The following is a 127965-nucleotide window of genomic DNA, read 5'->3' as shown; positions in this document are numbered from 1 at the left end:
CAAACAAACATCATAAAGAAATCAAAGATATGTACCATCTTGACCTAATTGACATGAATATTGACTACATGCAATAACTGCAGGATTCATATTTCCTTAAATTTCACAAAGAATGTCCACAAAATAGAACATATGCTATGGCCATAAAACAAGTCTCAATAAATTTCACAGGATTAAAGTCACATAGAATATATTCTCTGACTATAATCTTGTTAAATTACGTATTAATAAGACTGAGAAAACAGCCAATTTTTTGGAAGTAAAGTAATGCACTTCTAGATAATCCATGGCTTATCAAAGAATAAATCAGACGAGAAATTAGAAAATATTTTAAAGGAATATTAAAGCAGATTTTCAAAATTTGTGATATGCAACCAAAATGCTCCCCAGGGAAATTTATAGGTTTAAATACTTATAAAAGGAGAAATATATAAAAACCAGAGATCTAAATTTTTAACCTAAGACTCTAGGAAATATGGCCAGTCCTGTGACCAAGTCGTTGGGTTCGTGTGCTCTGCTTTGGTGGCTCGGGGTTTTGCCGGTTCAGATCCTGGGCATGGACCTGGCATCAGTCGTCAGGCTGTGCGGGGGTGGCATCCCACATAGCGCAACTAGAAGGACCTACAACTAGAATATACAACTATGTACTGAGGGGGCTTTGGGGAGAAAATGAGGAAAAAATAAAGATTGGCAACAGATGTTAGCTCAGGTGCCAATCTTAAAAAAAACGGAGAAAGAATCTAGGAAAAATAAATTTTAAAAAAAGTAGAAGGAAGGAAATGATAAAAGTAAGAGAGGAAATTAATACATCTGAAAATAGATGTATAATAAAGACGATCAACAGAGCTAGTGTAGTCTTTTTCTGATAAACCATCCTCAAGACTGATAAGAAAGAAAAAAGGAAAAAATTCAAATTACAAATTATTAACATCTAGAATAAAAAAAATATGCCGTTCCTACAGATCCTGCAGGCATTGAAAAGATACTAAGAGGGTATTATAAAGAATTTTGTGCCAGTAGATTTGACATTTTAGATGCAATTCCTTGAAAATATAAGATTTCACTTTCTATTTCTGTGTAACAAATACTCCCCAAAATTTGTGACGTAAAACTACAGCCATTTGATGATTTTTTCACAGTTCTGGGAGTGGATTGAGTTTAGTGGGCATTTCTCGCTGAGGGTCTCTCATGTGGTTGCAGTCAGATGGTAGCTGAGGCTGGGGTACTCTGGAGGCTCAGCTGGGACACTGAGACCCCCTCTCCCTCTGCGTGCAATTCCGGTGCCTCTAACATGGCCTATATGGACCCATCAGGAATGAAGACAGACTTCTTACCTGATGACTCAGGACTCCCAAGAGGAAAGGAAAAGCTGCAAGACTTCTGTAGACCTAGCCTCAGAGGTTGTGTGGCGTCATTTCCATCACATTCTAATGGTCAAAATGAGTACAGGGGCAGTTCAGATTTAAGGGGAGGGGAGATACAATCTACCTCTCCATGAGATTAATGACAAATAATTTGTATCCTTCGTTAATCTACTTTACATAATTTACCAAAACTGACTCAAAAAATAGACCATGTCTATAGTGCTACATCTGATACATAAACTGTAACTATTAATATAACCAACCATCAAAGGAAGTTCAATGCCCAGGTTACCTCAATGTTGAATTCTGCTATATATTTTCAATCCACCTGGAATTGATTTTTATTGATGATTTGAGTAGGTATCACAGTAAACTGTCTCAGATGAATATTCAAATAACTTAGCAACATGTATTGAAAGGACCATCTTTACCTCATTGCTTGGCAGCGCCACCATAGAACAGAGCATTGTATTTGGAGAAAGATCTGTTTCTAGAATTTCCATTTTGTTCTGTTGTCTAGTTTGTCTATACTGGAGCCAACATCACAGTACATTAATTAATATACCACAATATGTTAATTAATATAACCAATACCACACAATGCTAATTAACATCAATGTTTTGTTGTCTTGTACTGAATTTCTCCCTGTTTTGTTCTCATTTTTCAGAACTTCCTTGGTTAATTTAATACTTCAGTATTTACATATGAATTTTAAATTCAGCTTAACAATGCCCCTACACCAAAAACAAAAAAGCAAAAGAAAGAAAACAGAAAAAACAAAACAAGCAAACAAGCAAGCAAAGAAACAAAAATCCTTTCAATGTCTTTCAATGAGATTTTTACTGAATATAGATTAATTTGCAGAGAACTGACATCTTTAAAATATTTACTTTTACAATTACTCTCCAAACTGTAGGCTTGTCATTTATGTAGGTCCATTAATTTCTTCCAAGGATATAGTTTTCAGTATAGAAGTCCTGTTCATCTTTTGTTAGATTTACTCCTAGATATTTGATGTTTTGGGATGCTATTGTGAATGGTATTTTCTTGATTTTGATTTGTTTCTGGTAGAGCCGAATATAATTGGTGCTAATATATTTTGACCTTGTATCCAGCAATATTGTTAAATTTACTTATTAAATCTATTAACTTGTCTATTATTTTTGTTTTCTGAGTACACAATCATGTCAAGAGTGAGTATGACAAGTTTATCTCCTTTGCCATCCTTATACTTTTTATTTATTTTTCTTGCCATTTTTCATTGTCTAACCCTTCCATTACTCCAGTAATCAAGGGGAAAGTTTTAAACATTTTGCCATTGAGTCTGACATGTGAAGTAGGGTAGCTATCCTTTCTTGGATTGAGAAATTCCTTTTTGATACTAGTGTTTTAATACTAGAATTTAAAAAGTTAAGAACATGTGTTGAATTCTGTCAAATGATATTTTATGATTTTTATTAAAATGTTCATAGGCTTTTTCTCCTTTCAATGAGGATGGTAAACTGCATTAATTGATTCTCAAATGTCCAAACAATCTTTCATTCCTGAAATAAACTCCACTTGATCGTGATGTATTATGCTTTATAAATCACCAGATTCAATTGGCTGGTGTTTTCTTAAGAATTTGGCATCTATGCTTATAAGAATAATGAGTCTGTATATTTCTTTTTGTTGTAGTGTCCTTGAAATAAGGGCTATACTGGTCGCATAAAAAGTGTTTGCAAGTGTTTATTTTTTCTACTTTTTTGGAACTTTGCATAAAATTAGTGTGGTTTCTTCTTTAAATATTTTAAAGAATTTATCGAAGAAAGTTAAACTTGGGGTTTTGTTGTGGAAAAGTTTTATATAATGGACTAACTTTCTTTAGTAGATATGGAATGCTTCATCTTTCATATGTCATTTGTGAGCTTTGGTACATTGTACATTTTGAGTAATTTATTCATTAGATGAAAATTAATTTTTGTAGATTTGTTCATTATGTTTATTATTTTATGCTGTAGAATCTGTAGCAATATAACCAAAGATAAAAATGTGGTGCCATTCAAGTCCCAGGAGGAGATGAGAAATGGGTGATACCGAAGTTTTCGAAGGAATGTAGGTTGAATATTTCCCAAATCTGGAAAAAGACCTTAACCTAAAGATTTAAGAAGCTTTACAAACTCAAAACAAGATAAATTCAAAGAAATTCATATCAACACATCATAATCAAACTTCTGGAAACTAAAGACAAAAAAAATAATCTTAGATGCAGCAACAGAGTAATAATACCTCATGTATAAGAAAAAAACAAGTGAAATGACAGTAAAGTTCTCATTGGAAATTATGGAGGACAGAAAGAAGTGCCACAAGATTTTTCAATAGCTGAAAGAGAAGAAATGTTAACCCAGAATCTATATCCAGTAAAGCTATCATTCAGGAAGGAAAGGGCAATCAAGACATTCTTAGAGGAAGGAAAATCAAGAGAATTTGTTGCTAGTAGATCTACCCTAAAAGAAGGGCTAAAGGAAGTTCTTGAACTGGAAAGGAAATGACAATGGAAGAAATCTTGGAACATCGGGAAGGAAGAATAAACAACAGAATTAATACAGATATGGGTAAATACAAGAGACATTCCTCCTCTTCAGTTTTGTAATTTTTTTGGCAGTTGAATAAAAAATTACAATACTGATGTGGTTTTCAATGTACATAGAGAAAACACTTAAGCCAAATATGTTATAAATATGGGAGAGACTTAAAAGGAGGTAAAGCTTCTACACTTGATTCAAGTTGGTAAATTGTCAACACCAGTAGATTATGATAAATTATGCATTTGCAATGTTATATGTAGATACATCACTAAAAACTATATGATGAGATACACTTAAAAACATGATAAATAAACAAAATGGAACCCTAAAGAGTGTTTAAGCAACACACAAGAAGGCAGAAAAAGAAAACAGAGAAACAAAACAACAAAAGAAACAAATAGAAAACAAAAGGTAATATGGCAGACATAAGCCCTCATATATTAATAATTGCATTACATGGAAATAGTCGAAAAACACCAATTAAAAGACAAATAGCAGAGTGGAAAAAAAATGACCCAACTATATGCCGTCTACAGCAAACTTACTTCAAATATAACAGCATAGGAAGGATAAAATAGAAGAATTGAAAAAGATAAACCATGTAAACAATTATCAAAGAAAGTAGGCATGGGTATAATATCAGTCAAAGTAGAAATCAGAGAAAAGAATATTGCCAGAGACATTATATAATGATCAAGGTGTTAATCCACCAAAAAGACATAGCAATTGTAAATGTGTATGTGTCAAACAAGAGAGTTGCAAAATAGGTGAAGCAAAACTGATAGAACTGAAATAAGAAATATACAAATAAACAGTTATATTTGAGGACTTCAGCACCCCTCTCTGAACAATTAATAAAATAACTAGACAGAAATTCAGCAAGCATATAGAACTCAACAGCACCATCATCAATCAACAGGATCTAATCACTAATAGACCACTCCACTAAACAGTAGCAGAATACACATTCTTTTCAAGTGGCCATGGAACATCTATCAAGAAAGATCATATCCTGGGCCATGAAAGGAAACTTAACAAATGCTGAAGAACGAAAGTCATAGAGGTAGTGTTCTCTGGATACTATTGGATTAAACTAGAAATCATCTAGGGGATATCACTATAGACACTTCAAATATTAATAGGACATTAAGGGAATACGAAAAACACTAAGGGAATAAATTTGAAAACCTAGATGAAATGAACCAATTCCTTGAAAAGCAAAAACTACCATAACCAGCTCAACATGAAATAGGTAAATTCAATAGTTGTATAACTACTAAAGAAATTTAATTCGTAATTTAAAGACTGTTGAAAGACAAATCTTGAGACCCAGATGGTTTCACTGGAGAAATCTACCAAACCTAGGGGACACATCCCAACTTAGCTTATGAGGTCTGCCTTTCCTGATACCAAAAGCAGACAAAGACAATAAAAGAAGTAATAGAAAGCAATATGTCTTCATGACTATAGATGCAAAACTCCTTGACAAAATATTGGCAAATAAAACTAGGGAAAATTCCAAAAGAATTATACACTATGACTAAGTGGGATGTATTCCAGCAATGCATTTTGGTTTAATAGCTGAAAATCAACCAATGTAATCCAGAATATTAATGAACTAAAGAAGAAAAATCACATGATCACATCAATTAACAAAGAAAAGCATTTGACAAAATTCAACACTTTCTTTCTTTTTTATTTAAAGATTTTATTTTTCCTTTTTCTCCCCAAATTCTCCCAGTATATAGTTGTATATTTTTAGATGTGGGTCCTTCTAGTTGTGGCATGTGGGATGCTGCCTCAGCATGGCCTGATGAGTGGTGCCATGTCCATGCCCAGGATCTGAAGTGGTGAAACCCTGGGCCCCCGCAGTGCAGCACGCGAACTTAACCACTTGGCCGCAGGGCCAGCCTCTCAACACTCTTTCTTAATAAAAGCCATCCAAAAAGCGGGAATAGAGGAAGACTTCCTCACTTTAGTAAATAACTTCTACAAAATTTCTACAGCTAACATCACACTTTGTAAAAGACTGAATGTTTTTCCCTCTTCTGCTCTCACCACTCTTACTTAACAAAGTAACAGAAGTCCTAGCCAACACAATAAAACAAGAAAAAATAAATGGCACGCTATATTGTGAGATCTGAAATTTCAAGTGCTGCCATAACATCCACAAACCTCAAAGGGCCCCAAAGACCTGGCTGTGAGTTCTCCTGCTTTCACCAGATATGTTCCACCACCCAGCAACTTCCCCTGTCTGCCTGAGCAGCTGCACTCCACTTGATCCTCAACCTAAGGCTTCAGTTCCCTGCTAGCCCCTGGAAGTATTCAAACAAATCAATAACATCCTCTCATGGGAACCAGAAAGACCCCATCTCCTTATTGCTACCTGCCTCTCACAGTCTCACTGCCCCTTCTGGTTCACCGTGGTCCTGAGTGCAACCCTCATGTGGTCCTACATGGAATGCAGTGTCTTCCTCCCTCAGGCTGTGAGTTTATGTGATAAACTGCTGTCAGTCTCATCTGTCCATTTCACATGTTGTGTGTTCAGCCATCTATTACTATTTAGGGTGGGGGACCCCTCCTTCATCGACAGCATGAAGAGGATGTGGTCAGAACACATGCAGATCAGAAAGGAAGAAATAAAACCATTCCTTTCCTCAGTTGGTGTGACGGTCTACATGAAAAATACCAAGGAACCGCCCCCAAAAAGCCTTCTGGAATTAATGAGTTCATCAAGATTGCAGAATTCAAGATCAACCAAAATAATTGATTTGTATTTATATATATGGCAATAAAGACATAAAACAAAAATTAAAAATAAATACCATTTACAATCACTCAAAAAAAGAAAACTTAAACAAAACTCTAACAGAACATGTACAGGACTTGTATGCTGGCATACTGATGAAAGAAATCAAACATCTAAATAAATGGAGACATTTACCATATTCCTCAGCTAAAAACTGAGCAGAGTAAAAACGTCAATTATTCCCCAAATTGATATCCTGGTATTAATGTGATTTCAATTCAAATTCCAGGAAATTTTTAGTAGTTGTAGACAAAGTTTTCTAAAATTTATGTGAACAAGTAAAGGACTTAGAATAGATAAAACAAATTTGATAGAGAAAAATAAAATTGAAGAATTACTCTAACCAAATTTAGGACTTTTATGTCGCTACAGTAGTCAAGACCGATGAAAATGATGGGTATTGTGGAGGGATGGATACATGGATTGATGGAACAGTATACATGATCCAGAAATAGAACCACACCAACTCACTTTTGACAAATGTGCAAAGCAACTGAATGGAAGATAGTTTTGTTTTTTCAAGCTATGGTGCTGGAGCAAGTGAATATTCATAGGCAAAAGAAAAAAAAGAAGAAAAGAAAGAGAAAAAAAGAAACTAGACCAACTCTCACATTTTATGCAAAAATTAACTCGAAATAGATGACAAATTTAAATGTAAAATATAAAACTTTTAGAAGAAAACTCAGGAGGAAAACTTTGGAATTTAGGGCCTGTTGAAGAGTTCTTAGACATGACACCAAAAGCGTGATCCCTAAGAGAAAAACATCAGTAAATTGGTTTTTACTGAAATTAAAAATTTTTGTTCTGCAAAATATCCTTTTAAGAGGATGAAAAGATAAGCAACACAGAAAATATTTGCACACTCCAAGTACCATAAAGGTATATATCTAAAATATGTAAAGGACTATCAAAACCTCCCACTACTGGGTATTTATCCAAAGAACTTCAAATCAATGATCCAAAGAGATTTATGCACCTCTATGCTCATTGCACCATTATTCACAATAGCCAAGACGTGGAAGCAATCCAAGTACCCTTCTACAGATGAATGGATAAAAAGATGTGGTATATATATACAGTGGAATACTACTCAGCCATACAAAAAGACAAAATTGTCCTATTTGCAACAAGAAGGATGGAACTTGTGGGTATGATGTTAAGCAAAATAAGCAAAACAGAGAAAGACAAATACTGCATGATTTCACTCATATGTGGAAGATAACAACTACATGGATAAAGAGGACAGATTAGTGGTTACTAGAGGGGAAGAAGGTTTGGGAGTGCACAAAAGGCATAAAGGGGCACATATGTATGGTGATGGACAAAAGTTAGACTACTTGAGATGAGCACTATGAAGTGTATTCAGAAATTGATAATTAATAATGTACCCCCCAAATCACACAATGTTATAAACCATTATGATCTCAATAAAATTGCTGGGGGAAAAAAACCAAACGAACAAACAAAAAAACTTCACATTAAAAAATAAGCACACTGAATTGGGGGCCGGCCCAGTGGCATAGTGGTTAAGTTCATGTGCTCCACTTCAGCAGCCCCAGATTTGCGAGTTCAGATCCTGGGAGCAGAACTTGCATACTCCTCGTCAGCCATGCTGTGGCAGCGTCCAATATACAAACTAGAGGAAGATGGGCACAGATGTTAACTCAGGGAGAATCTTCCTCACCAAAAACATAAGCACACTGAGTGATATTCAAAATCACTAGCCGCTAAGGAAATGCAAATTAAGAGCATGATACTACCCATTAAGTTTAATATCTAGTAAAACAGCTAAAACATAAAATACTGACAATGCAAAATGCTAGTGAGAATGCAGACAAACTGGATCTCTCATACTCTGTGAAATGGTACTGAATCTCTGGAAAATAGTTTGGCAGTTTCTTTAAAAAATAAACATACACTTACCACATGATCCAGTAATCATATTTCCGGGCCTTATTGCCAGAGAAATGGAAACTCATGTTCACACAATAATCTTACACAAAAGTTCATGGAAGCTTTATTTGTAATAGTCCCAAACTAGAAAACCAAAATGCCCATCAATAGGTGAATAGTTGAACAAACTGTGGTACCTCCATACCATGGAATCTTACTCAGCAATAAAGAAAAGAACAAACTATTGATATACCCAACAACTTGGATGGATCTCAAGGGCATTATTCTGAGTAAAAAATGCCAATTTCAAAAAGTCACATACCATATGATTCCATATTACCTAACATTCCTGAAATGACAAAACTGTAAAGATGGAGAACAGATTAGTGGTTGTCAGGTGTAGGGTGATGGTGTCTGAAGGGAAATGGTTGTAACCATAAAGGGGAGCATGAAAGAGATCTCTGTAGTAATGGAATGGTTCTGCGCATGATTGTGGTGGTGATTACACAAATCTACAAATATGATCAAACATTGGTATAGAACTATACACACACGTACCAACGTCAGTTTCCTGGTTTTGATATTTTACTACAGTTTCTTAAGATATAAACATTTGGGGAAACTAGGTGAAGGGGTACACAGGATCTCTCTGTACCATCTTTGCAACTTCTTGTGAATCTATAATTACTTCAAAATAAAAATTTTTTAAAAATTGGCTTTCTAGCTATAACGCGGAACCCTCACAACACCAAATGCACAATGATGCACTTCAATAGGGCTTCTCATTTGTTGCTGGTGGTAATGCAAAATGGTATAGTCACTTTGGAAGACACTCTGGTGGTTTCTTACAAAGCTAAACATACTCTTGCCATATGATCCAGCAATCATGCTCCCAGGTATTTACTCAAATGAGTTTAAAACTTATGTCCACAGAAAAACTTGCATAAGAATGTTTATAGTAGTTTTATTCATAATTGCCAAAATTTGGAAGCAAGCAAGATGTCCTTCAGGAAGAATGGATAAACAAACTGTGATACATCCACACAATGGAGCATTATTCAGTGATAAAAAGAAATAAGCTATTAAGCTATGAAAAGACATAGAGAAAGCATAAAAGAGAAAAATCTTAAAAGCTAAGTGAAAGAATTATCTTAGGCTGAAAAAGCCACTTACTATATGGTTCCAATTATATGATATTCTGTAAAAGGTAAAACTATAAAGACAATAAGAAGATCAGAGGTTGTCAGGGATTCAGGGGGAGGAGCAGAGGGACGAATGAGGGAACACCCAGGGAATTTTTAGGTCAGTGAAATTATTTTGTGAGATACTGTAATGGTGGATACCCATAGAACTGTATGACACAAAGAATGAACCAAAATGTAAGCTATGGACAGTAGTTACTAATAATATATCAGTTGTCTGACATTTTTGAGAGGATAACCAAAAATTTGTTATTGACACCACCCTCAGTCACCATCACGGTTAAGTTGCTCTTGTTTAGCTGTGAAACTTATTTATAGGCTATGATGTCGAGTTCATGGAAGGTTTTTGCTGTTCATCTCATTGTTCGTCTTCTTTTTGTTTCTCCAAGTGAGATCATCTAATGTACTGCTTTGGCTGTAAACACGACGCTTGGGAGAACACAGGCCACCGGGAAGACTACAATGATGACTATCAGGAGGATAATACCAACAGACAGAAATATGCTTCTTAGCCAGGTTCCCCCTGAACCAAACCAGTTGGCAGTTGGCACTAAATAAATCAAAGAACGTACCTGAAGAGGCATCAATCTCTTTGAGTCAAGTGGCTTGTTTGTTAATTTCTTGTATGAAGAGTAACTGCAGTACCAGAAGTATTGATCCAGGCACAGTAGGAGCTATTTCCTATGGCACAGACTCCTCCTTGCTCAGCACAGAAGTAATCTAAAGCAATTCTATTATCTAACACCATCTCATCAGCTCAAAAGAATCCTTTTGCCCAAGAGGCATCTTTTGGGGTAGCACATCCTGCTACCCTTCAAGGTCATGCTGCCTTGGTTTGTGCTTGTTTTGTTTTGCTTCTCTCAGATTTTTTTCATCAGGCTACAGAAATTTTGAAGAAAAATAATGGAATTTATAATTTTTGCAATATTATTATCACTAAGTGTGGAACCTAATTACTTTGCTTGCATTTTTCTTTTAATTCTCATAATAACTCAATGTGCTAAAAATTAGCATCAGTATTTTCATAAGAATCAGGACAAACTGAGTTAAGATACCAGTGAATACATATCTAGTAAATTATAGAGCCAAGATGAAGCCCAGGTCTAATTCATTTCAACAGCATTATTTGCTAGTCTACCACACTGTCATGGATAATTAATCTTTATGGCTTGGGATAGGTTCTGGTAATCATTTTAGAAATAAATATCAAGTCATAGTCTCACAGATAAATGAGCAATAGCTCACCATGCTTCAAACATTCTTTCTTCCCATTTTAATGCCATATCCCACCCACCACCAATGCTTTACTCAGTATTTCCACTCAAGGACGCATCTCCAAAAACAAGAAGGCTCCAAGAATAAGCCAGACTCTTCTCCTGGTAATGAAACAGGCATCCAAGACTATATTAATGAAATAGGTAATGCCAATCCTTAGTGTCCAATCCCATTCCTCATTAAGTCTGGAATGGGTGATGTTGATATATAAATCCTGTAATGTATATGGATCCTGCTCTATTATTCTTCTCCCCGTCTGCTCCCTACCATCTGTCTCACCCATTATCAGATGCTGAACCCTAATGTTTGAGATTCACTCTACTGAAGATCAGGAGATCTTGTTCACTTGGAGGCTTAAGAACCCAAACCAGATTCTGAATCCGTTGCTAAGTTGAAATCTCCCAACTAATAAACCCCACTATAGGATATTCCTGATGAGGACTGGACCACAGCAACCGGATTGCTTGCAGATCCTCTGAATGAAACCAAGCCCTAAGTAACATGGATATTTCTGATTAATCACAGAGCTTATAAGATACATTCAACATTGAGATATTTCAGGATGGAGGGATCACATATATTCCCCAGCCCCCATGAAGAACTGGCTCAGACATGAAAAACTCCTCCTAAGACCCATCTAGTAGTTTATTGTATTCAAAACAATCACAATCACAGTTTGAAGAAACTCCAAGCAATAAGCATACAGAAGATTTCCCCATAGAATGTTCAAAAGGTTCCATAGCAGAGGAAGGATCCTGTGGGGTCTATTCCAGAGGTATTACATGGTGATAATAAAAAGATAGTGGGAAATGGAGGGAAAACAGATACAAGAAGGGGCAACAGACAGAGGAGAGAGCTGCATATGGAGGCATCAACACTCTTCAAGTAGCTAAAGGGCTGGAAGGCTGAAGAATGGTTGTCTTCACTGAAGTGAACAATTAGAGTATTGTCAGGTTATAAGGCTAGTAAAGCAGAAGTTTCTTCATTGATCTTCTCTCTAAGGCCATTACCTGTAGAAGGACACACATGGTTACTAAAGAATTTAAGATGAATATTTTGAGCTCTTTCCTTCGGATTCCTTCCTTTCCTCCCTTAAACCTTTGACTTTGGAAAGGTCTCTTAATATTCATCTGAGCTCTGGTAAATATCGCCTTTTCAACATGAACTGATATACCCTACTCTCCAAGTGAGCATGAATGAGCAGACCATGCTTTACCTTCTCTTAGAACTCTGGCACCACTTTTCAGATTGGAGGAGCAAAAACAGGCATTGACCTCCAAGAGATTTCCATTTCATGCAATGAATCTACCCTAACCCAAAAAGAGTCAAGCTCTGGAAATTCTTCTGAACTGATGGTCTGCCTCAGGAAATATAAGCCAGGAAGTGCCCAAATCTTGAAGCTGACTTTCCTAGATCACTGGACTCAGTATTTTAATGTAAAACAATGATCTTAGGTACTGGAGATAATTTCCAAGACTGAAGATGTGGTCTAGGTACACATGTATGGAAAAGGATGGATGAGGGACCTGGAAGCTTTGGGATACTAGAAAATGTTAACGTCTGATTCTGTCCTAGAAAAGATAAATCAAGAGCCATGAATTTTCCTATCTTTTTCCCTTAAAGGCATCACATATCCCTTTCCCCGCTCTGTTTCTTTCCCTTGGATAACTCCATATGTGTCTTCCTTTGACCACATCAAACCCACCTGCAGATGCCTCACAGAGGCCCTCGGCGTTCAACAGCATTGCCTTTGCGCACACCCTTGATGATGAAGATGGTCCCAACAATGATTCCTACCAGACCCACAACCAGGCCCAGGCCACACACCACATTCTCTGTTGTCTCTGAGAGGGGAGTTGGCGCTTCAAACTCTGGGTAAGAAGAAAACAATACAGAAGTAACAAATGTGGTAGGGAATAGCACTTAGGACCAAATGTAGGGTACTTAGATAAAAGAATAGTTATTAGTCAATTAAATAAGAGGGAGACAGAATGATGAAGTAAGAGAATTACAGATTAGAGAGTAGAGGAAGCTGGTTAATGAGAGAAGACAAGGAATAGGAATTGCAGCCATTGTTATGAAACAGGGGACTTAGAGTTCCAAAGGACCAGACATGTGTTTCAAAGGAGGAAACCATAAAAGAAAGGAGATTGAAGATTGGTCCATACCCCAGTGCTTGAGAAGAGGCTCATCCAAACCCCAATGCTCCACCTTGCAGTCATAAACATCCTCAGTTGAGGGCAAGAAGGGGAGATAGTGGAACTTGCGGAAAAGTTGGTCATCCCTGGGCAGGAAGACTGTCTCTGACACTCCCATGGTGACAGGTTTTCCATTTTTAAGCCACGTGACATCGATCACTGGTGGGGAGAACTTGTCGACGAAACAGATGAGAACGTTAGGCTCTCCCAGTTCCACAGGCTTGTTTGGGAGCACAGTCACCTCTGGAGGTACTGGGGGACACAGGACAGAAATTAGCCTTCCCTGCTTAGGCTTGCCCCTTTCCCTCCCACTAAAGCTTGAAAAAGCAGTTGAAATTGTGCCCTGAGAATCTATGCCACAGTCTTAGATATGTATCTCTGATACCCTCCCCCATGAACTGGAACCAGTATTGAGATATAGGATATCCAAGGACCTCATTCCTGGCTCTGCCAGCACGGATTCAGGGCAATGACTTTGGGAGTGACTGTGGATGGCAAAGACAGGATGTGAGTACATCAAGAAGGGAACAAACTCATTAAGTTCCTGGGCCTGTAGCATGAGAATCTGGGACTTGCTTATGGCAAAGTTAGGCCCCGGGAGGGAAAGTTAGTCACAATAACATAACACAAGGAGCTGAAGTATCTATCTGAATGCTGTGATTCCCATGCCTAGGAGTGCAGCAGAGAGGTACCATTGGTGTTTGGAGTGTTGTTGGAGCGCTTCATCATGATCTCCAGGTTGGCTTTGTCCACAGCTATATTGGCCAAAGCACCCTGAGCCTCAAAGCTGGTAAAACGTCCAAATTCTTCAAGCCGCCAGACCGTCTCCTTCTTGTCCATATCCACGTGAAAAATCTCATCACCATCAAAGTCAAACATAAACTCTCCTGAGTCGCCAGGCTTCAGATAGAACTCAGCCTGGATGATTACGTGATCCTCTGAAAAGGCAGGAAAGGGAACTAGGATGAGAAGCAGGAGAAGGAGATGAAGAAGAACCCAGGATGTGAGGCACAAACATGTGGGCAGAGGACAGTGGAAACTGATAGTACCAAGTGGAATGGAGGAGTAATGGAGAGTAGGGATGAGTGGGAAGGTGAGGCCTGGGTAAAGGACACCTGTGCTAAACAGAGCTGGGAGGGGAGAGGCAAAGGGGCAGTGTTGGAGAGGGTGGGTTGAAAGGAATGGTGGCTAAAAAAACCAGAGTCTTGTAAAACTGCTTTTAGCTCCATGTTACTAGCTGAGAAATGATTCCTTCTTGAGAAATCTAGCAGCAGCTCCTAAAAGAGAAAGGTCTCTCACTCTCTTTGACCAGGCATTGAATACACTTCAGCCAGAACCCCAGGGCATCTCTCAGAGCATTGTAACTCTAAGAAGAGGGAAACTGTTTAAAAGACTGGGTTCTGAACTCTAGAATCAAATTAAATATTGAATTCTTACTTGGCTACTCACTTACCTAGTGATTTTGAGTAGATTATTTTACCTAGATTAGTAGATTATAAGCAGTTATCCTATTATAATTCTTCTGTGGTTTTGCTTCCATTCTGGATTTGTTTTTAAGATTAAATGAGACAAAGTAAGTAATTTCTTGGTATATCATTAGGCTTATAACAAGTATTTTAGGGTCAGAAATTGCTTTGCATTTAAGGACTAGACCCATGGAAAATATAACTAGGACCTGAGGTCTCCAGAAAATTAAGATTGTGACCTTGCAGTGTGGTAGAGCACCCACTTTCCTGGATCCACACCCCCACCACGGATACCTCTGTGAGAAGGATTGTATTTGGATTTATCTCAGCAAAGTGCCCTTGTATCTTAACACACCTTAAATTGAGACTGTCATCATGGGACATATTCTATTATGGTTGATACTAAGAATAATCTATACTAAGAGAATAATTAACTTGAAAAAAGAAAGCTACAATTGGAGAGCATTCAGTCTCTGTGGTGTATGTAGATGGGAGAAGAATTTTAAAGTCTGACTGTATATTGATAAAGCCAGGGATTTATTTAGCATTTGCAATTATGCACGTGCACACACACACACACACACACATTCTGGCTGCTCCTTTCCATTCCATGGGAATAGCCTCTGTCTTTCCCGGTATGCATCCCCATATATAGCTCTTTCCAGGCAATAGAAACCTACAGTCACCATCATGGGTCTTGAAGCTGGGTTATTACTTTCTTTATTTCCAGTCTACCTGCCACCCTCTGTAGGGATCACTCTGAGTGAAGAATATTTTTTCACAACAGTTTGCTCTGGAGATTGCAGAATAGCAGACTCTCCACTTTACCCATTTTTCTACTCTCGTGGGGATATCACTTAGTAATAGTAACCAAAGATCATGGTAAGATCCACTGTAGTGGGGACTATCACTGTCCCAAGAGGCAGTAAATTAAGTGCAATTCATATCAGCGTACCCGCCCTTCCCCCTCCCTTGGGTAGATTATTGCTTTTTGGTGACTTTCGTTCCTAGTGATCTTCAATAAAATGTCTGTGCTCAAAATATGCTGACAGGATTCTCACACCAAAAAAATAACTACCATGTCTTCAGCTAAGAATAGGTGCCAAGAACTCCTCATGCTTTTTCTCATTTAATCCTCACAAAATTATGTGAGGTTTTTAATTTTCCTAATTTTCCAGAAAAAAAAAAATTAAAGCCTGGAGAGGTAGCTTGTTAATCCCTGTCAGAAAATATTTCCCCCTCAAGTCTGACTTATCTCAAAGTCAGTGGTAGTAATCAACATAAATCTCAGTTTTGCTCCTCTAAAGTAAATTAGACTTACTTCAATCTGTGGTGAGGAGAAAGCTCTTCGAACTACAATTTATTGTACTTTTAGATTTAGACCCACATAATACCTGTCACACTTTTCTTCACTCTAAAGATTGTCTTGCAAGTGTCGACAGTTCATTCTTCAGTCCTCTCAGACCTTGTTGTCCCTGGTTTTGATTCTCTCAGCACTTACCTTTAATAGCCCGTGATTCCTGAAAGCTCATCAGGACAGCTGTGATGAAAAGTCCCAGCATAGGGACTCCACTTATGGCCATTTTCTTCTTGGGTGCTTTGATGGGGGTCAGCAGAGGTTAAGAATGGGACAGCACAGACAAGAATAAAAGAAAAGCGAGTGTAGGGTGTGATAGCGTCTGACCGACTAAAATTCAAATCAGTTGAGCTTCAGCCAATCAGAAAAATTCTTGGAGATGACACATCTGTTGCCAAGGGAAGGACTCTTGTAAAGGGCTCAGGAAAGGAAACACTTCATTCATTAGATAAAAAAGTAAAGTTTAGTTTCCTTTGCCAATATGACCTCAATAAACTAATTTTTTTTAAAAAAGTAAAGTTCTTAATCAAATAATCACACAGCCAAATAAAAACAACAAAAAATCGAGTTGAGAATGTTGGGCAATCACTCCCAGACTCTACCGTCCCAATCCAAGCTCTAAAAAGGGGTATACCTGAAACACATTAGTGAGAATAGTATCAGTCCCAACTCCCTACAGTGAGAGTTAATGACAGACATGCCTCTGTGCTGTGACAGCTGGGGAGTTTATTTAAGGGACAACAAATCATCTAAAGAGAAGGTAAATTGTCAGGCTATGGAGAATGCCTGAGTCTTGGCAGGATTGAGTGGCAGAGCTTCACGTAAGAAGCTTCCTTGCTTCAGGCTTCTCTAGTGTCCTAGACTCCCGTATGGCCACTCAGCCCAAGAGCTTGGGATCCCCGGCATTGTACTATATTTAGAGAACATCAGAGTAGAAACTCTGGATTTCAACACTCCCAATGCTGGAGAGGGATGGAAAGCTACACCTTGGAACATGGCTAGTGGTTCCTGGAAACAGTGGACTGTAAGGGGGTTACAGCTTCCTAGTCCCTACCATCTCAAATATGACCAGAGATTGGACACTGTTGGGACTCACCTCATTCAAAGACTCAGGTCAATGAACATGGTGGAGTAAATTGGGCAGAGCTTATTTTACTGGGAATGCTAGAGACAATAACTTGCAGGAGGGTTTTACCTTTACTTCCCTCATGTCATAAGATTATGAAAGTTCTCCTCGTGTCATACAATTTTTGAAGTTCTGATCCAAAGAATTAATTTTGACACTTATTGTTGAGAATACTGGGGGGCGGCCCCATGGTCGAGTGGTTAAGTTCGCACACTCCACTTTGGCAGCCCAGGATGTCACCAGTTCAGATCCTGGACGCAGACCTAGTGCCACTCATCAAGCCATGCTGAGGCAGCATCCCACACAGCAGGACTAGAAGGACCTACAACTGGAATACACAACTATGTACTGGGGGGCTTTGTGGAGAAGAAAAAAACAGAATACCTAAAGTTGCAACATTCTTACTCTCATGTTTCTGAAAATGCAGTGCAATAGAAAGGAAAATTAAACTACGTAAACACTTCCAAGGAAGAGCCACCTGGCAGTGAGGCAGCCCGTCAGATGGTGAGTTCACTGCTCAATGTCAGTCATGACACATATACTCAATGCGGATTTTCCACACTGTTATGTTGAGGTCTTAATCTTCCCTGACAAATCCTGAGGGCAAACATCCTGAGGGCTTTGAACATCCTCTGACACTGACTTCTAGGTCACTTGGAGAGACCCACAGCATGGTTCTGCCCTAAAATTGTTAAGGAATACATTTCCTGGAAACGGGGGCTTAGACCAGGTGAAAGTTCTATCATATCTGTCTCTGCTAAGAGTCTGATCCTGTGATTCAGGCTTGTCATCTCCTCTTTCCGAGGCAAAACCAAGTATAATTTTCCTATGCCTGCTCTTTGCTGGGTGTCATAATGCCTCATTCTTACGAGGTGCTCAAGAAATATATGGTAAGGTCAGAGGTATTTTACGGAAAAATACTTTACATGTCATAATAGCACCTTCAACCTGAAGTGTTGCTCAGCAACTTATGATATTGTTGTGTCCTGAAGCACTGATTGGTCCTCCTCATGAGATTACTAAATTTGGGAGACTTTAAAAAAGACTTTCAGTTCCCTTTGTCTGTGATAGGAGAGAAGTTCCTATTCGGACGCTGCTCATGGTTCCCTGTTCTCTTCCTAAACTTTAGCTTCCTGTGTGTTTGAGGGGATTTCTGAGGGCACCTGAATGAGGTCTTTTTGGTAACATTAAATGGTGACGAGTCACTGCACTAGTCAGAGTTCAGTGAGCAAATAGAAATCTCTGTAGACACTCTAAACAGAATTGTTCATTAGAATTCTTCCCTATTACAGGGAATTATACCTTAAAACTGTTAGGAAGTCAGTGCAGACCCCTAACTTTAAGAGATCAGGAACCTGTAGGAAATCACTCCTGACATCACAGCTCCTTTAGAGCCGTGAGGGGGTGGAACGTCTTGGGAACACAAGGCTGCTGCCAAGGCTCCTGTCTGTGAAACTCTTGTATCCACTCCATGAGATGGCTTCAGCCTACCTGCCACCTCCCAAATCTCATAACATGAAGTTTCACTACAGAACGTAGGCCACGTTCAGAAACCTGGGGACGGAGAGCCTGGGAAATGTAATATTCTTACTTCTATTCCCTATGGTATGGACAGACCATAGAAGCGAATGGGAATTTTTTTAAAAATTGCTAAATGTGAATATATATATAGGTCACTGGTTCTCCCTATAGTATCGAACTTAAATCCAGAGAAAATATAATTTGGGGGTAATAGATTAGGGTTTGGAAATGAGACAGCTTTCACATTGGACCCAGGTCAAGTCTGGGACCTCGCTACTTCATGTTTGTGTGATTTGAGTTCTGAGAATCTCCAGCCCCCTTTTTAGCTTCTCTTCTACCTTTCCCCCTTCAACACTCAGAGTCTTCATGATATTTCTCCTACTGAGGACTTCCCGCCAGAGTTGCTGAGGGAAGACTGATCTAGGCATTTCCTTCCCAAACCCCCAAGTAGGAAACTTTTCTTGTTCTGTATTATTTCTCCTCCCCATCCTGAGAGGGGGCAGAAGCTAGTATGCCAAAATAAGTCTCCATCAGAGCGAAAACTGCCAATTGTTGATATCAACAAGTGTACTAAAATGGTGGGTTAATGGGCCTTCCTATCATGTTCTGTGTGAATGAAAGTTTCTGTGGTGTTTGGGCTCATCTCTAATCTGAGACGATGACAGTTTGAGAGTTTGATTAATTCTCTCTTCACCTCCACCTGAAATCTAATGTTTTAAAGACCAGAGTACTCTTTGTGCTGGCCCCCAGTGGTGTGAAATCACCCTTCTTTGTGTGAGTAGTCTTTGCAAATAAGTAAATTCATATCTATCTATTTGTCTATCTATCTATCTATCTGCATTTCCTTACATATAATATATGATATATGTATATGTGTATACATATACGTATATATACACACACTTGTATTTGTGTGTGGGGGGGCAGTTTTGGAAACTTCAAATCCACATCTCAGAATATTTCTCTGCCAGCCAACCACAGGTTCCATTACTATAACTTGAGCATCTATAGTCTGATTGTTCTATGACTCCCAATTTTCTTGTCTATTCTAAAAGGCACAAGCTGAACTTGCTAATTGAGAGACTGGAAAAGATTAGTTTGAAAAATCATCAAAGAAGCCTAAGAGTGGTTGCCTTCAAGGCAGCCCTCTTATGGCCAATCAACAGTTTGATTGACTCTCTCAGCACCTCCTCCTGTTCTTTAGACATTCTAGCAACTTATTTTCAGAGCCACTTCCAATTCCATCTATCATCTTTGCCACCCCAGAGCCAGCACAATTCCTGGGCATATAGGACACTCTCATGCAAAGTTGTTTCCATCTTCTCCTTAGAATGAACACTTAAGTATACAGTTATAACTGCTAGGTTGGATAGGTGCTAAATGAAACTTTTAATTAAACTGAAATTGCTTGGGTCTGCTATTGTCCCTTTACATATTCTCCTTAGAGGAGCATTCTCTTGCTATTGTATAGGAATTGTAGCATACCACATGAATTATTTCCTCAATTTTAATTGACAGACCGTCTTATAATTCATTTAAGTTTCACAAACATACCTTAATTCAGCGATTAGATTGTTTGGTACTATGTAATAATCAAAAGTCCCAATTTGACTTAAGTTAGCTCCTTTCCTATCTTGTGCTGGAAATTTTTACAGACAGGAAAGAGCTTGGTTCTCCTTCTTCCTCGTGCTCTAACTGGGGCCGGTTCACGGAGAGGGAGGAAGAGGAACAGGCAAGAATTGTCTTAGTGAAAATAAAATGTTTGTTCTCTGTGTCTGGATGATGTTCACAGCACCGCTTTTCTATTGTGGGAGCTTTAGTAGGCTCTTCAGATTCCCTCACGGTCTGTGTGTGGTGTGTAGGAAACATTGAAACATCCTTTGTGTCTACAACTCTAGGAGTGCAGACTATTCCCAACACAGCCACCCTTTCCAGGATCTGCCACCAGCTCGTCCTTCTACCCCACCCTCTAGGTTCCTGGGTGGGGCCAGGGACAGATTCCATTGTCCTCAACCACCCAGCTTCCTGGCAGGTAAAGCAAACTCTTGGGTCCCCTAGAAAACAATTTTGCTAAATGCCAGGCAAGTAAGTTATTCCCTTTCCCACATGCTTTGGGGGTAGAGAATAGAGTTAATAGTAAAGAGGTGATCTATACAAAGGTATAGTGAACATGCTCCCTTCTATACTTTCTGACCATCTTTGGTCAATGGATAGAGAATATTAGAAACATGTTTTTCCCATTTGGAAATCTTCAAAAGAGGTAAGGAATAGCTTACATGTCCATAGCTATATCTGTACTAATGACCCATTAGGTGAAACCAAGGAAGGAACATACACAAACAAACAAATAAACATGCTATATGGAGAAGTGTAAATAGCAGTCAATGTCCGACATTAGTCACGTAGACATAACTGTAACACAATGAAATAAATGAACATGGAATTAGCAACATAAGGTATGTTTTTTAGTCTAGTTTCCTCCAGGGTGATAGAGAAGAGTAGGCATATAAAACAGTTTTTCTTATATTAAGCATTACACAGGAGTTTCTCTAAGGAATACATCTGAGTTTCTTTCCATCTCTTTTAAGTCTCCTGCTCTTTGTTCCAAGTATAAAATTGGTATTTGAGGCTTCACGCAGTTACGTGCTCTATCAAATTATTCAGCATTACCGCATTAGAGTACTTCGAAGTTATTAAAAGATATTTGCTCTTGGAGCATGTACCACATAGAACTGCTTAGCACTGAAGAGTATTCTTTCAGAGGCTTTCTATACGGGCCCTTTCCTTTAGTCAGGAGGGAATTAAGGGGCTGGAGTTTTAAGAACTGACTCTATCCAGACAATAGTGCAGTCATTCCTGCCACCATTTCTTTGGGCATATGTAGCGTTATTTGGAAATGTTTATCCATTGAGCATGATGTCTGCTCGTTCTGAAGATTGTTTAGAGTGTCTGTATAACAGCCTTCTTCTAAACCTACCCTTTTCTAAAGGGTATAGTTGAGGGTAAGAAGCTGAAAACTTCAAGATGATTGTTTAATCTATGTGGTCTGCAATCATAGCCAAGGAGCTGGGTTTCAAACATGCTAAACATTCATTGTAGAGAACTTAAGAAAACAAGTGCGAAGATGAAAAGTTAAGAGATGTGAAGAATGAATCACTAGGCCTGCTGACTGGCTGGATTAGGATGAGGAAAGTGGTAGAAAATGATCAAAAAAGTACTTAAGTAGTCAAAGTTTTAAGTCTAAATGTCATAAATGAAGGAAGGCAATTTTCACATAAAAATTGAAATCATGAGGAGAAGGTGGCTCTTATTCACACTGAGTGCAGCATGGGCCAAGCACAGAGTGTCAGAAGGAAACTTAATCTAACATATTTTGGATTTCTGAAGTTACTTTGAACTTTTAAACTTTTTTTTTTTGCAGAGGAAGATTAGCCATGAGCTCACATCTATTGCCAATCTTTCTCTTTTTTTGCTTGAGGAAGATTAGCCCTGAGCTAACGTCTTGCCAGTCTTCCTCTATTTTGTATGTGGGTCACCACCGCAGCATGGCTGATGAGTAGTGTAGGTCCATGCCTGGGATCTGAAGCCACAAACCCAGGCCGCTGAAGCAGAGAGTGCTGAACTTAACTGCTAGGCCACAGGGCTGGCCCCTGAATTTTGAAATTTTTGAGGTGGAAAGGAAGATGAGAAATAGGCCAGAGGATTGTTATTGGTTTTACTGAAATTCCTTTTTTTGATACACACTTTATCTCTCACCAATTAAAAATACTACTAATAATATATAACACTAAATCTTAGCATTTCATTCATCAGATAACAATTGTATTTCAGTTTATTCTGAGAAAACTGGGTTACAAGGGACTCTGGTATTTAGGTCAAGGCTAGAAAATGGGAACAGTGGTATTCTAAATCAAGTCTCTAACTCTGTAGCCAGTAATATGTGGGGTCCAAGAATAAGTCCATTCAAAACACTAAAAGCACTCCCACCACAGATGCCACCTCAGGTGGGGGTGACAGTTGTTTTGTCTTGTACACTGAGTTTGTAGGTGAATATTTCAAAAGTTCTCAGGAAATCTCTCTCCTGTTTTTCTAATGCATTGTAAAAGTGGAACTAGGCTTCCCTCTTGTGGCCAGTAGTATTTCATTCTTCATAAATGCTTTTGACGTTGAGTATTCAGAAGACCTATGAAAGATCAAAGATTTCTTAATTCAAGTGCTTCAACTCAGTTTTTCCTTATACACACACTCAAAAATTCCCGGGTATGTTTGATCTAGTTAGGTTGCTTAAATGATTTGCAATTTAAAAACCTTTAAAGTCTTTTTATACTGAGTATCACCATGCCTTTTTTGATAAGCACACAAAATATGGAATGTTTCCTTTAAATAATTTCAAAAATGAAATGATGCTTAAAAAAGGAAAAAATTAACTGTAAATCACTTTGATTCTTGTGGATAGATGTTTAACACTCTTTCTACTTCCTCACAACAAATATAATCTTAGGCTAATTTTCTAGTGGCTTTCTGGAAACTTGATACAAAAGAAATGTCAGCTGGATTCCTAAACAAACCTTTGCTTGGTAAATTGTATCTTGCGTGAGAGAAAGATTTGATGAACTATAACAACAAACCCATAGTTTGAGCATCTTTGAATGCAGGGACCCTTATAAGTAGGTGTGCCCTTACAAAGAGTCTGGAAGCTCTGCCCATGGAGTTGTTGCTAGAGGTACTGGTTTCAAGGGGGATGATGATTCTAAGTCAGCGTGGAGTCAACCCCCAGAGGTGTAAACTCGTCTTCTTGTACCTAAGCTGTCACTTGAGGGTGGCTGGGCAGGGAGACTAGCATCAGAACTGCATTATGGACTGTTTCAAGAACTTCTCTCACTGATGAGAAACATCTGATGCTGTCCCGTTGGCATGCTTTGATTGCTGTCTGATATCCTTCTAAGTGAATCTCAGAGTGAAGCGTGGCCTATGGTAATCATGTTAGTCTCCATATTTGATTAAGTCTAGGAAGACCCCCTGAGTCTTGATACATGGACAGTTTCCATTTTATTTTTGTACAAATATGTGTGTATGTGACATGGTGTGTGTGTGTACATGGGAAATATACATATACGCAATTTCCTATGAAATTTTTGAAAAAATCTGCACTTTTTTTGCTTAACAAAATTAATCTCACACCCGTTGTTTTAGTTTAGTTTTCTTTTTCTTACCAAATTTAATTGATATTAAATAAAGATGGTATAATTATCTAAGGATAGTGCACAATATTTTAATGTATGTCAAAAAGATATTAAAAATTTGTGGTGAGAGACTTCTCATTCCAGGACAAGATCGAGTAGATACAATTCTCCCTATTCCTCCTGCTAAGTACAGCTACAGACAAATATAAGACTCTGAACGGTGGAGAGAAGAACGCAGATGGGCTACGGGCCTTGGGACTAAGCAATGACAAAGTGGTGAGTTCCCTGGGTTTTCTTTTTGCCTAACATATTCAGAAGTGGGTTTTGGAGAAACTGGAAACTGGGAAACACCAATAAGCACAGACAAAAGTATCCTAAGGAAAGCATGCTTTCTCGACCCAAGGGAACAGGAAAGGGCAGCACAGCTACACAGAACAGGTGAGTAATAACCACACTACTCAAGTCAAACACCACAGAAGAATTTGTGCCGCTACCCCTATGTCAGGCTGCAAAGGCTGAGTGGGGAGACTATGCTACCACTCTTGCCTGGCTGCAATGAGGCACCCCTATACCCTTCAGAGCTGTGTCAGAGGAAGCCTACAGGGGAGCCAGGATTTTTACCACTGTCTATCAGTAATAAGCCACATACATATTGTGCTATTAGTGAAGTCTATATGGAGAGCCTGGACTTTCACCCCACCCAGTTGTAATGAGGCACCCCTCCCCTTCTCTGCCAGGGTATTACCAGAAGAGGCTAAGAGGAATGCTGGGACTTTCACCGCTGCCCAGCTGTAATGAGGCACCCCTACCTTCCTGATGTCAGTGGAGGCCATGTGGGAACAGCGACAAGGTGCCTGTCCTCTCTCAGCCAGGGTTGTGCAAGCAGAGGCCTAGTGGGGAGCCTGAACTTTTTTATACCCCCAGTTTTATTGAGATATGATTGACATACGTCACTGTGTTAGTTTAAGGTGTACACACAATGGTTTAACTTACATATATTGTGAAATGATTACTACAGTAAGTTTAGTTAGCATCCATCATCTCACACAATATGATAAAAAGAGCAAGCAAAAGAAAGAAAATAAAATTTTTTCCATGTGCTGAGAACTCTTAGAATTTACTCTTTTAAGAACTTACAAATATATTATACAGAATGTTAGCTATAGTCATCATGCTGTACATTACATCCCTAGTATTTATTGATCTTGTAACTGGAAGTGTTAGTGGCTACAAACATAGTTTCTTTACCTGCCACACCAGAAGGGCCAAATAAAAACTGGAACGCCAGGCTTATGGCAAGGAAAGGATTTTTATTTCAGATGATATCAGCTGGGAGACGAGAGTAAGCTCTCAAATTTGTCTCATTTCATCTCATCTCCCCAAAAGATGGGAGGTGAGGAGTTTTAAAGGTTGCAAGAAATGTTTTTGTTTGTAGGGATGGGGGGCAGTCTATGGCCTCGTGGGTCAGAGCTTTCCCACCAGCCTGCATTCCGCCTTGGGACGCTGTTTGCAGGGAGGTGGAGGAGATGATAAGGAATCCAGGTGGCTGTACTTGACCATGTCTGTCTCCCTGGCAGATAGTGGCTTCTGGACCCAGGGAGTAAGCAGGGAAAGAGTGGTTTGGTTTTAACCCCACATATGCTGGGTTTAATGTAGGGGAACTGATATCAGGGCCGGCATCAGAAATTTGTACATTTTAACCACCTTTCTCCAATTCCTCCCCTCTTCATCCTCTGCCTCACTCAGATAACCACAAATATGATCTTTCCTTCTATGAGTTTGTTTGTTTTAGATTCCACATATAAGTGGCATTGCACTCTATTTGTCTTTCTCTTTCTGACTTAATTCACTCAGCATAAGGCCCTAAAGGTCCATCCATGTTGTTGCAAATGGCAGGATTTCCATAATTTTTATGATTGAGTAATATTTCATTGTATGTACCACAATTTCTTTATCCATTCATCTATTGATGGACACTTCCAATGTTTCCATGTCTTGGTTATTGTAAATAATGCTGCAGTGGACATAGGGGTGCAGACGTCTTTTTGAGTTAGTGTTTTCATTTCCTTGGGATATATACCCAGAAGTGGAATAGCTGGATCAGATGATAGTTCTCTTTTTAATTTCTTGAAGAACCTCCATACTGTCTTCCATAGCAGCTGTACCAGTTTACATTCCCACCAACAGTTCGCCAGAGTCCCTTTTCTCTACATCCTTGCCAGCAGTTTTTATCTCTTGTCTTTTTGATGATAGCCCTTCTAACATGTATGAGGTGATATCTCATCTCATTGTGGTTTTGATTTGCATTTCCCTAATGGCTAGTGACGTTGAACATTTTTTCATTTACCTGTTGGCCATTTGTATATCTTCTTTGAAGAAATGTCTGTTTAGGTCCTTTGCCTACTTCTTAATTGGGTTATTTGGTTTTTTACTGTTGAGTTGTATGAATTCTTTATATATTTTGGATTTTAATCCCTTATCAGATATATGCATCACAAATGTTTTTCCCACTCCATAGGTTGTCTTTTCACTTTGTTGATGGTTTCTTTTGCTGGCAGAAGCTTTTAATTTTGACATAGTCCCACTTGTTTGTTTTTCATTTTGTTTCTTGTGCTTTAGGTGTCATATTCAAAAAAAATCATTGCCAAGACTCATGTTGAGGAGCTTTTCTCCTGTTTTCTTCTAGGAGTTTCCTAGTTTCGTGTCTTACATGTAAGTCTTTAATCCATGTTGAGCTAATTTTTGTGAGTGGAGTAAGATAGGGGTCAAATTTCATTCTTTTACATGTGAGCATCCAATTTTCCCAGCACAATTTATTGAAAAGACTACATTTTCTCCATTTAATATTTTTGAGCCTGAATTTCTATACCTACCCTGAGATCACAAAGCACTCTTTCCCCCCTGTGACGTCAATGAAGCCAGGCAGAGAACCTGGAACTTCACACCCATCTGTCAGTAACAAGGTAGGATCCCCCTTCTCCTCCTGGCATGGTATTCAGGGAGTCAGGGCAAAACGATATTTAAATGAGATCTAGAGTCTCTTAGCATAATACCCCAAATGTCTAGTACACAATAAAAGAAATCATTCGTCACATCAAGAATCAGAAAAATCTCAACATTAATGAGAAAATACAACCAAAAGACACCAATGCCAAGATAACATAGGTGTCAGAATTATCTTACAAGGATTTTAAAGCTGTCATCTTAAAAATGTTTGGATGAGAAATTATGCACAAGCTTAAAACAAGTGGAAAAATTATAAAGTTAAACAAGGAATTAGAAGATATCAAGAAGGACTAAAAGGAAATTTTAGAAGTTAATGATCAAAATGAAAATCTCACTGGATGGGTTAAATGAGAATAACAGAGGAAGGAGTCAGTGAACTTAAAGACTGAACAACAGAAATTACCCAATCTGAACAACAGAGAGAAAATGGACTGTCATGAATCTGTCAAATTAATACCTGTTAAGGAGAGCACGAGGTGCCCTGCTTGGAGTCTAGTTTAGGGGTTTGGTCTAGCTTAAATGAGACTCAAGATGTTTTGGAGGGAATTAGCACAAGGGGCTGATCATTCGGAACAGCTGCAGGATATTGACATGGGGCTGTAGGTCTGGCCCTGTGTGACAACAGATCCAACATCATTTTACTTGCAAGGCCTGGGCTGCTATCTCAGAGGTTTGCAACAATATATTTGTCATGTTGGATCTGGTCCACTTGGTTGTGGTGTGGGGCAGGGTCATGGCATACAATAGGGAGGGGCTCATGGATAAGATGTAGAGAGGAGTGGAGGTGGCAATTTTGGGTATGGAGGAGGTGCTGGTGGCGGTGGTGGTGGTAATAACGAGGGGAGTAGGATCTGTTGTGGATGTTTCGGGTAGAAGGCAAAAGCTGCAATCTAGCCTACTGAGCAGCGAACACAGCAGTGAGAGGTCCCTGACCGTGGGGTCTGCTATTGTGGTTCAAAATACATTGTTTGGCTTGCCATAAAGGTGAAATGTCTAGTGCTGCAGGCAGACAGCAGGGAACTGACTCAGTTTTGCAAGCATTTTGATAGAGGCAAGCACTCAGCTATTTCAGAAAAATAGTATTCTATAGGGTACTCAGGGTTGACCAACTGTAGGCCTTTTTGCAACTTGGCCTCAGGGTTGACAATCAACACGGTCATTTCCCTCCTGGTGCGAGGCAATCTGTGGGGAGAAAACCTACTGTCCAGTGAGGTTGGGACACACGGTTTCCTTCATTATTCTCTGCGTTGTGGTATCACTGTCTGAGGCATGGTCATCGTCAATGGTGAGCTCTCAGAGGGTGGTGATGTTGTCTGTGGAACTGGTATGCTTGGGGGTAGCAGAGGCCAGCCCAGGGGAGAGTGGTCTTCCCAGGTGGAGATCCAAGCAGGGTAGGAGTGGCTGGCTGGTGGTAAATTCTGAGGATATGTGCTAGAGGCCTGGCTCAGGATGGAACTACAAGTATGGGCTCTACTGCTAGTTAAGCGGATCTGAGTGAGCTCTATTGGATCATCGGGGTGCACCTTGCAAATGAGCATGACATGTCCATGACCAAGCTTTGTGGGGCTCTATCCACAGTGCATTTAGATTCTGGGCACATTGATGTGCTAATTGCAGGGGCATTTTGTGGATGGCTGCTCTATAATCCAGAGATCACCCCATTAAAACTATAATAAGATCATTAGAGCACAAACTTGACAGCCAGATGCTCTGATTTGGTTACAGTGGGAGGGCCATTCTGCCTGGAATATGATTTGAGGTGTGGTACAATGAGGGAGTGACTTGTCTAAGCATCACTTCTATTGGTACCAATTAATGTAGAAGGAGATGAACTCTGGGTCAGAATCTATGCCCTGTGGCATACTGGAAGAAAACCTTCCAACAGGGCCTGCCAGCACCTGGCACTCAACCATCCTGTGGTGCAGTTGTGCACCTGGCTGATTTTGTTTCAGCACATCTCCTGAGGCAGGGTTAGGCCCAAGGGGTCTACTAGCAACCATATTACCCAGGCTGTGCTCAATAAGAGTAATAGCCACAACCAAGGAGAGCACTTGCATTTGACTAACTTATAGGGGCTCAGTGTGCAGTTGCTTTGGAGCAAAAAGTTGTTTACCTCCTCATGTAAGGTGCAGTAGGGCCCTGGCATGCATCTGCTGACAGCAGCTGCTAGATCCTGGAGTTCTTTTTGGATTTCATTTCCTAATGCTACTGGCAACTACTAGGTGGAGGACCTCTTCTCCTCTTTCTGAGGTCCACAGAGTTCCACTAGTGGGTCCCGGAGCTATAATTAATACCGTCTCGACACAAGGTAGACAGCTATAATTGATACCAGCTCAACACAAGGTTGACATAGGGAAAGACATTTTGTAGAAAAGAAACCATTTTGCAATTTTAAATGACCTCTGATTAACCAGCCCAGACAAGTGCTGTAGATTTTGTGGCCCCTCCCAGCTGCTTTAAGATGATAACTTTGTTCTTTTGAGTTCTCTAAGAATGTGATGACCACCCCTCCTCCCTTGGCAGAGAGCCTATGCTGATAGCCATAGAGTGTTGCTCTATTCTCTGATGCATATCCAGTAAAACAGAGGACTGTCAGTAACTGGGACCAGATGTCTGCCCCCACCTAGAGACCAGAAGGAGGCCCCACCCAGAGACCAGCCACCTCTGCCACCTGGAGAGCAGCGCAGTGCATAACCAGCCTGTAGTCTTTGGTCTGTAAGATGGTTCTTTTGGACGTGAGTCAGCCATCTTCCCTCTTGCTAGCAAGCTGTAATAAAAAGTCCTTTTTCTCCTACCACCTTGCCTCTTGACTATTGGCATGTCTTATGGTAAGCAGAGGACCCCCCCTTGGGCGGGAACATAATTTCAATCTTCTGCAAAATATTTAACAAATTTAGTTTAATTAACCAGCCTTTATAACCCAAATAGTGAGGCAAAGCCAGTGGCCTTAGCTTTGAAGCTGGTACTGGGCCATCATCTGGGCCAATAAAATCTGTATAATCATAATCTCTAAACAATTTGGTAGAAGTTTGTCCCTTTGGTTTCTCCATTACAAGAGGGTCATATTGCACAATCCTCTCTTGATAGGTTGCCAGCATGTGGAAGATGACAAGATAATCAGAAAACCAAAATGGTAAGGAAAGCATTTCTCTGCTGAGCAAATGTGAATGACATCCTCTCTCTTGTCCAAGGAGTGGGGGTTCACTGTAGATACTAACAAGGGAGTCTTTGGATGAGACTGGTAGTTGATGTGGCAGGTTTGGAGAGCTGAGGGCTAGCAACTAAGCAGTGTTAGAGCCTGGGGTAAAATTTCTGTCCATTAGGGGATCATTTATTGTTTAAAAGCTTTAGGAGCATGTCTTTGAGTAGGCCGTTGTGCCTTTCTATAGGTCCAACTGCTTGGGGCCTGTAAGCTAGGTGGAAATCCTACAAGATCCCACATTCTAGAGCCCATGACTGAACAACTTGGAAGGTGAAAAGAGTACCTTGATCTGAATCTGTGATATTTGGTAGGCCAAATGGATGAATACATACCTGGTTAAGCAGGAGATTACATAATGGGAAGCAGCTTTTCTGGAGAGAGCAGCCAGCAGGAGGCCAGTGACGGTATTGGTCATGGTGGTTGCATACCTACCAGCTCCAGCAAAAGGCAGCAGTAGCCTGATAAAATCAGTTTGCCATAGTGAGTAAGGTCCATTGCCTTGGGGCACTTATGCCCATCTGGGAACCTTCCAGAGTTTTGTTTGGGAGTAAAGGAGGCAACTATCTGCCCCCATTTTGGCTGAGGGGGATGCTGTAACTGCCAAAAGGGGTGTTCTACTCCCAAAGACAAGACAACAGTCAAGAGGCAAGATGGTAGCAGAGAAAGGGTCTTTTTATTACAGCTTGCTAGGAAGGGGGAAGATGGTGGACCAGTGTCCTAAAGAACCATCTTAAAACTACGAAATCTTGAAGCAGTTCTACAGGGCAAATGGGCTGAAGTGGCAGGGGCTCGGACTGTTGACCATCTGGTGTTGTAGTCCTTGAGACTTCAGATCATCCCTTTCTCTCATCACCACTGACAGATACCAGCAGAGAGCTTTTTACCAAAGGTTATTACATCCTGGGAAAACTGAAAGAACACAATTATTATCTTATCAGAACAGGGAGGTCTACGTATAAACCAAGGCTACAAAAATAGCACAGCATGCTTATTTCTCACAAGCAGGTGTGTACTTATCTAGGCTGCATACAAACTAAAGCATTCCTGACAAGAAAAAGGGGGGGGGTGTCTTGTAAATCAGGGTCATTTATAGTCCTAACATGGTTCCCCTCTATAAGATGGCTTCCCTTTTGCTAACCCATGTTAACCATTGGCTGTATTTATCTTAGCTATTCAGGCAGTGCTGACAATTTCCCCCATGTCATTGCACCCCCTGGAATAATCATATGCTGGTATAGGGAACAGGGCCATCATGTCCAGTCTGGCTACTCACTTTTGAAGTTGGGTGGCATGAGGAGACCATGGCATGGAAGAGATTTACTCTCTTTTTAAAATGAGCCACGGGAAGTGCCTAAGTGGAACTGTTGCTCTAATGACTTGGAAGCCTGGGTGGTTAAGGTGGATATATGATTTATTACAATTTTAATGGTTAAATATATTAGTAATCTATCAATGTTAGTGTTAGGCCACCTTCTATGATACCCATAAGAATGGATTGAATTCCCATCAGTATCCAAGAGAAAAGATTTGTAAACCAATAACCTGTTCCTGATAGGAAAGGGGTTTGATGATTTAAGGTCGTTTGTATAAGGCAGCTTATTCTCTTATTTTATTTATTTATTTATTTATTTATTTTTTGAGGAAGATCACCCCTGAGCTAACATCTGCTGCCAATCCTCCTCTTTTTGCTGAGGAAGACTGGCCCTGAGCTAACATCCATGCTCATCTTCCTCCACTTTATATGTGGGATGCCTGCCACAGCATGGCTTGATGAGCGGTGACATGTCCACACCCAGCATCCAAACCGGCGGACCCCGGGCCTCCGAAGCAGAACGTGCGAACTTAACTGCTGTGTCATTAGGCTTGCCCCCTCTTATTTTATTAAACCTGGTTTCTATTTGGGAAGAAGTATTGATATAAATGCAGCAGGTGGTGTTAGCTACCATGCATACACCACCTTGTTCTGCAAGGATGTAATCTAGAGCTATTCTGTTATCCAGGACTACTTTAGCTAAAGAGTGAAGACAGGTTTTAAATTAGCCAGAGGGGTAGCAGTTTCATTAGCTATAATTTCAAGAGTACGAGATAAGTTTCGAAGAACATGTTGGTGGGCTGCAGCTCTCCACCAACATAAGAGACTATACCCAAAGAAATAAGCCTCTCCATCAGGAATTCCACTGGGCAAATCTCGGCTGACTCTAGTGAGCAGTTTTGGGGAGTTTGTCCAATGTTTAGTTTCTTCATTAGAACATAAGTTAGAAGGTATTGTTAAGGTGCTCAGTAGACATTGTCTTGAGTCTGCTGGTTTCCACAGACACTTGTGTGTCCAGGGCATTCCATTATGACTGCAGATGAATATATATCCTTTGCGGGACAATACATATGGTCAGTGTCCCTGCTGATAGCCAGTGCAGTTTTTTCCACCCAATTGTGACCTGGAAAATTTGAGTCTGTAAGTTCTCCAGGGGTGATTTGTATTACAGACAAGGATCGTTTGGTGTTTATGAGTTGTGTACCTATGCCAGATTTAATCATAATATCTGGTTGCCCTTTTGAAATTTTATACAGAAATAAAATCCAGCATCCAGGGAGGTGACGTTGCTAACATGGATTGAAAAGCCCAAATTATTTCTTTTAGTGATATCTGCAACAGTTGTGAGCCAGGGGAAATGGTGCCCATTAAAATGGAAGAACAGTTCTCAGCCTGTTTCAATTTCTCTAAACCAGATAATGGGGCTCACTGGAGAAGTAGAAGTTAAAGCACAATGTAGGCTAACATTGTTGCCAGAGGTTACATTGAGCACCTTTTTTAGTTGAATTATCTATGGAGACTTAGCGTCTGATACTTGAGTCCATGGATGAGAGCTCTTGTTTGAAAACAAAGCAAGGAATTTCTTAATTCTTGCTGATGAAATCCATATGCAAGGATTTCAATTGGGGATGTTGCACACGTGGGCAACATATTGCTTTCTGGAGAAGACATAACATATTTGTGTTGTTTTCTCTTTAAGGGTATAGTGAGGCAGAGAAGAGTCCCCTGTCTTTCAGTTGAAAACTGGGCTATTCTAACGTGGTATAGAACTCTTTTGGTTTTGGGCCTTTTGGTCCAACCTGGAGGATCCTGGGAAAAATTATATATGGGGTGGACCAATGGATCCCCATTATCAAAAATGGAAGCAGGCTTGGGATGGCAAATCCAACAGTTAGTGACATTAGTAGAGAATGCAATAGCCTGAGCGATACAGACTAAAAGCATTGTTTTTCCAGGCTATGGTAATGGTAGGAAGAGAAAACAAATATAAAAAGCTAAGCTTTTTTCTTGAATACATATTTTAACTCATTAAGCGGCTCAGCTTGCCAAGTATCCCTTTTATTACAAGATATACTTTTCTGTGACGTTGGAGCCACTTTTATCCGAGAGTGATGTACCCACAGTTTTATTATATCGAGCTTGAGAAATGAGTGTGTGGTCAGCAGTATGTCAACAGGGCCCGTCCATCTGGCAGCTAGTAGATTTTCAGGTCCTTGTTCCTTCTGAGCTGACCTGTTAGAGGCAAACTCATGAATAGAAGTTAGCATAGCACTTAAAGATTTGACATAAGCTGCGAGTGCGTCATCGTTTAGAGTCTCAGGTGATTCACCTGAAAAGGACAGCCATATAAAATTTCAAAAGGGCTCAATTTAAGTCCACTTCAGGGAGCCACCCTAATCCACAGGAAGGCAATAGGTAATGCTTTGTCCCTGGCAGAGGAGTTTCTTGACAGATTTTAACAATGTTCTTTTTTAGAGTATGATTCATCTTCCATTTTTCCAGTGGATTGGAGTCTCCAAGCTGAATGTGGTGTTCATTTAATATTTTATGTCTTGGAAACCTGCTGAGTGACTTGAGAAACAAAAGCAGGTCCTTTGTCACTCTGTAAGGTGTTAGGCGGGCTGAATCTGGGAATGATCTCCTTTAATAGAACCCTGACAACTTCAGCTGCCTTCTCCGACTGGGTGGGGAAAGCCTTCACCCACCCAGAAAAGGTACCCACAAATACCAGTAAATATCGGTAATTTCCAGCAGCTCAGGACAGTTGGGTGAAGTCCCTCTGCCAGTCTTCCGTCAGCCATTCCCCTGTGCATAGGGCTCCTAAATGTGGAGGCCCTGGAGCGGTTTGGAGATTATGTTTTGCACAAATCATGCAATTTTTAGTTCCTTTCTCCACAGTCTTTTTAAAATTAGGTTCCACAATATATTTTTGAACCTAGTGTAAAGTATTTTCTCTCCCACATTGGGTGCTCTCATGTGTCTGATTTGGGAGCGGGTAGAGGAGTGCCTCAGGCACAAGAATTATTCCTTGGTCGTTAATCTTCCAGCCTGTCTGTGGGTCTGAGGTAAAGCCCCAGTCTTTTGCAAGCGCTAAGTCCCTTTCTGAGTAAGTTGGCCGATATTGAGACAAGTTTATTTGAGGAAGCAAAGGTCCAATCACGGCAGAGCCTTTTGTTCTCACTGCTTTCTTGGCCGTTTGATCAGCCAGCTGGTTTCCTTTAGCAATAGGGGTTTCACCCTTTTGGTGACCAGGGCAGTGTATTATGGCCACTTGCGAGGGCTCATTAATTGTCTCTAATAACTGTAATATTTCTATAGCACGTTCAACTTCTTTTTTTTTCAGAGGCTAGGAATCCCCTTTCTTTCCACATTGCCCCGTGGGCATGGACCACTGAAAATGCATGCTGGGAATCTGTATAAATATTCACCTTTCTTCCCCGAGACAGGCGTAAGGCTCAATTTAGGGCTATGATTTCTGCCTTTCGAGCTGAGCTTCCTGGAGGTAGGGCTTTGGCTTCTAAGGTCTCATGTAAAGTCACTGCTGCATATCTGGCACGTTTCTTACCTCGATCCATGAAGCTCTTGCTGTCTGTGAACAGTGCCAGTTCAGGGTCCTCAAATGGCTGATCTTTTAGGTCTCATAGGCTGGAATAAACCATTTCTACAACTTGTAAACAGTTATGGTCTGTCGCTTATGAAGTTTCATCGGGGAGTAAGGTGGCCGGATTCAGGGTTGAAGAGACTTGTGTAGGGAAGAGGGAGAATTCCCCCTTACCCCTTTCCCTTAAGGTTCCTATGGCTGGTCAAATAATTAGAAAGGCAGGTTAGCAGGAGAAAATCAAAGTTTAATGACATATGTACATGGGAGAAACTCAGCCAAGTCTGAGCGACCCACCACAATAGCCAAAGTTGCCCCCTTATATATCATCTCAACTAAAGACAAAGGAGGATGCTGGGGTAGTGGTTTGGGACTTCAAAGGGGAGGAGGGCAATTCATATGGGGATGGAGAAGCAAACATTTGTTAGACAACTGTTTACTGGGCCCCCTATAGAGAGACAGGATTTCCATAAGGCAGGCTTGTTGGGGCCTTTCCTGTCACACCACTTTACATCATACTATGGTTATCTCATGGCATTAGCTCCTTCCTGGATCAGGCCTTCTATCTTAAATTCTTTCAGGCAATTTGGGGGCAGGCCAAATGTTCTTCCTGAGTCTTCTGAGCCTCTATTGTCTTCAGCTCGAAATAATCTACATACCAGCGTGGCACATTTTGGGGCGGCCTGCCCTGAACCCCATCACTTGAAACCTGACATTTGGGTTATCTAGCAGGATGACGTGATACTTCCCCATTCTGCCTGAGGTGAGCCAGTTCCAGCAAGGTGAGGACATGGTGGGGTACACAGACAGTGGTGGGTTGGCCTAGAGTGAATTTCTCAGCCTCTTGTAGGATGTCACAAGTAGCAGCCAGGGCTCTGAGACAGAGAGGCCTGCTTTTACCATTTGTTCTAATTGTTTGGAGAAATAGGCCACAGGTCTCGGAAGGGCCCCTAGCTGTTGGGTTAGCACCCCTAGGCTTATGCTCAGCCTCTCATGCACGTGAAGATTAAACACTTTTTCTAGGTCTGGCAGACCTAAAGCCAGGGCTGTTACCAGTTTAGTTTTGATGGTGTCAAATGCCAATTGACATTATTTAGTACAGCCCAGAGGTTCTGAGTTTAAGCCTTTTAAGATCTCATATAGAGGTTTTACTTTAAGTCCACAGTTAGGGATCCATATGTGACAGAAGCCGGCCATTCCCAGAAACCCTGGCAATTGTAGGTAGGTTTTGGGAGGGCCCAAGCAGGCAACTGCCTTTTTCCGGTCGGGCAATAATGCCGTTTGCCCCTTAGAAATAATTAACCCCAGATAAGTGACTTTTTGTTTGCAGATTTGAGCTTTGTTTTGAGAGACTTTATATTTGCATTTAGCCAGGTGATTTAGAGTTTTGATGGTATTTGTTAAACACGGGCCATAAGAGGGGCTCGCTACTAGCAGGTCCTCCACACATTGTAACAGTGGTCCATTCTTTAGTTTTAAATGACTTAAATCCTTAGCCAGGGTTTACCTGAATAAAGTGGGGGAATTTTCAAACCCCTGGGGGAGGACAGTCCAATAATATTGTCGTGTTATTGTCTTAGTGTCTGGATCATGCCATTCAGAAGCAAACAGCTGTTGGGCTTCCTCAGCCAATGGTACGCAGAAGAATGCATCCTTTAAGTATAAAATTGAAAACCAACCATATTCTCCCAGTATATTCGTCAATACAGTATAGGGACTAGGTACCACAGGGTGTAAGCCCTGAACCATTTCATTGATGGCCCATAGGTCTTGGACAAAGCAGTACTCATTGGAGTTAGGTTTTTCACTGGGAGAACAGGTATATTATATGGAGACTGGCAGGGCCTAGTCAGCCCTGCCTCCAGGAATTTCTTAAAAATGGGTTGTATGCCTCTTTGGGCTTCTTGTTTGAGCAGATACTGTTTTAAATTAGGCTTGACTGTCTTTTCCTTTAATGGTATTTGTATTGGCTGGGTATTCTTTGCTTTACCTGGAGTCCCATTTGCCCATAGATTGGGCCTTACCTCCTCGGAGATTTCAGGCGGTAATAGTTGTGGCTCCCGTTCTGAAATTCCCAGATTCTGTAATCTTAGAGATTGTTCTAGAGGGACTTGTATGTCTAGCTCTCCTGGAGCCAAAGTTACCTGTGAATTTAGTTTTCAAAGAAGAGCTCTGCCCCAAAGTGGGATGTACAGGAAACTATGCCTTAGAATTCGGTCTCCCGCTTGGCATTCTAAAGGCTCTAAAAACGACCAATCTTAGACTTTGCCAGAAACCCCAGTTACAAGAGTTGACCTGGTTGATTTTTTGGTCAGTTTTGTATTTAAAACAGAATAGGTGGTAGAAGTGTCTACTACAAAATCAATCAGTCTGTTACCCACTGATATTTTACCTGGGGCAAATATGAATAGGTTGTTTTAGGTTCAAAGGAGCCCCAGGGTGCCTTCAATCTTCATCGGAACAGAGATCCCTTCCACCATCCAGGGGGCTTTTTCCTCAGTTTTCTCACCTGGTGAGGAGGCTTTGTTCCTCAATCTGGTTCTACTAATGGGGCAGCCACATTAAAGGTGTTATTGGGGTCTTCCACATGAAGTCTGGTGGCTTCTTCTGTAGCTTTATCTAATACTGTTACTGCCTACAAACGTAGGTTCTTTACCTGCCACATAAGAGAAGCCAAATAAAAACTGGAATGCCAGGCTTATGGCAAGGAAAGGATTTTTATTTTGGGTGATACCAACTGGGAGATGACGGTGAGCCCTCAAATTTGCCGCATTTCATCTCATCTCCCCAAAAGAGAGGAGACAAGGGATTTTAAAGGTTTGTGAGGAATGTGGCTGCTTGTAGATAGGCAGGGGGGGTCAGTGGCTTTGCTGGTTAGGGCTCTCCCACCAGCCTGCATTCAGCCTTGGGACATTGCTTGCAAGGAGGAGGAGATGATAAGGAATCCAGGTGGGTAACCTTGGCTGTTTTTCTCCATGGTGGATATTAGATTCTGGAGCCAGGTAGCCAGGGAGTAAGCAGGGAAAGAGTGCTTTGGTTTTAACTTCATATATGATTGGTTTATTGTAGGCAAAATGATATCAGGGTCATCATGAATTCCCCCCCATTTTATGTTCGTTCCTCAATCTTGAGGGATTTCGGGTGATGACTGATCCAGCTACTTCCTGCTGAATCAGGGCATAGGTTGTTCCATCTTGTTGAAGAAGTCTTTTAATAAGGCAGTGAGGTAGGTGGGCTCTCAAAGTTAGGCCTGTATCATGTAAGTAAGTAACCAGGTATTTAATAAGAAGCATAGAGAAACAAAAAGAAAAAATAAGGTTAATGGTTGGACTAAATTGTAAACTAGCTCCTGAGCCCAGGGGGCAGCCAATCAAGATTCCTAGAAGTCAGGGTCAAAGCATCTTCTGTAGTTTGAATGTCTCTGATAGTGTCATCGGGCACTCAGGTATCTTTCTGAGTGGCTTACACAGCGGTAGACATGAATCACTCTTAAGTTTATATCAAGTTGTCCAGCTCCAGTTTGTAAGGCTTCAGGAAAAAGGGAAGATTCAGTTTTTAATGATTTCAAGTGAAACTGATGGAAAAAAATGGAAAACGTTAGTTTGGAGATTTGTTATTTCAGATATTTCAGGAGACTAGAATAATTTAGGATCTAGTTGAGTTTAAAGATATAAAACAAAAACCTCAAAGACAATTGACAGACCAAAATCCAATATTTATAAATGTGTACTATAATTTTTATTGAAACATAATTTTTTCTCTCTAAAATCACCCTCATTTTTACCAAAAATAGCCAAATTAAGACCCACTGGTTTACAAAATGTCTAGTTTTAATAAATTTGGCCCAATTATTTACATAAGTACAGTAAGATTAGCAATTGATCATATAGGCTCTTTTAAATATGCTTTGCTGAAACTTTTTATAAGGAATCTCAGATTGAACTTTAAAGGCCTCTTGAGGCCAGGAAATTCAGACCAAGAACTTGTCATCAGATTCTGCCTGCAATACCTACAGATTTTGGTGAATTCCTCTTTTCATGAGGTCCCAAAAATATTGAGGTTGTTTGTACCCGCCAGAGGGAGTAACATTCTTTAGTCTACCTTACCAGGTTACTGGGAATTCATAATGAAGGTACCAGGCCAATATTTCCAAGTGGCTTTATTTCAGAGAGTTAACCTTTGTTCCTCAAAAGCTGTCTTGTTATGTCCGAGTCTGTATGTTTCTCTCAGATATGACATTCCAGTCAAAGCTTTGGTAATATAACCAGTGTTTCCAATTCTGTGCTGTTATAAGAAGAACAGATTCTTATTGAACTTATGCAAGCAACTATATAGGCATGAAAATAAGAATACTTACTCACTAAGAATTTCCAAATTCTGGAGGGATCAGGTAGAGAGAAAAAGATAAATGTTTCAATTTTGTTTATAAATGTATAATTTTAGCAAATTACTGTAAGTCATAGCTGAGAGAAGAAAAGAAAAATTTCCTTAAATCTGAGAAAACAAAACATTTAAAAAATCAGCAGTATTTTAAACAATGTCATAAAAATTATAATCATCTCTGTTAGTTCACTTAGTTTTATGTAACCAACTCTTGCTCTTCTGATGGCAGTTTCGTGAGGCCATCAGGTTTTCTGTTACAGCTCTGTAATTTTTTGTCCAGCTCAGTTTTATAATCTGAAAGTTTATCAGAAACCTGCATTCTAGAGTAAGTGCTAGAGTCCTTTTCATGAATTTCTCTGAAGATGAAACATATTTGCAAAAACATCAGAATAAAACAACTGTCTGTAAGTAATAAAATACTTAAAAATGGCAATTGACAAAGAAACTTGGCTATTTTTGGTGATGCATAACATTCCAATACAACAACCAGAATTATGGCTGACATTCAGGAGAGATCAAAATTTTAGTAACGTCATACAATTTTTAAACATTTATATTAATAACATTTACCCATATAATATTATATGTCCCCCTGAAGCAATGTTTAATTATCTCTTTAACCATGGTGACAGTTAAAGAACTTTAGGGGAATGTAGCAAATTAAATAGCTGTAAGAAAAACCTTAGCATCAGTGATTAAGGACCTGATAAAAACAATATAGGAAATTTATTTTGACAACATATAAAATCCTTATCCTTCTGGTAGACTACTCAAAGAAAAAAACTTTTATAATCTGTTTTACCAAGAGTAGATTAAAAGCTCAGGAAAATTATCTGTTTGTAAGAAAGAGAAGACCTAGTTTTAATTTTGTACTAGTTTACTTTTGACATATAAATTTATTTATTTAATTAAATTTATTTTAATTTTAACCAACTTGACCATGTACAAAACTCCTCAGGGTTTTACTTTCATAAACCTTTTGTCACTTAATTTTTATATTTAGAATTTGTCCCAGGTTTCCTTTCTTCCCTTCTAGTACTTTAGGACAGATCTATCTTTTTTTTTAACCCAACAAAGAAAAATACTTTTATTTTTTATACCTTCTTACTGAAAACATACATTTTCCTTTCCTTGAATACAAAGATTTTTTCCTTATTAATTTTTAGTAGTTTTAATTACATATATCAATTAGAATTTTTAACCCTTAGAAACCTTAATTTCTATGTAAAAACCAAGTAAGCATTTACAAACTTTTCTTTACATTAGCATTCTGTGGCTTGACAAATTTACAAATACCTTTTATAATTTTTAGAAACATGTTACTTTATAGTAATAAAACACGTGTGTATATTAATAGACCCAAACACTTTCTAGTTTCTCTGTAATAAGAAGCCAAAGGTAGATAAACTTAGACATGTTCAGCAATAATGTTTGAGTGTTCGACCCTATCTGAAAATGACCCAGATATTCAACAGATGTTGTCATTTAACTTAGCAAAAGTTCTAAGTTCTAAGTTACCAAAAAGATTTTGGGAGTTGTTTTTTTAAGTACACAGACCATAAAACATAATTATTGTACTGAAAAACTTTTACCCATTTTTATCTACTTAAATTATTTGTTCCCAACAATTAGGTTTAGATTACTCACAAAAACTTTGTGTGACATTAAGGCAGTTAGCTATTATCTTAAGTTGTTTTAAGTACATACATCATAACACATAATTATTGTTAAAAAGTTTTTCTAAAAACCTTTATCTTTTTACATCTATTTAGTTTACATGATCTCAACAATTATATTTATATCATCTCTAAAAATCTCATGAGACATTAAACAAAATCAGCTATTTTCTAAGTTATTACTCTTGCTGACAAATTTTGTAACAAATATGACATGAGCTCGTTTGCCCAGTGAACCCAGACTGCATGTCTGCATTATATTTAATGCTGATAACTGGGGACTTGCCTGTTTTAAATCAAACTAGCAAACTTAAACAGGCTTTTATTCACCAAAGATCATTTTATCTCATGTTAAATAACTTTGTCTTTTAGAAGTTTCTGTATATTAATCAGAGGTTGTATTCCATTGTGATAGATTTTGAATCCTCTCTTTTAAGTGTGACACTTAAAGTGGACTTATCTGAAACAGAGGTTCCCCAGAATGGCCATTACAACGTCAAATGGTCTTAAAGGTTTACTTATTTTCACTTGTTTAATTTTAGATCAAAAATTTTGGGGGAGTTTAAGGGTGAATCTCACCGAGAGAAGAGAGAAGAGAGAGAAGCAGCAGATTTGGCTTTGGCCTCTGGCGTGTTTAATTATTTAATTATTTTCTCTTAAAGAGGCAGTAAAGTATTTCAGATTTTATTTAGAAACCTCAAAAGGCTAAAATAGGCTTCCTGTTGTTGTAGTTGTCTTTTTCCATTTGCATACATCAGTTTGGGTAAACTGAAATTGCCCCATTTTGGCCATTTTAAAGTGAGATCTCTTTTAGCATGTTTAATTAACATCGCCTGAAGGATGGATGTATATGCTCTTACAATATCAGGCAGGAGAAATATTCCCCAGTGAGACATAATGTTTATCCCCACAAAATAATCTATAATACAATTGGGCAAAAGAGATGTAATCATTTTACATAAGGGCCATTTACATATACCAATTTTTACAAACCTTTATCTTAATTTTTCCAACTTTTATACTTTTAATTGTAATTTATATTAGAATTTCATTAACAAGTTTTGGTATTACAATATTGGGTAGGGAAAGCATTCCAAGCTAGACATAAAATTTATTCCAAAGAGAACTTCCAGGCAAAGTTGACATAACCTCTTTATATAATATTAGCTTAAACACTTTAATCTTTATAATCTTATTGGCCTGAGCAGCCTAACTGTTGCCCCAAACAATTGTTGGTAGGTATCTCACTCTGATTTTTGCCTCCTGATCTTTCAAAATTTTTCAAATTGGGCTGACTAGAACAGGTCTCTCTGATGTTCTTTAATGTTGGGGGGCCAATATATATATGTATATTATGTATATACTAAATGTATAGCTAAATATTTTTATCCTATAAGTTTTGTGACTCTTCCCTTTCTTATTTTTCTTTGTTTACTTACTGTTTTCATAAGCATCTGTAAGACCACAAGAAGAAGCCTAGACCCCAAGTTTGATTACATTTTTAAGACTAGTCATGGTACTTTCATTTTAATTTGGTGCTTTCGTAGGTACCAATAAAACAGCTGTTTATGATGAGAGCTCTCCAAAAATTTTCCAACTTAAGAACCCATTGTTTGGCCATTTTCTCTCCAGAGTTTAAAGAATATTGTGGTCAGGCAGTGTTACAAAAGAAAATCATCCCTTTTTAGACATTGGCTTATGACTATAATTAGGCCATCTACTCAGAATTAGCCCCAATGTGCTCTGCTTGAGGATAGACAGCATGTTTCCCATTCCAATACGCAGAGACAGACAGACACACAGATCCAGACACAGAAAAGCCAGACACCAGTGAATCAGTTCCCCAATTTGGGATAGAAAGTCTTACGATTCTTCCCACTTTGAAGGCACACCCACATGGCCCCTCTTGCGAACAGAAAGCACCCCTGATGGCCCCTCCATGAATGGAAAGGACCCCAGATGTTCTCATCATGAATGGAAGGGACCCCAGAGGAGGGGAAGGAAGTTCATGGGTGTCTCTGAGGTGACTCACCCTTTCAGATGGAGTCCGTTGACTCATTAGAATGAAGAACAAAGAAAAAAACACAAATCTAGAGCCTGTTTCCTTTCCGTAAGAAAATGTGCCTAGGGTCAGTGGTGCTAGACCAGAAGGAAAGTACTGGGGACAGTCCTCAGGGCAAATCCCCTAGGCAGCTGCTGGACTTCTTCCCAAGAAATCCCTGTTGGCCTGTGGCCACGGAGCCACAGGCATGGGCCTCCTGGCTGGCTCACCAGATTGTTACTGCCTACCAACAAAGGTTCTTTACCTGCCACACGAGAAGGGCCAATTAAAAACTGGAATGCCAGGCTTATGGCAAGGAAAGGATTTTTATTTTGGGTGATACCAACTGGGGGATGAGAATGAGTCCTCAAATTTGTCTCATTTCCCCGAAAGAGGGGAAGCGAGGGGTTTTAAAGGTTTGTGAGGAATGTGTCTGCTTGTAGAGAGGCAGGGGAGTCATTGGCCTTGCTGGTCAGAGCTTTCCTACCAGCCTGCATTCAGCCTTGGGATGTTGCGTGCAGGGAGGAAGAGGAGATAATAAGGAATCCAGGTGGGCGACCTTGGCGGTTTGTCACCGTGGCAGATATTAGATTCTGGAGCCAGGGAGCCAGAGAGTAAGCAGGGAAAGAGTGGTTTGGTTTTAACCCCATGTATGCTGGGTTTAATGTAGGGGAAATGATATCAAGGCTGGCATCGATACCAACCTCCTTTCATCCCTAGTTAACAGCATGTTTATCAGAATATGACTATCTGCCTCTGACAGATGAAAGGTGGCAAAAATAGAAGAGAACATGTCAGTCATCTGTTGGAGGTCCTCCCAGTCGGGTGGGTTGTTATCTTTCTAGTTAACAGATCAGAGGTGGGGAAGGGATTATGTATCCATGTGAAATCTGCAGGTTGTCCTTCAGCATTAACTCCTTTTGGATATTGCCTTAAGGCAAATTGCCCAACCTGGGTGGTGGTCCCCTGGCCAAATTTTGTCACCTGTCTGGTCTGGGAGGGTAAAACCCAGCTGGCTGGCCCTGTGTCCTTTTCAGCATTTCCTTCATAAGATGCTGGGGTCTCAGCTCCCATGGCTGAAGTTCCCTCTGGGGGCTGAGGTGCTGGAGGGGCAGTGGCATCTGCTTGTGCTTGTGCTATGGGGGTTTGAATGATTGTCATATCTTCTTTATCCTTTTGAGTTCCCTGTAAAACTGGTCCCTTTTCTCCTTTGGTTCTTTGTATCATAAGGAAATCTTGTCCCTCCCTTTTCTTATCCTGATATAACAGCATAAAAGTCTGGACATGTGGGATCTCATCATTTTTACCAGCTCATTTACAGAATAATCCTAGCTGTAAGATGGTCTAACAATTCCGTGAGCTGTTAATTGGTCACTCAGCTGACCCTAGGGAATATTGTGTCCAGGCGGTGTTGCAATAAAACATCATCTTTTCTTTAGTTATTGGCTCATGCTATAATCAGACCAATTATTCAAAATTTGCCCCAAGGGGCTTTTTTGGGGAACTGATGGTGTGCTTCCCATTGTTATTTCGCAAAGTTGATGCGTCCCACATGTACACAAAGACACAGAAATACAAACAAGCACCAGATAAACCAGACACCAGTGAACTAGTCCCCAGATTTCAGGTACAGTTCTACAACTATTCCCACTCCAAAAGTGTGCCCAGATGGCCCTACTGTAAATGGAAAGACCCCAGATGGAGGAGAAGGTGGTTCTCAGGTGTCCTTGAGGTGACTTACCTTATTCCTGATTGAGCCATGGACTCACCAAATGTAGCCGTTTCCCTCTTTACCACAGTCAGGGCAAGGAGGAAGCCAGTGTTGGTATGGGAACAGGAAAGGCAAATCTCCGAGACAAAATGGCTTCAGCAGCTGCTAGGGACTTACTCATCAGCCTGCCCTTCCAAGATCCACTAGCTACGAGTAGGACTTATAGTCCCATCTGGGCCACAAATCTGTAATTGCCAAAAGGGATCTTCTACTTGCTGCAAAGACAAGCCAACAGTCAAGAGACGAGGTGGTAGGAAAGAAAGTTTCTTTTTATTACAGCTTGCTAGCAAAGCGGGGAAGATGGTAGACTAAAGTCCTAAGGAATCATCTTAAAACTGCAAAATCTTGAAGCACTTATAGAGAGCAAATGGCCTGAAGGGAGGGAGGAGCTCAGAATGTTGACCATCTGGTGTTGTAGTCCTTGAGACTTCAGAGCATCTCTTTCTCTCATCACCAGTGACAGATACCAGCAGAGAGCTTTTTCCCTGAAGGTCTCTACATCCCTGGGGAAACTGAAAGAACACAGTTATTGCCTTATCAGAGTAGGGAGGTCTACGTATAAGCCAAGGCTATGAAAATAGCAAAGCATGTGTATTTCTCACAAGCAGGTGTGTACCTATCAGGGCTATGTGCAAACTAAAACATTGCTGACAAGGAAAAGCGGGGGATGTCTTGTGGATCAGGGTCATTTATAGTCCTAACATGGTTCCCCTTTATAAGATGACTTCCCTTATACGAACCTATGTTAACCATTGGCTGTATTTATCTTAGCTATTTAATTGGTGCTAACAATGCCACACCTGTGTGCCCAGTGAGTGCTGTCACTCTCCTATGGCCTGATGTAATTTGGGTCCGCTCTGCTAGTGGGTATGGAATCGCTGGAGGAATAGCTGTGTCCTGGACTGTGTCTGGTACTGTGGGAGGCAGTCCGTGGGGCCTTGGAGCAGGCATGTAATTTTGACAAGGAGTCTGCAATGTTGTTGTAATGTGCTTCCGGTATTTGTTGGTGCATGTGCAGAGATATGAGTGACCTATTGGCATGTGTCAGTTGGCTTTTTCTTTCTAAATGGAGACACTCCAGATAGGCTTTCCTTGCATCATGAAATTATCCTTTTGTCCAGACCAGACTGTGAGCCCATTGGCTACCGTGTAGGAGTCAGGAAAAATGTGTGTCCTTAGAAGTCTTATTTTTATGGCCTGCTTTTCGACCAGCTACACTGCCACCAATTCTGCCAGTTGAGCTGAACCAGGAGAGCCCTCCTCGATTAGGGATGATACACTGCAGCCTTCCTGCAGGCTTCAGTGTTCAATAGTCTGAGGAGTCTGAGGAGGCTTCTTGCCTCTTGACTGCTGTTGGCTTACTCATTGGATTCACCAAAGAGTGAGTGCTTGTGCTCTGGCTGCCGCTGTGTCATGTTATGTCTCTCATGTGCTGCCATGACATTCTAACCTAAACTGTAAGAGGACCTTGAAGGCACAGGCCTGTATGCTGCACCTCATTTAGTCTTAGATTGACAGTTTCTGTAATTCCCTAGTTGGCACTTTACCTTGGACGGCTTGGTCCGCTGCGCCAAATCTGGCTTCCCTCATTCAGCACACCTAGATTCTCAGCAAATGACCCCAGGGATGATTAGGACAATTGACTAACTTACAAGGGAAATGTTTCATCTCAAAGGGAGCAAGGAGAGGATTCCTCCAATGAGACTGTGTTGGGGGCAAATCTGACCCAACAGAACCGAAGTCAGCAGTGAGCACTCAGACTCCCTGCTGGAGTCTCTCCTCCCCATAAGAGATTAAGTGATTAAGTCTAGAGGGCATCCTTGATGAAGGATCTAGGCTTTGGTCCCAGTGAGCTATAGGGATCTGCTGGTGATGCGGCTTGGGGAGCTCTTCTCCTTAAAATGTTCTTTCAAAGGCAAATCTTGTTGCTGCCTTGCTACTGTTGCAATTTGTTCCCCAGTTTAATGGGATCCCATCCTTGGAAACTAATGGCTTAATGTTTAATGAAAAAGGAAAAGGGGAATCTTATGGACTGAAGGTTTGTATCCCTCCAAATTCATATATTGAACCCTAACCCCCAATGTGATGGCATTTGGAGGTAGGATGTTTGGGAGGTTTAGGTTTAGATAAGGTTATGAGGGAGGGGCCCTCATGATGGGATTAGTGCCCCTATAAGAAGCAGAACTGACACCAGAGCTACTCTCTCTGACATGTGAGGACACAGTCAGAAAGTGGTCATCTTCAAGTCAGGAAGCTGGATCTCAACAGGAACCGAATCTGCCAGTACCTTGATCTTGGACTTCTCAGCCTCCAGAACCATGAGAAATAAACTTTCATGTCCCTGATAGATCCCAGATAACCGGGTTAGTTTAAAGACATAATGGTCTTCTCAAACAATTCCCTTTCAAATTTCAGACCAACAGACAAATCCCTAAATGAGTCTCTATCTTTCCCTAGGCCTTAACCCATCTTTATAAATTTTCTATCTTATCTCTATCCCAGGAGGGCTGGAGGTGAGATCAAGAATGCATACTCTCCTGGAACCCATTAACCTTAGATTGCTCTGTCTGCCAGGCAGCTGCTCATCTGATTTAGAACCCATTTAAACCCAAACTCCACCAAAACCCAAAACCTGTCAAGTGTAGCTGCATATCATCCTGGTGACTGTTGATCCTATTATTACTGGTCTGGTTGCTTTCATTGGTTTACAATTCAGAGCCCCATACCCTCCAAATAAGTCATTGTTTCAGCCAAATATAGCAAATGCTAAGATCCACCTCAACTTGAGCGCGTACACACTTAAAAAGGATATCCCAAGTCCCACATCTCAAAGACATTACCCTGGCCCAAAAGCTCACTTCTGGAGATGACATCACCTCAGAAAATGTCACCAAGTCAAGACTCACTGCCACGGGAAATCACTTCACCTCAGACACTAAAACCTCTGCCTAGCACTGTCCATGGTCTGCCTCTCTTAAGGCAAAATTGGATGAAGGACAATTTTGATTTTCTTCCTTTGATATTAGAGATTCTATTATGTTTCTGAGCTTGCTGTCTGCTTACACCATGATCCTAGTATATTTCTTGCTCTCTGCCCAAATAGACACCCCCACAGTCCCATGCCTAAAGGGAAATCTGGTAGCGGTTACTACTATCTGTGCCATTCCGAAATGAAGATTATTGCTTTGCCCAAGAGGCGCTTGCCTCGTATCAGTCAACCTCTTGTGCCCCTTGGAGAGAGGACCACCCAATCCTCAGTACATTCTACTACCTGCCCCCAGTTTTCCACCATTATCTCCCACCTTGCATCTCCGACCATGACCACCACAACCACTCCTTCCCCTTGATTACACACAAATACCACTAATCTTCACATAGACTTCTCAGCTCATATCCTCCAACAACATACCTGCCTGACCTGCCACCTTTACCTGAGCATATTTTTTAACACACTTCACAACTTCACCAAAATATTGTTAGAGATCCTAGAAAATTTCAAATTTGTTTTCTTGGCTAATTTCATATAAATGGAAAACCTAGCTTTGATCTGGCCTACAAGGACTTCTTATATCTCTTCTTGTGTTCCTCCATTCTACTCTCATAATAATTAATGTTTTCTATGTTTTTTGGGGGCAACTTATGCCCTAATCCACTATCATTACTCCAAAGTTTCCTTAAAACAGTCACCACTATTTTCACAAACCCACATTACTGGGGGCTGCTGCCACTAGCTGCCAGAATTAAAATGCAGTTATTTTCACCTGCCTTCTAATGGCACGTGAATGCCTCTGGTAGCAAGGGACTGTGGAAAAAGTAGTGTCCAGGCTCTCAGCCCCCTGTGATACAGAAGAGAGCACAAAAAAGAGGAAAATGCATTTATTGCCAAAAAACAATGTCTCCAATCCAAAATCTCTTGAATAATTATTCAAAAGTATATTATTCTTTTCTAACACATTCTCTATAAATTTTCTTTATTTGAGCTTTGTCTATGTATCTGATAGATTTTTAAGGGTTTTAATAACTATCATTAATTCTATTTTCAATAGAAATATTAATCCTTTAACGTTGATTACACCAGGTATAACATTATCTGATATAGCAGTTCTTGAATGTTACTAGTCAAATATTAGCCTCTTGGGTTTTCATTTATATAAACCTCAGTAAGCAAAATTAAGAATCTTACTCTTATTTTCCTCTTCAGTGTAGAATGCATTAGGTCACAGCAGGACAATTCTCCCACTGGTAACAACTAGAAAAACAAGGATGAAATTTTAAATTCACGTTGTTTTAAAGGCATCACTTAGCTAAGAAAGCGTATAGGACCAGACGAACTAGAACTCCAAAGAAGAACCACATGTAAGCTGATGCCTGGCCGTCACTTGTCCTCTTGGTGGCATTTGCTGATTGTGAGTGTGGGCTGTGAATTAGTGCTTAGCTCAGGCAGGGGTTTACTGCTGGAGAAGTGAGAAACAAGGAAGGGTTATATGAGATGTAATTAGAAAACTGAAGTGCCTTAAACACTCTGGTTTAGATATTTGTTGAATTCTGATGCTATACTGGAAGGTAAAATAAACAAACAAGATACTAGACTGACAATTTCTGAAAAGCAGTACAAAATCTCTCACTATCCAGTGGTGTTTAGGAAACAAAGATTTACCTTTGGGAGGAGTCCTAAAACAAAACAGTCAAGAAAGAAAACCTTGGGAGGAAGCAAATTGGTGGTGAGTATCTACAGCCACTTATCACCTTAGTATACTTACCAATCTTGAGTGCTTGCTAGTAGCTAAAAACCCATATCTGGCTCTGAGAGTTGCCCCTCCCATGGATTAAGAAAATAGCAGATATTTTGTCACTCCTTGTGGTATTGAAATGCCATCATTTGAGAGGTGATGTTCTCAAACACATTGCAGTCCTCTTCAAAATATTTGCTAAATTTAGGAGACGTATGGAGTAGAAGACTAAGGAGCTAAACTGAAAATTTCTGAACTTCAGTCTAAATCTCCTTCAGCTTTTCAGAATTGAGAAGATGAAGACTGTTGGGTTCTTCACTGAAAGTCTTGGAGGATCCTGCTCCAGGAACAGGAACAAACACATGTAGTTTGGGTCACACCAAATCACACCTAGGACTAACACAGCTCCATCACTTACTGAATAGAAGGGGCCAATGGCTCACCTTCTCTGCCTCACAGAGGAAAGAAGAGAAACTCAGAGGGAGAAGAAAACATTATCTGGACTGTCTACAATTCATTTACCAAAAATATCCAGTATACGATAAAAAACTACAATACACGTGAAGAAACATAAGTATTTAGCTGATAATAAAATGAAAATAATAACAGAAAGAGATTCATAGATGATAATCCCTTTTATTGGAATTAGTATAAAAGGACTTTAAAATTATTATGATTAATATGTTCAAATAAAAAGTAAAATTGGGAAAAGAGAATAGAAAGCTTCATGAGGCAATTATAAGTTTAAAAATCAATAAATTGATACTTTGGAAAACACATCTTGAATAATGACCACAGTAGGAAGATTAGACATAAAGATAGGATTAGTGAACTAGGCAAACAAGACAAAAGTTTCTTTAAAAAGAAGGCTATCCTACGACATGTGACAGCATAGCTGAACCTGGAGGACATTATGCTAAGTGAAATGTCAGTCAAAGAAGAACTAATATTGCACGATTCCACTTATATAAAGAATCTAAAATAGTCAAACTCCTAGAAACAGAGAGTGGGGTGGTGGTTGCCAGGAGCAGGGGATGGGGGGAAATGGGGAGCTGCTGTTCGACGGGTAAAAGGTTCAGTTATGCAAGACGAAGAAGTTCTCGAGATCTGCTGTACAGCGTGGTGCCCATAGTGAACAGCACTGTATTGTACACTTAAACATTGCTGAAGAGAGTAGATCTCATGGCAAGTGTTCTTATCACAAGAATAAGAAAATAAAATTAACTGGAAAAAAATTTGTCCAGAATATACAATAGTTACCAGCAAGAGGGCTATTTCAATGCAAGTTACTCCACCAATACCAGAGGCCAGAACTCTCCTTCCAGACCTTTTGATTAAGACCTGGCTAGGTCTCTGTCCCTTCAAGCAGCAGTGAAAGATTCAGCTCTGAATTTTAGTGCTTGCTGGCTCCACTCTCCAGCCTCCTTCCACAGGTAGCTTCCAGATCTGGCATAGGTAGAAAGGGAAAGACCCACTATGTGCTTGAGACAGACCCAGGCCTCAGGCAGTTCTTTGTTTCCTGAGCATGGACTTCATAGTGGAGACTTCATTCTGTCTTTGGAAATTTGGGCCTGGCTCACAGTCCTGTGCTGCTTCAGAGTCAAGAAATATCCTGTGGGGGAATCTGGCCATGAATTTGAATCCACTAAAATTTCTACCTTCTCACTGAATCCCTGTGTCACTGCCAAAATCCTACTTGTTTCCTCTTTCTCCAGCAGATCCCCTTGACTCGGTCCAAGATATGTCCTCAGCCTGAATGATGAAGCAGGAAATACTCTCTGGGTGGTGGGGGAGCAGCTGAGTGTCAGCTCACCTTGACAGGATTATCCCTTCTCTGGAATTTTATTTCATTTAGTCTATGTTGTTTCCACAGCTCTCCTTTCCCTTTAAAGTATGAATTTTGTGGATTTTTAAAAAAATTCTTTCGGCTTTTTCTAGCTGTTGTAGTGAGAGCATTGGACTAATTTGACTACACCTTAGATGGGAGTTAAAGTTCTGTTATAATTATTTTCTACAACATTTTTTCCTAGCCTTTTTGTCACTTTTTGTCTTCTTATATGCTGTATTTTTAATTGAGGCCATTGCAGAATAAAAGTGAGAGATAATTTGAGACTCCAGACAATGTCATATTTCTCCAGAGATTAGTTTTGCTTGTGTCAGGCAGTGAGGCTAAGGGCATGAACAGCCCCAAATTACCTGAATCCAATCTAGGATTTTGTTGAGTGGAATTTGGGCTTTAGTCCCTGTGAGGAATTATCTATTTCTAGTTCATTCATTTCACATTAGACTTTCAATGTTCTTAGGGAAAGTCTGCTTTTATCTTAAGGGCCCTCTCCTTTTTTTTGTGAGCCATGAATTCCAAATTTGTCCCTTTAGCCCCAGGAACATGAAAATAACCGGATGATACATTTTGTGAGAGTTTTTGTGTAATGGGAGTTGAGCCAAATGAACAAAAAAACAAATAGTAAATGCCACAGGAAAGCTGATGCAACTAATTGGACTTACTCTTGACCACGTTTCCTCTTCATATAACGAATAGCATTGTATTCTTCTCAAACTGGAGCTGGAATCCTGGGAAGCACCTTCTGCTTTGCCTTTACATTTTCTGGTCTTTTGCTGCTTATGAAAGTCATTTGTAAACATGATTGTCTCCCCTTGATCTTGGCCTTTAGCTTAGTCCTCGTTCCTGGATGATTATGGATGTAAAGGTGTGTTTGACCTCCACGGTGGAGACCTTAGCTGAGACTTTCCCTCCTCACTACCCGCCTAAGTAGTTTCCAGGCTGCCTGTATCAGACCAACAGCTCTAAGTGAGCAGATGAAGAACTCGAACCTCCACATACGTTGTGCCCTCATGCCTGATTAGTGGGCTCTTCTATACCTTGGCAATATCAGGGTTTCTACATACATGACTAGTCTAAAGAAGTGAAAAATATCAAGGAGGTACAAAATTTGGGCTATCCATTTTCTTTCTTTGTTCCAAAGATGGAATTGGGCACTTCCTTTATGATTCTGGTTCATATGGTACAGGCCGTAGCTACGTGGTGCTTGTGTTAGACAAGCATCGTCAGAAAGTTAAACACATTCAGATTTCTAGCTGTTACCAAAGATCCTCCCCTTTGAACAAAACTGCAAAGATATTTTGGTGCTCCTGAGCCCCCTCCCCCACCTTTTTTTTGTTTTTCTTTGCTTGGTTCCTTCTTTTTACTTTATACAAGTAGTTTTTTTACAGCATCATCAGTGGATAATATCTACCTCTGCTTTTCTCTTTGTTTCCCAACTCTCAGTTCTTTTATGTTGATTAGCTGTGAAACTCACATTTGTCTTCTTTAAAAAATATGAGGAGACAAATACCTGAATCTAGAGGTATTTCAGGGGCCATCCCACATGTCTTTTCTCTTGCAGACATGCTCTGCGACAGATCCATCATTAAAAATTACTCCTGAGGACACCTCAAACTGAAAAACGAAATATGTTAGCCAACCTTTTTGGTTGCAAATGACAGTAAATAAAGAAATTTCAGAAAAAATTATGTTAGCTTTATTAACTCTCACATACAGGCATAAAATGGGTGTGCACACAGTCTGAATTTCAAGAAAGACTGAAAATACATGTTTAGATGTGGCAGGTACACCCTCTCTATGGCTCCTTCCTCCATAAAGAGCTGAAATTTGTAATGTTGTGGAAAACGGCATAAGCATCTTGTTACTTCAGGAATATGATTGTAGAAAAGAGGGATTTCTTTAAAATGGTCATTTTGTTGAATGAGTGACCCTGACAGTACTGGGAAGGCAGAAATTATTGGGAAGGAAATCAAAGAAGGAGGTGAATGTGTGTAGAGACACACAGTGAGGATCAAACTAAGTCTGGAGCAGAACGTGGAATGACATGTGGGCTAAGCGCAGGGTGGGAACGGCCTGTGAGGAATGCTGTCCTTCAGGGCAGGATGGTGGGTTTCCACCAGCTCACCATGATGTGTCACTGTGGAGAGGCTGCGATGTGACCCAAGGGTGGGGGGTAGCCTGTCCCCAGCCAAGAATGGAAAGAATTGGTATAATTTTATATTGTGTCCCAAAACTGGCACCCTTATAAGAATTTCTTGGAAATCATTAAACGTGAGAATTATTTTATTTTATTCTCCATTCCCTTTCTTCCTTCTGACTCTTTTCGCTTTTCCTCCTTTTCTCCCACTCTCCGTCTCTCTCTCCCTCCTTCCCGTTCTCTCTCCTTCCTTCCTGCTTCCCTCTCTCCCTTCTTGCCTTATTTCTTTCATTCTATACATTCTTTTCTATCTCTGCTTATTTTTTTTCGTTAAAGGTCTTGTCCAGATGAGCATTATGACAGGCAGGGGGCATGTAGATGATGAGTAGAAACCAGTCAGTGAGCACAATACTGAGAGAGCTGTGATCATGCATCAGTTCAGTATAAGAAGGAAAAGGGAAGCAACCAGCTTAAATCAGGAAAAACTTTCTATAAAAAGTGAACCTTCCCTCTGCAGGACAGTGACCTCTAAGAAAAGGGCAAAGGGCTCCCAACCCGTGGCCTGCTCTTCCTTAAGCCTCCACCTCCCCCGTCACTATCTGTGAATAAACAGCAGAGGGGAAGTAACGTGAAGGACACTACAGGATGATTTTTTTTTTTTTTAAAAACTATACTTAGAACTCAATTATACAAATTAGAGTTTGTTATCATGGAATGGAAACTTTACTTTTTCTTCAGAAAAGGAGAGTTTGCCACTCACTTCCGAGGCAGGGCTCAGGTCCATCAGTGATGACTCTTCTCAGGAGCTCATGCATAGCAGCCTGGGGGTGGCACCAACTGTGGGCACAGACCACCACCTGGACAGCTGTGGGACTGAGTGGGGTCACACCTGGGGATCTCCACAGGCTCCTCTCCCCGCCATCCTTATCCTGGCCACCAGAGAATTAAAATGGCCCAAGAGTGGATGGTGCTGAGAAGTACTGAGAAGCAAATCTCTTAGAGCAATGGAAGAGAGAGCAGGCTCGAACTCACCTTAGAATCAGAAGGAACATGGAAGGGCAGGAAGGAAGAGACATGCAGTAGGGTGTGGGACAAATGGAAACTTTAGCTAAGTGGAAAAGAAAAATGCTGATCTTGAACAAGTTTTAGGTTCATGGATTGAAGAAGAAATAGAAGAGGCCTCAGAAATTACAATGTTACTGTCATATTCTAGAGTGAAAATACCTGGTTTATTTTAGGGCTGTTCCAGAACCTATTTACTGTCTCAACAAACTGTCCATGTCAGTTTCTACATCACCATCTAATCCTAACAGAAGCATTTATTCTTCAGTCTTTGTTTCTAGACTGAGGCATTAAGTGACACTTACCAGGCAGTTCTCAGTTCCAGAAACCGATCACTGATCAATATGTGAGGGGAGCTACACTCAGAGTCTAACATAGAGGAACTGTGGCCTGGAGCCCTGTGGACCCTGGAGCTGTGATGGTCATGTCAGCTGGAAGGATGTGACTCTGGACAGGGAATTAACTTTTGTTTCAGCTGTAAATCCCCATCCTGCCTTCCTCCCGCAACTTCAGCTAACTTGGATGTCTCTCCCTGCAAGCACTCGTAAAGGAAACTCGGTAACATCTGAGGCCAGTGGTGACCTTTAGTGGAGGAGCTGCAAGGGCCACGACATGGAGACCTGAAGAAACCAAGCCTCTGTCTCGGGCTCTAGCTCTCCCTGTGCTCTGTCTGAATGGATCATGACTCTGTCATTGATTGTGAATGACCACTCGTCTCACTCTCTAGATCATCAGTGTTATTGAAGGGCCCCCCAAAGTGTCAGCTTCTACACTGACACACGTAAACGGTTTACTAATGGTTCTTCCTGCTTTGATTGCTCTTCCCTCACTTTCTGATAGTCAGACCACTGTCCAAACCAAGTCTCCTTATCACCACCATTTTGCGATTCACCAAAGTGGCAGAAAGTTAGGCAGGTAGTTCCCTATATGTTCATGATTAAGTCTCATAATAAATGGATTTTTAACTACCCCATAACATTTAATATTTATATTTCTTTTGATTTGTCTCAACCTCCATCACACGGAAACACTAAATAAAACTATCGGTTTTTAAAAACAATATTTGAATGTCCTTAAGATACTATTTCTATTCTTTTTTTTTTTTTTTTTTAAAGATTTTATTTTTTCCTTTTTCTCCCCAAAGCCCCCCGGTACATAGTTGTGTATTCTTCGTTGTGGGTTCTTCTAGTTGTGGCATGTGGGACGCTGCCTCAGCGTGGTCTGATGAGCAGTGCCATGTCCGCGCCCAGGATTCGAACTAACGAAACACTGGGCCGCCTGCAGCGGAGCGCACGAACTTAACCACTCGGCCACGGGGCCAGCCCCCTATTTCTATTCTTTAGACTCTCTTATGAATTTATTTTTTTTGTAGAAAGTCACTCCTGCTGGGTATCAATGCTGCTTGTGGAATCAAGAAACTCTAACTCTTCTCTTTGCGAATTGCTTCACTTCTACCTGGATGGGTAATTTAGGTTTTCAATATGTGTGGATTTGCAGGAAACTGACTGTCTTGGAAAGCACTCATAGTGCCTGTTCTTCCAGAGCTACCCTGTCTGTGATTGTCCTGATGCTCAAGGCAGGCAGATGTGTCTTGCGGCCTCTTCCCCTAGCACAAAGCTGAGAGTTTCCTTAAAGGGCCCTCTAGACTTTCCTTAGCAAGGCTTGAGCAAAAGGGTCCTCCGTCCCTTACCTGGATTGATGCTTACCTGGGCTCTGCAGCTATCCCTGGGATTCTGGGGAAAGAGGTGGGGGATACAGCGAGCAGGGGTCTCCCGTGGAAAAGCAAGATGAGAGTTACCATCACTAACCCTTTGGGTAGGTATGGTCCATCACCTGGAGGATCTAGTATTGGGTAGGAGCTTTCATAGCTCGTGGTGTGGGTCCCTGACAGTGACCCCACATGAATGGTGGAGGTACGTTCCATCCATGTCTGCAACACATGGATCATGCACCAGTGCACTGACCATGCATTATTAAACAACCAGGCACCAGACGACACTGTCTCCATGTGTCCCTCTACTTGGTTGGTTTCAATGAGACTTCTGTTACAGTTGGATAGAGTTTCTGTCAGGCTTCTGTGAAACCAGCGTCATATGTGGGAAAATAATTCAACTTATCCAGTTTCAGCGTGGGCCGTCTTGCCATGGACAAGGCAGCAAAGTAACTGATGGTCATGGTCAACAGCTAGAGACCCACACCTGCTTATGCAGAGCCTTGTAGCTACCACTGGAGACCAGGAGGGAAAGCCAACAGTGAGAATCAGGTACTTAAACTGTAAAAAGAATCAGAGCTTCGCCTTCATGCTGGCTCCCACCTAGAGAAGGTGTAAGGGTAAGGTTTCAAGCAGGATGGATGTGCAGTGCTAGGTGGTGAGATAAGGAGTGGAGGGGAGGCGATAGGACTGCCAATGGCCCCCATCCCCACCCACCCCAAATCGGGAGTTATAAGGATGGTCCCACCAGAGGTCCAGTACACAATGTAAGAGATACTGCAGAAGAGGTAGGAACCCCAGACACATTTTCTTCTTTTGTCAAGGGTTTGGCACCTTATCGTGAGTTGCCCTGAGAGAGAGGCCTGTTCTTTGGACAGTATTCAATTTCTGGAGGCATCTCTCACCCTTGAAAATCTGAGAAGGAAGGCGGCACTACCCACAATCTCAGTAGGCCTCAAAGGGAATGGCTCTGGCAAGTTGGAGCAATATTGGTTCAAATTCAAGGTTCATAAATCTATAAAAGAGTTGACTCTAAGATTGGCTCCGACACACTAGGGTGCACGTCAGGGTTGGAGGGGGCCCCAGTACTCTCCTGACAAAGTTTTCTGCCGTACCTCTTCCTTATTTAGTTTTATTGCTCCGCAGTCTGACCACAGTGAAAGTTGCCCAAGGGGCATGCAGGGCTATTCGTTACACAACTATATGTAATAGGAAAAGACTGGAAACGGTCCAGATGTCCGTTACAAGTGACTGGCCAAACAAATACAGCCACGCAACGCAGTGCAGTGCAGCCGTTAAAAGTAACAATGAAGGAAGAAAAGAGAAGCAGAGAGGCCGCAGAGTAAAGGAGTTTTGGCCTGAGCTTTACAGCTCCTGCTAAGTGGAGCAGCAGAAGCTTCCACTGCAGGACGAAGCTGGAACTGGTCCTAGAGAAAAACAACGTGACTGAACACTGGAACAAAACATATAACTTACCATAGAGAGCTGCCTCATCTCACCAACCATTCCTGGAACTTCCCCACTGTCATCCTTTGCTTATTTAGATGTTTCTTCATGATGAAACCCTCGGAATTATTTTTCATCCCTGATTTATCTGGACCACAGAAAAATCTGACCATCACAGCAGTCATAAATAATATTCTCCCCATGTGGACATGCCCCTCCTTGGTGTGATCTTTCCTGTTTCTATACCTTCTGATTATGCTGACTACATCATGTACCAGGAATTAACTTCAAATAAACGGATTTTATTTGGACAAGAAGTGAGAATTGTGGGGCTGCTGACTTCTTCTAGGGGCGGCCACTTCTATAATTATCAGAAAGTGACTGGTTACTGTATGAGTGCAGCTCTAATGGCCTACATAACAGGCAAGGGGAGAAAGCCAATTCAGAAATATGCGCCACTCAGAAAATCTAGGTGAAAGCCATTTCAACAGCTCTATAAAAATTATTCATGTTTGTAAATTAGCTATAATTTATATGAAAATATGTAAAGTTATTCATCCATTCAATTGTTGATGGGTACTTGTTGTTTTTGATGTTTTGCTACCATGAATAAAGTTGTTATGAATTTGCAACAGTCCCTCTAGATGTACATTCAAGAGTAGGATGTTACTATGTAATGTTGACTTGTTTTGCAAAATGATTTGGCCAATTTATATTTCCCTCAGCAGTATATTGGTAGAAGCATTGTTCCATATCCTTGCCCATAACTGATATGTTTTGACATGTTTTATTGTTTTTCCAGTGTGGTCTTGACTTGCATTCCTCTGATTAGTAATGAGGAGGTTAAACAATCTGTCATGTATATGTGTCACTTTATATATCCTTGCTGCAGAATGTTTCTTTTTGCCTTTACCACTATTTTTTCCCTCAGATAAATATATTCCTTTACTAATTGATTTGTGTATATTCCTTTACTAATTGACTTGTAGGAGGTCTTTATATGATCTAGATACTAATCCTTTTTAAGGTTTAATATGTTGCAACGATCTTTGCTCAATGTACTAAAAAGTCTTCCCTCTGTAGTGGGTGGTTCCAATCAGCACACAAACATGCCACAGTATTTCCCTCCCCTAATTCCAACTCTACTAGTGAATAGTCTTTTACTCCTAATTTGCTGGGAAATACTTTAAAATATTGGCTGCCTTTCTTATTTCCATTCCATCCCATTCTTCCTTGATCCTACACAAATCAGGCTACAGTCTACATTTGTAGCTGAAATCCTTCTTGTCATTGTCATAAGTTAGTTCAATGTTGCCAAATCCAATGGTCATTTCTAAGGCATCCTCTTACTTATCATATTAGAATTATTTTTACATACTTAATCACTACTGCATAATTGATGTATTTTCTTGATTTGTCCCTAAATATCACTCTCTTGGGATTCTTGTCACACCAGAATGATTGTCACTTCTCAATCTCCTATGCCAAGTTGTCAAGTTGCCCTCATCTCCCCAACCTCTAAATGATTGGGCACTCAGGGCTCATCTCTCATTTGTTTCCTGTCTTCCTTTTCTAGAAGTTCTCATTCATGCCCATAACTAAGTACAATTTTTTGTTGAAATCTGTCTGACCTATAGCACTGGCCCTGACATGTTGCCTGTAGCGCTACAGTCTGACTTGAAACCACATTTTGAATATTCTTTATGTTCTTCTTTTTCAAGATAGTTTTGGTCATTCTGGATCCTTCGCATTTTCAGATACATTTTAGAATTGCCTATTTCTGAAAAGAAATCCCAGTGGGAATATTGACCAAAATTGTGTCAAGGAGAATTGGTATTCAACAATATTAATTCTTTCAAAACCAAACACATTACATCTCTACATATTTTTGGCATTTCATTAGTTTCTCTTATCAGCACTTTGTAGTTTTTACCATAGAGACATCACACATATTTTGGTTAAATTCATCTCTAAGTATTTAATGTTTTTATTGCAATTGTAATGGAATTACTTTTTACTTTTATATATACTATTCTGCTGCTAGTATATAGAAGTACAACTGTTTTATTGTATATTGCCATCATTAAATTCACACATTCTAGACGTTTTAATAGCTTTCTTAAGGTTTTCTATGTAAGCATATAAAATGCTTTCCAGGCTACAATGTTCACTTTTTGACAAAAGAAGTCTGAAATTGTGTGAAATCTGCTTGGCTCATATTAATTTTTTAAATAATATTATTTTGAGATATAAGGTCTACTTAATTAATTTAATGACTATTTTTAAAAATTGCCTTTCATATCTAATTTTCTGTTAAATTACAACCAGACAGTTAGTTAAATGTCTTATACGTGATCATGGAACTACATATCAACAATTGTTTCCATATTCCGGTTTAAATCATTATCAGTGGCCAGGATATCCTTTAGGGTGTGGGTTTCCTTTCTCTCTGCCAGCATCTGAAATACTCTTTGTTCTCATACGTGCCCACAAGTACATATTTCTCTGATATTGGAAACGCCTTGCCCCTAATAGAAAGCGCTCCACCTCCTGCTGGCTCAAGCCCCCATGCCTCAGGACACTCAGTGAAGGATGAGCTATCCCTTTCGTTCCACCCCATGCACCTCCCCCTCCTTGAAGATTTTCTTGACTTCCTCATTAGTCAATGAATTATTATAATTTTAGTGCCTCTATTCTCGCCTCTTAAAACTGTAAATGCCCTTGAGATCTGGATTTCTAATTTTTTTGTCGTTGCTTCCTTAAGAGTTCCTGGTAACAAAACAGGATAACAATGAATTAAGGTAATGATGCAACCTCTCTCTCAATAAAATTTCCTTTTTCCTTTCACCCGCTCCTCAGTCTTTATGTCTATGTCTCTCTCTCCCACCCTCGTCCCCATCTCCAGAGAGGTTCAGTCACGGACTTCTAGGGCCCCCCATGAGATTGAAGCATATTCAGCAGCGGCAATTTTCTTCTCGCTGCCCCAATTCCGCGGGCTTGAAACTGAGTTTACCACAAAAACTAAAAGCACAATTTAAGAAAAGAAGAGATTGGAAGTTAAGATCTGGCACGTTTTAGGACACGACTCTCAGTCCTTTCTCATCACACTGAAGTCACTGGTGCCTCCGGGAAACTCCCGGGCACGTTCTTGGATAAACCTGCCATCTACTGGTCACTCGAGGAACTGCAATAGCCCTCTTGGGAACGGCGTCAAGAGGACCGAGGATATGAACCAAGTATAGCAGAATATTTTGGTGCGAATGCAGGAGGCTTGATAGGTGGTGTGCTTTTCTTTAACATTTTCTCTCAACATTCGGAAGGTTCTCCTATTTCCAGTGTGAGACATGCATGGCTATCTCTGCGAGTGCGTTCTCTGGGGTCCTGAGAGGACTGTGAAGGTTTTAACACACATTCTGTGGTCCTCCTAATTCCCAGGTGAGGCATCTGTGTTCGTGTGAATTTTACCAATGTTTAAATCTCTTCCCAGGAACTTCACTTCTACAGGCTGAAACCTGTAGCGGAATATATAATTTTATTTTCAAAATATATCAAAAAATGTATATATAATTTTATTTTCAAAAAATCGTGGATGATAATTAGTAATTGTTTTTACATTTTTGTAACTTTTGCATAAAAGTAAATTTAAAAGTACATTTTAGAAAATTTAAAAATTTGAGAGGAACTGGTTTGTCAGACACGTTTTGGATGTGACAGCACAAAGAGCTCTTCAGCTCAGACTGTAGGCTGTCAGAACCAGGATCACACCAGTCCCCCATCCGAATGTTTGGGTATTGCAAGTACTGCTATTCAGAAATTCTACTGCCTTTTTCCTTTGGACTGATTTCTGGTGGAAAATATATAATATGAGGCGATTTTGCTAAGAAAGCTGGGTCTGGATGAGGGACCAGGGGCAATAACAGTTACCCTATTCTTGTGGCATGTACTTTAGAAATCATGGTCTTCTTCATTCTCTGCTCAACGTCTTCTCAGTCCATAGGATCTCACTTTGTCGCTGATTCTTTATCTTCCTTGGCCAGATGGCAATACTGTACTTCCCTTCGATTTGAAGAAATATCGTCATTGTCCTAAGCCCTGGAAATCTCAGGGGGGAAGCCCAACTTCATGTCCATTTGCTTTTGTCATCTACTGGCTGTGGGAGTCACGAATGTGGATCGCACGACTGCAGCATTTGGAGGAAGAAACTGAGTGAATCAGGTCTTAAAAAGGCCTCGAAGGCCGGAGGGTGAGCGTGTCTCTGCTGCCCTCTGGTGACCGTGTATGTGCATGACTCTCCCTGCCTTTGTGTCTCCCTTGTGCCTTCTCTGGGATCCTTGTTCTTCCCGTCTGCTCAGTGCTACAGCATTTGTCTCTCTTACACTAACATGTCTCTACAGAAAATGGACATTCATAATTCATAGCATAACTCAGGACACAGTTCTTATTTCAAAACTGGTAGACTCTTGAGAACATGTATGTAAGGGCTTTTTGAGAGGCACAAAAATTTACTATTTATTTATTTACTTATTTTTTAATCAGATGTTTCTCATTTGTTTATTATTTTATTGAAGCATACTAGACATACAATATAATATTAGTTTCAGGTGTACAACATAGAAGTTCAACTTTTATGTACATTACAAAATGATCACTAGGACAAGTGTAGTCACCATACAAAGTTATTACAATATTGTTGACTATATTCCCTATGCTGTACATTACATCCTTGTGACTTATTTATTTTATAACTGGAAGTTTGTACCTCTTAGTCTCCTTCACTTATTTGCCCATCTCCTCACTCCCTGCCCCTCTGGTGACCACCAGTTTATTCTTTGTATCCATGAGTTTGATTCTCTTTTGTCTTTTAGACTCCACATGTAAGTGAGATCATATTGTTTTTCTTTCTCTGACATTTTACTTAGCATAATATCCTCTAGGTCCATTCATTTTGCCACAGATGACAAGATTTTATTCTTTTTATGGCTGAGTAATATTCCATTATGTGTGTGTGTGCGTGCGTGTGTGTGTATACCACACCTTCTTTATCCATTCATCTATCAATGGACACTTAGGTTGCTTCCATATCTTGGCTACTGTGAATAATGCTACAAAGAACATAGGAGTACATTTATCTTTTCCAATTAGTGTTTTTGTTTTCTTTGAATAAATACCCAGAAGTGGAATTGCTGGGTCATGTGGTAGTTCTACTTTTAATTCTTTAAGGAACCTCCATACTGTTTTCCATAGTAGGTGCACCAATTTACATTCCCACTGACAGTGTACGAGGGTTCCCTTTTCTCCACATCCTCCCCAATATTTGTTATTTGTTGTCTTTTTGACAATACCCATTCTGACATGTGAGAGGTGATATCTCATTTTGGTTTTGATTTGCATTTCCCTGATGGTTAGTGACATTCAACCTCTTCATATGTCTGTTGGCCATCTGTATGTCTTCTTTGAAAAAATGTCTATTCAGGTCCTCTGCCCTTTTTTTAATTGAATTGTTTGTTTTTCTGATATTGAGTTGTGTGAGTTCTTCATATATTTTGGATATTAACCCCTTATCGGACATATCATTTGCAAATATATTCTCCCATTCAGCAGGCTGTCTTTGCATTTTGTTGATGCAAAAGCTTTTTAGTTTGATGTAGTTCCATTTGTTTATCTTTGCTTTTGTTACCTTTACCTGAGGAGACAGATCCAAAAAAAATATTGCTAAGACTGACGTCAGAGAGCTTACTGCCTATGTTTTCTTCTAGGAGTTTTGCACTCTCGGGCCTTTCATTTAATTCTTTAATCCATTTTGAGTTGATTTTTATGTATGGTGTAGGATAGGGGTCCAGTTTCATTCTTTTGCATGTAGCTGTCCAGTTTTCTCAATACCATTTATTGAAGAGCCTGTTTTTCTCCCATTGTACATTCTTGCCTCTTTTGTCATGGATTAATTCACCATATAAGCATGGGTTTATTTATGGGATCTCTATTCCATTCAACTGTGTGTCTGTTTTGTGCCAGTCTCATACAGTTTTGACGACTATAGCTTTGTAGTATAGTTTGAAATCAGGGAGCATGTACCTCCAGTTTCTTCTTTCTCAAGATTGCTTTTGCTATTCAGGGTCTTTTGTGGTATCATGCAAATTTTAGGATTATTTGTTTTAGTTCTGTGAAAAATATCATTGGTATTTTGCTAGGTATTGCACTGAATCTGTAGATTGCTTTGGGTAGCGTGGACATTTTAACAATATTAATTCTTCCAATTCATGAGCACGGTATATCTTTCCATTTATTTGTGTTATCTTCAATTTCTTTCATCAATGTCCTATAGTTTTCAGAGTACAGATCTTTCATTTCCTTGGTTAAATTTATTCCCAGGTATTTTATTCTTTTTGATGCAATTGTAAATGGGATTATTTTCTTAATTTCTCTTTCTGATTGTTCATTATTAGTATATAGAAACACAACAGATTTCTTTATATTGATTTTGTATCCTGCAACTATACTTAATTCATTTATTAGTTCTAATACTTTTTTGGTGGAGTCTTTAGGCTTTTCTATATATAGGATCATGTCATCTGCAAATACTGACAGTTTTACTTCTTCCTTTCCAATTTGAATGCCTTTTATTTATTTTTCCTGTATGATTGTTGTGGTTAGGACTTCCAATACTATGGTGAATAAAAGTGAGAGTGGGTATCCTTGTCTTGTTCGTGATCCTAGAGAAAATGCTTTCAGCTTTTTACCATTGAGTATGATGTTGGCTGTGGGTTTGACATATTTGGCTTTTATTATTTTGAGGTAAGTTCCCTCTATACCTAGTTTGTTGAGAGTTTTTATCATAAATGGATATTGAACTTTTTTCAAATACTTTTCTGTTTTTAGATCTGAAGTGAGTCTCTTTTAGGCAGTAAGTTCTTTTTTCCTTTAAGACCTTTGAATATATCATGTCATCCCTTATGGCCTGTAAAGTTTTTGCTGAAAAACCAGCTGATATTCTTATGGAGTTCCCTTGTATGTAACTAGTTATTTTTCTCTTGCTGCTTTTCAGATTCTCTTTTTATCTTTGACTTTTGACATTTTAGTTATCATGTGTCTTGGTGTAGGTGTCTTTGGGTTCATCTTATTTGAAACTCTCTGGAGATGCACAAGGATTTAAACAGAATGTCTTTAAGTGGCCAATGCCTGCCCATAAACAAAATGCAAACATGGGTGCTAAGACTCCTGAAAGAATTCCAACACCATATATCATCAAGATGATACAGAATATGCACAATAGGTAGAATATTTTCATTCCACAAATGTGGGTGTGAAAAAATAAATTTCTGTATTTTCCTATTACTGATCCTAATTTTTATGTCAAGCGCTATACTGTTTTATAGCAAGGAGTTAATCTAGCAATTTCCAGATGAACTCAGTGGCTTTCACAACAATTAATAATTTAAAAACTGCCCTCTGCCCAGGGTTATTTGTAAGCCCTAAGGTAGGAGATGGTTCAGGGTTGGTGTGGAATGTTTCCTTCATATTTTCAACATTGACTCTTACTATATGTCATGGTCACATCGTGCCCTCCAGTTGTCACTGTTCTTCCCATGCAGGTGATGATGACCGTTATGGCCATAACACCACTATCCTTTTGCTCTATCATTCTGTGCCAGCATTTTAGGCAGCAACTTTCATTCCAATATTTGAGCCTTCCAATGCCTACCTCTTCTTGCCTTGGGTAATTTTCCCTTTGTTGCTGCTTTTCAGCAGCATTGTGAGAAAGGCAAGTCTGTAGGCACTGCTGTCATTCCAGGAACAAGAAGTACAGGGGAGCACTGTCCCTTCTACTCTGATTGAGAGAGAGAAACAGAGTAAAGAGACCCTCACCAATGTTTCATTATATTCCTCTCCTTTTCAAACTCCTCATCCTTCACAGTGGCAAGGGTCTTTATGTACACTGAAGATTAGAAGGAAAAATCTTTACTAAGAATAGCAACCTCAGGGGCCGGCCCTGTGGCCAAGTTGGTTGGGTTCGCACACTCCACTTCGGTGGCCCAGCGTTTCACCAGTTTGGATCCTGGGTGCAGACATGGCACCGCTCATCAGGCCATGTCGAGGCAGCATCCCACATAGCACAGCCAGAGGGACCTACAACTAGAATATACAACTGTGTACTGGGAGGCTTTGAGGAGAAGCAGGAGGAGGAGGAGGAGGAGGTGAAGGAGGGGGAGGAGGGGGAGAAGAAGGAAGAAGAAGAAGAAGAAAAGAAGATTGGCATAGATGTTAGCTTAGGAGCCAATATTAAAAAAAAAAAAAAAACAAGAATAACAGGCTCAAGTTAGGTGACCCAAATATGGGCTGATCATAACAGGGGAGGGGAGAAATTTCATGGAAAAAAACCAGCTTAAATCTTATCACATCATGATGTCACATATGCTTACATTACTACATTCAAATGAACATCTAAAATTAAATTTAAAATTATTCTGGAGAACTCTTGTATCCTTGAGAATACATCTGCAGAACCCTGGGGTTACTTGCACTCTGATTCAAGAAAAACTGACTTAAAGGGAATTTAAAGGAAAATCTAGCCTAAACAAAAGCACACACACAAAATGTGCCTATAACTCCTGTCACCATAATTTTTGGGCCCAAACATTGTGTTGAGAAGCTTATTAGATTTCTTATTAAACATCTGAGAGTAATTAAGCTCTTTATTACCCAGCCAAAGGAGATAAAAAACCAAAGTAAAAAGCAATAAACTAGCATGCAAAGGACCTTGGCCTGGTGCTGTGATGCTGCATAAGTTAATTCTTTTCTCTGGCCTCTGTTTCCTCATCAGTGATGAGGGATAGAGTATTTGATATTCAATCTTGCTTCTGGCTCTAAGCCCTGTGAGTACTGTATTTTGGTAGAGACTTGGCATTAGGTGGGAAATCCTTGACATCTGGCGAGGCAGAGGGAATGATGAGGACAGACTGCCAGCACTAGATGCTGTGTGAGGACCTAAGTGGAGGTGGTGCAGATAGGGTGTCACCTGGGGACAGCATGAGTGCCCTGACTTTCTGGGGAAGGATGAGAAGTGCTAATGTCACAGTTTTGTCTGCAGGTTTAAGGAACTCATAACTAAACCCAGTCAAAGTCCACTTGTTGTCTGAGTTTCACTTTTCAGAGGTGAACATGCTGTTCTAATTGGAATCTCACTTTCAGAGCGGGCCTCGGGGATTTGGCTCTCCCTTCAGCTTGAGTGGGATCTTCACCGAAAGCCTAGGGGCACCAAGAGCTGCCTCTACCCAGTCTGGCTGTCCCACAGTTCTCTCTCCTGTCGGCACTGCAGGGCTCTGACCTGTCCTGGGACACCTGCTGCGTGGATGAAGCATACACCTGAGGCCAAGTGAGGAGAGGACCCAGCAGGCCTTGGTTTCACGTGAGTGGTTTGCAGAGTCCTTGGTGGAAGATGGCCAGGGGAAGTTGGGGGAGTCTACTGAGCTGAGGAAGCTGGGCATATAGACAGTCAGTGCCCTGCAGGGAAACTTGCCACTTGTAGTAATACCTCCCTTTGTATTTATACTCACACCCTACTTTATATTTTTCAATCTGATATCATAGCTCACGAGATCCTCACAATATTACTGTGAAGCAGGCTGGGTGAGGAGGGGCACTCGGTTAAAACTCAGAAGACCTGGATCACATTATCCATTTGTCACACATGATGTTGTGCTTGTGTCTCAGTCTCGGTTTCCTTGTCTGTCACACGGTGATAATACAGCTGGAAAAATGTTAGGAATGATTGTCTCCATCAGAGAGGAGAGAAAGGAAAGATTCAAAAAGTAAAGTGAGATTCTCAAGGTCACTGAAATAAACACAAAGTCACCTGTCTCCTAGAAATCTTATTCCACTTTGTTTTCTTTCTATAAAAATGTGTTGTTTTAACATATGATAAACTATATGTATTTTTAAAATTTATATAGGTATATAAGCTTCAAACTTCATGAAATGGATAAATTTATTCTCATCAGTTAGTTACTGTGGTCTCTTGGCATTTTGAGAATTTAACATTTGAGTTTTTTTTGTTGAAAAGAAAAACCTCTAATGACCCACAACATGTGGTAATTTCTAATTTTCTTTGGTGTGAATTTTAACAGTGCATGTATAAACCTTGGAATTCAGAGTTATTATTCATTTAATGCCTAAATACAAACCACCACTTATCATCACATCTTAACACTTGTACTTTATCCAGAAAATTAAATGAAGCACCAGTTTTTGAGAATTTGGTGATACATATACATATTAAATCAAATCTCTTGACACTATCAAAGTTTACCATATTTAATATCAATGGCAGTTTCAGAAGACTCTTGTCCTATTTTTAAATGGTAAAATAGAGATGTAAAAAATCTTATAACTAAAATGAGTTGATTTAAAGTTGACAACTTAAGTCCAGTTATTTATTTACAAAAATGTGCCTAAGATTTTCAGCACGCTGACAACAGATGGTCTGTGGCCATGTTTTTCCTCGGCACTATTGACCTTTTGGGCTGGATAATTCTTTGCTGTAGGGGCTCTCCTGTGCATTGTAGGATGCTTAGCAGCATCCCTAGCTACTACCCATTAGATGTCCCCTGCCTCCAGTTGTGGCAACCAAAAGAGTCTGCAGACACTGCCCGATGTCCTCCAAGTGTGAAACCGTCCCCTACCCCGGTGAGAACCCTGGGCTAAGGCAGTTATTCTCATCGTTTATACTGGCTCACAAGTCTCTCTCTGGGCACCAATGAAGGCTAAGATGCATTCTCACAACTTCCTTCAAAGCTTCATTGATTTGGGCAACTTTTTTACTAGAGTGCATTTGTAGGTTTCCTCTTTGCTTTAAAATAAAAAACCTAAAGGAACACAAATCTATAAGCTGGTTTGTACGAAGTGTGGTCCTTCTTGGTCCACACGACTGAGCTTGGCTGATGGTACTTGGCATGGGCTCTGTGGGCTCTCTTTGCTCTTCCCTGGTGGAACAAAATGTTTCTGCTTTTCATAAGAAGAGTTGAGGCGTCGGCCATCTCCTCAGTCTGAGGGAAGTGACTGATAGGTTTCAAGAGGCAAGCTACTGACGGTCTGTGCTGTCCTCTAGTGCTCAGCCCCATTTTCAAATAAGTATTTTAGCACCCTTTCAGATCTAGGTATTGTGACTGGGCTTACATCAGCTTCCTGAGAGCTATTTTAAATGAAAGTATGCCTCATTTTAGAATGAAAATAGGATAGTAATAGAGTAAAAATAATCTCCTGAACCACTTGACTCATGATCTCCATTTCAGATGACTTGATTTCCCCCCTGCCTTATAGAATCTTACTGGCATTAGTTTCTGGGGAGAGAGAAGCAGTAACCAACTTACCATTGCTCCTGAGCTGGTAAGTCTACTTGTCATGAAGCAAGTTGTTCTTTCAATAAAGATACTTGTCACATCAGATAGAATAAGTCTTAGAGGTCTTTCACTCTTAATTTTTCATTTTCCAAAACTAAAGCTGGCATTCCATTTTTGTCCTGGTAGTTTTAAAACTTTTTAGCTGGGAGGAAGTATTTTTATAATGCAGGTAAAATGGGCATGTAGGGCTTGCCCATCTCTGACAGTTGGGCTATTTCTTTTATTCATTCCTATGTGTCTTCAAGATGATTCTGAAAGGCCATTTAGAGTCATTTCTTTGGCCAACTCCTTCTGTAGTACCATTTCCACCACTTTTTCCTTCATTTTCCAAGGCATCTCCTTGCCCCTGGGTTCTCCTGAGATACTAATGATAGCCACCTGGCTGCAGTGTGGGACTGTAGAGCCTTTCCTCTCGTTCCTCTACACCTGGGAAACTGTGGTGATGAAGGACTTTGCAGGAGGGACTGGGAGGAGGATGAGGAAAAATATCAGAAGCCTGCTTTATAATTTCTGCAGGTTCAAGATGGATGGACCAAAGGAGGTGTTTTAAAAGTCTAAATACTATTGTCCCTTTAGCCCAGGAAGGCTTTTCATTTTAATCAGAAATCTTCCTTCAGGCCTAAAAAATGGCTTAAAGTACAACACATTAGGAAGGGGTTGGAAATGATCGATAACTGCAGAGAAATGGAGCCTAGTACATTTCATTGTTTGATTGTGGAGTGGTTGATGTTGATTCTTCGTTATGATTACATGACCATTGGAAACCGTGGGGTATGCTTGCTGTATTGCAGCCTCATTTAGGTACAAGTCATAGTTTCTCTTGTGATTGCTCCAGGGAAGATGGTGGATCTTCCAGGATACCGTCTGTCTGGTGCTGTTGCCTCCTTCGTCTTTGTACTGTTCACCATGAAGCAGTCAGGTAGGATGGCCTTCTTCCCTTTACTATATACCCGAATGTGCCAGAGATCCAGTCTGGATGCAGAATTCTAAATCAAAAGGGCTAGTTCAATATTAAGAGTGAGAGTCCAGGGTACAAAGCATTTGTGTTCCAAAAAGAGCTCCTCCACTTCCAGCTGTGTTACCTTTGGGAAGTTATTTGAGTACCTTCCACCTTGGTTTCCTCACCTTTATGAGAAGACTAATGACATGCCTACATCTCACAGGCTAGCACAGGCTTTAGGATTAGACTAGGCTGCACTTAAATCAGTACCTGGAACACATTAAGTTATTCATTCACTCTCCTGCTTCTGTGCAGGACAGAACACTGGGGGCAAGAAAAGTGACTACTTCTTACCATAAATTGAATGGCATAAAAATACTTAGAAACAAGAAACTAGAAATGGACTTGGAAATCTCATAGCTGAATGTTGTCAGTCAAAGCATTCTACCTTGATAAAGGATTATGAAAATTCACTGTCAGAGGGAAATATCTGAGCCCCGAGGAAGATGCTGGGTGGTGAAATGGGAAAAACACTGGACAGGGCACACAAAGGCACAGGCTCCAGACTGAGTGCTGCCAGAAGCTGTGTGATGTGGCAAGGCTGCCCTCTCTTCTCTGTGCTGCACTTTCCCAACCTGTAAAAGAAGTCAACCAGATGGTATGACTTCAGTTCTAGCTTCACAATCAGACTCCGTCAATGAAGAATGCAAGCAGATCTCTACTTAAGTTTTATAGTGACCTTTTGAACAGCATCTATTTGACTTTGAGCCGCAAATAAACAAGATGAGGCTCCTTCTTAGGAGGACTGAATCTGCACAGAGGAAGTGCAAATGGCCCTGACGCATTTTACGATGAAAAGAAACATAATATACATGACAAATGAAATTGTTAAACATAATAACAGATAGAATTATTAAACGTTGCTTCAATTTGCAGGTAACAACAAAGAGGTCAAACATAACTCAAAATTTGATTGGAAGGCTCAAACTATTGTCCTTAATCTATCACAAAATGTCCTTGCAAAACATGCATCATACATATAGCCCCAGTAACTGGAGTCTTCCCTGCTCCAGACCCGAAAAAAAAGCACAGTTCCTTACCTAGGACAAGAGCAATCCTGAAAAGCTAAAAGATCTAATGAGTGAATATATTACCTAAATTTTAGGAAAAGTGGTTACAATGTCAGTCACTAACAATATAAAGTGAAATCACTAACTATAAAATAAATTACTAACTAATAAAGTTCCCAATTAAAAAGAATGAATTTACACATTAACTTATTTGAGAATAAAAACAACCCAGAGATGGTGGTTTTAGTGTCTTAAAGACGAAGAAATTGAGGTTACAAATCTCAAGTCTCACTGAAAATAATGGTTTTGTCCCCCAAATTATGCAGCTGGTGACAGATTCAGCACTGACTCTCAAATTTTTGAACTGCATGTTATTTTTACTACACAGAATTGTCACTGTAACAGCCAAATGTGCAAATCCTGCTGGATTTCTCTAAAACATTGAAAATAAAGCCCTCCCTCCAGGTGCCTCTATTTTGATAGATTAGACCTCCCAAGCAAGTGTGTTAATCTTCTGATTGACATTTACTCGTTCCTCTTTTTCACTCTGTTTTGTAGATGACCTTAGAGTGAGTGGTCCTGCCCATCCTATCCTGGCCAGGGTTGGGGAAGATGCCCTACTAACCTGTCAGCTCCTCCCCAAGAGGACGGCAGTGCACATGGAGGTGAGGTGGTACCGCTCAGAGCCCGGCACACTTGTGTTTGCATACCGGGATGGATCTGAGGTGACCGAGTTGCAGATGGAGGAGTACAGAGGCCGGATAGAATGGATAGAGGACAACATTGCTGAGGGAAGTGTGGCTCTGAAGATGTACAACATCCAGCCGTCTGATAGTGGGCAATACTGGTGCCGTTTCCATGAGGGGAACTATTATGGAGAAACAAGCTTGCTGCTCAAAGTAGCAGGTGAATATCTGGGAAAAGACATAGGGTCTTAGGGGGAGAAGTATGTAAATTTGTGTGGTAAGTTTTTGCCAGTTGAAGAATTTCCTTCTAATCATCAAAGCAATTCCTAATGCCCAGTCCTCTATCCTGATTCATTTGAAGACAAGCAGTTCTGAAGTCTTCAAAGCAGCTCACTTATAAACAATTCTCCTAAATCTAACTTACACAGTTTTGACTATTCTTGATAATTATTTGCAGTCCATGACAGGTGGTCATTAGCAATTTTGCTGATGCACAAATTTGTGCCACATAGCTGGTATGCAGGCACAAGTCAATTGCTGAGTGAGTGAGTCTAGCTGACTGCCCAGCATCTATATTTCAATGGAATTGGTTGTTCTCTACCCAACCTCAAACATGCAGTAACTGAGATGTGAAAACTGTTTCTTTGTAATGCCTCCAGTTAGAAAGCTAGCAATCAGTCTGAAGAGGTAAGAACATTGTGCTCTTGTGGACATTATCAAATACTAGTGTTTAATGAATTGGAGACTCATAGATGATTTGGACATGCCCGCTAAGAATGGCATGGTTCTACGCGACGCTTTTGTATTAGCAAAGCAGGAAAGAGTTGAGAAAAAGGGGATGACTAAAGAAAGGGTCTGTCTTAAGAAAAAACAAATATCTGAAAAGTAAACTATCATATGGTTCCCTGGGAGGAATAACTCTTCAGCACCCTAAAGAGAAAATCAGGCAAATCTGTTAACCTTATCAGGGAAATAATTCTCTGTAGATGTTAATATCTCTGGCTGATGCTGCTTCCTTCTTTACTGTTTCCTAACACCTTTCTCTTAATGTTCATGACTATGATTATTATTATTATTATCATTATTATGTTCAAGGTGATTCAAGATGGATGAAAGAACCCATGTATTTCTGAGATGCGGAGTGGGGAGGGCACATACTAAGACATTTCACAGTCAGGGACATTTCAAAATAAGCCACACATTTTCTAAGGCTCTAGGTGAAGGGAGTGGGTCACTTTCCCCCAGGAAGTGATAGAGACAGAATTCCCATCTAGGGAAATATAGACACCATTGAGTTTGAGAGTTGTGTTGACTGGAGAAATAATTTCATGATTATATAAAACTAAGATTTCTCAAAAAACATTTTCCCATTGAATGGAATATTTAGATAAAAGAACACTTCACAGACCTTCCTATTTCACACACTCCACTTTATCTACTTGCATCCCAAGATCACAACCACCAACAAAAGGAACGGGAGGAATAGTCCCCATGGAGATGATTTCTGACTTTAAATTAAATATTCCGTTTAAATTAGAGTCAGAATATAAAACAGAGAGCCTTACACAGATAATATTAACTTGAAAAAGGCAGAGTTTGTAGCATGGGGGAGTCCATGAATAAACTGCAACACATCTTTGTTTGCAGTACTAAAGAAATAAGCAAATTGTCATTTTGTCCCCCTTCTCTTATTCTTCTGTCTGGATCTAACGAAAAATGCTAAAGATGCTAAAATATAAACATCTAGACTGGGGAACAAATAAAGTGTATGTGAACTACAGTTTGAATAGGAAGACGACTTTAGACCACTCTCTGCTCCTCAGACCCCTGAAGTCTTGCCCTATCCCTATGAGCAATGTCGATGGGGTCTCAGTCTCTATTATGTGTGCCTCCAAGGGCTCCAGGGCTCTGGGCTATGGCTCCTTCCTAACCCTAACCCTAACCCAGGTCTGGGGTCTGCCCCTAACATCCACATGGAGGGACCTGTGGGAACTGAAGTCCAGCTTGTGTGCACTGCAAAAGGCTGGTTCCCAGAGCCCCAGGTTTATTGGAAAGACATCACGGGAGAGGAGTTGCTGACTGTCTCCGAGCATCACATCCAAGATGAAGATGGCCTGTTCTATGTGGAAGCCACTCTTGTCATTAGGAATGCCTCTCTAGAGACCGTGTCCTGCTTCATCCACAACCACATCCTCAATGAGGAGAAGGGGTCAGTCATCTCCATCCCAGGTCAGTACTCTGCCTCTAGGACCAAGATGCTCAGATTAACAGGAAAGATTTCAGGGACTGTGCTACAGCACATAATATTTTTTTACTGAGAAAAATCTCTAACGTTTAGTAATATATATTAAAAGCTATAAAACATTTATGACTGGAAATATATATACTATATTTTGATTGAATAGCTGTTAATGGTTTTTCAGTTATTTTCAAGTTCTGCCTTTTCTTCTTTCTGCATTGATTTTCTTTACTCACAAGTATGCATCACGTTGTGAAGAAAATAAAACCATATTCTTTCCACTGAAATTTTTTCCTATGCTCTATTGTGCCAATTACTTCTAGGAACCTATCATATGAAGATAATCAGAGATGGAGACAACTATTTATATAACAGCATCTTTCTTATAATCTCTTTTATAAATAGCAACAAAAACAAGGGTCAATAAAACAGTACAACAGTGGAGTATTGTGTCTTATGTTACTATAAATTATAACATGGATGAAAATGATTTTTTAAAATAATTTTAATGGTTAAAAAAATCCTCATGATGCGCTATTCAATGGTAAAGAGTCTATCTATCTATCTATCTATCTATCTATCTATCTATCTACAAATAGACTTTTCCAGTCATATAAACATTATTGGCTTTGGATACCTTATAACTGCACTAAGACTTTTGAGACACTCTCTATATTTAGATATAAGGAGATAAGGATATAGTTATTCATATAAATGGATATAGGAAAAAATTAAAAGTAAATGTTATATGTTAATGTTAAAAGGAGTCAAACTATGTATATGTATATGTATATCACAATTGCAAAACATATATATATGTATTTTGTCTCTAAGTTTGGAATTATAGGTGATAATCATTTATGTCCATATATTTTAATACTTTCTATGCATTTATAAAAAATATATTATTTTTATAAGGTAGTTAAATATCTATATGTTAAATATCAGCAGAAACAAACAGAATCATGGGATGGTAGAACCAAGGGCGTTTTTGTTGTGCAGAGAAAAGGAAAAGCAGCTGGACCACCAGGTGACACATGTGAAAGACTTAATGTTTTTCTGTATTTAATTTCTTTTTTATGAATCAAGCTTTCCAATGAAATACAGGACTTGCTTTTATTCTTTTGAAATATTTTCTCTCCTTTCCCTTAAACCAAATTCCTTACTATGTTACTCTTGTTCTTTTTCCAGAGAAACTCCAGACTGAGCTCGGTAAGTAGGATATGGCGACATGCGCCAGTGTAGATGAGCCTCTGCCCTCCCCAGAGGGAGGCGGTGCTCCATGAACAAAGCGGGTGGGAGCTACCAAGACACCTCATGATCCAGATGAGAAACTGAGGTATGGGTTTACCAAGTCTCACGTTCAGTTAGTAGCAGAGGGACCAGCAAAGCGCAGGCCTCCACAGCCTCCTTCTGGCACTTTTGCACTGCATAACCTGCCGCTCTCAGTGTTCCACTGGGTCTCAAATGGACACCTATAGGGGGCATAGACGTAATCCACCATATTGGGCAAGAGAAAAGGGAGCTGCCTTTGGAGTGGAGGGGATGGTACAGGACAGCTGACTGGGTTCTGGAGGCCCTAGTGTGAGTTTCTAGTGTGAATGAGGGCAGTGTCATCATAATTGCAGGTCACCACCCACCCCCTCCACCCTCTGGCCCTGCTATGCTTTCTGCACCTGCTCCTCATCCCTGTAGGCCCTAATCTCATCTCTGGTGGGACAAAGCTTTACTCTGCCAGATGCAGCCTGGGATCTTGTGCCTGGGTGGATAATTTTCTTTTCTTTTTTTTTTTTAATAGTTAGAGTGCAGGTATTATTTTACTGTACCTAAGATAAATGGCTTAAAAAATAACCAACTGATGTTTGATCCTCTTTCGGTTTCTCCTTTACCGTCTTCCTCCTCTCTGTGACCTCTTCTTCCAGACCATGACAACTGGCCTGCTCCCTGCCCACATACATATGAACTTGTATCACTCATTTCCTCCTTCCATCAATACCCTGCTCTCCTTCAAGTCGCCTGTTACAGGAATGTGTGTGGGTGTATGTGTGTGTGTGCGTGTGGGTGAGTTTAAGCACACTTTTCAGCCCATACAGGAGTTTTTAAGGAAAGTCATGGTGACAAACACACCCCAATCTCTGCCAGAGTCTAGTGTGATACTTTCGGCCCCGTTGGGCCATAAAGATAAAGGGAAGGTCCTCAGGAAGGTCAAAGGTAACTCCAATCTGAGGAGAGCTGCACACCTGTGAGCCTTGCCTTGCAAGTCAGATCCCCTCCTGCCTGGGCGGCATCTACTCATGATTGCACAGAAACTTTAACCAGCAGAGCTTTTTAGTTACAGATCAGAAAGTCTAGCCAGTGTTTGGGGCAGGTTGACACATGTCTCTGTCCCTCAGGAAGATTTTGGGTAAAGAGTTACTCCTCTGAGTTGTCTCAACCAATATGGCACACACAATGGAGACCCAGTACACAAAATGCAATCTGATGTGTTATTCCTTAGTTGTGCTGACCTTCTGGAACCACTAGAAAACAACATAAAAAGAGGAACTTCTCTTGACTCCCTGTCAGGTGAGGGGAGGAGGGCTGTGCGCTCAGGAGCTTTCAGGGTGCACAGTTGATTGAGGAGGCCAAGGCCTTCACAGCCGCCTCTGTATTAGCCTCATGAATTAGTGCTCGGAGGGAAGGACCCACCGCAAAGGGCCAGCCAGCAAATCAGCTCCCTATAGCAGTCCTGAGATGGAAATCCCGGTTTCCACTCTGGCAAATAAGGTTACTGGTTTATTAAAATAATGATGAATTGTTTTGAAATATTAATTATATTCCAGCCACTATTCTAAGTGCTTTACAGGAATTGCTTCATCTTTTTCTTATGATAATTACAAAAACTAACATATTTATCCTCAGTTTACAGTTGGGAAACAATCTTAGAGGCATATGTGGTTTGCCAAAAACCACTAGGGAAATTGTGATGTTTGCCTTCTAATCTATGTCTACCTGATTTAAGAATGCAACTTCCTAATCACCTGTGATTTTAGTAAGTCATTGATCTCCATCTTTCTCATCTTTAACGTGAACATGTTGACTTTAATTTCTAATGTAGTGTCAGGTTCTAGAAGTCTAGATATGATATATGATATGATACAATATGATATAGCGTATTTGGGGAATGAGATAGCCCACTTAATTGAATATGCTGATTGAGGGAGGATTACACAGAACGATGATGAGATTATCGTTTTCAAGGAATGAGTAGGTTTTAAGGAATGAGTGTATAATTCAGTGCCCTTCACACTCTAGAGAGAATTTAATTTTTCAGTGGATATTCAGAAGGTGTTTAAGTAACTCAAATGTTAAACAAAACAGTAAATGTGAGCACAAATTATGTGGAAGGTTGTACACAAAACTGCATAGTAAAAGGAGATAATGCAGTTACTCTCTAAGAGCTCATATATCAGTAGAACATTAATTATTAACAAATAGGGCTGCATGATTTTTTCTAGTACTTTAAACCTTATTTTTACATGAATTCCAGAAAAACAGGAGTTTCATATATTATAATGCACCTAATTAATTAAATCTCCATACTTAAATTTTGCTTTCTTTAGTCTCCATTAAAATCAGTTTTGGCTCTTAATTAACTTGTGGCTGGCAGGGTAATCCAGTTTGAGATTTGATAAGGACCATAGGTCCTAGACAGGGGAAAAAAATTTCAAATGGGTAATAGAGATGAGGAAACAGTCTGTTTCATTAAGTAATTTACTTTAGGACACATGAATGGAGAAATAGCAGCAAACTAAACTCTTGTTCTTTTTTTCTGACTCCTACTTTTGTCTTCAGATTTTAAGTGATACATATGGAATGAAGATAATATTGTTTTAGGTAAAATTGAAGGACAAAGCAAAATAAACTGCTGGAATAACTGGGAGTCAAATTTTAGCTGCACGAAAGGGAATAATCTGAAAGTTACAGTTGTGTTGACAGCGAGTTTCCTCCCTAGAGAAGTACCCGGCAGGTTTGGGTAAATACGTAATGAGGGCATTTTGCCTTTGGTAGTTGACTGCCATCCATATGATATACAAATTTATGCCTGGATTTCTTTTATAAATGATCACCATGTATGTGAAAGCATTCCTACCATTTGATAGAAAAGGATGACTCTCAATTTAGAATAGAGCAAAGTTGGCACACGGCCAGGGTGTGATCAGAGTGGAAATTGTAAAACAGCTTGGATCCAGGAAAACCCTCAGAAAAAGCGCCATTCTTGACAGTGGGAGGATTAAACTCCTAATGTGATTCATCATTGTTTTCTGTTTTGTATTTTGCCAACCTCCCCAATTCTTGATCTTTTAATGTTTCTCAAAATCATGTGAGGACATGGAATCTGGTAGTGTGTGGGGAAGTGAAATATAGTGGCTGGACCTGACTTATAAGGTATTATAAAGACAAACTAGGGGAAAGCTTCCTCACATTTCATTACTAAAAATTCACCTGAGACTCCTTTTCATCTCTTCCGCGTTATCAATGCAGAGGGCGGCGTTTGCTCCAATGCCTTCAAGTCTCAGTCTACATGCCTCCATTCACACTGCGTGGTCATCCGAGAGCTTTATATAGATTATTTTGTTTAACTCGAGAACAACTTTATGGTTTGATAATGATATACTTGTTGTATAATTTAAGAAACTGAGGCATACACAGATTAAGAAGTAGTTTAAGGTCATGCAGATTTGAAGTGATAAAGTGCTAATTTTATTTTGGGAGTTTTAATTGTAAAATTGTTTTATTGGGCTGTAATCTGAATAAAATGATAGGTGGGGGCAGATGTGGGTTACATTAGTGATTTTTTTTCCGACTGACATACAGCATGGGATGGTTCTGCCTTGAAACAGGACAACCTCTATCTTGATTACACTAAACCTCTCCCTCTCTGAAGGATGATCTTGCACCTCACAGCTTTCCTGGGATGCCCCGGGGTTCTAAACTCCACTTAACATGTTATTGCTGATGACGCTAGTTGCTCCATTGTGAGTCTTTTGTTGTGCTTTGTCCGTTCTATTTTACAGCTTCCTTAAAAGTGATTGGACCTTCCCAGCCCATCCTTGTTAGAGTGGGAGAGGACATCCAATTAACCTGCTCCCTGTCCCCCAAGGCTAACGCACAGAGCATGGAGGTGAGGTGGGTCCGATCCCACCGTTATCCTGCTGTCTATGTGTATATGGATGGGGACTATGTGGATGGAGAGCAGATGGCAGAATACAGAGGGAGGACAGCATTGGTGAGTGATGCCATCCACGAGGGGAGGCTGACCCTGCAGATACACAATGCCAGAACTTCAGATGATGGACAGTATCGGTGCCTTTTTGAAAAAGATGGTGTCTACCAGGAGGCCAGTTTGGATCTGAAGATAGTAGGTATGGATTCTAGATGATGTTTTATATTCAACATCTGTTCCTACTGCTTTAAGATGCCAGTTCCTGGAAAATTTCTCTGGTAACTGTAATTTTCTTAATGCCCATTCACTCATAAAATTTACGTTGACTCCTCCAATGTGAAGGAACTGTGGTAGAATCTTGAAGGATTCAAGTGGACCAGATTTAATTCCTTGGGTATAGAATTTGTATCTTTTCCAGGATCTCCAAAAGTGACCATACATTAAGTGAAATCTGAGAATTTTACTCCATAACTTTACACAAGACTCATTATTTCATGTTATGTTATTAAAATTCTGGGAAATGTACAGTTACTAGGAAGTGTAATGATTCGAAGACTAAACTAAATCCAACATATAAACAAAAATCATAACTATTGACAACATTAACAGGATGGAGGAGGAAAGACAAAATTGCCCACTGCATCATAATTTCCCGCTGTCAATATTTGTGAATTTGAATTCAGTTTCCAGGTTAGCAAATGCCATTGAGGACAGAGGCCCAAATCTTGGGTAATATATTTGTTTCTCTCACTGATTTTGTGTCTAAATCAATAAGCATATTTAGGAAATATCCACAGAAACACATTTTGAGAAGTTAAATGGACTGCATCATTGTCTGCCATTGAACATATATATTTATAAATTTTGATCTTTAAAAATATTCTCTTACTTATTTTCTTTTATCCTGGCCATGTGATCCATGTCCTGGTCAAAATAAGACATAGAAGGAAAAAGATTGGATTTGAAATTTACTGTATTCCTTAGTCTGTCCCAGGACGATTTTAGGAATACAAAAAAATAATAATAAAAATAAGTAAACAAAACAAGCTTCCAGTTATAAAATAAATAGTCCCGGGGGTGTAATGTACAGCTTGATAACTATAGTTAATAATACCGTATTGTGTATTTGAAAGTTGCTAAGAGAATAGATCTTAAAAGGTTTCATCACAAGAAAAAAACTTTTTAACTGTGTGGTGATGGATGTTGATTAGACTTATTGTGGTCATCATTTTGCAGTATATATATATATGTATATATATATACATATATATATATATACACACACATATGTCAAATCATTATGTTGTATACCTGAAACTAATGTAATGTGATATGTTAATTGTATCTCAATGAAAAATAAGAAGAAAAGAAAAACAAACAAACAAAAACCCCCAAGAAACTGCTCCGGCTAGTTTCATCCCTCAATGGAGTGTGATTCCCCCATCAGCTTTGCTCTCTTCCCCAAGCCTCTGAATCCTGCTCTTCCCCTCAGTGAAGTCACTCACCATATAACTACCTGCAGAGACTCTCAGTTTCATTCCTTGATCGCTATCCCCCAGGTCTGGGTTCTTCCCCACTGATCACCATGGAGGGACTGAAGGACGGGGAAACACAGCTGATGTGCACTTCAGAAGGGTGGTTCCCACAGCCCCACGTGCGGTGGAGGGACATGGAAGGAAAGACAATACCATCATTTTCAGAGGTCCTGACTCAAGGCAGCCATGGGCTGTTCCATGTGGAAACATTTCTGTTGGTCACAAACAGTTCTCTTGTGAATGTGACCTGCTCCATCAGCAACCCCATTCTTGGCGAGGAGAAAATAGCAACTTTTTCTGTCTCAGGTTGGTGATTCCATGTATTCCTCTCAGCTTTGGGAAATAAATATGAAGACCAACCTAGATTTACTCATTTTACTGCTCTTCTATTTTTTATTTTTTCTTTCCAATGAAGGCTTCTGCTACCTCTGGTAAAACTGGTCTTCAGAGATATCTAGGGATCCAACTGCTCTGAGTTTCTCCTTGACATCTCCAACTAAAGCCCTAAGGTTACATTGTTACATATTTATATACTAAACTCTAAGAATTGACTCTGTTGTCACTCTGTCTACAAATTCTTTCACTTTGGTTTTTTTCCCTCATGATGGATTTTCTTCTGAATTAGAAACTAATTTTCATTAACACCATCTTCATAGCTGTGGACTGGGTAATTTTATCCTTTTGCCACCCTTGTTATCCCAGTGATTGTGGTGATATAATTGGAAAAGAGAGGGGAAGAAATGTGCGTGTGCATGTATGCGTGTGAGTATTTCTGAGACGGGCAAACAGTAAAGGGAGCATAAACTTCTAGTCTCTCCTCAGCTTCTGCAGAACAGGGAGGAGAAAACCAACTTCCTCCCCAGGAGGCCCAGTTCTAACCGTCATCTCCAGTGCAGGAGCCGCTCAGATGAAATGGACAATCTTGAAATTTTTCCAGCTTCATGATTTAATGAGATTCTGGGGTTTCCATTTTAGAGTTCAAGATGACGTTCTCATGGAAGATGCTGCTTCTTTTGGGACTGCTTCTTGCTGGAGCTGCAGGCCTGATCAGGAGGAAGAGCTGTAAAAAAGGTAAGTCAGGTAACCAGGAACAGTGTGGAACACACTTTGCAGTGGGAAGCTGACTGTGCATGTTCCTTAGCCTGTCTTTTCAGCAATCTCATACGGGAGGCATTCAGTGAATGTTCAATAATTAATGAAACACGACAGCCCACGACTTACATTCATGTAATTGAGGTCAATGCTGAATGAGATCAGAGTTTGCAGTGATAATAGAAACAAAAGGATTAAAAGACAGTAATTTGATCCCCTAGTGCACATTCTCAAGTTACCTAGTTAGAGGAGGGGAAGAAAAAAGTTAGTGGCATAGCCATGCTTGCTTTGAAGATTGAGAGCTGAAACTTAACTGCAATTCTACTGGCATGAACATTTCACTAAGATCTTTGAAAATATGGTAACTTGCTTATTGGCTTTTCCTGCTGTACCAATGAAGGACTTCTCACATATTGATAGAGATGCTGTTTTGTGTGTGCTAGAAAGTTCTTCCACTTTAAGTTTCTTATGTCACTGTAACTTGCCTGTTTGGATGTTAATAGTATGAAATTAATATTTTTAATACCCCTCATATTGATTGTTATCAGAATGAATTTTTTTTCTCTACAGTTAATGTGACACTGGATCCAAATATAGGTCACCCGGAACTGATCCTTTCTGAGGGAAACAAACATGTGACCCATGGACACTCACACAGCCAGACGTCCCACAGAGATTTGATGGCTTCCTCAACATCCCGGGCCAGGAAAGGCTCATGTCAGGGAGGTGGTACTGAGAGGTGGAGGTTGGGGACAGGACGGGATGGGTCCCAGGTGTTGCCAAAGACAATATTGTGAGGGAGTCATCTCTGTGTCACCTGAGAACGGGTTCAGGAAATTGGTTGCTATGGAAATGAGTCCTAGGCCATTACCTTCTCTCTCTGAAGATGGCCCTAGGTCAGGTCAGAATCTCCCTTGACTATGCCTCTGGATACCTCTTCTTTTATAACATGACTAACAGGTGCCCTACCAACATTTTCCCTCAAATTTTCCTGAAACTGGACATTCCTTCTTCATTCTTTGTTTCCTAGTGTAGACTCTCCTGACATCTTTCCTGCACCCAGGCAGGCCTCTGCAATACCTCCAAGGAAAACATAAACCTTGGATTCTGGAAACCAGGATTATATTCCAAGTCCCAGATCTTTTTTCCTTTCACCAGCTACTTGAAGGGAACTCATGCACTCATCCAGGTACCAAGTCAAGAGTGCTTTAACCTCACTCTGGCTTCAAATCTGACATGGAGACTGATTCCTTCAGAGACCTATCCTATCCCAAGCTCTCTGATATCCTGCTGATCACAGTATGATATCTGATGGCCAAAGACCTCTGGAAAATCCAATGGGAAATGTAGTTTAGCCTAGAAGAGGAAATGCAAGGAATGATCAAGTATTTGATCAGTTTCTTTAAGAAGATGACCATTAGTTATCCAAGTGGGGCTGAGAAAATGAAAATTATAGTTAAAAACGAGTAAGAGAGAATGCGTCTTAATATAAGAAGAAAAATATGATCACTAAGATATAATCTTGAAATTCATATGCGATGTTGTGGAACCTCTGCTCCAGACTTTGTCAGAAAGTTAGTAGAGGACATGGGGTGGGGGAAATTTTTAGAAATTCTAGTTCAAGAGAAAAATTAATTACGTATCATGGATATGAAAATTTCAATTTTATTTTTACAAAATAAAGCATACAATTTAAAATTAGTAATTATAAAATGAATAAACATAAGCAATAAATGCAACACAGTAAAAATATTTTAAAGTGATAATTAATTAAAGATAAGCTACATGTGGAATAAAGAATATGAAAAAATAAAGTTGTGGAAAAAGTCTTAAAATCTTCTGTAGGGAGAATGAGGAACACCTGGATATGACGCTCTGCTGTGCTCCAGGATGGCAGACCCCACAGAGTTATTGCCGTCCTTTGAAAACCATTCATCTATGGTGTTCTGGAGTTTCTCTTTTGGGTCATAATACGTTTTCTCCATTTTTAAAGTCATAAATTTGTGTTTGAAAATATATATTATTCTTCCACAAGTATTTACACATTTATTTTATTTAGGTTTTAATTTTTTTCAATTGTGGTAAAATACACATAACAAAATTCATCACTTCAGTCATTTTAAAGTGTACAATTTAGTGGTATTTATATCTTCACAATATTGCACAACCGTCATCCTTATCCAATTCTAGGGTATTGTCATTGTTCCAAAAGGAAATTCCATAGCCGTTAAGCAGTCACTATCCATTTTTCCCTCTCTCCAACCCTGGCTAACACTAATCTACTTTCTGTGAATTTGCCTATTCTGGATATTTCAAATAAATCGAATCATGAAATATATGAATTTTTTGTGTTCGGCTTCTTTTACTCAGCATAATGTTTTCAAAGTTCATTCGTGTTGTAGCATGTACCAGTTCTATATTCCTTTTTTTAATTTAATTAAAAGACTTTATGTTTTAAGGCTGTGTTAGGTTTACAGAAAAATTGAATGGAAAATCCAGAGCCTTTCCATATCCTTCCTCTCTCTTTTCATAGTTTTCTCTGTTATTAACCTCTTGCACTGGTGTGGTACATTTGTTCCAACTGATAAGCAAAATATTGACACATTATTTTCAAGCGCATCCAGAGTTTAAAATAGGGTTCACGTTCTGTGTTGTACAGTCTATGGGATTTGACAAATGGTTTACACAATTTTGATACATTGACATACACTTATATGCCCTTTTATTTATTTACTTTTTTGAGGAAGATTACCCTGAGCTAACATCTGTCGCCAATCCTCTTCTTTTTTTTGTTGAGGAAGACTGGCCCTGAGCTAATATGCATGCCCATCTTCCTCTACTTTATATGTGGGACCCCTGTCATATCATGGCTTGATAAGTGGTGCGTAGGTCCACACCTGGGATCTGAACTGGTGTACCCCGGGCCGCCAAAGCAGAATGTGTGAACTTCACCGCTGCACCACTGGACAGACCCCTATACCCTTTTATTTTTGAAGACAAATGTATTAGTAAATATGCTAGCTTTGCCTTAAAATATGTTTGATGTTACTCTATTTTGATTTAATTTGATCAAAAATGTTTTATTTAATAATGTCTGAAGGTTAACTATCCTTTTTCTTTCATTTTTTCTTTTTGAATCTTCCTTCCTAAGCAATCGAACTCTTTGCTTGTTAGTCTTGTGTGCTTGTGTGGGCCCGAAATATAAATACACAGCCTTTCCCTAGCAAAGTCTCATGAAAATGTGTTTTTTATCAGTCATATTCTTTCACTATATATATTAAGAAACATTTTTCTCTAGCTTCCCAAATTGGGGATTAATTTACTTTCTCAGTTCCAATTCCACTTAGAAAAATTATAGGGGAGGAGAATGATTGGTGGTTTGAGTAAGATGCCCCAATTGCTAAACAGTCACTGTGGCTAATACATGAGTAATTGGGTTGGCCCCTCAAGGATCCAGTTCCCTCTCACAGCTGATGCATAGACAGCCGATTGTAGTCATGTAAAGCATGGTACAGCAGCTCTCAGATGTATGAGTGGATGGATCTCACATTCAAGGAACGGCACTAGAGAGACTAAATTTCGTAATCCCCCTCAGGACTTTTTCCTCATTTGTCAGTAGACTATAAGTTCCATTAGAGCAGTGACATTTTTCTTTTTTGTGTATCCTCACAATCTAGAGAAGTGGCATATATTAGTTGATCAATAAACATTTGAGGAATGCATGAATAGATCCATAAATAGGATATTTATTGAATGCCTTATCTGTAGAGTGCAGCGTGCTAGGCCTTAGAGATAAAATGCTTAATAAGACAATTCCTGCCCTAAGGTATTTCTTTATTCTAGAGAAGTCTCTTTGTTTTTTGAATGTTTTATCATACATTTATGATCTCTATTCAACTTTACTCAAAATGAGATTGCCAGAGTAGTCCAGAAATAAAGAATTAATTAACAGAGTCAGAATATGAATTCAAGGTCATTGCTTTGCCTCAAACTATTGGCTACTTGGAGAGCCTTCACCGCTTGTTGATTTACCCATAGCTAGAGATGAGGACATGATGGAAGATGTTATCCCTGACATGTCTACAGCTCTGATTCCAATAGACCATCCACCCTCACGTTTTCTTTCCTTGCCCACCTCTAGCCTATGCTCCCCAATCCCCAAGTTTGGAAGGGCAAAAACTCATTAAAATGAGTAGAGAAGGACAGGCAGAAGAATCCTGTTGTAGAACAAAATATGACTTTAGTTCCTGCAGAAGAGACACTAAAAACTCATTTGGCAACCTCATGCCGAATATCCTGATTATATAACAAACGTAAAATATCCAAAACTGAATCCATTTTCCTTTCTGTTCTATATTATAGTCCCAATCCCATTTGTTCTTTTTTGTTGTTACCCTCATGAATAGCGTTCTCATGTCCAGAAATCTGTCCTCATCCATCATGTCCATTTGATTATATCTATTAATATTTTTCCAATGTTCATTTACCTCTCTCCTGCCTTTATTATTTTCTTGCTTGTTATATAATCCCTCCCTCCCTTGACTCCCCTGAAGTTAATATTCTGGGCTCTGGATTTATTCTTCCTGGGTTCAAATACTGGTTTTGCCACTTGATGTGCCAGGGAAATTTTGCTAAGGAGATAAATCTTCCAAGAGAGGTTGTTAAAGGGACTTGTAGTTTAAAGATTTGTTAATGTTGCAGAAAAATCTAAGTGGATCTTTTCTGTTGCCAGGAAAAGAAGGCTTATTTAACAGGAGAAGCTCATATTTTATATCCTTGAAGACATAAGCTTGGTGATAAACAGCTGGAGAAGGTTGAGTGGCATGAAAGGCAAAGGAAATCCTCAACAGTGGGAAGAACATGATCAGAAAGAAGAAAAAAAGTCAGCATTAGCAGTGGCTCTTTCTTCATGAAGCCTGCATATGTTTCTTCATTCCTATTTGATGACTTCTTTTCTGAAAACATAAACTGCAACATCAATTCTTTTTTCTAAAGGAAAGGGCTCTTCCCTCCCAGAAAGCTTGGGCTCCTGTTCAAGTGGTTTAAAGTTATATATCAGTCCTCCCCACCCCTTGGCAAAGTCCAAGTTTATAAGCCGATGGACACTAGAGCCTGAAGAAAGGACAATCTGAGATATTGCATTTAAAAGGACTTGAACAGGTTTCTGTGTCTCCAACAGTAGTAACATGTATTGAGAATTCTCTCAACTGAGACCCTTCCCTTCAAACACCACCCCCTCCTCCATATTTGATAACAAAAATAGTAAGAAGAGACATTTTCTTTTTAAATGTAGCTGTAAAAATATTTACTTCAACGCACACTGAGCACCAGAACAGAAGGGAGGCCATGAGTTTGTTTGGAGTTTTCTTATGACAAATTTTGGCTGCTCAAAAAGACGCTGTATTTCCCCAAAAGTGACACTAGAGGAAATGCCCCTGGATATTTTTCAGTTGTCCCATTTCTCTTTCTGCCTCTCTCTCTTTGAAAGGGGCTAAAATCATACCTAGTGAAAATGACCTACTCTCCACACAAGGACAGCTTTCTTGGAGAACATACCCATAAGAAGCTCGAGTGGAGGCAGCAGAGGTGTGACACTTCACTTCTTACGGAGGTAATAGAGAATTAGCTTCTTGGGGGACATCCATATCACAACTCCTTAAATGAGTTAGAGAGGTCTTTGGAGAAGAATCTGGACAATTTTCTGTGCGATCTGAAGCTAGGCAGATGGTTATAGACGTGCCAGGACCCTGAAGGCTAAAATAAGGATGGAGGATCCCACAGAAGGTAACTTCAGTAAAAGAATAGATGTGCGACCCATCAACCATATTGTAAAAGGACACATCCCCAGCTTCCCAGTCCAGGAAAACTCCTATCCTGTGGGAGTGCTGCATCAGTGACAGAGTCTGTGGCCGGGAGGTGAGAGTCCTGATTTCTCCATCCTTGTATATCATCACCCAGAAATTCTTCTCTGGACTTTCTACAAACCACCCCTCTCTCTTCACTGTATCTGAGCAAACACCCAGAGCCCATCTAGTCCCAGGTCCAACTTCTGTCCCTGTTTTCACTTCTACCTCCCAGTAATGTCTCCCTGTGGTAAAGGAATTCTGGCCCAGAACACTGAAGATGGTTTCAGATTCCCCTTGCCCTTGGTATGTTGGGGCATCACAGTTCTGAGGTACATTCTCTATTGAAGAAACATGTTTTCCACTCTTGGATAAGATGAGGTTGGGATGAGCTGTGTCTGGATCCAGAGTAACAGCCACTGCAGATGTGGGGGGAAAAAAATTAAAGATCATTCCACCATGGAGACTGGTTGACCTTAGAGAAGATGCAAATACTGAGAAAGGATAATGGAAGGAAACAAGAGGGAGAGAAATGGAAGAGTAGATAAAAAAATTATGTTCTATCCTGTGTCCATTCATAGGAGACACATGATGTGTAAATCATAGAAGGCCAGAGTTGGACAGGACCTTGGGTAACCATTTGCTCCAGACAGGCTGAGGCCATCTGGTCCAGATGACTGTCCCCCTGGAAAATCTCCAGGGTCAGGTATTTCAGGATGTGGTCTCTCCATTCTTCTTCAAATGTCTGTTACTTTAATGCTTGCTCTTAGTAATTAAGCCCTGTCATATTTCAAATCAAAGTGTACCTACTTTCATTTAAGCTTCTTTGGTATCGTTTTTTTTGTGGGCTTATGTAATAACTAAGTTATCTACTTCTCATACACTCTTACCATATTTCTAATGGTTGAAATCCCAAGCTCTAGTCAGAAAGATCTGAATTTTGATAATCACTCTGTCCTTAATGGCTGTGATCTTGGTGAAGATGTTTTTGCTTCTCTCAGCCTCAATTTACCCTCACGATGATGCATGTAATTATGATACCTCAGCATAGGATTATTGTGAGGAGTAAACGACATAATGTGTAGAGAACTTAGTACTGTGTCTTGTCCATGATGATCACTCGGTAAGTTTTAGCTTCCAATAGTTACAGTAACACTAATACCAGTAGTGATAGTAGCAACAGTACTAATACTGGTGGTAATTTATCCGCTTCTTGTCAAAGCAGACAAATTGAATAATTAAAGTTTTTCTCATAAGAATTTGTATGTGGGACATTAGGATATGTTTTAATTTTCGGAGGATTAAACTAACTAGAAAATGTTTGTGGATGCAGGGACATTCAAAGTAAAATAGTCTGCACTAGAATTTGGTAATCAACTCACAATTCTGGAAAGACTCTTAAGATGGTCAGGAGCTGTTTTCCACTTGCACTAAGATGCACCAAGCTCTTCTCTGTCTCAGGCTGGTTACGTGATAGACTTCCTTTTGACTGAATTACTCTTTCAGTGTTATTCACAATAATGAATTGACCATAACACTTAAGTCTCAGACTAAATATCAATCCATCAGGGAAATTCCTTTAATCCATTGTTTTTTTCTCATGGAAATCTCTTATTCCTTCATAACATGTATCACAGTTTGTACATGTACTTTCCCATGAAGTCAAGATCAGATCTGCTTTGTTTATTTGCCACTGAATAAAGGGTTGCATAAATTTCTGCTGAAGGAATGAATGAATGGTATCTGAACAGTAAGAAGTCTGTTAACGTTTCAGCAGGAGATTGAGACTGAAGTGAAAGCTACAAGCAGGCATTATTGGGAATTTATACAAATACAAGAGTTTCTTACTTGTATAGAAGAGATTATGTGGGACAAAATCATAAGGTTACTCACCTTCTTCAAACTGTTCCTTTCTCCAATCTAAAAAGAAAAAAATCATATGGGAAATTATGCCAAGACCATGTCTTCTGAACTAGTAGGATGCTTATTCCTTACTGTCTGTATTTTTTTGGACCCCCACCTTCAAAATAAAGTTTCCAGAAGATGGTACATCTCTGAAAAAAGCCCTGGAAATACCTCATGAAATCCAGGGGTGGCTGTAGCCCCAAGACAACCTCTGTTACTCACCAGCATATAACTTCGCTTTCCTCCAGTCTGAAATAAAACAGAGGAATTAGATTCTCCCATCCATAGGACCTTCACTTCGGAGCATGAAATGGCAGCAACAACATACAATATGAAGGTTTTTGATAGTGCTATGTTGCTGTATTCATCACTTCATGACTATTCTGAGGTATTTGACATTTTTTACATCTCCTGTGTTATTTTCCACATTCCACTAACACTTCTGTGATAAAACGTGAGGGTCTTGTTCTTTTGGGAGAAGGAGAAGATAGGCTCAAATTGTGAGAGTGTATTCTAGGGCCTAAAATTTCATGTGATATTTTGACATCTTTGAGCCTCACAGGGCTCCAAACACCTAACTAAATTCCCCTGCTCTCACCAGATATGTCCTCCACCCAGGAGGAAAATCTCCCCACTCAGCTAATTTCCTGATCAGCCAAGCCAGCTGAACCCTACCTGGTCTTCAACCTAATGGGCTTCACCTCCCTGTCAGCCTGCAAAATTATTCAAACAATTCAATCACATACTTCCGCAGACAACAGCCAGCCTCCCACAGCCCTTGCTGCTTTACTCTGTTCCCAAGTGCAACCCCCATGTGGCCCTGCATGGCTTGTGGTGTCCTCCAACCCCAGGATATGAATATATGTGATTAATAAACTGCTGTAAATTGCATATGTCCAGTTTGGGCTGTTGTGCATCTGACCATCTCATTCTATTTAGGGTGGGTGATGTCTCCCTCACCAACAAGGTAAAGAGGAGGCGATCAGAACACAGGGGCAGATGAGAGAGTTGACCCAACTGTAACATCAATATAACTCACCTTGCTGATATAATTCCTTCCTTCTGACTGAAAAAGAATAACAGCCTGTTAGATGCCAAGTACACAGCATGGAATAAGGACTCTATTTCCCCTATTAGAGTAAAGACAATGGAGAACTTACCAAGCTCTTTCTCAAGTGATTCTAAAAAGGAAAGAAAATAACAAAACAGACTTTACAGAAAAAAAATCCAAGGTTTATTTTCTAGAGTATGTTACTAAGCCCAGATCCTGAATGCTACTTCCGTATACCTACATAAAGAAATTTACCTTAATTGAGAATTACTATGGCGATTTTTTCTAACTCCATGTTTATACTAGTGAGTTTTCTCTCTCAGTTGAACTCTCTATTATAATATTTTTGTCATGGAGATCCTCGGCTCTATGTCCTGTTGAAGGTCTTGGGGCTCTAATTCAGTACACGTAAGTCTCTGTGTTCCAACAGATGCCACCCATATGCACAGCCATGCTAAAAAAAACCTGTAAATTCACAGATCCCACCAAGTCTGATTCACAGTTTACCTTTGGCTTTGCTTTCTTTCTCTTTTTCCTCCATGGCTTCCCGTACTCTCTTCTTTTCCTGCTGTTCTTTCCAGGCCAAAAACATAACAGCACCCACAAAAATACCAAGGATGAGGAAAGTCACAGCAAATGCTACCTTCCAAGGAGAGGTCCTAGGGAAGAAGGGTTCTGACACAGGACCCCCCAAAATTTATCAAAAACATACATCAGGCAAGTCTATACCATCCCAGGTCGCAAATATCCCCTCTTTCCTTTTTTCCTGTCCCCAAAATGAGCAACACTGACCTGGGATGGAAATAGTTGCCTCTTGCTCTTGTCCAAAGAAGGGGTTCTTCATGGAGCAGAACACTTCTCTCTTTGAGCTGTCTCTCACAATGAGGGATGCCTCTATCTGAAACAACCCATCGTCGTCTTGGGTCTCAGCCTCAGAGAGAGATGGTAACTTCTCTCCTTTTGCATCTTTCCATTGTACCTCAGGCTGGGGAAACCATCCCTTGCCTGTGCATGTCAGCCTTATTCCTTCATCTTCTGGACCCACCATGAAAATATGGGGAGCAGAACCCAAACCTGGAGAGGAAAGTAATTCATCTGAGACCTGAACACTTTTTATCCAGAATTTCCTAATGTTACATAGTAACACCAGTGGGGAGATGGACGAAGCACCATAGTTCTCGGTGAAAGGAGGGGGTTTCTTTTCTTCTCCCATAAGATAAACAGATGTCTGTGGTTCAAAAATCACAAGAGATTTTAAGCTGACACTAGGACTTATATTACTGCCTGTTCATAACTACTTTACCCAAGCATATCAGCAATTTGTCATAAAGGATAATAGGAAAGGAGCAAAGTAAAATTTGTCAATGTTGAATTTTTTCAGGAAAAAAATCAATATATCTATATCTATATCACGTATCTGTCTATTCCATTTATTGGAGTCTCAAGGAAGACTATCTTTCTAGGCTTAAATTGAGACTTTGTGTAGTCACTTCCTTAAACAATCTCTGTAATTTTTTCCAAATTTTCTTTCTTACTCTGAGTAGAGATCATCTAAAAGATGAAGGTAGCAAGATGAAGTGAGTCCATAAAAGAGTAAAGGTGTTTTTTTATCTTTGCGCTCTCACCCCTTCTTTTTTCTTCCACCACCTCTCCTCTTCTTCAGCTCTGCGTAGCCTGGGTCTACTAGTAGATTCATGTAACCAGTACCCATATCAAAACATAACATTACCAGAATGCTAGAAGAATCCATTGCCTCCTTGAGAATAATGGCTATCCTGACTTCTAAGACTATATGTTATTTTGTCTTTTTTAAACTTGACACCACAAAGAATGAATCTTCTTATGTCTGGCTCAGTGCTATTCCAGTTCCTCAGATGTAGAAAATATATTAGGAACCTCACCTAATCGTCTTTTTTTTTTTTGGATAAAAATTATAATACAGCTAATAGTTTTTACTGCCAAGTCCTGACCTGCCTGGGAGGACACACTCTGGAAAACAGAAAGCAGTCTGAAAGACAATCCATCTTCTCAGAATTGCCTGAGGGAGCTGTCAACTCTCTAGAATAAAGGAAATGAATATAAGTGAGTGAAATTGGTCCTGAGCAAAATGAAGCAGAGCAAAGCCTAGGAAGCAAGAACTAATAGACCAAATAGACCTCGCACCTCCTGGAAGAATATAACCATTGAAGTTCCAAGTTGAAATAAGCAGACAAAAGCTATACTTATGTCAAGAAAGAAAAAAAAGAAGGGATGCCCATTCCTGAGCATAGAAGCAGCTGTACTAGGCAAAGGTTAACTGAATGGAAGATAAGTGTGGATAGATAATCAACCAACTGCTCCTAAAGGTTGGACTTATCTTTACACCCATAAGTCAATGAACTGATATGGAAAAGGAACTGAAAAATGCAACGACTCCAAGGAGGTTATTTCTGGGACTGTGAAAATCTTTGACCTCTTACTGAAAGTAAGTGGGATCAAAGCAACATGGCTCAGGAGAGTTTGTCTTAAAGGAAAGAGCACTTTCCTTTAAGACATAGCAGGTTTGGCTTCTTCCCATTAAAGTTACACATAAAGAAGATGGATAAATGAGCCTATAAATATATTGTCAGATAGCGTTAAGTTAGAAATATTAGTTTAAAATAGGCTTAACATATTCAAAGAAGAAGAAGAAAAAATTTTAAAAACCAACACATTTGTCTAGGTAGAGAGTACAAAGCTTTAAATATGGAAACACCCTGACGTTGTCAAAGAAATGGACAGACAAATCATTATAACCATGTAGAGAATTTAGAATATACCTTGGTATCTATGAGAAGGTTATGGGAAAAAATGCATTTGTAAATTGATGGAGATTTTCTACATTATTCTCTAATGGCACAGAGATAAGTGAATATACATTAAGAAAGAATATTTTGAGCATTCCATGAAACTTTATACCCAAAACACATTTCTGTAAAGATCTAAATGTAGAAAGCAAAGCAATAAAAAAAAGATAGAAACAAACTACAACTACACGCAATTAACTTCATAGAAAAACCTCACAAACATAATCGTCAGCCCAAAAAAACGCCAGACATGAAAGCATCCATGTACGTGAAATTCAAAGATAGGCAAAATTAATCCATGAGGTTAGAGATGAGAATGGTGATTGTCCTTGGGGAAATTGTGACTGGAAGGGGAAAATCAGATTTTCCTGGATTCTAATTAAGCTCTGTTTAATGATTAGGGTGCTAGTTTTTCAGGTGCATTCGCTTTATGAAAATTCATTGAGAGAGACATTTAAAGTCAGTACTAAATTCTCTATGTATGTTACACTTTAATATATCTTACAGAAAAGGTATTAGGAGAAAGGAAAATAAAATATTTTTGTAATATTAGTATAGATGGACACATCTAAGAGCACCATAAAACTAAGAACACATGAAAGATAATGTTGACAATTCTGACTACAAAATACTTTTAAAGGTCTATAAAGGAAAGATATCATAAAAATTATAAGTCAAACACAAACTAGGAAAAAAGTGTTTTCAAAATTTGAGTAGAAGAGCAACCACGAATCTATAGAAAATTTTCAAAAAAAGATCTCTCTTAAAAAAATCCGGTTAATTAAGGGATATTAACAGGAAATTGAAGGGAGAAAAAATGCAAACAGGTAAGAAATACATAAAAAGGTATCCAATTTATTTGTTATGAGAGTAATACAAATTTGTTATGAGATATTTTTACCTTTCATACTGATAAAAATGAAGCAAAAGAAATATAATATTCAGTGTCATCAAAAGTGTAAATAAATATTTATTCTCATGTAGCACTGTTAGGAGTATAAACTGGAACAATTATTGGACTATCCATAATTTAAAGAAATTTCATGATTATCTTGAAACTGGAATTGTTAAATTATAGGATATAAACTTAATCATTTGAGAAACTTATCTTGTGAGAAACAACTTATATCACTGCATAGAGATCTATGTGCAAATATGTATATTTCATTATTTTTGCCATGATATAAAGTTGAACACTGTCAATGCTCATTAGAAAGTAAATATTCACATAAATTACAGAATTTCTATATAATGAAAACATTTATAATCATAAAAGAATACAATATTTTGTAATTTGTCTGCTATATATTGTTAAGGAGGAAGAGGCAAGTTATAGGAAAAAGATATTGTGAAATATTTTAAGTAAAAATATCAGTGTATGTATATGGAGCAGAAAATTACTTGACATTTTAATGTGTTGTTAATTCTGCTTAGATAACTGTTACTTGAGTTTTCCTCTAAGGTTTTCCCTCTCCTGATTCCATTGATAGTATTTCAGTTTCAGGAATATCTATTTGGCATAAAGCAGGAACTGCATGAGGAAGATCCTTCTTCCTATATTGTTGAATGCATAAGTTAGTTAAAGAAGTTGTGTAATATGGGCGGGAAAAAGAATGTTGATGAGCTAGCATCCTTAAGGGGAATAGAAAGAAGCTCCGATAGAGTGGAGGGGAGGTTTCTCGAAACCTAAGGAAGAGACAGAAATCTTCAGGTGCCTCTTGAAGAATCGCATCAAGTCTTTAATAATATTCTCGACTTAATCTTCCTGGAATCAGTTTGGAGAGATGTAGCAAAGCCTGGGAAGATAAGCACCCCAGCACTAACCAGTGAGGCACCAAGACTGGAGGGGATTTACCGAATCCCAAGCACTACGGGTTGCATGAGACTCCAAGGACCTTTTGCCAATTAGTACTCTAGGGATTGAGCAGGAGCAGGAAGCTCCAATATGAACCAAGACATAACTTCACACTAGGCTTATGGGCTGGGGGCTCAAAGATAGATTTAATTTTGTTTTTAAATAAGTTAACATGAACATTTTTGAAGATTAGTTTATGAATAAAGATTAAAATTTGCTACAGAAATATATTAGAAATATTGTGATTATATAATATACTATTAAGATTTAATTATATATAAATGTATTACATAAAGAAAGAGAGGGGCCAGCTCCATGACCGAGCGGTTAAGTTCACGCGCTCTGCTGCAGCGCCCCAGGGTTTGGATCCTGGGCTCAGACATGGCACCGCTCGTCAGGCTACATTGAGGCGGCGTCCCACATCCCACAACTAGAAGGTCCTGCAACTAAGATATACAACTATGTACAGGGGGTTTGGGAAGATAAAAGCAGAAAAAAAAAAAAAAGATTGGCAACAGTTGTTAGCTCAGGCGCCAATCTTTAAAAAAAAAAAGAGAGATAACTGAAAGAGCATAGAACAATCTGGTATTAATTGCTACTTTGGAAGAGAAAAAGGAATATTGAAGGGAGAGGGGGGTTATCAGTTTATATTTTATACCTTTCTGAATTGTTTGAGTTGGATACAATGCACTATGAAATTACTGTAAATAAAAATGAAAGAGCACCAATGATGACAACACTCACAGTGGTCAATTCAGTGTTCTGTGGACTAACCCTCAGTCAGTTCCAGCCTTTCACACTGATCCCTCTCTTCAGGGCCTTTTTATTCCCCCAAAACCCACTCAGTTAATTGTTTTCTCTACTTCTGCTTCACTTAGTTACTGAATGTCGGTTATTTTCTGACCTCAAGCCTCTGACGACAAATTTTTTTTTATTACAATACCAATCAACTCTGTCAAACGCTCACAGTCACTTCCTCCAAACAGTGCTTTCAACTCAACCACTAACACTGTCAGTTGAGCCTCTGTCTGTCAGTGTAGTCAACTGGGATTACGGTCTCTGAGAGCAACAGTACATTTTAGTAATCATGGTGGCTTCCTTCAAAATGTGTGAGGAGAGACATAAGAAGGAAATAAATTATTTTTCTGGTAGATATTTATGAAAGTTTTTTAATTTTAAAGTAGAGCACAATAAATGTATAAATAGATTAAGAGGATTTGGGGTTAAATCCAGTGTCTGAAATGTTGACCAGCTCCAAGGATACTTGCCTTTTTTGTCTCTGTCCTGTTCACCATCCTCCCCCTAAAATCAAATAGGGAACATTTACATTTCTCTTAGAGTGGTCTATCTTCTTAGGTAATTACTTACCTATCACCTTTAGCTCCAAAATGGCTTCTTCATAATCACTGCCTTTTTTAAAAAAACACTTGTACATTCCATTGTCTGAGATCCGGAGGCTGTGGATTCTCACAGCTACTCTTCCCTCAGCGATGTAATCTTTCACCAATTCTGCTCTCCCTTTGAAATCTACTAGCTGTTCTCCCGTCTGCTCCATTCCATCCTGATACACATACACAGCCTCTGAGAACTGGGAGCGGAACCACCGCAGCTCCATGTTTTCCACGCTCATGGCTGGGGACACACGACAGGGCAACACTGTGTCTGCACCCAGCATGGCCACAATGGGCTCTGAGGGGCCAATCACTAAGAATGAATCTGGAATAGAGCCACAAGTGAAAAGGGTATCAGAATGACCTGCCTGGGAATTTTAGAACACAGCATTATTACTGCCAACCAGAGCCCCATAGACATTCTCTCATTTATACAGCAATGATTTGCAGCACACATTCAGGATGAAGATGTGGTAGTGAACAGAACAAAGAGGGTTTCTTCCCTTTCAGAGCTTACAATCAACAATGTAATCTCATATTAAATAAATGATTTTTTAATTGCAGTGGTGATAAATTCTCTGAAGGAGGAGGGAAGAGTGCTGAGAAATCATTAAATTGGAGTTATTAATCAGGTCTTGGACATCATAAAATGCACTTCTCATGAAGCTGAGACCTGAATGAATTAGAAGGCATTAGTGAAGCAATTCTACCTGGTACTTCTCTCTAAAATAATAACATTGATTTATTTGTCCTCATGTATGGCTAAATAAGTCATTATATCAAAGGAAGGATTTAGAATTAACCCACGAATACATGAGAAGTGATGGAGTGATTTAATCCTTCTACTCAGAGAACAAGAGAATCCAGATATACATAATATAAAATATTCTCACCTGAGCCCCACATGGACACCTGGAGAAGCAGGATAGAGAAGAGGTCACTTGGCAGAGAGAAGTGCAGAGAACCCACCATCTTTCCCACAGCAGAGAACAGTATGACACACAGATGGGGGTCCTGAAAATATCTGGAGTAAAGATAAAAATGGAACCCATAAGGTAAAGGGGTCATGGCTAAGGTGGTTCACAGTCCTTCTAAGAAACGGTCTCCTGAAGCTCTCAAACAACTGTAGTGTCTCTCAGGGAACATCAGGGAAGCCTTTGACACTCACAAAAAAAGATCTTTTGTTTCCTTTTTCTAAGGAAGCAGTCTTCATCTCAACAGCCATGTTCTGCAGTGATAGATCTGTCCACAGTCTCTCTAAACTCTTCTCTTATTCAAGAACATTTTATCCAATTGACAGAGAGACAGAGAGAAGGCAATGAGCAGCCACAGAGAGAGATCACCTTAACAAGAACATTACTCCAACCTCAACAAACTTTCTCCCTATACATTCCCATACGATGAAGGCAGGGATATAACTTGACCTGTCCTCCATCCCTGGGATCCTTGGTCAGATTCTCTCACTTCCCTCCCTCTTGCCCATCACCCACAAAATGAAGCACTCACATTGTTTACAGAGATGAGGGCATCCTGGAACTTCTCATCCTCACTGCTGCAGGCACCAGGAATACTCTCTGCCCTTTCTCCCAGTTACCGTCGCTCTCGGCTGTCCACAGGTCTCTCTTGTGAGACTTGCTCCAAGATGTCAAGGTGATATCAGACTTTACAAAACTTGGGGCCCCAGAGAAAGTTTTGGGTGGTCTTTTAAAGGGTTTTGGAAAACAGAAAGAAAGATGGCCCCTCCACAGGAGTGTGTCAGCAGCGTGCTTCCCTTTGGCCACACTGACATACTCAAACCTGAAAGTAAAATGAGATAAGGAGCAAGAACTTTGACTTGGCATGGGTAATAAATCTATCTAATAATTACGTACTTACAAGTTAAAGAGAGAATCAAAAACAAGTGGCTTCTTTTTTTCAGAGAAGTATATTATGCAGGTTCATAGCATAGATATTTGAACTTGACTGCCTGAGTTAAAAGCCTGGGAAGGCTATTTACAAGCGCATGATTTTGAGCAAGTTACACAACCTCTCTGTGCCTCAGTACCCTCATCTGACATTGAGTTTAATAATAGTACCTACCCTAAGTTTGGCTTGGGGATTACATGAATTTGTATGTGTAAACCACTTAGAAGAGTGTCAGTAACATATAAATTCTGTGTTAGCAATTTTCATTTTAACGTCTTGCTCAAGTCATCTCAATATATCTGCCATTCGGATGACAAAGTTTCATCTGCCAGTTAGGCCTTTCATTCCATTAGACAGAGAATTGAAAAGACATTCTCTGTATATCAAAGTATATCTCAATAAATGTAGTTTCTTAGAAAGCCAAATGCACCTTACTGTCTCTAGAGAATATTTATTTAAGATCTTGGTGCCCCTTTGGCCATATTGTTAGTGCCTCTCATACTATTACTTATGCAATTGTTATTTGTGTCCCTGATTATCTGTAACCCTTATGTGACATGAAGAAATATAAATTAAACTTAGAAACATGAATTAAACTTGGAAAGAATGTGAAATGTAAAGAAAATTCCTTCTGATCACATTCTATGTCTGGCACTGTACAATTGTGTTATTATTTCTATTCTACTATTGGGAACCCTAAGATTCTTGGAAATACAGCTCTAAGGTCCTTAGAGCACAGACCCCTCCATCGTTGACCTCTCTTTTTCCCCTGCACAGCTCTGCCCATGGCTTCCAATGTCAATTATGGCATGGTAGGAGGACATGTGCTTCTCCTGGTTTTCTTCTCTAAATCAGTTAACCTTGTGAGTTGAACATTGGGATGACCAGAAGACCTGAATATCATACAGGACGATGACTCCCTCTCCCTCAAGAATGTGATTTCAGCCCTTTGCAGATGAGAGGAGAGAGTTACACTGAGCATTTTAAACAAAAGCAACTTTAGAGTTCCTATCATTCTATAACTCAACCCAGTCCAAAGTCCCTTGGGATGATCTTTATTACTTCCACTTCTAAAGTAACTAGAAGAGCTGGAGGCAGGCTGCGACTTTCTTGTTAGACACGTTCCAAGAGGGATATTCAAATGCCAGTATCTCTTGGCAGCCCTGTTTGTCCCTCTTATGAATAGTGTTTTTCCGTTCCAGAGATGGGTGAGAAACCTGCTGCTCCCAGCCCCTGCGACCACACACTCGGATGGTGACCACAAGAACAACCAGGTGCAAACTCTCGCCGGAGCTGGGCCTTGTCGGTGCACTGAGGAGTCCAGGAGCTTCCGGGAACCCCCTTGGCTCAATCCAGATCGTGAGAGGGGAATGTGTGGTGATGTGCAGTTGTGTCTGTGGGAGATGTGGGTTCTGAGAAACGAAGGGCTTGAGCTCTGGGTTACGTGGTGAGAAAACTCCTTTCCCTTTTGAAAGTTAAGCCACAAGTATATTTGTGGTCAAAATAAATAAACAAATGATTGAATTAATTCCAATAGATTGGCTGAGAGGAGTGGACAAATTTTGTCTAACTTTATTCCTCACTATTGAACTCAGGGTTTTCAATTTCAAGAGAGTTCTGTTGGGAGGGTAAATACACAAATAAGCAAGAGAGTGCATAGGACACAAGTGAACAGTTTACAGTTTTCTACACCTGCTGGGGACACTGGTTTTCAGAAAGAAGAGAGGGAAGGAAAACCCATTGGGGTAGATAGGAGTTGGTGGGTATTTGTCTTAAGGTCTATGAGGGAAAACAGCCAAAAATCTGCATATAAAAGTAAATGTTCAAACAGGAGATTGTTTCCTAAGAACTTTCACTCTGCTGGCTTTCTCACCAACTTCCTCTACAGAGCACCTCATTGTCACAGGGAACAGTTCATATTTCCAGCGTGCTCCACTTTCTTCTCTGAAGAATATGGTGTGTTTTCCTGGCTATTCTCCGGCTGGCTTCCTCCTCCTTCTCCTTCAGGCATCCAGATGGTGCTCAGCAGGTCAGTGTTCTGCCTCATGCTTTTTATTTATTGGCGTGTTTCAGTGGCTCTTCTCATATAATGAAAAAACTTGGTCATCCATCACTCACAACTCTGCCCCCTCTCAGAGACAGTTATATCCTAAGGAGTCTGTGGCTGTGTCTGTTGCTAACAGGAGGGTTGAAGTGTCCAGCCAAGAATAGGAGTGTTCTCCTTCATATCAATGCCCTTTCCTCCTTTGAGCAGACCTCATAAAACTCATAGCTGTAATATTTATCTAAACATTTATTGAGTATGGGTGATTTTAGCCTGTTTGATTTTGATGTAACTGTTGGTTAAAATATACTTTGTAATGTTCACACTGCCAAGAAAACCCAAGTCTGAGTACAAGGAATTTGGACTCAAGATCCCTAAGCTCTATATGGTTATGTTCTTGGACAAATCATTTATTCTTTCTGGAACATGAATCCTTCTTTCATAAAATAAAAGGAGCCCTCAGGATGAAGTTTTTAGACTCTAAGTTTGGAGAGACACCAGCTATGAGATAACAATAATGACATTTTTGTTATCATCCCTTTAATTTGAGGACAGTTAGGCAGTGAGTATCAAAGTGTTTAATTCTCATACATGTTGAATCTTCAGTTCTACAAGAATCTATCCTAAAGGCAAGCTCTCCCATGTGTATAATCAGGTAGAGCTGACTACATATACTAAAATGGTTGGATGTTCTTTATTGCAGAAATTGGTATATAACGATCCCATTTATGTGAAACATAATGATATTTTCCACTATCCTGTGGCTATAAGTAATGTCAATACCTTTTCTTAAATTAAATGGCTTATATAACATGTATCACCAACAGCCCAGAATCAGTTAACTAAGGGCACACATCCATTGAGTTATACTAGTACCCTGGGTTTTACACAGGCATGGAAAAGAAAGAGGGACCACAGCCTCAGTGCAGGCTAATGGCCAATGTGATGCTCCTTGCCCAGAACTGCCTGATCCACACTCCCTGGGACAGACTGGCCATGGGCTCCTTCTTCTAAGCTCATATACCCTTGACATTTGTGCTCCCTCCTCCTGGGTATCCACATAGCCATGGCTTGGGGAACTCTTCCCACTCCACAGTGGCTGCATTTGCAGGCCCTAAGTCCTCACCTTTCACAGGATCCACAATATTCTGGGCATCTGATAAGCAGTTTTGCCCAGGGAGTACCTGTCACTTTTTGGCTAATGGGATCTCTACAGTAAAATAACTTTCAAGCAAATGGCTGTAAGTGACTTTGTGAAAGAGCATATTTTAGAATTCAGACTAAGTTCCCATTTTGGTCCTCAGCATCCTCCTTCCCTCCCTTGGGGACTCCAGCTGTCCTCTCTGGTAGGCACTGCTCTGCCTCTTAACATCTGGAACCACTGGTCTCCAAGTCTTGCACCCCTCTCGGGAAAATATTTTTTATGAAAAAAGTTCTCTATGATTCTAAGCTTTCACAGTTATTTGAAAAACCAAAAAGGCCTACTTCACCTTATAAATTCTGCTTTTCATCTTGGTATAAAACACTATTAATCCTCCCCCCACCCCACCCCAACACACAGTAACCTAAATCTCAAGGTCAGAAACATCTGCTTACCCCTAGGAGCAGAGTGCCGAGAGACAATGGGATGAATGAGGAGAGAAGAACCTTCCAATACTCCCCTTCTTGCCACCACAAAAAATATATATATATTTGCTTAATAAGTTACTTTGCCATATTTAATTCTCAATAAATCTCTTTTCCATAGGTTTTACATAATTCATATATAAACACTGTTTGTAAGTGTGTAGAAAAAAAATATGTCTTCTCAAATGCAAACTGTCAACAATTGCTACTTCTGAGGACTACAGTTGAAGAAGTAGATTTTTATATATAAATAAAATTTAAAATGTATATTAATTTTTTGGAAAATAATACAAATAAGAAAGGAATATGTTTAGGTCCCTAAATAAAGAGATGCAGATGGGTCTTCCATCTCATGTTCCCTCACTCATTCCCCCAATCTGTCTCTGATTTTCACGCAGTGTCCGAGTTTTCTGTGAAGGGACCAGATGAGCCCATCAATGTCTTGCTAGGGGCAGATGCCACTCTGCCCTGCCAGCTGTCCCCTGAGCAGAGTGCAGCCCACATGCACATCCGGTGGTACCGAGACCAGCTCTCCCCTGCTGTGCTTGTGTACCAGAATGGACAGGAACGAGGCGGGCAGCAGATGCTGGAGTACCGCGGAAGAACGGAGTTGGTGGGGGACTCCATCCACAAGGGGTCTGTGGCGCTGCTGATCCAACACGTCCGTGCCTCTGACAATGGCCAATACCAGTGTCGTTTTGAGGATGGTCACATCTCCCAAGAGGCCATCGTGGAGCTGCATGTTATAGGTATGTTAATTTGACACAGAGTGTATATGTCATGCTGTAAGGCAAAGAGAACGGTGAGGACATCTGGATTCCTAACCTAGTATTTCTTGTGACCCTCCATCTGTTGCTATGCTACTTTACCTTGCAGAATGGCAATTTCCTCAACTGTACAGTGAGGATAAGACTCTATACTCTATTTGCTTTTAAACACCAGTATTTCTGAAGGTGTTTCGGCAACCTAAAAATCCTGAATTAACTATTATTAATTCAGATACGTACTGAAACTCCCAAACATTAGTTTTTACCCAATCAGGAGAGAAAGACAACTAACAGAATTAAACTCCTTTTATTTTTAACTTTGTGCATTTTTTTCCTCTCTTTGGAATGACTCCAATGCTCTCCTAGTCCTAGAAGAATGCAAAGGCATTAAGCTGATTTCAAAACTGTTTCATAGGTTAGCCTAACACTGGCTGTGAGTGGTTTCTTGACCTCTGAGCTTCAGTTTACTCATCAGTCTAGTGAAGGGTATAGTTTGGCCTTCAGATTCAGGAAGTCCTAAGCCCCGAAGACCACAAGCCTCAGGCACGTGGCTTTTCTCCTCAGGTTTGGGCTCTGCCCCTCACGTTCACATGATGGGGCCTGAGGATGGTGGGATCCGAGTGCTGTGCTCCTCAGGTGGCTGGTTCCCAAAACCCAGAGTGCAGTGGAGCAACATGGCGGGAGTGAAGCTACCAACCCTCTCTGAGTCTCAAACCCAAGATGGAGATGGGCTCTTCTATGTGGAAGCATCTCTTGTGGTCACAGACAGCTCCCTGGGCAACGTGACCTGCTCCATCCAGAATCCCTTCTCTGGCCAAGAAAAAGTGTCAGCCATCTTCCTTCCAGGTCAGTGAGGCATAAACCCCAAGGCAGAGTTGGGAGTGTGGTAAAGGCAGAAAGGAGGGAAGAAGGGCTGGAGGGAGCCTTGGAGAGAGGGCAGGGCTTCCTCTAGGCTGGTCCTTACTGTGTTTCCCCTTCCCCTGTTAGAGCCTTTCTTCCCCAGGACATCTCCATGGAAGGCAGCCCTGGCTGGGACACTCCCTGTGTTGGGGCTCCTCCTCATCGGGATCAGCTACACTGGCTGGAGAGAACATCAAGCCAAAGAGAGAGAAGTAAAGAAAACAAAGAAAGAATCTCATGAAAGAGATCAGATGAGGAATGAAAAGGAAATGGCACTTACTGCCAAAGGTAAATCGGGGCAGCAGGGCAATTCAGAGGTTCATGGAAAAGCTGGGGACACAGGTAGTATAAGGCAGAAGCGGAAATGAAAGGTTGCGAAAGGACCCCAAGGAAAACAGAGGGTATCAAGAATTCCACTGAACTGAGAGTCTTGTGGAAAGGAGAAAACCATATGGGAAGCTAGGAGATCTGTGGGCAGAGGTCATGAGTCCTCCAAAGTGGGGCTCCTCAAACCACACCAGGCCCTTTCATGCCTCTGTGCTCTGACCTGTGCTGCTGTTTCTCCTTGTGGAATTGTCTTCCTAATCTTCTCTTCCTATTTGTTCTTCAAGAATAAGCTTCAGAAACACCTAAAAAATCTTAGCTCCCATGAAGAATCGGCACTCCTTCCTCAGTAATCCCACGATACTTCCTATGAGCTTTTCTTAATCCTTGTCATTTTAGATTTGACATACATTTTTGCCAATATTTCATGCCTACCTGACTATGAGACCCCTAAGGGAAGGCCAAACTGAATTCATTTAGCTCCTCCCCAAACTCAGGAGCAGCTAAAGCCCAAGTTGATGAATTTTACATCTCTTCCTTTTTCAGCGAACCTTGAGGCAGAGCTTGGTAAGTCTTGCTTCTTCTCATGCTGTGTTTAGAGTTTGTTTCCCTGTCACACGTGTTCTGGGTCTCTCACTGAGTGTTGTTTCTTGCAGAAGGGCGAAAAGCATTATACAATGAAGGTAAGAGACTCTGGGTTTCCCTCGCCACCTGATGTCCTGATGCCCAACACTTCCTCAGCTTCCTTCTCTTAGAGGGAATGACTCAAAGATTTAGTGGTGATCAGTGGAAGAAAAATAAGGGGAAGGAAAATGAACACAAGGCCCCAGATTAATGTTTCACCTGGATTTGTTCTGTTTTAGATTGGAAGAAGGCCCTGCTGTATCCTGGTAAGTAACTCTCTGGGCTTAGATCCTGCCATCTGCCTCTGGTATTCTGAGTATAATCAGCAGAGACATAAACACACACATCCATTTGCAAACTGTGAAAATTTATTTGGTATCAATCTGTAGTATTTTGTATTTGGAGGCTCAAATAATCAATTGTTTTCCAGAGCTAAGGATAAAGAAAAAATAACTGCTAACTGGTAAATTCCACAACATGCCTAGGGTAGGACTCAACATGAATTGTGAGCCCATCCACTATGGAGAAGGAAGGAATAGAATTCAGAGCGATTTTGATGAGATTTGGGAAAAATAAAGACTACCCTATATCACATCAGCATTTCTATACTGTAAATAAAGTTTTTAAAAATTATATCACATTTTTAGTTTTTTGGTGAAGAAGATTGGCCCTGAGATAACATCTGTTGCCAATCTTCCTCTTTTTTTTAATCCCCAAAGCTCCCCAGTACATAGTTGTATATCCTAGTTGTAGTTTCTTCTAGTTCTGCTGTGTGGGACACCACCTCAACATGGCTGGATGAGGGGTGCTAGGTCCTAGGCCAGAATCTGAACTGGCAAACCCCAGGCAGCTGAAGTGGAGCGTGTGAACTTAACCACTCCACCACGGGGCTGGCCCCAGCAAATAAAGTTTAAAAGAGCACATAATGTACTATATTTTATATTTGGAAAAAAATGTTAATTGTGATTTTACTTATTTTACCTATTCAAAATAAAGACAATAAAGTTCAATATACAGGAACAAAGATTTATGTTTGAAAAAGTTTGAAAAACAATCTTTCAAAATATTTTAATATCATTTCTAAAAATATATTTATCTAGTGATAGAGGGAATTGGCTATTTTTATACCTTTTAATATCTGTGCCTTTGTATTGTGTGGGTTTACAAGTGTGTGTGTGCATGTGTAATATAGAGTTGGATCTCAAAAACATACCAGGTCATTTCTTAAACATATACTTGTGCAATGTTAACATGCCCGATGGTAGCATAAGCCATTATCTCTGAGCATGTGGAACTTAAAGTCCACTGGGAGAAGTAAGCTAGGAACCAGGCAAATAGACACAGCCTGATAAGTGCTTTGATAAAAGGAGGTCAGAGGAACCCCTCCCAAGGGTTAAAGTTGGTTAAGTAGTTTCTATTAAGAGTTTTCTTCATGAGCTGCTTAAAAATGTTCCCATGATTCTAGAAGAGAGCGCAAAGTACTAAGGGTGAGGACATATGAGTTTTAGTCCCAACTCTGCCAATTATAGCTGAGGAATCAGGTCATTTTCTCTTTCTTCACCTTAGTCTCCTTATCTCTAAAATGAAAAGATTGGAATAGATTATCTGAGATGTCCTTCTTGATTCATATATTCATAGATTCTATACATCAGAGTGCTACACTTCTTACAGAAGGGCAGTTCAGTGAGAGATCATAGTACTGCTTCTGTCAAGAATTACAGATATGTCCTTATCTGCCTATTGCCCCAAGACTCTATGAGAATATCCAATCTTTAAATAAAATCACAAGCCCTATCATAAGAGAAGTGGCAGCAGGAAGAAGCACATTCAGTTCTATTCCTCATGAGGAATCTGTCTCAGGAGAAAGATATTTAAAAAATCTGATTAAAGGGATAAAAATAACGAGTCAGTTCAAAGGCCTTAGTCACAAGCTTAAGCTTTACTCTGAAGAGGTCATAGGCTGGAAAAACCCCAAAATAAAATAAAATGAAACGACATTCAAAGCTCTCATCCTCGGTGAGGAGAGTCATAAAGGTCTTAAGAGAACAGGCACCTAAAACACTAGACCTCATTCCAGGTGTTCTCCAAACCTGGTTCAGGCTGCAGAAGCTTATTGCCCCAGCATCAGGCTGAATTAGGGGATAATTCCTAAACTGGGATTGAGCACAGAAGTCATACCACATGTGTTATAGTCCCTGGACACTACCAGAGTTTGAGGGGCTTAGAGGAGAAAGTGAGGAGAGTTGAGCGGAGAAAGTGATGAGCTCAGGAAGGAAGCATTTTGCCTCTTTTTCATTCCCTGGATATGCTGCCCCCTTGGTCTCAATTTGTATTGCTCTTTTTCAGACTGGAGAAAGGAACAGTTCCAGCCTGGTGAGTGGTTCTTTATCTCTTGGCTTCCTCCACTCTGCCCTCTGATGTCCCATTTTTTCTTCCTAACATCATCTCTTGGCTTCCTCCAATCTGCCCTCTGATGTCCCATTTTTTCTTCCTAACATCATCTCCTAGTTAAAAAGATAGAGGCACCATTATTCTACTAAAGAGAAGGAAGAACATGAAGATCATTAAATGTTAGCCTGAACTGAAATTGCTGCTGGGATTAGCTACTCTGGTTGTGTTCTCACCTTTATATATTGGCCCAGCTTTTTCGTCTGTGGAGTCTACTTGGTTCTGAAACAGGAATTCACATAGTCCCTCAGCTGAGGAGACCTCCAGCTAGTCAAAAATGCTCAAAGTGGCAAGAGTAACTCAGCTTCTCTCTTTTTTTTTTTTTAAAGATTTTATTTTTCATTTTTCTCCCAAAAGCCCCCCAGTACATAGTTGTACATTTTTAGTTGTGGGTCCTTCCAGCTGTGGCATGTGGGACGCCGCCTCAGCATGGCCTAGAAGAGTGGTACCATGTCTGTGCCCAGGATTCGAACCAGCGAAACCCTGGGCGGCCAAAGCGGAACTCGCAAACTTAACCACTCTGCCACAGGGCCGGCCCCCAGTCAGCTTCTCTTTTTAAAGAGCTCAGCTCACATGGAGGCTGTTGCTAACTGAGGAACATAGGTCTAATTTGTAGAGAATGTGGAAAGAACACTGTTCTCAAGTAAATACTGCAAGTCCTCTGCTCACTCCAGCACTCTCCCAGGAAACTGATAGTAGCATAGCCAAGATCAGATGAGATCAGTAGCCTGGAACCCATGGTGAGAGCACATCTAACACCCCAGCTCTACCTCCCCCAACCAACACACATTCAGAGGAGAGGTGTTCTTTCACCACTGGATCCACATTTGCCCTGTTTTGTTAAGGTTTCTCCTGTACAACAGCTTTCTGAAATACACAATGCTGGCCATTTCCTTTCCTTTTTTTCCCCTTACAGCCCCTGTGATTCTAAGTCATGAAATCTTTCACCAGAACAATTCTGACCCAGAGAGAAAAGAGAACTTCAGGGAGGGAACACAGGATCTATCTCTCAGTAATAAGCAAGAAGACTGCAACCTTATCACACTTACTCAGGAAGGCTTCAGTTTCTGGAGACATTTTTGGGAGGTGGACATTGAAGACATTGATGAGTGGACTCTAGGCATTTATGAGGAGCTCATAGAGAATAACAAATATCTACAAAAGAAGAAATACAGAGTCTTAGAGAAGAAGGGATATGAATACAGGGCTCTCACCTATTGTCTACAAGATATTTCTCTAGAAAAGTCTCTCCTGATAGAAAAGTGTCCGCGAAAGATTGTGATTTTCCTGGATTATGAGGATGGTGATATTTCTTTCTACAACATGACTGATGGTACCCACATTTTCTCCTTTACCCAAGCAAGCTTCTCTGGGTCTGTCCATCCTTACTTCAAACTTAAATCCATGGAAATGTCTTCATCTGCACAATATTAAGTAACTTAGAGGAAGAACCTATGCTATGAAGACAGTCGCCCATTCTTCGTAAACCCTGGGGCTTCAGTCCTGATGGGGAGCCTCAAGCTCACTGATTATGAGGCCTCTTGGTCTAAGTCTCCATGAGTCTCCATAACCATAGTTTCTGACCACATCAGGCACTGTTTCTTAAACATTCTGCAGAGAAGAATCTTTTTTTCTTGTTATTGTTATGAATGATGTTTCTTGCTTTATATCTACTATATCACAGACTGATGATTTTCTTCAATGAATTACTGGAAAAATGAAGTGAATAAAAAACAAAGCCATACAATTACAAGTGCTAATTATTTTATGATTATGTTCAATATGCCTAAAATAATTCTGTCAGTTTGCTCTAAAAGTTTTTTAACACTCTATGTCTGCATTTGTTTCATAAATAACTGGTAAGAAAAAGTTTGTAGATAGGTACTGGTCTGTGGACCACACTTTGAGTAGCACAGCTAAAGCCATATTCAAATGAATAAAACTTAGATAAACCTCCTCACATTTCTCAACAGTAGCACAGAATAAAACTGACATTGATTAGAGTACTGGAATTGTCTTGTCCCAGTAGCAGGGAATAATTAGTGCTAGACTATAAAAACTGATCCAGGGGCCGGCCCTGTGGCTGAGTGGTTAAGTTCGCATGCTCTGCTTTGGTGGCCCAGGGTTTCTCCAGTTCGGATCCTGGGCACAGACACGGCACAGCTCATCAGGCCATTTTGAGGCAGCATCCCACGTGCCACAGCTAGAAGGACCCACAACTAAAATATACAACTATGTACTGGGGGAATTTTGGGAGAAGAAGCATGAAAAAAAAGGATAGGCAACAGTTGTTAGCTCAGGTGCCAATCTTAAAAAAAAAAAAAAACCAATCCAGTATTAAAGAACAAATCTTAAAAGCAAAACTCAAAAGGATCAAATTGCTTATAAGTATATCAACTTCATCCCAAACCAAAGCTCAAGAGAGTAAAATTCACAATGTCTGACATCCAATCAAAAATTACAAGGCCCTGGGGCCAGCCCAGTGGCATAGACATTAAGTTTGGCATGCTCTGCTTTGGTGTCCTTGGTTTGCAGGCTCAGATCCCAGGCTCAGACCTATACCACTCATCAAGTCATACTGTGGCAGCAACCCACGTACAAGATGCAAGAGGATGGGCACAGATGTTAGCTCAGGGCCAATCTTCCTCACCAAAAAAAAAAAAAAAAAAAATTATGAGGCACATAAGAAAGCAGGAAAATATAACTCATAATAAAAAGAAAATCAATAAATTAAAATTGACATGGAACTGATTTAGATGTTAGAATTAACAGACAAGGACATTAAAACAGAAGTTATAACTATCTTCCAGATGTTCAAAAAGTTCACTAGAGATGTACATTTAAAAGAAAGACTCAGATTGAACCTCTGGAGATGGAAATGATGTATGAGATGAAAATTATAGGGGATAAGATTGACAGAAGGTTAGCCATTGCAGAAATAAATTATTAGTGAACTTGAGGACATAGAAATGGAAACCATTCAAAATGAAACACATGGCAGAAAAAAGTACTGAAAAAATGAAGAGTATCAGTGAGTTGTGGGAAAACTTTAAAGGGCCTAATACAAAAGTAATTGAAGTCCTTGAAGAGAGGAGAAGGGTAAACAGAAAAAAGATTTCAGAAAATAAGAGTGAAAAATATATTCTAAATTTGATCATTATAAATTCCAAATCCAAAAGGTTATCTTAGTCTGTTTGGGCTGCTCTAACAAAAATACCATAGACTCAGCAGCTTATAAACAACAGAAGTTTATTTCTCACAGTTCGGCAGGCTGAGAAATCCAAAATCAAGGTGCCTTCAGATTTGGTGTTTGATGAGAGCCAGCTTCCTGGTCCATAGGTAACTGTCTTCCTGCTATGTCCTTACATGGCTGAAGGGGCGATGGAACTCTTTGGGGTCTCTTTTATAAGGGCACTAACATCATTTATGAGGGCTCCACCCTCATGACTTAAGCACCTCCGAAAGGCCCTATCTCCAAATATCATCATTTTGGGAATTAGGTTGCAAAATATGAATTTTAAGGGTACACAAACATTCAGTATATAGCAAAGTTCGATGAACTCAAAGCACAAAAATGAAGACGATACCATGGCACATAAAAGTCAAATGTCTCAAAAACAAAGATTTACAGAAGCCAGAACAAAAACACACACAGAAGAATAAAGATAAGAGTGACAGTCTATTTCTCATCATAAACAATGCAAGTGAGAAAACAGTGGAGGAATATCTTAAAGTACTGGAAAAAATACATTGCCAGAATAGAATTTAATACCCAGTGAAAATATTTTTCAAAAACAAAGTGAAATAAAGACGTTTGCATTTATAGACAAGCAGGGGGTAAAAAAAAAAACATCATCAGTAGCAGACCTACACTATAAAAAATGCTAAAAGCAGTCCCTTTAGGCAGAAGGAAAATGGTGACCAATGAAAATTTGGATCTATACAAAGGCATGAAGAGCACTGGAAATAGTATCTGCGTGGGTAATTATAGAATGGTTTCTTCTTATTGTTTAAAAATTTTAAAAGATAAAAGACTCCTTAAACAAAAATAATAACAATGAAGTATGGACTTTATAACAGAGGAAAGATTTAAATGTATAACAACAACAGCACAAAGGTAGGAGGGAAGACATGAAAACACATTGCTGTAAGTCCTATAGTAGATATAAAGTAGTATAATATCACTTGAAGTTAGAATGTTATAAGATAAATGTGAATGCTATAAACCACAAACAATCATTAAAATAACGAAAAGAATTATAGCTATTAAGCCAAGAAAGGACATAAAATGGCTCTTAAAAAATAATCAAAACAAAAGCAGAAAAGGAAGAAAAAGGTAACAAAGTACAGACAGGACAAACAGAAAATAAATAGATGATAGACTTGAATCATATCAATAATGACATTAAATGCAAAAGTAGAAAGCACATTCTTTTCAAGTTTACACAGAATATTTATCAAGATAGACCACATTCTGAGCCACAAAAATATATCTCAATAAATTTTAAAAGATTCACATTGTAGAAAATATCTTCTCTGTTCACAGTGAAATTAAATTAGAAACCAACTCAAGAAGATATCTGGAAAAATCCCCACATATTTGGAGACTAAATAACATACTTCTAAATAAACCTTGGGTCAAAGAAGAAATAAAAAAGGAAGTAAAGTGCATTTTAAACTGCATGAAGACAAAAACAGCAGATTAAAGTTTGTGGCATGCTTCTCAAGCAATATTTTAGGGGAAATGTATAGCACTAAATGTCTATATTATAAAATAAAAAAGGCCTTAAATCAATAACCTTAGCTTCTACCTTAAGAAACTAGAAGAAGAAGACCAAATTAAACCAAAGAAAGCATAACCAAAAGAGAAATAATAAAGTTGAACGTCGAAATAATTAAAACAAAAGACAGAAAAACAATGGAGAAAAGTCAAAGAAACCTAAAGCTAGTCCTTTGGGAAGCTCAATAGATTTGATAAATCTCTAGCTAGATTGATCAAGAAAAAAAGAGAAAAGACACAAATCACCATATAATCGATAGAGAGGAGACATCTCTACATATTCTACAGATATTAAAACAATAATAAAGGGACATTATGAAAAACTTTATGCCAATAAATTTGACAATGAAGATGAATAAATTACTTCAAAGACAAACTCCCAAAGTGTATTCAAGAAGAATTAGATAACCTGAATAGCCCTGTATCTATTAAGGAAATTAAATTTGCAGTTAAAGGCCTCCCTACAATGAAAACTCTAGGCCTGGATGACTTCATTGGTGAATTCTACAAAACATTTAAGTATAATATAATACAAAGTCTGCACAAACTTTTCTAGATAATTGAACGTGGTGGAATTTTTCCCAATTCATTCTATGAAGACATAATTACCCTGACACCAAATCTAGACAAAGACATCACAAGGAGAGGAATTACAGACCAACATCCCTCATGAATATAGTTTCAAAATATCTAACATAATATTAGCAAATCAAATCCAAGACTATATCAACGGGAGAAATCAGCATGATCAAGTAGTGTTTATGCCAAGAATGCGAATCAATAAAACGTTAATCAATGTAATTCACCCTATTAGCAAACTTAAAAGAATAAATAGATGGTAGAAAAAGCATTTGACAAAATCCACATCCATTTCTAATAAAAAGCTCAGCAAACAAGAGACCTGCCTTACCCTGATAATGGACAATTATGAAAAATCTATAGAACTACTATACTTAATCATGAAAGGCTGAAGATTTTTTTCTGTAAGATGAAGAATAAGTATGTTTGCTCTACTAAGCTTCAACATTAAGCTAGAGGTTCTAGCCAGTGCAATAAGGTAGTAAATATAGTAAATGGGCAAACAGATGGGAAAGAAAAAAATAAAACTGTCCTTATTTTCAGATGATATCATCCTCTAGTTAAAAATGTCTATGGACTCTACAGAAAAGCTACTGGAACTAGCAAGTGAGTTTTAAAAGACTGCAGAATACAAGATCAATGTGAAAACAGCAATGGAATTTCTAGCATCAATCAGAAAGAGAAACAAAAAGCAATACCATTTGTAATAGCATTGTACATACTTGTACACTAAAAACTACAAAACTTTGCTGAGAGAAGTTAAATATTAAGTTGCTGATTCTCCCCAAGTTTATCTACAGGTTCAATACAATCCCAATAAAAAACCCTACAGGCTTTAAAAAAAATAAATTAGCATGTATATTCTGAAATTCATATAGAAATGTAAAGGATCTAGAATAGCCAAAACAACATTGCAAAAGAAGAAAAAATTGGAGGACTAACATAACCTGATTATAAAGCTACAGTAATCAAGACAGTAATGTATGAGTATAATGATAAACAGTTCTATGATACAGAACAGAAAGTCTAGAAATACACTCACATGGAAAATTGATTGTCCAAAAAGATGAAAAGACAATCAGCGTGGAAAGGATCATCTTTTCAACAAATTGTTCTGTAACTATTTGTTATCCATATACAAAAGGTAAAAGAATGGATCCATACCTCAACTATAAAAATAATTAACTAAATGGATCATAAGCCTAATTATAAAACCTAAAACTATAAAACCTCTAGAAGCAAATAGGTAAAAATATTTATGACATTGTGTTAGGTAAAATTTTCTTAAATAAAACACTTAAAGCTTATTCCATAAAATTTTTAAAAATTGATGATTTGGATTAAGGTGCTAGATGACTAGATTACCCCCCCCCCCCCCCATATCCTTATTTCCATCCTGAAAGAAATCTGGAATATACCGTCCAGAGAGGATAAACTGATCATTTTGGTGAGGGAGAAAACAGACAACAGGTTAGGTAGAAACAGATAATAGGGCAATAAAATGTGAATATGTTCAAGAATTCCATAATCCAGACTTGTAACTTCCATGTAACAATTTGGAAGCCCCTTTCCTGGGGAATCTGATTTTCCTAAGAGGAAACACCTAAAGATACTGACATCTGACAAAAGATTTATCAAAATCACCCTATATTGAAGTTCAATGTCAACAAGATCCACGTATGTACTCAGACTTAGAACAATCCCCCTGCTCTTAATCAGGGTCAAAAATTCAAAGACTAACAGGTATTGGAGTCAAAATTCCAACATGGAATATAGAGACATAAATGGATAGAAAAACTTGAATGAAACAGAGACTATTCATGGAATAGAAAGTTTTAAAAGAAATTATTATTAATATTTCCAGAGTGATCCAAAAGACATTGCATCCACTAAGCAAGAACAAGGTACTATAAAAATAGGTCAATCATGTAAGCGAGAAGTTTTAGAAATGGCAATAGATATGAATGATCCCAGAGAAGATGTAGAAGATAAAGCTGAGCTTTCCCAGATATTAGAGAATAAAAAAAACAAAAACAGAAAATAAGAGGTTAAGATAAGAAAACTGTATAATCAGTGGCTCAGTCCTGAGGTTCTAACATGTGAATAATGTGTGGAAGAAAGAAAGAACCGACAATGTGGAAGAGAAAACATCATAAATGAAATAATTAGACAAAATTTTCCAGTTCAGAAAAATGTAAATATCCAGTGTAAAATAGCATACCAAATTATTGCACGACTGAAATTACATTCATATGAAGACACATCATTGAGGATTTAGACCTTACAACAGAATCACTAGAGATAAAATAGTAGTGAAGGAAAATAATTTTTTATCCAAGCTTCTATAGCCAGCCAAATAATAAATCAAGCATTAGAGTAGAATAAAAATATTTTCAGGCCTGCCAAATGCCTATCTTGATGTTTACATTGTTTTATGAACTATCTTGCTCACTGATTTCTCCAGAAAGTGTTTTTGTAAACTGTCAGAGAGCATTTTACTGGGCTATGGCCAAGAAATTCTGTTTGTTTTATTCTATTGTTAGAGCTTTCATGTAACAGTTACAATATTGTCCTTTCTTTCCAAAATTAGTCTTAAGCCCGCTAGTTGGTTTTTCAAACTAAATTTACACTGTTTAAAGATAGCTAGGGTGAACAACTCATTCTAATTTGCCTGGGATTTTCTCAGTTTCATCATTGAAGGTCCCACATCTGGGAAACTCACCAGTCCTGGGAAAACTGGAATGATTGGTGACCCTAGGAACAAGTGATACAGCTATAAAAAAAATTAACACACAAGTGAAAATAGTGGGTACTTTGGGAAAAGGAGGGGATGCACTCAGAGAGCGACACAGTGGAGGCTTCTCAAGTGACTTTAGTCTTAATTTAGGTGATTTATTATTATTTAAAAAATATGTAAGGGCCGGCCCTGTGCCCAAGTGGTTAAGTTTGCAGGCTCTGCTTTAGTGGCCAAGGGGTTGCCAGTTTGGTTCCTGTGTGTGGACCTAAGCACCGCTCATCAAGCCATACTGTGGTGGCATCCAACATAGAAGAATTAGAACTACCTACAACTAGGATATACAACTATGCACTGGGACTTTGGGGAGGAAAAAATATAGATAGATAGATAGACTTCCAGTTCCATCACAAACATATAAAGAGCTTGGAAATCAACATTACCACCCTTCCAACAATAAAAGATGAACAAACCAAAATCAGTGACATTTCTTGGACCCATTGGAGAAATGAGGTCTTAGAGACAACCACCACCTTGACATCTGGAGAGACATGTGCATCCAGAGAGACACAGCATCTGAGATCTGCTTACCTGGAGGAGAAGTCACTAGAGCCATAAACTGGTAGGAACATTTAAGTTGCAATATGGATGAATTTCTGGAGTGTGGGCTAACTTGTGAGTAATAAACTCCTGGCAGTGTCAGTCTTATTGGATCCCCCACACTTTTGTGGACCTTCCCTCTATTAACTTCACCTGGTTCTCATGATGAGTATTGGAGAAAGATCCCCTCATATTCCTGGAGAGAAGAGGGGAGGAGTAATCTTTGAAACACACCCAGATCCTACTTCATACCAAAGACCTACTCTCCAGTGGAAGGGACTTCATCAGAGCAAATTCTGAAACCTTATCCAAGCTAGTAGAAGGGATTCCTCCCACTACAGTCCCCTCCATCTTTCCTATCTCACCTAAGGGTGAGGGGAGTGAAACATAGTCAACAGGAGAGAGAGTTTCAGGAAAATACTTTGGGAACACTGCAGCCAGGGAAAGGAGAAGGGAGCAGGGGGAAAAACACATTTTAAGGCCACAACCTTGAGATACAGGCCCACGAAGAGACTTAATGAGAAAATTGCAGAATTCTCTACCATCCCCAGGTGCTACGACATATCAGCAAATTTCCAGTGTAGTAACAGTGGATTACATCTGAAAGAGCTTCATGACAGACTCACTGTGAAGAGCCATATATAAGGAAGCCCCAAAGACAAGAGGGGAGACAAATACAAGGACAGTAGAGGAAGTTAAGGCCTCTAGTGCCTATGCTACGGCAAACATTAAATTCAGCCCAACTCCTATCAGATGAACATAAATCCTCTGACTAAAGGCCTAAGTGCTTTAGTTCCTATTACCTGATCCAACATGTCTGACTTTCAGGAAAATATTACAAGGCACACCAAAAGACAAGAAAAAGCGCAGTCTGAAGAGACAAAGTCAGAATCATAAAGAGACACAGACAAGATACAGATGTTATAATTATTAGATAGGAAATTTAAAATAACTATGATTAATATGGTAAGGACTTCAGTGGAGAAAAGTAGACAACATGCAAGACCAGATGGGTAATGTAAGTAGAGATAAAGAAATTCTAAGAACAAACCCAATGCAAATTCTAGAAATCAAAAAGCACAGTAACAGAAATAAACAATGCCTTTTTACAGACTTGTTGGTCAACTCAAAATGGATGGAAAGAATCAGTGAACCTGAAGTTCAGTGAATAGAAACTTCCCAAACTGAAATGCAAGGGAAAAAAGATGTCAAAAACAGATTAGAACATACAATAACTTGGGAAAATATCTAAAGATGTCACAAACTTACAATTGGAACACCAGAAGGAGAAGTAAGAGAGGAAGCATAAGAAATATTTGAAGTAATAATGGCTGAGAACTTCCCAAACTACTTGACAGACACTGAAGCACAGATTCAGGAAGCTCAGAGAACTCCAAAAAAGATAAACACTAAAAATACCACACCTAATTATATCATATTCAAACTGCAAGAAGATAGTGGATTGGAATCTTTCAGTGGTATGGGGGAAATTGTATAGTTAACAAAGTGTACTAAGTGAAAGAAACCAGGTGCAAGAGGTCACATACAGTATGATGCCATTTATGTGAAATATCTGGAATAGGTCAATCCATACAGACAGGAAGCAGATTGGTGGTTGCCAGGAGATGAGGAGAGGGGAGTGATAAAGAGTGACTGCTTCATGGGTGTGGAGTCTCCTTTGGGAGAGATGAAAATATTTTGGAACTAGAAAGAAGTGATGGTTGCACAACATGTGAATGTACTAAATGCCATTGAATTGTACACTTTAAAATAGTTAATTATATGTTATATGGATTTAACCTTAATAAAAAATAATGTGAAGGAGAAGAAAAGACTTTCACAGAGACATAAACCAAAGAAATCCATTGCTAGTTTACCTGTCCTGCAATAAATGTGAAAAGAAGTTCTTCAGGCAGAAAAAAAGTGATACAGATCAAAAAGTAGATCTTTATAAAGAAAGAAAGGTTAGAGAAAAAAACAACTGAAATTAGAATTAAACTTTCTTTTATTCTCATTATTAACTGATATAAAAGACATCTCTTCAAAACAATAATAACAACAGTGTATTTGATGATTATAGTATATGGATGAATAAAATGAAAGACAGTGATATCACAAGGTACAGGAGAGAGAATTGAGGAATACTGTATTATAAGCTATCTGCATTACACATGGAGTGGTATAGTATTATTTGAAGGTTAGCTTAGACTATTTAAAAATCCATATTGTAAACTCCAGGTAAAACACCAAAAATTTTAAAAAGATGTGTAAATGATATGCTAAAGGAGGTAATAAAATGGAATCACATGAAAAGTTCTATTAAAACCAGAAAAGGAGGAGGAGAGGAAAAAAAAGAACAAATTCAATGAATAGAAAACAGTTACAAAGATAGTAGATATTAATATGACTATTAAAAAAATCACTCTAAACGTGAATGGTCTAAACACACCAATCAAAAGACATAGATTGTCAGCATGGGTAAAAAAACAAGACCCAACTATACGTTGTCAATAAGAAACTCACTTTATATTATAAAGATTCAAATAGTTAGAAGTAAAGGGATGGAAAAAAAATATACCATACTAACATTAATTGAAAAAAAGTTGAAGTATTTGCATTAATTTCAGATGAAGGGCAACACATAATGACAAAGGAGTTAATTCCCCAGGAAGATGTAACAATCCTAAACGTGCATGTAACTAACAACAGAGTATCAGAATACATGAAACTAAACATCTATAAAAGGATAAATAGAAAAATCAACTATTACAATTGGAAATTTAAACAACCCTTGTAATAGTCTTATATTGCTGCTGTTAACAAATTACCAAAACTTAGTGGCTAACACCACACAAATGATAATTTTACAGTTCTGTAGGTCTGAAGTCTGACAGGTTTCACTGGGTTGAAATCAAGGTGTTTGCAGGGCTGCACTCCTTTCTGGAAGCTCTAGAGTAGAATCTGTTTTCTTGGCTTTTCCAGCTTCTAAAGGCTGCACATATTTGGCTCATGGGCTCCTTCCTTCATCTTCAAACTAGAAATGGCAGGTTGAGTCTATCTCACATCTCTGATACCTTAATCCCTATTTGCTATGTAATATAACATATTTTACAGGTTTTGAGGATTAGGATGTAGACATATTTGGAGAACCATTATTCTGCCTATCATCTTCCTCTATTGGTAATTGATAGATCAGGATTAACATCAGGTGATCAAAATTAAAATCAACAGTGATAAGTCGTGTTGATTGTACAAGCATACCTCAGAGATATTGCCGGTTCAATTTTAGACCACTGCAATGAAGCAAACATCCCAATAGAGTCATATGTTTTTTTATTTATGTTTACACTATACTGTAGTCTTTTAAGTGTCCAAATACAATTATGTCTAAAAATGTATATACTTTAATTTTAAAATATTGTATTGATAAAAATTGCTAACCTTCATCTGAGCCTTCAGCAAGTCATATAATCTTTTTGCTAGTGGAGGGTCTTGCCTCAATGTTGATATCTGCTGACTGATCAGAGTGGTGGTTGCTGAAGGTGGGGGTGGCTGTGACAATTTCTTAAAATAAGACAACAATGAAGTTTGCAGACGTATTGACTCTTCCTTTCACCAACAATTTCTCTGTAGCATGTGATGCTGTTTGATAGCATTTTCCCACAGAACTTCTTTCAAAATTGGAGTCAATTCTCTCAAACTCTGCCACTCCTTCACCAACTAAGTTTATGTAATATTCTGAGTACTTTGTTGTCATTCCAACACTCTTTACAGCATCTTCACCTGAATTAGATTTTACCTGAAGAAACTACTTTCTTTGCTCATCTATAAGAAGCAACTCCTCATCTGTTAAAGTACTATCATGAGATTGAAGCAATTCAGTCACATCTTCAGGACCCACTTCTAATTCTAGTTCTCTTGCTATTTTTACCACATCTGAAATTACTTCTTCCACTTGAACCCCTCAACATCATCCATGAGGTTTGGAATCGACTTCTTCCAAAGTCCTGTTAATGTTGATATTTTGACCTCTTCCTGTGAATCAAGAATATTTTTAATAGCATCTAGAATGATGAATCCTTTCAAGAAGATTTTCAATTTACTTTGCTAAGATACAGCAGAGGAATCACTACCTATGACAGCTATAACATTATGAAATACATTTCTTAAATAATAAGACTTGAAAGTTGAAATTACTCCTTGATCCATGGGCTGAAGAATGGACGTTGTGTTAGCAGACAAGAAAGCAACAATTGTCTTACTGTACATCTCCATCAGAGCTCCTGGATGACCAGGTGCATTGTCAATGAGCAGTAATGTTTAAAAATTTTTTTTTCTGAGCAATAGATATCAACAGTGGGCTTAAAATATTCAGTAAACCATATCATAAACAGATGTGCTGTCATTCAGACTTTGTTATTCCACTTATAGAGCACAGGCAGTATAGATAAACAGCATAATTCTTAAAGGCCCTAGGATTTTTGGAATAGTAAATGAGCATTTGTCTCAGCTTAGTCACCAGCTGCATTTGCCCATAGCAAGAGAGTCAGCCTGTTCTTTGAGGCTTCGAAGACAGGTATTGACTTTTCCTCTCCAGCTCTGGAGAGGAAGTTATGGAAGAAAACTATAAATAAATAGGACTTCGAGCTATGGAAGTCCTAGATGGCATCTTCTTCCAGTATAAGGCTATTTCATCTACATTGAAAACTGTTGTTGAGTGTAGCCATCCTAATTAATTATCCCAGCTAGATCTTCTGGATAATTTGCTGCAGCTTCTACATCAGCACTTGCTGCCTCATGTTTCACTTTTATGTTATGGAGGCTTCTTTCCTTAAACCTTATGATCCAACTTCTGCTAGCTTCAAACTTTTCTTCTGCAACTTCCTTACCTCTCGCAGTCTTCATAGAATTGAAGAGAGTTAGGGCCTTGCTCTGCATTAGGCTTTGACTTAAAGGGATGTTGTGGCTGGTTTGATCTTCTATCTAGACCACTAAAACTTTCTCCATAACAGCAACGAGACTGTTTTGCTTTCTGATCATTCATGTATTCACTGGAGTAGCACTTCTCATTTCCTTCAAGAACTTTTTCTTTGCATTCACAACTTGGTTAACTGATGCAAGCGGCCTAGCTTTTGGCCTATCTTGGATTTCAACATTCCTTCCTCACTAAGCTTAATAATTTCTAGCTTTTGACTTAATGTGAGAAATGGGCAACTCTTCCTTTCACTTGAACACTTAAAGACCGTAGTAGGGTCATTAATTTGCCTAATTTCAATATTCTTGTGTCTCAGCAAATAGGGAAACCTGAGGAGAGGGAGAGAGATTAGAACAGCTGATCAGTCGAGCAGTCAGAATACACACATTTACAGATTAAGTTCATCCTCTTATCCATGTGGGGTTTGTGCTGCCCCCAAACAATTACAATAGTAACATCAAAGATCACTGCTCATAGACAACCATAACAAATATAATAATAAGGAAAAAGTTTGAAATAGTGCAAGAATTACCAAAATGTGATGCATAGACACGAAGTGAGAAAATGCTATTGGAAAAATGGCACAGATAAACTTGCTTGACGCACGGTTTCCACAAACTTTCAATTTGTAAAAAATGCAATGTCTGCAAGGCACAATAAAACAAAGCACAATGAAACAAGGTATGCCTGTACAGAACTGGCACCAATAAAGCCAACAGTTGTAGTAACCTTCACAATGGGTCCCTGATCTGTGGAGTAAGGGCTCTCTTTGTGCTGAAGACCCACGGAAACCTCAGAAACCGGCCTCATCCTGGTCAAGTCAGAAATGATACCGTGTCCCAGGGGCAGGTACTGTGGAGGGGTTAGCACTACCATTAGAGACCTGATGGATGCAGGGGCCATGGTGGTGTTGTCTATTATCTCCATTTAATTCGGCAATCTGTCCCTGCAGAAACCTGACAGGGTCTAAAGAATGCATGAGCTACTTCAGACTTAACCAAGTAGTGGTCCTGATGCAGCTGCTGTGCTGGATGTGATGCCACTGCCAGAGCAGGTTAGTAAGGCCTCAGGCACAGGGTGTGTGGCTTTAGATGTGGTGAGTGCATTCGGTTTTATTCTGTTAGAAAAGTGGAGGTGGAATGATTAGCATGTACATAGAAGGAACAACAATATTTATTTATAGTTTTCTTCAGGGCTCTTTTAACTCTCCTGCCCTCTATAAGATAGTCTTAAGAGATCTGAACCTCCTGGACGTCCTATAGAATATCACATTAATTCATTTCATTGACAATATCATGTTGATCGGGATGGCTGAGTATGCTGGAGGCATTGGCCAAACACATGCACTCCAGAGGGTGGAAGATAAACCTGACAAAGACTCTGGGAGTGGACACCTCAGTTCAGTTCTAGAGGTCCAGTGGCTAGGGACATTCAGGACATCCCATCCAAAGTAAAAGACAAACTGTGCATTTTGCATCCCTCACTACACAGAAGCCTTTTGGGGTTCTGACAACACATGCCACACCTCAGTATATTGTTTGGCCCATACTCTGGGTGACATGGAATGATGCCAGCTTTGAGTGGAGCTTAGACATGAAAGGACACTGCAGCAGATCCAAGAAGTAGTGCAATCAGCAACCATCCATCAGACCTGATGGTGTTGGAGGTGTCAGTGGTGGGAAAAGATGAAGTGTGGAGCTAAAGGCAAATAGCACTGGGTGAATCTCATCCCGGCCCCTGGGATTCTGGAGTAAGGCCACGGCATCCATAGCAGAGAAATATACCCCCATTTAGGCGCAACTTTAGGTGTGTTACTGGGCCCTGATAAGACAAAATGCTTGACCATGGGACACCAAGCACCCATGTGATTAAAAATTGACATATGCACTGGGTTCTGTATAACCCACTAAGTTATCGATTGGATGGGTCCACAGCAGTCCATTATAAGATGGAAATGGTTCATCAACAGTTAAGCCTGAATCACCTGTTCACACTTAAACCAAATCATCCACTCCTGAAGAGTTATTGAACAACCAAGAAGACAAAGTGATGTTAGGAAAAGTCCATCACTGGTCAACCCAGGACTGACAGGATGGACACACGAACGGAGTGATCAAAATGGCAGAGGTGAAGCAATATGGGTCCAGCAGCATTGACTCCCAGTTACCAAGGCTGTCCCAGCTACTTTCACCTCTGAATGTCCAACTTATCAGCATTAGACAAACACTGGGCCCTGATATAGCACTATTTCTTTAGTGACAAACTAGCCACCAAGTGATAAGCTGACTGCTTTGAGATCCTTCCATCCTGGGAGGGCCAGAGGTTCCTCCTCACAGGGATAGACACCTATTCCATGTGTGACTTTCACTTTCCTGTCCTCAGAACTTCAGCCAGCACCACTATGGGGGCTATTGAAATGTTGGATCCACAGGCTTGGAATTGCTCTTAGCACAGTATACAACAGAGGGACCTACTTCACAGTAAAGAGGTGCAGGATGGGCCTTGACTAGGGAATCCACTGGTCATATCATAATATGCACCATCCAGGGGCTGCTGGCCACGCAGAATGCTGAGTAGGCCTTCTGAATACACAACAGAAACTCCAGCTTTGAGGAAATTCCCTGAAGGGTTACATCACGCAGAATGCAGTGTATTTATTGAATCAGAGACCTCTATATGGTATCCTCAGTAGGAAGAGTACATGGGTCCAGAAATCAAAGGCTGGAAGCAGGTGCCACCCCACAGACCATCACTTAGATTCATCCACTGGGAGATTTTCCACTTCCTGTCTTCACAACCCTGGGCTCTGCAGTTTAGGACGTCTTGGTTCCCAAAATGGGGGCACTCGTACAAGAAGACATGACAAGGGTCCATTGAACTACACATTACCGTTGCCTACAGAGAAGTTTGGACTCCATGTGCCTAGAGACCAGCAGGTGAAGAGAGGAGTCCCCTCTTCTGGAGGCAGAAGTACTCAACGCTGATGTGCAGGAGGGGGTAGGGTTGTGTCACATGTAGGGGCAGGAGGAATACCTGTGGACTTGGATGATAGACTTGTGCACCTCCTGGTTCTCCCTTGCTCCCTGAAACTGTGACTAGACATGTGCAGCTACCTAGCCTGAGAAGGCTTTGAGTCCCAAGGGCCTAGACCCTTCAGGTAGGAAGATTTGGGTCACATCCCCCAGATAAGCCACAAGGACCCCTACTCTTGTGCTCTGAAATCCATGGCAACATTTGTGCAGTGACCCTGCTTTCAAAGGGCTGTTTCCAGAATGACTAGTCACGGCAGGGACACTAAGGCAGGCAATTCCTGGAAGATGTGGGGATCTTCTGATGGCTGAATGTGGCTTGAAGACTCCCTATGTCCTTACTCAACTTCACTTAGATTGCCTGGTAGTCCAAGTTACATCCAACAAACCTTTTTTCCTACTGACCATCACTTGGGATCAGACACGCATCTCAGTCTGCTCTCCTCCCCAGCATTTTCTGGTTCCTTCTTCATCTTCTCTGATGGGTGTTTCCTCTAATAAAATACTGATTAATTTAATCCCATCTTGGTGTCTGCTTCTTTGAGGACTTGGACTAACAAAATCATTTTCATCCATATACCGAAAACCTATTGCTTATTCCACCTTGTAAAATTCTCTTCAGCCAACTTTTCCCACTAGCATCTGCTCCATTTTGCTTGTCTTCCTGTTAGCTCTTTGAGGTAATAGATGTTTATTATTTTAAGCCACTAAATTTTGGGGTAGTTTGTAGCACAGCAATAGATAACTAATAAAGCTCTCTTAAGTTTCTATTAGTCTATCTCTCCTGTATTTCCTTGCACTTTGAAAATGTTCTCTCTCCTCGCTGTTTCCAGTTCTTCTCCTGTTCTCTCTTTTGTCCTTTCCTTCCTTCCTTTGCTCCCTCTCTCCCTCCCTCCCTCCCCTCTTTTTCCTTTTTATCATGGAAGAAGCCAAACATAAAATGACACTATGTGGTTAGGCTAACAGGAAGCATTATCTGGACCTCTATGCTAAAAGTATAATGCCAACGTATATGGAGTAAAAGTAAATAAAGTTGTTAACAGAATCTGAAAAAACTGCCTGGGCAATTCTTCAGCCAAGGCAGTGGCTTTCAACTCTTAATTCCTCCCCTTCAGCTGAGCTTTCTATTTTCAGAACAATCACATCAGCAACATGAGCTCTTACATATTCCTGGTAAAAATTTAAATTGACTCAAGCACTTTGGAAATCAAATGAGCATTATCTGGTATGGTAAAGTACACACCCCATATAATCCAGCAATCCTACTCCTGATCATACACTCTGGAGAATTTCCTTCCTATGTGCCCCAGGAGAGAAGTACACTAATATTTATGGCAAAAATTGGAATAACCACATATGCATCAATAGGAAAATAGCAAAATTGTGGTATAATCATAAAATATAAGACTTCAGCAGTAAAAATGAATAAACAACAGCCTCACACATGAGGGATAACTCTCCTGCATAAAGCTGAGTCACAGAAGAATCCACGCAGTACGAGTTCACTCTACAGGAAGTTCAAAAACAGGCAAAACTTAAATACTATTTGATTTAGGGATATAAACACATTGTAAAATCTTTAGGGAAACTCAAGGGAATAGTAAACACAAGACCAGGATAGAGGTTACATCTGGGGAATGGGATTGGGGAGGCAGCCACAGAGGCTTTGTGGGTTCTGCTTCATACAACAGCGGTGGGTGCCCAGATATTTACTTGGTCATAATTCCTTAAACTGGTACTTTTTTTAAAATGATGCTTCTTTTCTTAAAATTTTTAAAATGTTTTATAATGTTTTTATTGTGATCTAAATAGTTTATAGCATTGTAAAATTTCAGAGGTACATTAATATTTGTCAAACACCATATAAATGTGCCCCTGTACCCCTTGTTCCCACCCTCCTCTCCCTTCCCCCCAAAATTTCTAAATTGTTCTCTTTGTCCATAAGTTTGTTTATATTCCACATATGAGTGAAATCACATGGTGTTTGTCTTTGTCTGGCTTATTTCACTTAACATGATGCTCTCAAGGTCTATCCATGTTGTTGTTAATGGTATGATTATGTCTTTTTCTATAGCTGAGTAGTATTCCATTGTATATATACACCACATCTTCTTTATCCAGTCATCAGTCATTGGGCACTTGGGTTGCTTCCATGTCTTGGCTATTGCGAATAATGCTACAGTGAACATAGGGGTGCATAAGTCTCTTTGTATTATTGCTTTCAAGTTCTTTGGATAAATACCCAGTAGTGGGATAGCTGAGTCATATGGTAATTCTATTTTTAATTTTTTGAGAGATCTCCATACTGTTTGCCAAAGTGGCTGCATCAGTTTGAATTCCCACCAACAGTGGATGAGGGTTCCCTTTTCTCCAGAACCTCTCCAACATTTATTATTTTTTATCTTGGTGTTTATAGTCATTCTAACGGGCATAAGATGATATCTAACTGTAGTTTTGATTTGCATCTCCCTGATGATTAGCGATGTTGAGCATCTTTTCATGTACCTGTTGGCCATCTGTATGTCTTCTTTGGAAAAATGTCTGTTCATATACTTTGCCCACTTTTTGACTGGGTGATTTTTTTTATAGTTCGGTTGTGTTAGCTCTTTATGGATTATGGAGATTAACCCCTTATCGGATACATGATTTGCAAATATTTTCTTAAAATTGGTTGGTTGTTTTTTCATTTTTTTCTTGGTTTCTTTTGCTTTCCAGAAGCTCTTTAGTCTGATGAAGTCCCAGTTGCTTATTTTTTCTTTTGTTTCCCTTGTCTGAGTGGACATCATATTTGTAAAGATCCTTTCAAGGCTGATGTCAAAGAGTGTACTGCCTATATTTCCTCCCAGAAGTTTTACGGTTTCAGACCTTACCTTCAAGTCTTTGATCCGTTTTGAGTCTATTTTTGTGTATGGAGAAAGATAACGATCTACTTTCATTCTTTTGCATGTGGCTGTCCAGTTTTCCCAGCACCATTTATTGGGGAGGCTTTTCCTTTCTCCATTGTACGTTCTTGGCTCCTTTGTCCAAGATTGGCTGTCTGTAGATGTGTGGTTTTATTTCTGGGCTTTCAATTCTCTTCCATTGAACTGTGTGCCTGTTTTTGTACCCGTACCATGCTGTTTTGATTACTATAGCTTTGTAATATGTTTTGAAGTCAGGGATTGAGATGACACCAGCTTCGTTCTTGTTTCTCAGGATTTCTTTGGCTATTTGGGGTCTTTTCTTGGCTTGTATGGATTTTAAGATTCTTTGTTCTATTTCTGTGAAGAATGTCATTGGGGTTCTGATTGGGATTGCACTGAATCTGTAGATTGCTTTAGGTAGTATGGCCATTTTAACTATGTTTATTCTTTCAATCCATGTACATGGAATATCTTTCCATTTTTTTTATGTCATTATCAATTTCTTTCAGTAATGTCTTATGGTTTTCCTTGTATAGGTCTTTCATCTCCTCAGTTGAATTTATTCCTAGATATTTTATTCTTTTTGTTGCAATTGTAAATGGGGTTGCATTCTTGAGTTCTTGTTCTGTTAGTTCATTATTAGAGTATAGAAATGCCACTGATTTTTGTACGTTGACTTTGTATCCTGCAACTTTGCTGTAGTTGTTGATTATTTCTAATAGTTTTCCAATGGATTATTTAGGGTTTTCTATATATAAAATCACGTCATTTGCAAAGAGTGAGAGTTTCACTTTTTCAGTGCCTATTTGGATTCCT

General features: G+C 39.6%; 4 protein-coding genes and 1 long non-coding RNA gene across 8 annotated transcripts; 2 read left to right on the top strand and 3 right to left on the bottom strand.

Moving 5' to 3' along the window:
- Positions 1-11811: 11811 nt before the first annotated feature.
- On the bottom strand, positions 11812-16392 carry DRA (MHC class II DR alpha chain). Its single transcript, NM_001284542.1, is given in 5 exon segments — positions 11812-12121; positions 12817-12982; positions 13280-13561; positions 14002-14247; positions 16277-16392. Coding segments are annotated over 4 exon segments (765 nt in total). The 5' UTR covers positions 16359-16392; the 3' UTR covers positions 11812-12121; positions 12817-12827.
- Positions 16393-35692: 19300 nt separating this feature from the next.
- On the top strand, positions 35693-89819 carry BTNL2 (butyrophilin like 2). 4 transcript variants are annotated; one of them, XM_070245387.1, is made up of 11 exons: positions 35693-35862; positions 67067-67283; positions 70109-70192; positions 71842-72189; positions 73917-74198; positions 75400-75420; positions 79266-79613; positions 80974-81255; positions 81925-82020; positions 82612-82767; positions 86774-89602. In XM_070245387.1, the coding sequence occupies exons 3-11, from the start codon at positions 70114-70116 to the stop codon at positions 86827-86829; spliced, it is 1668 nt and encodes a 555-aa protein (XP_070101488.1). In that variant the 5' UTR covers positions 35693-35862; positions 67067-67283; positions 70109-70113; the 3' UTR covers positions 86830-89602. The 4 variants fall into 4 exon arrangements, with proteins under 4 accessions (XP_070101488.1, XP_070101487.1, XP_023480452.2 ...); XM_070245386.1 differs by lacking the exon at positions 86774-89602 and adding an exon at positions 69166-69259 and having other exon boundaries at positions 35780-35862; positions 82612-84383; XM_070245388.1 differs by lacking the exon at positions 35693-35862 and adding an exon at positions 60738-61315 and having other exon boundaries at positions 67194-67283; positions 86774-89819.
- LOC138919636 (uncharacterized) lies at positions 39225-41770 on the bottom strand. The gene is made up of 2 exons (XR_011430004.1): positions 41719-41770; positions 39225-39364 (listed from the first exon to the last, which is right to left on the bottom strand). It is a non-coding gene; the product is annotated as an uncharacterized lncRNA (long non-coding RNA).
- LOC100060186 (butyrophilin subfamily 1 member A1-like) lies at positions 87317-97230 on the bottom strand. The gene is made up of 8 exons (XM_001492530.6): positions 96889-97230; positions 91633-91914; positions 91348-91515; positions 90950-90970; positions 90829-90855; positions 90012-90038; positions 89778-89804; positions 87317-88303 (listed from the first exon to the last, which is right to left on the bottom strand). The coding sequence occupies exons 1-8, from the start codon at positions 97193-97195 to the stop codon at positions 87645-87647; spliced, it is 1518 nt and encodes a 505-aa protein (XP_001492580.3). The 5' UTR covers positions 97196-97230; the 3' UTR covers positions 87317-87644.
- Positions 97231-99952: 2722 nt separating this feature from the next.
- On the top strand, positions 99953-109288 carry LOC100060152 (butyrophilin-like protein 1). Its single transcript, XM_070244392.1, has 10 exons — positions 99953-100090; positions 100705-100845; positions 102885-103235; positions 103818-104099; positions 104241-104441; positions 105024-105044; positions 105134-105160; positions 105341-105367; positions 107448-107474; positions 108466-109288. The coding sequence occupies exons 2-10, from the start codon at positions 100770-100772 to the stop codon at positions 108981-108983; spliced, it is 1530 nt and encodes a 509-aa protein (XP_070100493.1). The 5' UTR covers positions 99953-100090; positions 100705-100769; the 3' UTR covers positions 108984-109288.
- Positions 109289-127965: the final 18677 nt, after the last annotated feature.

The sequence above is a fragment of the Equus caballus genome, chromosome 20 (assembly GCF_041296265.1).
Source record: "Equus caballus isolate H_3958 breed thoroughbred chromosome 20, TB-T2T, whole genome shotgun sequence".
In the NCBI taxonomy this organism is placed as follows: domain Eukaryota; kingdom Metazoa; phylum Chordata; class Mammalia; order Perissodactyla; family Equidae; genus Equus; species Equus caballus.
This window is presented reverse-complemented; position numbering and strand designations above follow the sequence as displayed.

Excerpts from the sequence above, each read along its gene's own strand:
- BTNL2 (XM_070245386.1), top strand. The coding sequence starts at position 70,114 with ATGGTGGATCTTCCAGGATACCGTCTGTCTGGTGCTGTTGCCTCCTTC. Across the intron at positions 70,193-71,841 it reads GTTCACCATGAAGCAGTCAG|ATGACCTTAGAGTGAGTGGT; the intron begins GTAGGATGGCCT and ends TCTGTTTTGTAG. Across the intron at positions 79,614-80,973 it reads TTTGGATCTGAAGATAGTAG|GTCTGGGTTCTTCCCCACTG; the intron begins GTATGGATTCTA and ends GCTATCCCCCAG.
- LOC100060186 (XM_001492530.6), bottom strand. The coding sequence starts at position 97,195 with ATGCTGGGTGCAGACACAGTGTTGCCCTGTCGTGTGTCCCCAGCCATG. Across the intron at positions 90,971-91,347 it reads GAAAGAAAGCAAAGCCAAAG|AATCACTTGAGAAAGAGCTT; the intron begins GTAAACTGTGAA and ends TTTCCTTTTTAG. Across the intron at positions 90,039-90,828 it reads GAAGGAATTATATCAGCAAG|ACTGGAGGAAAGCGAAGTTA; the intron begins GTGAGTTATATT and ends GTTTTATTTCAG.
- LOC100060152 (XM_070244392.1), top strand. The coding sequence starts at position 100,770 with ATGGTGTGTTTTCCTGGCTATTCTCCGGCTGGCTTCCTCCTCCTTCTC. Across the intron at positions 100,846-102,884 it reads ATCCAGATGGTGCTCAGCAG|TGTCCGAGTTTTCTGTGAAG; the intron begins GTCAGTGTTCTG and ends ATTTTCACGCAG. Across the intron at positions 105,045-105,133 it reads GAACCTTGAGGCAGAGCTTG|AAGGGCGAAAAGCATTATAC; the intron begins GTAAGTCTTGCT and ends TGTTTCTTGCAG.